This window comes from Lissotriton helveticus, chromosome 7 (assembly GCF_964261635.1).
Source record: "Lissotriton helveticus chromosome 7, aLisHel1.1, whole genome shotgun sequence".
In the NCBI taxonomy this organism is placed as follows: Eukaryota; Metazoa; Chordata; class Amphibia; order Caudata; family Salamandridae; genus Lissotriton; species Lissotriton helveticus.
The window spans coordinates 1,851,661,351-1,851,805,529 of NC_136068.1; the positions used below are offsets into that span (position 1 = coordinate 1,851,661,351).

The 144,179-nt window shown below is 44.6% G+C and overlaps 1 pseudogene; it reads left to right on the forward strand.

Annotated features, from left to right (window-relative positions):
• Nucleotides 1-9,691: 9,691 nt before the first annotated feature.
• LOC144769749 (uncharacterized) lies at nucleotides 9,692-109,534 on the forward strand (annotated as a pseudogene).
• Nucleotides 109,535-144,179: the final 34,645 nt, after the last annotated feature.

Genomic DNA, 144,179 nt, shown 5'->3' on the forward strand with positions numbered 1-144,179 from the left:
TCCACCTGAGCGCCATCCCGGTGAGCCCTGCTGCCGCCAGCCGTTGGAGGAGGACACGATGGTTGACTGTGTCGAAGGCTGCACTAAGATCCAGGAGGATCACTGCCACTGACCCTCCTGAATCCAAAATGCGCCTTGCCTCCTCGATAACGGCCAGAAGGGCGGTATCAGTGCCATGACCCGGGCGAAACCCAGTTTGGGATTGCCGTAAGATGTTATTTGCCTCGAGAAACTGAGACAATTGTCCGTTGACCAATTTCTCGGCTACCTTGCTGATGCCAGGGAGGAGTGAGATTGGCCGGTAGTTTGCCATGTCTGCTGGGTCTAGCTGGGGTTTTTTAAGGAGTGCTTTGCCGACTGCGCTCTTCCAGCTATCGGGGACAGATCCTTGGGCAAGCGAGCTGTTAATAAGCTCTGTGATCGTGGGAACTATGACAGGGGCTACGGTTTTGAGGAATCTAATTGTTGCGGGATCCAGAGGTGATCCGCTTTTCATTTTGGCCAAGGTTGCATCTACCTCGTTGCAGGTTACTGCCCTAAATGTAGCTAGTTGGGGGTGCATGCTGCTTCCTGCTTGGCTGGAGGGTGATTCATTGTCCGTGTGACTAGAGGGACAGGGGGGGGGAAGGGATGTTAAGATTCGGGCAATTTTGTCATTAAAATAGGTGGCTAATTCGTTGCTTCGGTCAACATGTGTCCTGCTATGATGTCCTGGAGAACTTACGACCTATCTCTCTGCTACCTTATACGGCGAAAATTGCAGAGAAAATTGCAAATGTACAACTGATGGCATTTGCAGAGAAGAACAATCTCCTACACCCCTCCCAATCGGGGTTCCGAAGAGGCTTCTCAACTGAGACAGCCTTATTACGAGCCACCGAAACTCTACGGCAAGGAGCTGACGCTGGCCTAACCATGGCATTGGTCATGCTAGACCTTAGTGCAGTGTTCGACACTGTAGCACATATCACCTTTCTACAGTGTCTGAACAGAGGAGGTGTGACAGACAGAGCACTCGGTTGGCTTAAATCGTTTCTGACGAGCAGAAGCTTGCAGGTTCAACGGGGCTCGTTTCAGTCTGAGGAGAGGGTATTGGAACAGGGGGTGCCATAGGGCTCTGCTTTAAGTCCTACCCTTTTTAACCTATATATGGCCCCCATGGCTGAGTTAGTTCAATCGTTCGGCGTAGAGATTGTCTCCTACGCCGACGATACACAGCTCTTACTTACCCTCACCCAAACTCCGGCTGCAGGAGCCAATAACTTCCGAGCCTGTATGCAAGCATTGGCCACCTGGATGGATAATCACTGTCTAAAATTGAACAGCTCTAAGACAGAAGTCCTGGTGGTTGGTGGTGATCAACGGTTCTGGACATGTGACTGGTGGCCGAGCTGCTTAGGCGCTATGCCCACACCATGTCCTGAAGCTAAGAACCTAGGGATATGGATGGATCCCACACTCTCTTATGAGGCACATATCAATCGTTTAGTAGGCAAGTGCTTTGGAGTCCTAAGGACTCTTAATAAGACCCTGGACCTCCTCCCTCTGGAGGCTCGGCGCACTATGACCCAGGCACTGATTACCTCACGCCTCGACTATGGGAATGTCCTCTTCCTGGGAGCTTCGAGTAAAAGCATAGGACGACTCCAGATACTACAAAATGCTGCAGCCCGCCTAGTGCTTAGACTCCCAAGAAGAGCCAACTCTAGAACCGCCCTGGAGGCCCTCCACTGGCTCCCAGTGGAAAAAAGAATAATGTATAAAGCCCTTCTAATATGTCACCGAATCCTTTGGCATAAAGCTCCCGGTTATCTGACAGATCTAGTTACTTGGTATCAACCACGCAGATCGCTTAGATCAGGCGGCATGGGCACGCTTGTCACCCACCGCTATATGAGAGAAAAAATGGGAGGTCGGTCCTTTAGAGTGGCGGTTGCCATAGGTTGGAACAAACTTTTCATCAGTCTCCGCCTGGAGCCTTCGGAGACTATTTTCCGACGACAACTTAAAACTCATCTGTTCTCTTCATAGTTTCACTTTAAATGTTTCTCTGCCTCGTACTGTCCTCTCCCCTGGCGAGCTCCTTTCCTCTATCTTTTAGCGCGGGGACACGCCGGGATGGCGTATCATGCGCTCTATAAATGTCTTTTATTTATTGCCAGGGGCCAAAGCACACACCACCACTAGGCAGCTACAACAGTGGGCCCATAATGTACAAGTGATGGATATTTGGCACACCCTGCACACACACCAACAAGGGTATTCCCATTACTCTGCCCTACAGACTCTTCACATGCGGATTAACCTGGTGTATAGCAGTGGGGCATTGGCGATTAAATGTAAATGTGCAAAGTACTTCAGTAGGACATTTCCCCTTGATAGTGACTTTTTATGGGGGGAAGCCCCACCCGGTGATCCCCACTTGTCATTTACAACCACAGGCATTGCAGCTATTCTGTTGTAGACACGGGTGGCGGACCATATAACAGATACGTTACCTAAAATTAGGGTTCTGCCAAAGATGTGGTGATTGAGTGGGATGCATTCAAAGTGGTGATACGTGGTTTGGCATGACTACACAGTGTGGCATGAAATGGAGACTTCAGACAGAGGTGTTAGATGTGTAGGGTAGATTGAGAACAGCAGAAAAGGAATCGGTGTCTAATCCTGCTATGTACCCCACACCAGAGGAAATTAAGTCAGTCTACAGGGAAGTGTCAAGACGCTTATGTGCCATTGATTGTAAAGAATATATCAAGTATCAACATGAGCTTTTGGCCTGATTGTTGAAAGCTGAATACCTATGCACCACAGTCGGGCCATCTGTTCGGCAGAGGGCCACATGGTGAACTCTCAACTACCTATAAATGGGGAATTTAAGGCCCACTATAGGGAGCTATATCGAGCTATATCGAGCCCCAATGGGTGTGGACAAAGAGGTGATCTCTGCCTATTTGAGAGCTCTTGAGAGCCCCCCCCCCCTTCATAAGCCATTGCTGAGGCAGAAGCTGAATGCCCCTTGACCCTTGAGGAGGTAAACTGGCCATTTAACAAATAGGAAGAGGCAAGATGCCACACACAGATGGGCTACAAGAAGATTTTTATGCCACGAATCAGCCCATCTGACCCTCTGGCTCTTGAGAATGTATGAACAGGCCATGGAGCATGGTATACTTTCAGACACCATGAGGGAGGCTTTAATTACAGTATTTTCAAAACCTGGGAGGGGTCAGCTTGAGGTGGTCAAGACTCCCAATGTTGGGTGGCCTCATTGGACATAGAGAAAGTGTTTGACACTTGAGGAGGGCTTACTTGAAAAACAAACTACTGAAATTAGGGCTGGAATTGGGGTTTCATACATGGATAGGGTGCAAATGGGGGATCTCTTCTCTGACAGTATTGGCCTAGAACGGGGCACTACGTAGGGTTTAATCCATCCCCCTTGCAATTTTCCTTGGCCATGGAACAGTTGGTCTAAATGCTGGGTGGCGTGCCATTAAATGGGGGTGTTGCGTTGCAAGTTGCCCCCCAGTACATCTCCATGTATGCAGATGACACATTGATCTATCTAAAGGCATATCCACCTTTCCTACTGGCAATTATGGTGGTTGTGGATGACTCTGGTTGCATCGCGGGGCACTGGATCAATTGGGGAAAGCCATGCTTATTCCCTCTATTGCAGACATCTGAACTGCTATGCCACACAGACAAGACTGAACCCCTAAAATGAAAATATGACACCATTAAGTACTTGGGGGTCTAGATTTACCACTCAGGAATATGACTTAAAAGAAGATAATCTAGGTAAAGCACTAATCACCATCCGACAGTCGTTGCCCTTTTGGACACAGTTACTCCTGTCGCCTATGGGTAGGATGTAGATCCCAAAAATGTTAATTCTCCCCCTGACTCCTCTACTATTTCGCAACACTTCCGGTGATACTGAAGAAATAATTCTTCATGGAGCTGCAGCCACTGCTCACTTCCTTGTTCTGGGGAAATAAGAGACACAGTGAATATGCTGCAATAGAGGCTTAGGGCGTGAGAGTCCCCAATTAGGAGCTCTACTATGCCGTTGCCAACTCCAGTGGCCATTGCAATGGCTATGGGACACTTCGAATCCCAAGCAGGATATGCTGGGCTTTGATTTCACTGGCGCCCTGCAGCTGGTGTGGTTCCTGGAATACCCCTCCTTCCATACCATACTGAACGTGCTGCTGAAGGTAGCAGTTTGGTGCTGGAGGTGATATATACAGGGGAGTGCCATATGCACCAGGTCTACCATTATGGGCACCACCACTCTGTAGGAATTTGACAGCCACTTACTAGACAGATGGCTGGACCACAGCAGGGTATACGAAATGGAGGGAGGTGGTGGTGCACACGTTCAGGGATTTGGTGGAGGCAGGTACTCTGGACCACGGGCAATTCTTACTGTACTTGGCTCTCCATGTGGTAGAGTGGAGGATGTGGGGCCATGATGGGGGTGTACCACCAGTGGCAGGTCCAGTAGAAATAATATTAACTTTGGCAGGCACGAGAAAGGTGATGCCCAGAATCTATGGAGCTTTGATTTGAGAATCCGCTGACGCATGCTTTCTGGCTCTCATGGGTTGGTGAGAAAAAAGACTGTCAATGCAACTCTTGGACCCTGTTGTTTGGGTTCTGTCAGGATGATCATGTAGAACGCCTGATTCCACTTTACGCAGTTCAGCTACGTACACCATACAAACCTTTCACTGGCCTGGATAGGGAGAATGTATCCAGGCACCAAGGCGATATGTCCCAGATGTCAGCATGTTGAGGCGGACTTTCTCCATCTAGTAGGATATGCTCAGTAATAGTGACATTTTGGCAAACTGTGATCTCATGCATAAACAAGGTTATGGGCTCTTGTCCTGCCATGAGTCCCCACCCACTGCAGTCTCAATAGTGAAGTAGTGACAAAGCGGACAAAACAGCTGGTTGGGTTTAAGGGCCTCACCCTGGTACTTACGAAGCACAGCATCGCCATGTCCTAGAAGGCGGCGGTGGCGGCCCTCAAATCCCCATATGGAAGATAGATGTAGTCCGTTGGGCCTCACCAGAACTCTCAGTACTGGTGGATACCAGAGCAAGGGATGGGAGATTCAACCTTATGGACCAGTGGGATGAATATTTGACCCGATTGATGGGTCATCACAGTTGCACAGACTATCAATGGCTAACATGGATACTCTACAGGGATATTTTATATGAGAACGGGGCTCCCTGAAGGGAGATACCATATACACTTTTTTTAATGCCAGGGGAAAGGGGATGTGGGGAGGGGGAGAGCTGGTTCTGTTGTGTTGATTAGACGTCTGACTATATACACACGTCTTTATCTTCTGCATGTGGGCGAGGGGACAGCTGTCCACGTGACAATGTTTTTCTTCCTTTGTACATCCACTTTTGCATTGTTGTGTTGGGGATTCAGGCCAACTCTGCCTACACACTGCTGGTACTGTACTTAGATGTTCAGGGCAACTGTTATCTTCAACTTAATAAAAATATTTACAAACAAACTGAGTAGGTGTCAGTTTCTCCCGGAAATTCAAGAGCAAATCAGGAGCAAGTGAGAACAAGTCATACACCAATCAGCCCCTCAATGCTCTAAAATCCTAAATCACAGTCTTTGTGACATATTGGAGGATACATTTCAAGTTTCTGTACTAATGGGTCCCTTTACTTCATGCCTTGAAAAATATCCCCGCTGAGCCTACCATGCTTCATTCCTTAAGGAACACCCTGGAGAAGGAGACACCATCCATATGGAACTTGCTGCACCTTGTTTAGCATCAACCTGTCTGGGTTTAGTTTGTGCAAAAGGGGGTCATTTGTGGGTGGATGGGGTAATGTTACCTTGTGAGTATTGATATTTGGTAATTTCCAATGCCTGTGTTCAAGCTGTGATGCTGTGGAACCTACAGAGCAGTTCAAAAGAGGGTGGTGATGGACAGAGCATCTGAACCAATCAAACACTCACAACCAGTCAAAACATCTGGGTTTAATCCATCACCGTTCTTTAGCCCACTCTGCCACCCCAATTCAGGAATGGCCATATGCAAATAAGTCTGACCCTGTGCCTCGTGGGAACAGTCCAGCCCGAACTGCAAAGCCATGCCTTCCCTGGACAGGAAACAAGCTTCCTATGACCGGTTTCTGGCATTTCAGCAGTCTTCAGCCAGGCTTGCTTGAATCCAGTGGCAAAGTGAGCAAGGGACTCACGTCTGAGCATACCCTGCCAACTTATGGTGAACAAAGCGGTACAAAAGGGGGTGGTGATGGACGGAGCATCTGAACCAATCAAACACTCACACCCAGTCAAAAGATCTGGGTTTAATCCATCACTGTTCTTTCGCCCACTCTGCCACCCCAGTTCAGACATGGCCATATGCATATCAGTCTGACCCTGTGCCTCATGAGAAGAGTCCAGCCCGAACTGCCAAGCTATGCCTTCCCTGGACCGGAAACAAGCTTCCTTGGACCGGTTTCTGGAATTTCAGCCGTCTTCAGCCATGCTTGCTTGGATCCAGTGGCAAAGTGAGCAAGGGACACATGTCTAAGCATACCCTGCCAACTTATGGCGAACAAAGCGGTACAAAAGGGGGTGGTGATTGACGGAGCATCTGAACCAATCAAACACTCACACCTAGTCAAAAGATCTGGGTTTAATCCATCACCGTTCTTTAGCCCACTCTGCCACCCCAGTTCAGACATGGCCATATGCAAATCAGTCTGACCCTGTGCGTCATGGGAACAGTCGAGCCCGAACTGCCAAGCCATGCCTTCCCTGGACCGGAAACAAGCTTCCTAGGACCGGTTTCTGGCATTTCAGCCGTCTTCAGCCAGGCTTACTTGAATCCAGTGGCAAAGTGAGCAAGGGACTCACGTCTGAGCATACCCTGCCAACTTATGGCGAACAAAGCGGTACAAAAGGGGGTGGTGATGGACGGAGCATCTGAACCAATCAAACACTCACATCCAGTCAAAAGATCTGAGTTTAATCCATCATCGTTCTTTAGCCCACTCTGCCACCCCAGTTCAGACATGGCCATATGCAAATCAGTGTGCCCCTGTGCCTCATGGGAACAGTCCAGCCGGAACTGCCAAGCCGTGCCTTCCCTGGACCGGAAACAAGCTTCCTAGGACCGGTTTCTGGCATTTCAGCCGTCTTCAGCCAGGCTTGCTTGAATCCAGTGGCAAAGTGAGCAAGGGACTCAGGTCTGAACATACCCTGTCAACTTATGGCGAACAAAGCGGTACAAAAGGGGGTGGTGATGGACGGAGCATCTGAACCAATCAAACACTCACACCCAGTAAAAAGATCAGAGTTTAATCCATCACCGTTCTTTCAGCCCACTCTGCCACCCCAGTTCAGACATGGCCATATGCAAATCAGTCTGACCCTGTGCCTCATGGGAACTGTCCAGCCCGAACTGCCAAGCCATGCCTTCCCTGGACCGGAAACAAGCTTCCGAGGACCGGTTTCTGGCTTTTCAGCCATAAAACCATAATAGACTTCAAACAGGACACCCCCACCTGAAGTGAGCGCCCGGTGCGGTCGCACCCGTTGCTCTACCCTACAGCCGGCCCTGGTTACATACATAACTTGCATCAACAGACTGCGGCGATCCACGATTCACAGGCTGTACCTCCCCTACATGGATTCCCGCGTGGGTATGCACTGTACTCCCTGCTCTTGAAGCTGTGATAAAGTTGATAAAAGTGCAGCGATGAATGTACCGCAAGACACTGATAGTTGTGCACCTAGAGGGGTGCAGGAGGGGGGCTTCAGATTTAAGTCTCATTTACCTCTCTACTGGGCAACGACAGTGGTCGCATCTTTACACTTTTAACAGGTAAGTACCAAGTGGCACAAGTTGCATCAGTGAAACGCTCGGATCTTGTTCCATGTCCTCCAACTGGCCCCCAATAGAGCCAACAAGTCGAAGGACAGGAGAACACCTCCCAACAGGGCAGTCCACAGAGCTGAGAAAGGCCGGCTCTTTTAGGAGTATGGGTCCCCACCAGAGAGTGAAAAGCCATTCCAATGCTATTGATGCATGGACCATGGGACACGCAGATAGAGGGGCCTGTTGGACAAAGTCAGAATCAGAAACACTATCTGGGCGGGAATGGACTTTACGTGCAGTGCGTGTTGAGCGCCTTGAGACCAGGCACCCAGTCTCAGGTGAGCTAAAAGGGCTGTATTATCCTGATGAACCTGCCTTCTTGTATCCTTCTGTGCCTGCCTCTCTACGATTGTTGGAACCCACAAAGAACATCTTCTAGCTCGTGTGTCACGCACAGAAAGGCACAATTCTCACTATGGAAATGGGGATGGTTCCAGGAAATATTCTCAAAAGAGGGCATGTTTGCACCGGCGCGGTGACAAAGGGTGACCAGAGCTCCTGGCAAGCCTGTGACATCCCACCCACCCTGCCTCAGATGCTGCGTCACACAGGTGGAAACTGTCCCACCCAGCTGGTTTTCAGCCTCGTGCAGGGATGCGACGCTCCTCCCTGGCAGCCCCACCCGCTCCCATGCGTGGAGCGTGGCCGGCTCGGATTCCCTGCATGATGTGAATAGATAGTTATTAGTTTCGGTGCGTCATGACCCCCATCTAGCCCACAATGGAATCATCGGCAGATAAATACAAGGGCGCAAACCGCTGAGTCTCCAGACGGAAAGTGGAGTTTTAGACTTCCATCCCCTCCTAGACGCACTCTGACCTCTGCAGTGACCTCGGACAGATTCGCCTCAATGAAGACCCTCATCTTGGCCGTGCTGGTGGCCACTGGCCTGGCAGCTGCTGCAGGTGAGTCTGAACCGGAAGAAGAGACAAGGAGGGAGAGGTCACGTGACTGTTAGGGTGGTGGGAAGGCAAAGTTAAGGCGCTGCCCTAGGGAAGAAGTACAATTGTTGAAGGTTCAAAGGTCAGAGGGCATCGGATATGATGAGATAAGCTCGAGGCAGGGAGGAAGACGTGAGGATAGGCGAGGAGGAAACGTGGTGGAAAAGAGAAAATTGAAAATTGAGAAGCAGGAGTGATAAACAGGAAAGATTACACTGGGGTAAATGGAAATGAATTGAAGAGTCGTTGTATGCATGGAGCCAGGAAGAAGGGTCGTGAAGGATTTGTGAAGGAAATGAATAAGAGAAGGAGAAGTGGGAGGTCAGAGGGGTGAAGTAGGAAGAGAAGAGAGCAAAAGAGAGGAGAGAGACGTTGAGGTTGTGTACAAAAAGAAGTAAGTCGTAGGAAATAAGAAAGAGAGCAAGTGTCAAAGTCGAGGTGAAAGAAAAGTGTAGTAGTGGGCAGGAAGAGATTTTCCAACTTTGATTGTCTTACCTTTCTCTATGTTTAATTTCCAGGCCCCTCTCTTCCACCTGCAAGCTCGCCATCCCCGCCAGCACAAAGGAGCAAACCATTCCAGCCACCTCCTGGGGGTGTGCCATCCCAGCCACCTCCTGGGGGTGCACCATTCCAGCCACCTCCTGGGGGTGCACCATTCCAGCCACCTCCTGGGAATGCACCATTCCAGCCACCTCTTGAGGGAGTGCCATTCCTGCCACCTCCTTGGGGTTCACTGTTGATGCCAAATCCTGGGAGTGCACCATTCCAGCCACCTCTTGGGGAGGGCCATTTCTGCCACCTCCTTGGGGTGCAATGTTGATGCCAAATCCTGGGAGTGCACCATTCCAGCCACCTCCTGGGAGTGCAGCATTCCAGCCACCTCCTGGGAGTGCACCATTCCAACCACCTCCTGGGAGTGCACCATTCCAACCACCTCCTGGGAGTGCACCATTCCAGCCACCTCCTGGGAGTGCACCATTCCAACCACCTCCTGGGAGTGCACCATTCCAGCCACCTCCTGGGAGTGCACCATTCCAGCCACCTCCTGGGGTGCCACCATTCATGTCCCTGCCTGGAATGCCGCCTGGAATGCTGCCACCTGCAAACTCACCATTTCCAATGCCTCCCGGCTTCCCTAACCTGCCTGGAATGCCGCCTGGAATGCTGCCACCTGCAAACTCACCATTTCCAATGCCTCCCGGCTTCCCTAACCTGCCTGGAATGCTGCCACCTGCAAACTCACCATTTCCAATGCCTCCCGGCTTCCCTAATCTCACATTGGCCAGGAACTGCACCCAGAATGCAGACTGCTCGGGGGAGCTGAAATGCTGCTCGCTACCCTGTGGGCGGAAGTGCATCCCCCATGTCCCAGGTGAGTACTGCATGTAGCCTCTCTCTTTAGAGGTCAGAGGTCATGGGGAAGCAGACACAGTACTGAAGGGCTGAAGGGCTGAAAGTAGGGTGGTTGCCTACCCTCAGACCTACTATTGTATATCTGCGGGTCACTGAGAGGGGTTTCATTGTTTACATTTTGTTTCCAGGGAATGTGAACTGAAGGCAGACGTGTGTAGCAAAGAGACAAAGAGACACTAGTAAATGCTATGCACAGGCTCTTGTATAGTTAGGAGCCTTACCTGAAGAATACACGTCAGAGAGGGGGCATTATGGAGATTGAAAAGTACAAGGACTACTATCACTCAGGCACAGAACAGAAACGTCTGGTTTAGAAGTTGGGTGATATCTCAGAAGTGGGATTCATGTGGCATCAGGCAGATAACTAGACTATCTCAACGATTGCACTGTGCTACCTGAAGAAGGAAAGGCCACCCCACCAAGAAAGACATACTAAAGAGTAAGTCATCCTTCTACAGGGTAGAAAGCTGTACAGACTGAAGTAAGCACTCTAGACTGAAGCCACTACAGCCTGTGGAAGACTGACTTCCTGTTTCCGACAGTGGTGCTGAATCTGCCAATGGGTCCCTGGCTGCAGCAGAATATATGGACAGCAGTCTGCAGGGGCCTGCTCACTCCCCCATCTGTAGGCAGTTGCCATGAATGAAATTCTATATGAAGTCAGTGTAGGGTCCACTTTATGGTAATACTCCCCATGCCATGACAATGTCCTGTCTAGCGGAGCAGCGACACCACGGGGGACCGCTATAAGAAGACCTTGTTGAGGAGACTTTGTGACTCGGCTGTGAGCTTATCTGGATGGCCCTTCTTTTGCCTTGAGTGTCCCCGTGTTTCTCTAAGTATGTCCTTCTAACTTTCCTTGTTGCCCAGACTTAATAAAGAGGAACCTTTGAGTGAAATTCACATATTTATTTATTTTATTTGGAGAGTTTTATAAAGTGCGAACAAGATCCTAATGGATGTCAGAGCGCTGTACAGACAATATATGTTACTTATACAGGAAATAGAAGTAGATAAAATTAGATGTACATAAAATATAGTAAAAAGCAGCATAGTTAGATTTAGCATCAATAAGTGTCTTGTAGTTGAGAGCGCGAAAGCATTTCATTAAAGGGATTCAGCAGACCCTAGTCATGTGTATTGGGCCAAGAGGTTGGATTTAACTTCCTTTGTAAAAGAAGTAGAGGACGGGTTATGTTATGTTATGTTATGTTATAGGTATTTATTTTGCGCACAGCTGCTCCAGCAAAGGAGCGTCCTGGCGCCACCAACAAGGTGAAGCACAACACAACAAGCAGCCGGAAACATAAAACAGCTAACAGAAAATGGTTAAGTCTGGTTTCTGGGGGTAAGGCGTTCCAAATTCTGGGTACAATCCCAGAGAAGGATCTGTTATAAGTTTTTTTCTTCTGGAATTATTGTGGCTTTCAGAAGTAATTTTTCCCCATTTCTTGAAGATCTGGCCTCACCAGAGATCGTAAGTTTCTGTGCCAAGTAACTGGGTGTCTTTTGATGTAGGGCTCTGTGTGTCATGCACGCAATTTTCAAATGAATTCTCGCCTCTAGGGGTAGCCAGTTCAAGGATTGAAGGTCCGGGGAGATGTTGGAGCTGCGTTTAGATCCAGTTATGAGTCTTGCTGCAGCGTTGATTGAGGCTCTGAGAGGTGCAGTTGATGCTTTGGGTAGGCCACATAGGGAGACACAACCGTATTCCACTCTTAGTATAACCAGAGCTTGAACTGCCTGCTTTAAGTCATTATGTGGTAGGAAGGGTTTCAGTTTCCTTAATGAGTTTATCTGGAAGTTAGCTCCCTTTGTAGCATTGTTGATGTGTTTTTGCATGTTAAGGTTACTGTCTAAAGTCATTCCAAGTGACTTTGGTGAGTCCACAATGGTAGGTTGTACGTTAAACGCCGTGATATGTTTGATCAAGTTTTGCATTTTCGGGATTTGAGCTGGCGGAGCTATTATTAGGAATTCAGTCTTGAGGGTGTTCAATTTAAGATGATTTTCTGCCAGCCATGTTTTTTGGTATTCTTAAGAGCTGTGTTAAGTAATTTGATGTCCTCTAGGGTGTGTATCTTGAGATATAGCTGTGTATCATCTGTGTACATGTGATATTGCACGTTAGAGGATTGTAGAATTTCGGTGAGAGGTTCCAAGAAGAGATTAAACAGTGTTGGGGATAGTGCGGATCCTTGCGGTACCCCCAGGGTTACTGGGATGGGCTTGGACAGGGTGTCATTGACTTTGAATTGCTGTGTCCGGTTTTGGAGAAAAGAAGTGAACCAGCTCAGCACTACACCAGATAGGCCCATTCTGTGTTTCACGAGGTCTAACAAATTTGCGTGCTTGACCATGTCAAAGGCCGAGGAGAGATCAAGTAGGATGAGTAGGCAAGATCTATTTTGGTCGAGTATTTGCAGTGCATCATCGATGATTTTAGTACGGTCTAAACCTATACCATTACCACGTACTAAACCCGCAGCAGCGGTCACAGCGGTCAACATGGGGTCCAAAAGTCAAAACGTGGCCGGCATAGTGCTAACACCTGAAGCAACTACAACCAAACAGGGAGCTACCTCTGGCCCTAAACCAAAACCAATATCATCACAGGGAACTGTAGCCGATAGTGACAGGATACATAAAAAGAAACTACCATCTGTAAATTTGCCCCCAGACTCTGTCCCTTTTATGGTAATCCTTACAGGAGTCCCCTCAGTTTTGCCTACTAAAATGGAATCAAATCAGGAGCTAAAAAATAAAGTAACATTTTGGCTTAATAAAAATAGGCCACTTCCTCCTGATTCTAAAACAAATATACTTAGTGTGCGCAGAGTCCCCTGGGTGGGCCCAAGTGAGAAGGACTTAGAGGGTGACTGTATCCTGATTAATTTCAGGGATACTTGGGTAAAAGATATGATCTGCAGTAAGCCAAGGTTTGCCAGAGTTGGAGATATCCAATGCTTAGGGTTGGAGTATTTTTATCCTAACTTGAATTTTGTTCCTCCAACTTTGTATCATAAGAACTCCGGTCAGAGCTTTTACAGCGATACATACCCTGGGTGGACCCGGAGAAATATGGCCGTATGGCCGACTCAAAACAATTGGGGATCATGGCACCAGGGGGATGGCTTTTCCAGGGGACCAACATGTAACAACAATAACTTTTTGCAACCACTGTATAATGACCCAAGATTAAGATCTCAGGGAGATGATTATCTAGAGTGGTTACCAAGCAACATCCCCCTAAGAAATCGTTTTGATCCACTTGTGGGTATGGAGGAGTTGGACTGACCATTACAAAATCTCTCTGGCAATGCCTTGTTATTGGGAGAGCCTAGTCAGCGGGAGAATGGGGCAAGTTGTAATGATAACTCGATGGAGGATGTTTCCGTATGTGAGGTCTGTATTACTAATCTTCAAGAATTAGAGGTTGGCTGTACTAAAGAAAGTGAACCACATTTAATTACCCTAAGGCAAGACTTGGCAGTAACACCAGATTTAGTTAGTGACAAACAATGTGAATCAAGGTTGTGTCTAATTTCTTGGAATATCGCTGGGCTTGCTACTAGATTAGAGGATGAGGCCTGGTTAGACTATGTGGGAGATCACGACATTCTGTGTCTTCAGGAGACATGGAGCCGAACCCCTCAGAATGTTGATGGTTTCCAATCATTTAATGTCCTAGCGGTGCCCTCACAAGCGGGTAGGGCAAAAGGTGGAATAATGACAGCAATCTCACTAAAATTATGTAAACCTGTAATATCTAAGATAGCGGACACTCCATGGTTTCAATTGCTAATGTTGAACAACTTGTTTCCTGAACCACTGTTATTGATCTATTGGTATTATAATATCTTTGATGTTAATGAGACAACTGTAATATTGAAACTGGAGGAGGCTATAGCCAGGGCGCGTCATGAACAACGCCTACTTTTTATTGTCTGGGTGGGAGATTTCAATTGCTCATTATGCAGCCATGGGGACTCAAATGTATGTGGCTTGCAAGACTCTTATGGACATCCTCTAATACACTTCAAACACACACCCCAGGGGGATGCCTTAAATAATATTATTATCCTAAATGATTTATGTATAGTGGAGCCTTGGGCTAGTCCAAATTCGGCCCCAATACCAACCTTTCAGGGAAGTAGAGGCACAATGAGTTTTATTGATTTTGCAATAGTGTCTAATGGGTTTTTTCATCATGTTGACAAGTTGGAGGTAATTGCAAATGCTGCCAGTGATCATAACCCTCTAATGTTATCCCTGCTCTGTCCTGTTAAACCCAAACATCCTGCCTGGGAGCAATCTATAAAGTATAACAGGAATCAAGGCATTACTCTCAATTGGGGTAAAATAGAAGCTCCTGGTCTTGAGGCGGAGATCCTAAATGGACATACAGCAGAATATGAGGCATGTCTCTCATCTACAGCTAACCCTGAAAAGGTTATAGGGAACTTTGAATCTTTATGTGGGCACATAGCTGAGCGTCTCAAAAAACCAATTGGGAAAAATAAACCGATGGGCCCCAGATGGTTTGATGCCGTGTGTTCGGCATCGCATAGATCCCTGAAAAAAGCATTAAATCAAAAGCCAAGGGATAAAGAGCTGGTTAGAACGACCAGATTGGCCTATAAAGAGGCCATTAGATCAAGGAAGCAGGATTTAAAAAACCTAGCCTGGGAGGATCTAGAGAAGGCCTCGGAATTAAAAGACACCAGGCTTTTCTGGGAAGTTATTAACCGTCCCCTTTCTTCCAGTAAAGGCAAGGATAACATCTTAATGCAGATTACAGGTGAAACGTGGGAATCCCATTTTTGGAATTTTTTTACCCCAAATGGAATCCAAATCCAGGAACCATCAGAAGATGCTAGGGAGCTGGTGGACTCACAAACATCGTTATTCCTGTCCTCCTCGCTTACCTTACAAGAGGTGGAGGATGCCTTGAGGAAAGGCATATTACTAAAAGCCCCCGGACCTGACTCAGTACCCCTGGATTTCTTCAGGCATAATGTCAAGGTTTGGGCCCCTTTACTGCTAAATGTGTTTAGGGCAGTTGTTATTGGCCGTATTCCGGCATCATGGAAGGAGGCAGTGGTGGTGCCGATTTTCAAGAAGGGCGATAGATCTGACCCCCGATGCTATCGACCAATTTCACTAATTGATGCATCATGTAAATTATTGGGTAGGGTCATTTTAGCTAGATTGGAAACATGGGCAGAGTCGGTGGGCCTCATTGTGAACTCCCAATATGGTTTCAGAAAAGGTAAAGGGACGGTCGAACAATGTCTGAACTTGGCTTTAATCATAGGAAAGTACATGAAGGCAAGGAATTCCTCCATTCACCTTGCCTTCATGGACCTTTCAAGTGCATTCGACACTGTGTGTCGGAGCAAGCTCTGGCAAATGATGGGGGATATGGGCTTTGAGGAACCCTTGGTCACCTTGCTTCGCAGACTGCATGTTAATGTTAATGTTAATGTTAAGTGGTACTTGTTGAGCGCACTGTCACCGTGAGTTTCCTGGCGCTATAGGATCCTGAAGTTGAAACAGAAGAATTTAATAGCAATGGGAGAAAAGCAAAGTTTTTAAGGATTTCCGAAAGACAAGAAGGGAACAGGAGGTCTTGAGGGGAAGAGGGAGAGAGTTCCACAGCTTAGGGGCCAGGTGAGAAAAACTACGACCACCAGATCTGGTGAGTTTAACGCGGGGAACGACCAAGAGATGAAGATGGGTGGATCTCAGGGCTCGAGAGGGGCAATAGGGAGTGATCAGGGACTTGAGGAAGACAGGGGAAGGACCAGTAAGGGCTTTGAAGACCAGGCAGTGGACCTTAAAAGCTATTCTCTCACTGACTGGAAGCCAGTGAAGTTGGTACAATAGGGGTCGGGCCGACTGCCATCTGGAAAGATTAAGTGCGAGTCTGGCAGCCTGGTTCTGGATGATTTGTAACCTAGATAGCAGGGATTTGGGGAGACCGTGATAGATGGAGTTTGAGAAGTCCAGGCGGGACATCACCAAGGCTATGATGACTTGTAGCAGCGCTTCAGGAGTCAGGAAGTGAGCGACCTTCCGTATCCTGTATAGCTGGAACATACAGGAAGATGTTACCGCGCTCACCTGAGCCTTGAGAGTGAGGCCGGAGTCAATAATGACCCCGAGACTCTTCACACTGCCAGCAGGAGAAGGGGGTGTACCAAGCTCAGTAGGCCAGAACTGAGGACCCCAATAAGAGGCACTACTCCCGGGGAGAAGGAGCTCCGTCTTGCCCGGATTGAGCTTTAGTTGGTTTTGGTACATCCAGTGCTGAATGTGTGTCATAGCCGACTGGAAGTTAGAAACAGCATCAGCGGAGGTAAGGGGGAAAATGATTTGCAGGTCGTCCACGTAATTAAACACGGTGGCGTCCCACCTGCTTAAAGAATGAAGGAGGGGTAAGAGATACAAATTAAAAAGAAGGGGGGACAAAGAAGAGCCCTGTGGGACCCCGCAGGATGACAAGGTGCTGGTGGCACTGAAAGGGCCCAGCCTGACTGCCTGAAATCTCCCCTCTAAGAAGGATTTAACCCAAGACAAAGCAGGCCCGCAGACTCCGGCGGACTCGACACGGTGGAGTAAGATGTTGTGGTCCACCGTGTCGAATGCCGCCGATAAGTCAAGAAGGACTAATGCCTGGGGTAATCCTCTATCGGCCTTACTCCTGAGGTTGTCCAACACGGCAAGGATCACAGCCTCTGTGGAATGGGCTGGTCTAAAGCCGGCCTGGTTGTAAGCCAGGAAGTTGGACTCCTCGATGAATTGCGAGAGGCAAGTGGTGACATGTGCCTCCAAGACCTTAGACAGAAAAGGCAGGAGGGAGATGGGCCGGTAGTTAGCAAGAACCGCTGGGTCCGCGCCAGTTTTTTTTAGCAGGGGCACCAGTACAGCCTCCTTGAATGACCTGGGGACTATGCCAGTGCTGAGGGAGGAGTTAAGTAAGGGAAGGATACAATGTGGAAGGGTATGACAAATGTCCCGAAGCACAGACGGAGGACAGCAGTCCTTCGGGGAACCGGATTTCACTCGTGAGGACAACTTGGCAAGAGAGACAGAGTCGAGTGTAGGGAATCGAGCCAGGGTGGTTGGATTGGTAGGGGGAGGTGATACTGTACTTGACGGGGGGATGAGGGGAATGGAGTTTTTGATAGTGATGATCTTGCTGATAAAAAAAGAGTTTAGCGCATTACATGACTCAGCGGAGGGAGGCAGGTTAGGGAGTGTCCTGGCGTCAGATGTTAGTTCGCCAAGGACTTTGAAAATCTCTTTAGATTTGTTAGGGGCTGTTAGGATTCTCTCCGAGATAAACGCAGACTTAGTGGATATGATGTTTTTTTTATAGTTTTTCCGTGCAGCTACGTACGCTTCCCTATCGGCACTGAGATAGTTGCGCCTCCATCTACGCTCCGATTGGCGTAGCTCGAGGTGTAGTTGTTTTAAAGCCGAATTGTACCACTTGTGAGAATTATTAAGGCGTGTTCAAGGGAAGCAGGACAGGGGTGCAAATAAGTCGCTGGCCGGCGTGAGCCAATGGGAGATGTTAGCCTCAAGGGTGTTAACATCTGAGATGTCAATGGTTGAAGGCTGCGTTTCGGCGAGAGAGGAAAGGAAGGCCGATGAATCGAGGAGCTTCCATTTCCGAGCAGTCCCTCCTGCTAAGTAATGAGACCTAACCGGTCCTTTTACAACGATGGAAGTCTCGATCAGCAGGTGGTCAGACCAGACGCAGGGGGAGATGGTCGGGCTGGAGAGCGATACCCCCTGTGTCCAGATATGATCGAGAATATGACCCCCGGTGTGAGTGGGGGAGGTAACATGCTGAGTCAGATTTAGGCTGAGGAGTGTCTCGAATAGTTCAGTGGCGTGGGGGCCCGCATTGACATCATTGTACCAATAATTAAAATCTCCGAACATGGCGAGACGACCTGAAGAGGTCGTCAAGGCAGAAAGTTGTTCGCAGAGGGCAGCGGGGAACAGGGGCATAAGGGTAGGGGGGCGGTACAAAACAATAAGAGACAAGGCGCCGACCTCAGTTGCCAGGCTGATGACGAGATTCTCGGCATCAGGAAGGCAAAGTGAGGAAGACGTGATAGAAGGCAGGTCTTTACGTATGACTGCCGCCACCCCACCGCCACGCCGGCCATTAGGCCGGTTGGCGTTCAGCATGTAATAATTGGGGGGTAGGGCAGCCAGGATGTCAGGGAGGGAGGAATCGGATAACCAGGTCTCCGTGAGCAGCAAGATGTCTGGGTTCTCAGCCGTCAGCAGGAGGAAGATGTCGGCATGATGTTGTGGGAGAGACCGAGTATTAAGATAGAGGATACGAAGACAGGTCTCATGCACAATAGGGGCCTGCATGGGTGCCTGAGCGAGTGTAGGGAAAGGCAGGTCGGCCGAGATGCCAAGGGACACCAAGTGGTCCCAGGTTGTAGATGGGAGGGCACGCGGGGGACGCTGGAGGCTTCTAAGTGAAGCAGGGGAATAGATGGTGAGAGGGGCAGCGTCTCTGGGCCCTGGTCCCGGCCCGTTGCGGACGGGCGCAGACGGGCTTGCCTTAAAGGCGCGCCTTCGGCGCGCAAACGGCGCGCCCGCTGCGCCCGTCCGCTGCGCGTACGGGGGAAGCACATGATTTATAGGGCCGTTCAGGGCGTGGCCAGGTGTGAGTGGGCGTGGCTCGGGGGCGGGTCGCCGATGACGGCGAGCGACAGAGCCTCAAGCCGCTGCAGCGACTACCTCGACTGCGCGGTGGGAACTGGGCAAAGCTGAGTCCTTACAAGATGGAGGAAGGTAGGACTTAATATTTAAAAAGAAAACAAAAATGTGGCACAACAAGTATTAAAAACTTAGCGCTTCAACAAAGGCTCCCGCGGATGGCAGGGGAGGATCCAGTGGCGAGCTAGTAGTCAGCTCCTACTCTTATACCCAGGAGTGGGCGTGGCCAGGTGTGAGTGGGCGTGGCTCGGGGGCGGGTCGCCGATGACGGCGAGCGACAGAGCCTCAAGCCGCTGCAGCGACTACCTCGACTGCGCGGTGGGAACTGGGCAAAGCAGAGTCCTTACAAGATGGAGGAAGGTAGGACTTAATAATTAAAAAGAAAACAAAAATGTGGCACAACAAGTATTAAAAACTTAGCGCTTCAACAAAGGCTCCCGCGGATGGCAGGGGAGGATCCAGAATGCATGAATCAACAACTGTAGCCATAAGGTTTGGGCCAGGGGGGGAAAAAACTAAATCTATCCTCTCAACTGAGGGTGTACGACAAGGATGCATATTAGCCCCTTTTTTGTTCCTTGTGTATAAAAATGGTCTGGAAAAGTATCTGCGGGACCATTGTCATGACTTCCCAAAGGTTAACGGCAGGAGCATACCAATGCTTTCGTATGCCGATGATACGGTACTTATGACACTCACAGGAAATAGCATGCAGATCTGTCTTGATGCTTTTAACACCTTCATGTTGGACCTAGACCTAAAGGTAAATTTTACTAAATCCTTTGCTATGGTCTGTGGCCCAAAGGGGACCAAAACCAGAAAGTTCGTGGTAAATAACTCTACCATTGAAAAGGTTGAAAATTTTAACTACCTGGGAAACCTTTTTAATAATAAATTGAGTTGGGCCCCGTTAATGAAGATTCGAGTTCAGAGCGCCAGCCGTTCCATAGAAGGTCTGTTTCGCTTCTGTGGCAAACTAGGCCAAAAACCTATTACACATTTAAAAACCTTGTATAAATCAAAATGTTTGTCGGTGGCTACCTATGGGGCTGGGGTTTGGGGGATAGAAAGCCCTGCCACGATACAAGTCATGGAGAACAAATTTATAAAGCGTGTATTGGCAATCCCATCAGGTTCATCAAACAAATTCGCTCATGATGAAATAGGTTTGAGCTATGTGAGTGATACCATTCGTCTTTCACCCTTACTATTATGGGCCAAAATATGGTTAACAGAGGATCTTCAGCTCTCTAGAGACATTCTCCAGGACTGTCTAAAACTGGAAAATGGGAAACAGATTCCTTGGTTATCATATGTTAACGAAATGCTCCATAAAATAGGTCTGGGTGACATTTTTGATAACCCTGAAAAAATACAGGGAGACATTAAAACCGTTATTAAATCAAGTTATTGGAAATCCTCACAAGTGCATTCCTTAGCCAGGCAATTTGGTCCTATGGTTAATTTACAGCATCAGTTCTATTTAACCTTCACAACCCATGTACAATGGCGATTTTATTTGACAAGGTTCAGGCTAAATATCTTGCATTTTCTTTTTGCGTTTCCTAAACAAGGGGGTTGGTGTGAGAGGCTGCCCCCTTGTCCCTGTAATAACAAAGTTAAACAAAGCACCATGCATGTTGTTCTTTTTTGCCCCTTATATAAGGACCCGAGAATCAGGTTTATTAAGCCTATCTTGAAGGGGAAACAACCATGTAACTACAATGAAGGTTATGACTACCTGTTATCTTTGTCATCCGATGGAGTATGTTGTGCAATGTTAAACTTCATACGAGTGTCTCTTTTGATCAGAAAAAGGTACGGTTAATTTAGCCTTATGATCCTTGGTCTTTCCTCTTTGCTCATGTAGAATGTTGTATTCTGATCCTTTTCCCTTGTTATCCCTGACGGACATCCTAGTGTGAACAATATATGTATTAATATGTATTCCTTGAAAGAATATATTAATTAATGTTCTTTTACCAGTTTAATGTTAATTTTAAGATTGTTTTTTCTTTAATAATACTTCTAAATCATGTTCTGTAAAATGTCTTACTTTTATGATTCCTTTTTGAATCGAATAAAGTTTTTTGAATCGATGTGTGTCATGGCTGATTCTGTGCTATGGCCAGCACGGAAACTTGACTGGTGTTTGTTGAGAAGGTCAAAGTGGTCGATATGTTTGGTTAGCTGTAGGTGCACACATTTTTCCAGCAACTTGGCTACGGTAGGGATATTGGAGATAGGGCGATAGTTGTTTAGCTCTGTGGGATCTGCCGTGGGCTTCTTAAGAATGGGAGAGACCTGGCCCACTTTGAGGGTGTCTGGGATACATCCTTGTTGAAGTGAACTGTTTATGATCTTGGACCAGAGAGGTAGAAATAGTGGAGTAAGGGCTTTGACTGCGTTTGCCGGAAGCGGGTCGGAAGAGTGGTTAGCTGGGTTCAATGCACTGAGAATTTTGCCTAAAGCATCTTCGGAGTAATAGGAGAATGATGACTAGTCTGCATTATTTTTTGGGTTGGACTTTGATGAGAGTTGGCCAGGTGTAGGTCTGGGGGCAAGAGAGGTGAGTGTATTCGGTCTTGCGTATAAGGTTTGATCCTTTAGGAGGTCGTTCTTGATGGCATCAGTCTTCAGTGTGAAGAAGGTGGAGTATTCTTCACAATTTGGCTGCGAGTATTCAGAGTCTTGTGGTCGTAGGGGTGTCACCTTAGATTGGGTTTTTATCAGATTAAAGAGTTTTTTGGGACGCTTTCTTGCCTGGTCAAGTTGGAGGCTGAAAAAATCGGCTTTGGTGCACTTGATCTTGCGGAAATATGTGTTCCTCTTTGTCCTAAGAGTCTTGAGGTGGTAGGTTGATGGTGTTGATCTCCGGATCCGTTCTGCAATTCTGAGTGAGCCCCTGTCCTCGTTGAGTATAGCGTTATACCAAGGTTTGGAATCTTTCAGTGAGACTCTTTTTAGTTGCAGAGGAGCGACCTCGTCTATTATTGAAGTCATGGTCGTAAGGTAGTGACTGGTGAAATCGTGAACTGTGGAAGATCCTGCGGGAGGCAACAGTAGGTTGGAACAAGAGGAAGGCAGGGTGTTGGGTTTAGGTTTTTTCAGGTCTCTTTTCCAGACTTTTGGTCTTGTGGATTGGGCTGAGTTCAATTTCACCGTTCCCTTAATGGTGAAAGTGATGATGTGGTGGTCTGACCAGTCGCAGGATAGGATTGAATCTAGCTGAATGGAGTCTGATTTAGAGATTAATAAGTCCAGGATCGATCCTTTGTCATGTGTTGAGGGGTTGCAGAATTGCATTAGTTGTAGGTCAGCCAGGAAATTCTTAAGACTATTCACTGCAGTATCGTTAGGGTCATCCCAATAGAGATTGAAATCTCCGAGGAATATTTGGGTAATTTGTCGCCCCGTGCATGAAGAAACCATGTCCATGAACTGTTCGATGAAGGCGAGGTTCTCACCTGGTGGGTGATAGATGGTATGCATAGAGCAAACAGGTTTACCCTTGCTAGTGATGTTAAGGCACATGTATTCGAATGACTGGAATAATGGGTAGATGGCTCTGCTTACCGATATATTACTACGGTGTATGCAGGCTATGCCTCCCCCCGACTTGTCGGCTCTAGCTCTATCTAGTTTGATGATGTTGTAATTGGGTGGAACTAAAATGTCAATGATTGGTGTGGAGGATTCTTTTAGCCAGGTTTCAGTTAGCAATAATAGGTCTGGCTCATGTCTGAGGATGAGGTCAGCTATGTCCGCTGCATGTCTAATGGCCGATCTGTAGTTTAGGAGAATACATTTGAGTTTGGGCGTGCTGATGGTTGAAGAGGGTTCCTGAGTGAAGGGGATACTTCTGAGGTTGGAGTTTGTGACGCATCTTGTGTTTGGTTTAGAGGTCCTATATTGATTAGGAGGGACACTAGGAATTAACGATGGTGTGGTTGTGGTAGGCTTCAAAGGAGCAGGATCATAAGAGCTCAACAGGGAGAGTAAATCGCTCTCTGAGAGCGGATTGGTGCTTCTGATTGGTCGAGATGAATTGTTGTAGGAGGGGACTGCAGACCAGTTGGGACAGTGGGGATTCAGGTTAATGGTACTTTGGTTTCTGGGCCCACAGATTTTGGGGTGTCTAATTGTTTTAATACCCCAAGGTTGTTTCGCTAAACGAACATTGAGAGCTTGTAGTTCTATTTGATTTGGTTCAAAGAAGTTATGATCTCATCAAGTATGGGGTTATGTGCCGGGGGGCATGCAGTATATGGTTGTGTTATGGTGTGTGTTTGGATGTGGATTTGGATGCATGCGATGGGGTCTGGTCTGGTGTATGGTTTGTTGTGTGTGTGAGCGCGGATGGGAAGAGTGCTTCGGGTGGGAGTGTGTGTGTTGTGTGGTCTGTTGGGGTGGCTAGGAGAGGGGAGTGTATCTGTGTTGAGGATATAGCAGTAGGTGCTGGGGACTGAATTGGTGTGTGGTATGGGGCTAAAGTGTGCGGGGAAGGGAGGGGAGTTATAGGTGTGAATATGTGTGTTTGGTGGTCTGTGGGGGAGGTCGGCTGGAATGATGGTACGGGAAGAGTTATGGGTGATGGTGAGTGGGCTGTGGGAGTGGCTGTCTGTGTTGTGGAGGAGGATAGCTGGGCTGGTGGAGCGGGTAGAGTTATGTATGGCAGTGGGTGGGTTGTGGGAGTGGGTGGCTGGGGTGAGTGTTTAGGAAGTGTGCTCGGGGGCGAGGTGATCGCAGGGGGCCATGAGTCCTCACAGTCCTCTGGGTGGGGTGTCTTAGTGTGATCTAACAGCTGACGTAAGGGTGGTGGTTTAGCGTAGGAGGAGTGGTTACTAGGTATGGGGATGTTTCAGAAGTTTGCAGAGGCGGGAGTGTTAGTGAGGGACGAGCGGGGGTTAGTCAAAGGGGCATCAGTTGTAGTAGTTTGGCGGTGATTGGTGTTTGCTGGGGGTGCATAGGACGCTTTGGCTATGTTGAGTTGGGGGTTCGGTGTGGTGGCTTGGCGTGTGTTGGCGGGTAGAGGTCTAAATGAAGTGGCGTTGTTGTCGGTAGGGATAGGACGTGGGGTATGTTGAGTATTAGCGGGAGGTGTGGCCTGAATGGCCGTATGGGATTTAGACACTTGATCCTTGATGATTGGGATAGATGTTGTCTAAAAGGGATAGATTGTGATCTGTAGATTGCATGACTATGGTTCCATTATTATAAATAGTGATGGTTGCTGTCGCTTGGAAAAGTTGGGAGGGGGCGATATAAATAACTAAACCATGTGGTATTTTCCTGGTGGCGGAGAATGTAAATAAGGTTAGAAATGCATTTCTCCATTGCGTTCTACGCTTCGTGTGAAAGACGATATCATTAGTTGTGTGTCCGTTTTGTATTGAGAAATAGGGATCCGCTATGGGTGTTTCAGGATGGTGTTTTATAAGGTTGTGTTTGAAGCGTTTGGCTGCGCTTTTAGAGAGTTTGGGGGGGTAGATGATGGTGTAAGTGTGTGAACCTGTGAGCTCCATTATAGGTATAGAATAGCTAGTTGGGTGTAGTGTGTGCGTTTCTGTAAGCGGTTTGTGTTGTAATGGAGAGAAGGTAGGGGAGATGGGCTCCTGTTTAGGGAGCAGCAGAGTGGCGAGTGTTGCAGGATTAAAAGCAACTGGAGACATTGGTTTTCTCTTCTTTAACTGACTGACTGACTGAAGTATTTATTAAGCACACTTATGCCGTGGCGTCTTGGCGCTGCAGGGAGGGTAAGGCTACTACTGGGTGACTAGGACATAGTGAAAAGCCAGGTCTTCAATGCCTTTCTGAAACAGCTCTTATTAGATTGTAGGCAAAGCTTAATGGGCATGGTGTTCCATAGCTTAGCTGCCTGATGAGGGAAAGACCTGCCTCCCCAGCGTGCTCTATTTATTCTCGCGATGGTAATCAGGCCCAGGCCGGCAGATCTTAGTGTTCGGCTTGGGACATAGCGCGGAAAAAGAGCTTTCAAGTCCTCGGCTCCTCCTCCAACTACTGTTTTGTGAACTAGACAGAGGGCTTTGAACTGTACTCTCTGACGAACTGGAAGCCAATGGAGTTGGCGTATGGCCTTAGATGTTGGGTGGCGCTTTGGGAGGTCCAGCAGTACTCTTGCCGCGGAATTTTGCAGTGATTGTAGTTTAGAAAGCTGCCTTTCACCTATTCCCAGGTACATAGCGTTACAGTAGTCGATGCAGGAGAGAACTAGAGCACCGACTACTGTTTTCCTTAATGTAGGTGGGATCAGGGGGAGTATTTTTCTAAGGGTTTTGATGGTAAAGAAGCATGTGGATGTCACTTGATTTACTTGTGAGGTGAGAGTGAGATCTTTATCTCTTCACAAACCTAGGTTTCTGACTTTTTGTGCAGACACGGGGCAGGTACCTGCCTCTGGCGGCCACCAAAGTTGGCTCCAGATAGAGGTCTTATGTCCAACCTCAATCACCTCCATTCTTTCGGTGTTTATTTTTAGGAAGTTCTTATTCATCCAGCTCTTTGTGCTTAGGAGGCAGTTTCTAAACTGTTCCGTAGTGATTTCAATCGTTTGCGTAAGTGATACCATCAGTTGCGTGTCGTCAGCGTACAACACCAATTTCATGCCATGTGCTTTTATTAGTGAGGCGAGCGGGGTCACATAAAGGTTAAAAAGGGTAGGGGAGAGTGCCGAGCCTTGTGGGACCCCACACGGAAGAGAGAATTCTTCCGATTACAGGCCTTCCCAATAAATTTGTTGGATTCTATTTCCTAGAAAAGATTTAAGTAGGGTCAGGGCAGTATCTCTGACTCCTACTGCTTCTAGCCTATCAATCAGGACCCCATGGTTGACAGTATCAAACGCTGCCGTAAGATCCAGCAGAATCAGCACCACTCTGCCTCCCTTGTTCATGGTTTTACAGGCTTTCTTTGTGGCTATTATTAGAGCTATCTCAGTTGAGTGACAAGACCTAAAGCCGTGTTGGGTATTGTCGAGGATGTTGTTGAGATTGACAAACTCCATTAGTTCCTTATTTAAGGCTTTTTCTCATATTTTAGTTGAAAGAGGGAGACAGGATATAGGACGATAACTTTTTGTCTTCCCTGGATCAAGGGAGTCCTTCTTCAGGATAGGTCTGATGCTAGCCTTTTTCCACTTTTGAGGAAAGACACCGGATTTAATTATCTCGTTGAGAAGTGGGGTTAGGGTCTTGCTGATTGTTTCTGGGGCCAAATAAAATATGTAGAGGGGGGCAGGGATCTAGAGGTGATCCCGACTTGGCTTGTATTATCATTTTAGAGATCTGGTCTTCCTCAAGATATGGAAATTGGGATAAGCAGTTTTGGGGGACTACTGTTGGTTCCCTGTTGATATTACTTCCTGAGTCGGATACCTCATGAAGTTTATTATAGACATCATGGACCTTTTGTTGAAAAAAACAAGGCCATCTTGTCTACAAAGTGTTGGTCTGGGGCAAATATTATGTCCCTCTGACATTTGAGTAAACTTGACACAGTTCTAAATAGCTCCTTAGAGGAGTTTGCGGGCTCATGAATTTTAAGAGTAAAGTAGGTCAATTTGGCTTGCTGTATTATTATTTTATACTCATTTAGGGCTTTCGTGTACTCCTTTCTATGGGGTAAGCTGTAATCAGATCTCCAGGTCCGTTCTTTGTGCCAGCAATTGATTTTCAATCGCTTGACTTCCGGCGTATACCAAGGTGAGGTGGCTGATTGTCTCCTAGGTTTCTTACTCTCTTCAGGGGCTAGTTCATGTACTGCCTTGTTTATCCAGAGGTTGAGTTTAATTGCCCCGTCATTGCTATCATTGAATGAGGGGGGATTGTTTGACAGAATTTTGGCTAGATCGTCCCTCTGAATGCATTTCCATGGCTTGGTTGAGGCTAGTATAGGGCGTTTCCTGCGGCCGCAGGTTTGAGTAGTGTGGTTTATTATAAAGTAAATAGCCGCGTGATCTGACCATGGAACTGGTAGGACCGACGTCACTTTTATATTGTCGTTATTCGTAAAAATGCCGTCCAAGGTATGGCCGGCTTGATGAGTAGGTTTGGTGATTAACTGTTTCAGCCCAAAGCTATGGAGATTGACACCAAGAGACGAGATGTCAGAATCCCTGCTGTCTTCCAAATGGAAGTTAAAGTCACCTAGGACTGTGTATGTGGGGGTGTCTAGGCACGATTCCAGGAAAGTTTGGATTACTTTGGTGAATGGACCTTTCGTTCCAGGTGGCCTGTATATTAATAGTCAAACAACAATAGGGCAACCCAATAGTCCCAAGGAACTGGGTATAATCAATAACAAACCAACAATTGTTCCTAAAAGAATCATTTTACACTATTTATAATTTGAAATTTGTCACACTAGTGAACATGAAATCACAGTACTCAAGAGATAATTCTATCAAAAATAGTTTATTTTTATGTATCAAGTTTTCAAAACATATACGTTTTCATTTGTATAGATATTGTTCCACATATCCATTCATGTATGGCAATATAAATTAGTACTGCTACTCAGTTTTTCTAAGCATGTGCAGTAAGTTTTGACACTTTTTATCGTTATATGGGCAGTATTTACAAATCAACCATACATACATTAATTTACAATTTTATACATATTTGAAATTCATTCAGTGATGGCAATATATACAAAAAAGCGTCAATATCGTCGACGTTTCGGTCTCACATATAGTCATTCCACGAGACCATCATCAGGGCATGCGTTGCACCATGAATCTAATACAAAACAACATAGGCATAATCAATAATGTATCTAAAATCCCTTGAGAACATGATATAGGCCGTCTGCTCACATTCAACTAGGTGTCATAGCCAGTGCTCAAATATATACATATGTCTAAACCAACACCACACCAATAGTGCCAAAAATCAATGCTCTCTCTTACACCAATGCGCCAAACCGAGGTATATGCATTCAGTGGTCATGCCCCTGTGTGTCATGCACCCACTGATTAGAGCAATCATAATATTGCAATACCCACACAAGTTTTCTTGCAATACTGACAAAAACTTATTATTGGCACAAATTCTATGGTCCTATAAAGCAAACCAAAGCCATAGGCTGTTAAATCCATATATGTGAAATCCAATAACAATCAAAGACCATGCTCAATCAAACGGTCTTACCTTCTGCCTCAAATGATGTTCTAAATAAAATAAACACATATATAAACCTACGGCTACAGCAAAGACATAACCAGGTAATGTCATAAAATGGGTATGTACTCACAGTCTTAGCAGTTACGAAAGCCACAAAGTTGCCCTCGTAGTATCTGAAACATAAATTGTGACAAAACTATAATAGTAAGCCACTAATTGCCTCTCCTACGTATATCTACCGGAAACACACTTCAGAAAATTGCAGAGCTAGAGAAACAGGTTTTAGAAGATACAAGCTCTACAGACAATCAAGAATTTCTCAAAAAATTAGAAACAACAATAGCAGATTTCCAGAGAACAAACATACTAAAAAAGACAGAAAAATTACAAAAAGATATTAAGAATTACGCAAGGGATCGTACTTATCCCTTTCTAAAGCAAGAATTCTTTACACAAAACCAAACCAATTGGGTTCCAAAACACACACATTTTTCAGATACAGCATCCTCTAGTTCTGACGAAGACGCAGGTAGAGGACACAATTCCAACTATAGAGTTGGTAGAGGGCAAAATCCGTCCCCTTTTTTAGGGAGAGGTCAGGCCACGCAGAGAGGACGAACTCGGAACACCATGAGGGGTTGGTACAGAAATCAATACACCCCGGGTTTTCGACAAACGAGGAACAATTATTACGAGTGGTAGATAATACCTGTGTCAATAACACATCAACAATGTTTAATCTATTAGAAAGTAATGATCAGACCAATGCAAATTTGGAGGTGGTACCGATTTTTAATATCTCCACTCAAATATTGAGCAAAAAAGAATTAGACGTCTTGAGTTATGGGCTGTCATTTGTGCCTACACAGAGAAATGATCAGTTCAACACTTACGTGGAAATGTACAAACAACGGTGACAGGTTTACGTTGTCCCTCCACTTTCTATCCTGCAACTAATTTGATGCCGAAAGAAGTGATTACATTTGAAAATGTGATATTAACTGAGATTGAACAGATGTTCAGTGAGAGGAAGTTTGTTAAATACAATTTCTCTAAAGATGAATTTGAAACTCTTAGAAACCTTGCTAGCAGAGATGAAATAATAATCAAACCGGCAGATAAGGGTGGGAGTATTGTCGTACAGGACAAAGTCGATTATGAACAGGAAGCCATTAGGCAATTGCAGAACAATCTTCATTACAAGAGCCTACAAAGAGATCCCACAGATAAAATTAGATCCAGTATTTTATGCTTGACCAAACAAGGTCTAGATGGTGGGTGGCTTAGCCAAAAAGAATTCGACTATTTGAACAAAAAAGACTATTCAATTCCGGTGTTTTATACGCTTCCAAAAGTTCACAAGGACAATAAAAAAACCCTGGGTAGACCTATTGTTGCGGGTTGCCAATCAATTCTGCAACCATTAGCAGAATATGTGGATTGTTTTATTAAACCAGCAGTGGCATTGACAAAATCCTATACCAGAAATAGCACTAGTGTGATTAACTGCTTGGAAGGCAAACAATTTAACAATCAAGTCAATGTCCTTGTAACCATGCACATTGAAAGCCTATACACTAGTATTCCCCAAGAAGAGGCATTGGATGTAATCAAAAGTGTATTAGAAAATAGACCATCTCCACATCAAGTCCCGACTAACTTCATTGTAGATTGCGCCAGAATTGCTTTAAATGAGAATTATTTTATCTTTAACAACGACTTTTATGGCCAAATAAAAGGTGTGCCAATGGGGGCAATTTTTGCGCCTGATATAGCGAATCTGTTTGTAGCGGCATTTGAGGATAGAGTCATTTATGCCAACAATCCCTTTGAAAATTACATAAAGGAATACCTACGTTACATCGATGATGTATGTCTAATTTGGGAGGGTCCTGTAGCACAACTTCAAGAATTTCATGGGTGGCTTAATGTTCAAGATCCTAATTTACAATTCACCATGGAGTATGATATGGAAAGTGTAAATTTCCTGGACTTGAGAATATGGAAGGATGAGGGTAAACTCTCAATCAGTTTGTTCACGAAACCAATGGCTCGGAACACGCTTTTAAAGTATACCAGTCACCACCCGCGTAACTTACGTGATAATCTCCTTTTTGGACAGTTTTTGCGTCTCAGACGTAACTGTACCAAAAGGGAGGATTATTTTAAAGAGGCGAAAATACTGCAAATGAAACTATCAATGAGAGGTTATCCCTACAGAATGGTGAAACGGTCTATGAAAAGGGCTTGGTATTATGATAGACAGGCTCTACTGGAACCAAAACAAAAACAGGATAGTGATGCTGATTCAGTTACTTGTGTTACTACATTTGGATCTGAATCAAATGCAATAAAAAAAATAATAACAAAGAACTGGCATCTCCTACAAAAAGTTAAATCACAACTCCCAATACCCCGGTTCGCTGTTAAAAGGTCACGTAACCTGAGGGACCATCTTGTAAATGCATATAAAGAACCCACAGTGAGCACAATCCAAAATTTATGGAGACTGACACTTTCCGTGTGGCTCATGCGTAGCATGCCACACAACTGCAGTGACAAAAATGTGTTGTATAAATGGAAAAAATTGGGTAATGCGACAGCACACAAACTTTTTGACACGAAATGTGATTTATTGTATAGAATGCCCGGGTGCCCTATATTATATAGGAAAAACGACACAAGAAGTAAAGAAAAGAATTATGCAACTCCAGTCCCGGATAAGATGTAAAGTGGAGACGGCCCCCATGGTAGAACATTATATCAAAAAACAGCATTCTCCTAGTGAAATGAAATGGTTTGTGTTGGAAACTGTAAAACAATCAAAAAGGAGACATGATATGGATCGTCTGCTTACTCAAAAAGAAAATAGATGGATGGTCGCCTAATACAGTGAAGAAAGGGTTAAACTCTTTTGTGGAATGGCAAGTGCTAGCGACTCTTCGTTGACACATGAGTGGAAAGATACATATTGTGGACCAGAATAATGTTTGTGCAATGTAACCATTGGTTTACCCCGCTGTTAGGTGATTGGATCTGTTGTTTATTTATTCAGTGTCATTGCTTGTATATTTACAGCCACTTTGGTCAGCACAGAGCTACCTTGTAAATCAAACCGCTGTATTGTCCATTTAAATATGGCCGACACCTTCACTCCCGATTTTCTATTTCGGCCTTGACATCGATGACTTAAGTAGTATTGATCGAGCACTTTTTAAATTACCTTATGTCAGTACTCTTTGAAATATCCAAAATACTATTGCGGTGATTTAACCATATCTGAGATTAACATACTTTGCCGATATGGTAATTAATATTAGAGCACTTTGCCAGATTGAGGGCTTTCTAACAGATATTACGCGCGTCATTATGATATAGCACTACTTCATTGACCACTCTAATATGGCCGCCATTCCGGAGATATGATCACATGTTTGTTTTTCCTTTGGGTCACGTGATCGGACCCCGGTGAATTTGAAATAGGAGGAGGATGCCGACAATGGTTCGACGTTCCTAAAACGAGAGAGGGCGGACGAGGTGAATTACTATTTCACACAAGTAAGTGTGTTTCCAGTAGATATACGTAGGAGAGGCAATTAGTGGCTTACTATTATAGTTTTGTCACAATTTATGTTTCAGATACTACGAGGGCAACTTTGTGGCTTTCGTAACTGCTAAGACTGTGAGTACATACCCGTTTTATGACATTACATGGTTATGTCTTTGCTGTAGCCCTAGGTTTATATATGTGTTTATTTTATTTAGAACATCATTTGAGGCAGAAGTTAAGACCGTTTGATTGAGCATGGTCTTTGATTGTTATTGGATTTCACATATATGGATTTAACAGCCTATGGCATTGGTTTGCTTTATAGGACCATAGAATTTGTGCCAATAATAAGTTTCTGTGAGTATTGCAAGAAACCTTGTGTGGGTATTGCAATATTATGATTGCTCTAATCAGTGGGTGCATGACACACAGGGGCATGACCACTGAATGCATATACCTCGGTTTGGCGCATTGGTGTAAGAGAGAGTATTGATTTTTGGCACTATTGGTGTGGTGTTGGTTTAGACATATGTATATATTTGAGCACTGGCTATGGCACCTAGTTGAATGTGAGCAGACGGCCTATATCATGTTCTCAAGGGATTTTAGATACATTATTGATTATGCCTATGTTGTTTTGTATTAGATTCATGGTGCAACGCATGTCCTGATGATAGTCTTGTGGAATGACTATATGTGAGACCGAAACGTCAACGATATTGACGCTTTTTTGTATATATTGCCATCACTGAATGAATTTCAAATATGTATAAAATTGTAAATTAATGTATATATGGTTGATTTGTAAATACTGCCCATATAACGATAAAAAGTGTCAAAACGTACTGCACATGCTTAGAAAAACTGAGTAGCAGTACTAATTTATGTTGCCGTACATGAATGGATATGTGGAACAATATCTATACAAATGAAAAAGTATATGTTTTGAAAACTTGATACATAAAAATAAACTATGTTTGATAGAATTGTCTCTTGAGTACTGTGATTTCATGTTCACTAGTGTGACAAATTTCAAATTATAAATAGTGTAAAATTATTCCTTTAGGAACAATTGTTGGTTTGTTACTGTATATTAATAGGCCTGTGATGAGAGCTTGGTTATTGCTTTTGATGTTAAAGGACATTGCCTCTGCCTCCAGTGCTGATTCTGATGAGGATTTCACTTTAAAATGTGAATGGTATATTAGTGCAATGCCCCCTCCCACTGCTCCTATTCTGTCTACTTGTGCCACTGAGTATCCTGAGGGAACAGCTGTGTTCCAATCAGGACCCGAGGTGGTAGATGCCTAGGTTTCTGTGAGGAATACTAGGTCTAAGTTGTTATCTGATATCAGGGATTCTAATTCGTATTTGTGCTTGGACATAAATCTAATGTTTAACAAGACACATTTCATTGCGTTCCCACCGTTGTGTTTGGGCTTATATGTTTGTTCTCCCCTGCCTAAGTGGTTCCCGTGCTCGGGGTGGTTTGTAGTTCTCAGGCCGTCGGTATGGAGGCCGTTTTGGTGGCAGTTTGCCAACTGTAGTGGTAGAAAGGAAATACTCAGACCACAAGATATACATACATTAGGGTTAGTGGCCAAGAGAGTCACTTTTAAGATCTTGACTGTGACCTTTAAGGCGCTCCACTTGATGGGCCCAAGTTATCTTGGGAAGCGGATTGCCTTCTACGTCCCCAGAAGGACTCTTAGGTCTACTTTTGAGGCCAAGGCCGTGGTTCCCTCTATCAGGCGCGCCCGTACCGGAGGTCGCTCCTTCCGGTACCTAGCACCTCGCTGCTGGAATGATCTTCCCTTCTCTCTGAGAACAGCTACTAACTTGCTGGTTTTTAGAAAGGGACTGAAGACTTGACTCTTCTCCCAGTAACTCTGTGCCGGCCTCTGAGGGTGTTTTGTTGTGTACTTTTCCTATTCCTCTCTTTGCCAAAGCGCCGGGACACTCCACGGAGTAGCCGTGCGCTATAGAAGAGCCTTGTATAACATAACATAACAGTGGTGTTATGGTCCAGAAGTGTGGTAGGAGTAAGGCATTCCCGAGAATTGAGGGCCAGGAGCTCATCACGGGCTAACCAGATTTTATGAGATTGGGCAGGGGTTCTGGCGCTGAGCGCGTCATGGGCGCGGACGGGCGCAGACAGGATTACCTTTGGCGCGCCAGCGGCGCGCCCACTGCGCGCGTCTGCTGCGCGACCGGAAGAGCATTAGAACTTAAAGGCTCTACCAGGAAGTGTGAACAGCTAGAGCGCGTCCCCCACCCCTCCCAAGATGGCGATTTGTTCTTTCGAGCCTGGTGTCTCCCTGCACTCCCTCTGCACAAACGGGACTTTCCGCGGCAGACCGAGGAGTCCGGCTGAGGTAGCTGAAGTTGTACAAGTTAAAAAACAGTATTTAGGTTCAAGTTTAAAAAATATTTTGTTTGCGTCAATCTGTGCAATATAGCTATACGAAGTGCTGGCAGCAGTTTTCTCATGCGCAATTAGGCATTCAATTCAGGCTGTGAGCAATGGTCTAAACGCTAGCAGTGGGCGCGTTACCTCTCGCTGCGAGTCCGGCCGAGCACTACCACTTATAGGCTCTCCCCGGAAGTGTCAACAGCTAGAGCACGTCCCCCACTACTCCCAAGATGGCGACTTGCTCTATCGAGCCTGGTGTCTCCCTGCACTCCCTCTGCACAAACGGGTCTTCCCGCGGCCGACCGAGGAGTCGGGCTGAGATAGGTGAAGTTGTACAAGTTAAAAAAACAGTATTTAGGTTCAAGTTTAATAAATATTTTGTTCGCGTCAATCTGTGCAATATAGCTATACGAAGAGACTGATGGGGTCAAATGCCACCACGGTGTCAACGGATGACATCAAATACAGTGAAAGAGCCACGTGAAATCAAGGGCACGAGGATGCCATGGGCTACCATTGGATGAAATACAAGTAATGGATGCTGATTGGTGGGGTCAAAGGGCACCAGGAGGCCAGGGGTTTCCACTGAAAGAAAGTCATGAAGGAGGAATAACGCTCCCAGAATGCAATAGGTTGCTAAAGATAGAAATAAGAATGTAAAGTGTTCTTCTAATGGTATGGAGTCATCTGATGACCTTATTTCTATACTATGCGCTTCTCTCCCCCCCTAAAGATGTGACTCAGCCGGAGGGGCCTAAGGTTTGCCCAGAAGACATCCTTAGGAAACTGAATAGTTCGGTCCCGTCTTCTGGATTTCCTGACCCTAGCACCCTGAAGAACTGCTCCCAGCCAACAGAATGTACCATGAACATGAAGTGTTGCCTGACCCCCTATGGAGGGAAGTGCATGCCAATCATCTCCTGTGATTACACACTTATATCCTTAGAGTAAGACATCTCCCCTCTGAGTTCACATTACTTCCTGTAAGTACACACTGGTCTGCAGTGAGTAGAGGCACATCTACTGTGAGTACGCACAATGCGGTCTCCCAAGAGTAAGCATCCATCTCCTGTGAGTGCATGCTCATGTCTTACATATCTCTTTCTCTTTCTTTATCTGTCAACTTCTCTCTCTCTCTCTCTCTCTCTCTCTCTCTCTCTCCCCTCTTCCTCTCTGTTTCTCTCTCCCCCAACTGTCTTGCTCTCTCTTCATCTACCTCTACCTCTCTCTCTCACTCTCCCTCTCTCTTTCTCTATGTATCTGTCTATCTATCTCTCTCTGTCCATCTCTCTCTCTGTCTCTCTATCTCTGTCTCTCTCTCAGTCTCCCTCTCTCTCTTTCTCTCTGAGACTCTATCTCTTTCCACCTCTTTCATTCTCTCTCTCCAACTCTCTCTCTCCCTCCCTCCCTCAGTCTCTCTCTCTGTCTCTCTTTGTCTTTCTCTCTCTCTCGCTCTCTCTCTCCCTCTATGTCCCTCTTTGGATGGTGATTTGTGAGGTCAACTTTTCACAGTATTTTTTTGTAGCAACTATGACCCATATTTATCACAGTGTTGAGTCGCGCAAGGTGGCACAAGGGCAATGCAACACGAAAGCCAGATTTATCAAGCCATGCAAGGCCACCTTGTGAGGCCCTGCATGGCTTGATAAACCTGGAGTAACACAAGGCAGTGCAAATCGCTGCCTTTTGTTACTCTGCGGCAAGGAGGCGCACCATGATTGATGTGTGGTTGTTCACACATATCCTCCCATGGATTTTGCAGCATGCCTAGATTTACCATTAGTGGTACGCCAGGGAATATTTTAAAATACTACGCCTTCTAAGGGGACAAGAAATTGAGGAGGAATATATTTATCCTCAATTTTTCCTCTTTCTATGTGTGCTACATTCTGCACTATACATAGAAAGAGGAAAATGTTTTTCAGGATTATTTTAGTGAGGTAAGGTGCCTTTTCCTGCACAAAAAACATTCTACCGACAACACAGGCACCCTTGCATCATGATGAAAAGGTGCATCCATTGGCACTAGGCAGCCAAAAGCACACCAGGAGAAGGAAAGGACAGGAATGCGATGTATGTTATTAAAAATGGCACATTCCTGCCCTTTCATGCAGCGCAGCAAGGTGGCTTGCTGTGTTGTGCTGTGCTGTGTGAAAGTATGATCAATATGCCCCTCCATTTTCATAATCTCTATTTTAATAACCTACCAACACTATATATTATGTGATGAAACAAGATGCAGAAGATTAATGATTAGAAAATAGCTCCACCCTATTAAAAGAGTCCTTGTAGAGGCAAGTCTTGTTCTGAACAGAGGAGATTCAATGACTGATGCCATCTGTGGACCAATGGTCAACCAGATCTCCAATGTCAACCAGTAGGACTTCAACAGATCCTCCGGGGCGCCGATGGCTACCAGCGGGGATGTGGACTTTGCCATCACGAGCACACGGCCCATCATCGGCTAAAAGTTCCATTCAATTATGTTTCACATATTATTCCTGAGTGCACCAAACTCATGTCCTAATGGGGAATGTACATGTTTTGTCCTTATATGCAGATAATTCCTCTATGGAAGGCTTGGTGAACATGTGCCCAATGGACTTCTTTATAAAGATGTTTCCTTCTTACAATCAGTCTGGAGGACCAATGATGCCGGGGCCAGGTGACCACCCTCCCTTTGGTAAGAGCACCTGATGGAAAAGTCAATCACTGATGGTAATGGCAGAAAGGAAGAGAAGGAGGAGTTTCATTAGTACTTGCTCCCGCTCTTTGCACATTTTCTCTCCCAACATTTTTCTCTTTGTTCTCCATACCTTCCCATTCTCTATACCATAAAATACCTCTCTCATTTTTCTCCATGCTACCGTTCTAGAATATTCCTTCTACTCATTCTCCCACATTCTTTCTTCTAGAAAAGGGCCTCCTTCTTTGCATACAATTCTATCTTCCAGGACAGGTCCTCCCCCTAATTTATTTGTTATTTATTTTCTCTATCTTCTCTCCTCCTATGTTCCCAAGTGTCTCCTCCCATTCCCCATTCTCTCGCCATTCTACAACTTTTCCTCCAGTCAGTTCTGTCCCTCACTCCCTCTTTGAGACCTACATTTCTCCTATCGCTCTCCAAGTGCCTTGTTATATGGTGTCTTCTCTCATTCTCTTTTCCATAGTTCTAACTCACCATGTGACATATGTATCAACCGAATTTTGATTTGCAAACACTGCGAATCGCAAAAAAGCAGCGTTTGCAACTCAAAATTCGGAAAACAGTATGTATGTGGCTAATCGCATCACAAATTTGAGGAATCGCAAAATTTGTGATTCCTTAACTTTGCGTAAGTATTTAAGGAATCGCAAATTGTGATTCCTTAAATGCTATGTATGAAGCACCCAAGTTGTGCGATTTCTCATTAAGAAATCGCAAATTACCACCAACTTCAAGTTGGTGGTAATTTGTGATTTCTTTCCCAAATGCACTTTTTGGCATTTGCAAAGGTGCCATGCCGCTCATGTGCGCCACATGCGCACACATGTTAATTTCAGGGGTGCATCAGGGTGTCCTTATGACACCCTTGCACCCTTGAAATTATTCTCAATTTGCGATTCTTAAATTGCGAATCACAAATTGAGAATGACTTCCCAATCATTCCTTTGGGCCTCCTGGACCATAGAAATGAATGGGAAGGTATTCCTTAATTGCGATTTCGCAATTTGCTAATCGCAATTAAGGAATATTAAGAATTCGCAAAAAAATTGTGAATTTTTAAATACATCCCATTTTGCAATAATCAAATAGCAATTTCTAATAAATCGCTATTTGAGAATCGCAAGCACAGAGGTTGATACATATGCCCCCATATGACTAAAGTCCGTCACTCTTTTAAGTCACACTTTTTAGTCACGTCCTTTTAACTGTCTCTGCTTTACCTCTTTTCGCGTTTCTTTCATATTATCTGTATCTTCATCTGTTTTACTTTCATCCCACCCTACAGACCTCATTAATGTCTCTGATACAACCTCCATAAATTAGTTATTTAAAAAGAGGAAAATATATTTAATTTGCCTTGTCCTATGGACAATGATAGGGTGAGCACCGATACACTTCCTTGAGGCAGACCTCTTTCGGTACGCAGAACTCCAGCCATGCCTCTGAAGCCGCTTTGCATCTCATCATTAGTGGTCTACAACCATAGGATGCTGCAATGACTACAATTCAGCTATCACACAGAAGGAATGTTACAGTGCATTCAATGTTAATGTTAGTACCACCAATGTAGAGTAAGTTAACACTTCACTCGACTCATGAAGAAGGAAACAAGCCCAATGACCATTCGGACCCTATCCACAATCATGCTGTTCACCATGAATCAGCAGTGATATAGGTAGAGGTGGAAACATATTAACACACTCTTTGCTTCCACATTTCAAGTCAAAGACTGAGAACAAAGTTTGTAGTATTGCAAAAATGTTTTTCTTGCAATTGTGCTCTTGCTCACCTGGAACTCTCTGGCTAAGGGTAGTATGAATGTGAACATCTCTTTGTGCTTTCTCCCTGCTCACTTTCCTATCTCTGCTACTACTTATGGTTCGCCACATCTATCTCCTCCAGGTGACTTCCATCCACCGTCCATGGACAACATCACCGCGCAGCAGCAGAGATCAAGGGACAGGTCCCAGAGAAGAGTAAGGAAGTGGAGAACATCAATAATTGGATCCAAGAGAAGGTGAGGGAAGCTATCCATAACCTCCAGGAGAAGGTGGAGGCTGGTCTGGAGGCCCTGAAGACTGTCCACCAGCTTCTCAAGGACAACTAAATTCCTAAGCCAAAGATCATTCAAATTTTGACAAATGCAGGCAAAGATTGCCCAGCAAATGTATTTATTTATTTATTTTTGACATTTTTAAAGAGCACTGTTACCCGAAGGTGTCATGGCGCTGACTGATCGCTAGTGGGCGTGGGCAGGGAAGTTAGTGTGTAAAGAGCCACGTTTTAAGGGCCTTCCTGAACTTGAGCAAGTCAGGGGTCAATCTGAGACTTGACGGCAGCTCGTTCCATGCCTTAGAGGTGCCTAGGGATAGACTTTTGCCTCCCCAGCGGACTTTTCTTATTCTGGGGACGACAGCCAGCCCCTGCTCGGCTGATCGTAGAGCTCGCACTGGCTTGTGCCACTGGAAGAAAGGGGTCAGGCATTGGGGGCCCAGGCCATGCAACGCCTTGAAAATCACGCAGAGTGACTTAAACAAGATTCTTTTCCGCACTGGTAGCCAGTGTAGCTTTACAAGGTCCTGGGAGACTGAGGCGAACTTGGGGGTGCCTGTGATCAGGCGAGCTGCTGATTTCTGCAGGATTTGAAGTTTATCTAGAAGTCCCTGCTGGGCATTCAGAAACAGAGCGTTGCAGTAGTCTAATCGGGACATCAACAGTCCGGTCACTACTGTCTTCTTATGTTCCGCCGGAAGGAATGGCAGGACTTTCCGGATAGTTTTAAGCACGTAATGGGTGGCCGAGGACAGTGCATTAATTTGTGGCCTGAAGGACAGAGCCTCATCCATCAGGACACCCAGAATTTACCTTTGCCACTGGAGAGGGGGGGGACCCCATTTCCTCTGGCCAGCAGCGAGGTGACCAAAAATTGTCTTTTGCCCCAAACAGTAGCACTTCTGTTTTTGCAGAGTTGAGCTTAAGGCAGTTTCCTGCCATCCAGTTGCCCACCTCTCGCATGCAGCATCTAAACCGATCTGCTGTGCTGTCCAGTTCTCCCTGACGCAGCAACACCACGATCTGTGTGTCGTCAGCGTAGGATGTAAGATTAAATCCGAAGGATCTGATTACTGGCGCTAGGGTGGAGACATAAACATTAAAAAGAGTCGGACTCAGGGAGGACCCCTGTGGGACTCCGCAGGGGAGTACAAACGGCTCAGATTCAAAGTCCCCCAAGGCAACGACTGCGTCCTCCCAGATAGGAAGGCTTTCAAGATGTCCAGTGCCTTTCCCTGAATCCCACTGGCCCTCAAACGGTCCACCAATAATTTATGGTGGACCGTATCGAAGGCCGCTGATAGGTCCGGCAGGATCAGGGCGGCTCTACCCCCAGCGTCCAGCACCATTCGTATGTCTTCGGCTGATTTTATCAGCGCCGATTCTGTGCTGTGTCCAGCCCTAAATCCATGTTGGGACAGGTCCAGCCTCTCTCCTGACCCTAGGAAAGTGCTAAGCTGTGTGTTCAAAATACCCTCCAGGATTTTGGCGGGGAGGGGGAGTCTGGCGATGGGACGAAAGTTGTTCAAATCGGTTACGTCTAGGTTGTTTTTTTTTAGAAGGGGCAGGATGGAGGCTTGTTTCCAGCGCAGGGGAAATTCCCCCTTGTCCAGCATGACATTGAACAGGGGGGTGAGTCCTGCAGCAATGGTTGCAGGAGCCAGTTTAGCAATCATGGCTGGGCAAGGGTCGTGAGGGGAGCCTGATTTTATTCTCATTAGCCGACTTGATACCTCCTCTTCACTGATGGGGGGGAATTTGTCTAGTGCTTCAAGTTTCCTGTTGGTCTCAAGATACATATCAGGAGTAAGGTATGCGGCGTTGGTCATGATTTCGTTGTCTAGGGGATGAAAGATTTTTTCTACCTTACTCAGAAAGAATTTGGCTAAGTCTTGGCACAGTTGACGACTTGATGGTATGTCTACTGGTTTAGGGGCTGCCAAGGAGGACATTGTGCTAAATAATTCCTTGGGAGAGTTAATTGCTTCTTTAATACGTTTAGAGAAGAACTCACATTTGGCCTGGCGGATCCTTTCCTTGTAAGCTCTCAGTTCTGCATTGAGCAGTTTTTTGTCCTCCTCCCTGTAGTTTTTCCTCCACAATGTTTCTAGTTTTTTACAGAGAGTTTTGTGGTCCCTAATTTGTTCTGAGAACCAAGGGGCAGAGGGGCTTGTGCGGGTGGAACAATGGGTAATTGGGGGTGCTAGCTACAAACAGGCGGCATCAAGCCAGCTCGTGTAATCTGTGGCTGCTTCCTCCACATTACTTGAGGGGGGCGTTGAAGAGGATGTCAGAAGGCCCGCCAGTGTTTTGCCTTCTATATTTTTCCATTTCCTGATCCTTTTAAGGGGGATTTTGGCCTGAGTAGGTCTGGAGGGGGGGGGGGGCTGAGATAATATTAAAATAGACTGCCGCATGGTCCGACCAGGGGACCGGCTGAACTGTCGTAACCTCTAGGTTGGGATGGTTAGAGAAAATACCATCCAGGGTGTGCCCTGCCGTGTGAGTCGGGCCACGGACCATTTGTATTAGTTCCACCCCCGTAACAGATCTAGAAGATCCTGAGTGTCTGGGTCTGAGTCCTTCTCTAGGTGAAAATTAAAGTCCCCTAGTAGCGTGAAGGAGTTGGCACAGATTGCTTCCTCTAATAGGCTACTCAAAGCTGAGAGAAAAGGTGCTTTAGCCCCAGGCGGCCTATAGAGTAGGCAGCCTCTAAGGGTTTGATGGTCAGATAGGGTGAAGTTGAAGGCCAGTGCTTCGTCTAGATCGATTACACCAGGCTTCACTATCCCTCTGAGTGACTTATGATAGATGATGGCGGAGTGAGCTAAAGAATGGTGATGGATTAAACCCAGATCAGTTGACTTGGGGTGAGAGTTTGATTTGCTCAAACGCTCCATCTATCATCCCCTTTTGTATCGCTTTGTTCGCCCTAAGTTGGCAGGGTATGCTCAGACGTGAGTCCCTTGCTCACTTTGCCACTGGATTCAAGATAGCCTGGCTTATGAGGGTTATGAACCCGAAACTGGTCCCAGGATGCTTGTGTCCTATCCAGGGAAGACATGGCTTGGCAGTTCGGGCTGGACTGTTCCCATGAGGCAAAGGGTCAGACTGATTTGCATATGGCCATGTCTGAACTGGGGTGGTGGAGTGAGCAAAAGAACGGTGATGGATTAAACCCAGATCAGTTGACTGGGGTGAGTGTTTGATTTGCTCAAACGCTCCGTCCATCATCCCCTTTTGTATCGCTTTATTCGCCCTAAGTTGGCAGGCTATGCTCAGACGTGAGTCTCTTGCTCACTTTGCCACTGGATTCAAGATAGCCTGGCTGATGAGGGTTATGAACCCGAAACCGGTCCCAGGATGCTTGTGTCCAGTCCAGGGAAGACATGTCTTGGCAGTTTGGGCTGGACTGTTCCCATGAGGCACAGGGTCAGACTGATTTGCATATGGCCATGTCCGAACTGGGGTGACGGAGTGAGCTAAAGAATGGTGATGGATTAAACCCAGATCAGTTGACTGGGGGTGAGTGTTTGATTTGCTCAAACGCTCCGTCCATCATCCCCTTCTGTATCGCTCTGAAAGCATTCCATCCACCGCCACCCACAAAGAGCTGCCGTCCATAATGAATCTCATCAATTCTAGTGAGAATAATTTATGTAGTGAAGTATTCTCTCATATCCAGAGGCACGCTTTGTTTATGACTGCTCAACACTGCGTGGCTTCGGTGGGTCATACACACATATTCAGGATGTTTCGGAGTGGCCTTCCATTTCAAGTAATCCTCATTTCAGAGCTCATGTTATCTGAATGTGATAAGAAGGTTCACCCCCTCTAACCTCCACCTCATGTTAGAGGCACTCTCAAGGTGACCCTTTGCAGAGGAGACCACCCTTACACACATTGGGGCATATTATCAAGGACTGGTGTTAAAATTATTGCCATTTTATCAGCAGGAAACTGCTGATAAAACGGCAATATTGCTCTTGATAATATGCCCTTCTTAATTCCCATAGAAGCCCATGTTCTGGTGTTAACATGGGCTTCTATGGGAATTAACAAGGGCGTACTATCCAGCCCATTATTGCTGTTTTATCGGCAGTTTCCTGCCGATAAAACGGCGATAAATTCAACACTGGTCCTTGATAATATGCCCCATTTTTTCCAAAAGGACCTTTAGTCTAGTCAAACCCATGCTCATGTGATCATTGGAGAGTGTCCCACAAGTTGCAGTGGTATCTCACCAATTGCTTCTCCTGCAGCAGGCACTTAACATCTCCATCCAGACATTCACAAGATGCCCTGGCCTATCCCACCTTGGGCCATCTGGTCTCTCTGGCTAACCCTCATCAGCATTGCTTCTGTGTCCCACCAACTAACACCTGAAACAACTTTTCTTATTGCTCATGTCAGCTATTTTGCATGATGTTTTGCTTCACTTATCTCCCTTCTCCCTCCCTCAGAAACATCACTTAGATTTACCAGCACTCCCACCTCAGTGCCCACTCTGTAACTATCATGGCTTCTTTTGATGCACATTTTTATTAGTTTAATATTACTTGCTTCAGTTTCACAACCTGAGTCCCCTTCGATACTGCACTAGATTTTCACTAAAAAAGATCCCACCAGCAGTTGTGTCTTTTGTGTAACATTTATGAATTGTTCCTGTTGGTTACTGCCTGTTTAGTGGCCACCTAGCGGAAATTATATGTCGGAAACCTAGCCTTAATAGGGCAGTCATTCTGACATTGTAGAGCTGGCAAATGATTTTTGGAGGTGGACCCATCTGATGTTCAGCAGCGTGAACCTGAGCAGGTCACAGTTCTAAAGCAAGCAGATGAACTGCGACAGGAGCAAACCAGAAACCCAGTTCATGGCAAAGTTCCCCTTACCACCCTACTCTAAATGGGTACCTTAGCCTTTCCATCTCTAAAGCAGGGAAAGTAGCTTCTCTCAAGTCATTCTAGACTTCTGTCCTCTAGATGGTGTGGGTGCAGTTAGGCTCTGATGCCGAAATTTGGAGAACAGTTCTCACCTAATTACCACCATCAAAAAACACTCTTGTCCACACTGCCAAACCAGTCAGTAGTGACACATGTTACTAGAGCTTCATATACACAAGCAAGTAATATATATAAATTGTTTCCATATTTTTTGTCATTGGATCATCCTTGTTCCCCCACATAGATGAGTTCCATTCCATCCCTAAACCTACCCATCACTAGAAATGTCGAAAAATCACATACACACGTAGAATAATCCAATTAAAAGCAAATGCTGCATTAAAAAGCAGTTCCTGTGCCTTCTTTTCTGACCCATAAAGCCTGGACACTCAACACAGTTTAATGTTCTGTGACTCAAATCAAATCAAATTCCTTTATTCGATTTTTAGGAATACAAAAACCATAAAAGTTCATTCTTAAAAAGAAAAAAATTTTGTTAAAATATAACAACAATTTCATTTTTGAATATATTAAATTAATTTAAAAACAAAATTAATATTTACGGATTATTAAGCATACCAGCCCAAAAGTGCAAAAGTGGAAACTCAAAATAAAGAGGCATAAAGAATTTATTAAAATACAAAAGAATGGAAAAGCAATGGAAAATACATTACCCAGTAATTACTTCAGCGGTCCTGTTCTAGGTTTGGTCTGTGTTTTATACAGAATTTTAAGAACCTGGCCATATTCTTTGCAAAACACTCAGATTCCAGATATTAAATCGCCAGGAGAGCGGGGCGACATTGTTGCGAACCCAAATCTTTTAATATTGGTGTCACCCACTGCTTCCTTGGTTTGTGATTAAATCTACAAAAACAAGACCACATGCAGCGTAGACTGTGTGGATGCTTCGTCACAAGGGCAGGATGATAACAAGTGTGACCAATCATTAGCTTTGCGAAAAGTAACCAGGCGATGGAATGTGTTCATTCTAAATCGAGTGAGCACAAACCTATCGTATCCACTCAGATTAAAAGTCAGGTAGGGCTGTATGGTCAGGGTGGTTTGTCAGGGATCACTCCCTGCCATCCGCGGGAGCACTTAGCTTTATTTTTATTTTAACCCTGTATCTTCACCTTGCAGCGCTTGATCGCGCTTTTTAACTCACTTTTTGCTCACCTGCCTCAGGGACCTTGCCCTCGTCCCTCCCTCCCGCGCAGCCGAGCTTGACGCTGTCGCGGCATCACTTTCACTCGCCTGCCGCCTTCAGCGGACGCTCCCCCGGCCACGCCCACTTCTTGGCCACGCCCCCCTGGGCCGTTACTTAGGAGCTGACTACGAGCTCATTCTTAACAGGATCACTCCCTGCCATCCGCGGGAGCACTTAGTTTTATTTTATTTTAACCCTGTATCTTCACCTTGCAGCGCTTGATCGCGCTTTTTAACTCACTTTTTGCTCACCTGCCTCAGGGACCTTGCCCTCGCCCCTCCCTCCCGCGCAGCCGAGCTTGACGCTGTCGCGGCATCACTTTCACCTGCCTGCCGCCTTCAGCGGACGCTCCCCCGCCACGCCCATTTCCTGGCCACGCCCCCCTGGGCCGTTACTTAGGAGCTGACTACGAGCTCATTCTTAACAGGATCACTCCCTGCCATCCGCGGGAGCACTTAGCTTTATTTTTATTTTAACCCTGTATCTTCACCTTGCAGCGCTTGATCGCGCTTTTTAACTCACTTTTTGCTCACCTGCCTCAGGGACCTTGCCCTCGTCCCTCCCTCCCGCGCAGCCGAGCTTGACGCTGTCGCGGCATCACTTTCACTCGCCTGCCGCCTTCAGCGGACGCTCCCCGGCCACGCCCACTTCTTGGCCACGCCCCCCTGGGCCGTTACTTAGGAGCTGACTACGAGCTCATTCTTAACAGGATCACTCCCTGCCATCCGCGGGAGCACTTAGTTTTATTTTATTTTAACCCTGTATCTTCACCTTGCAGCGCTTGATCGCGCTTTTTAACTCACTTTTTGCTCACCTGCCTCAGGGACCTTGCCCTCGCCCCTCCCTCCCGCGCAGCCGAGCTTGACGCTGTCGCGGCATCACTTTCACCTGCCTGCCGCCTTCAGCGGACGCTCCCCCGCCACGCCCATTTCCTGGCCACGCCCCCCTGGGCCGTTACTTAGGAGCTGACTACGAGCTCATTCTTAACAGGATCACTCCCTGCCATCCGCGGGAGCACTTAGCTTTATTTTTATTTTAACCCTGTATCTTCACCTTGCAGCGCTTGATCGCGCTTTTTAACTCACTTTTTGCTCACCTGCCTCAGGGACCTTGCCCTCGTCCCTCCCTCCCGCGCAGCCGAGCTTGACGCTGTCGCGGCATCACTTTCACTCGCCTGCCGCCTTCAGCGGACGCTCCCCCGGCCACGCCCACTTCTTGGCCACGCCTCCTTGCCTTACTACTAATCATGTGCCTCTACCGTTCGCGCAGCGGACGGGCGCAGCGGGCGCGCCGTTTGCCCGCCGAAGGCGCGCCTAAGGCAAGCCCGTCTGCGCCCGTCCGCGACGGGCCGGGACCAGGGGCCATAGACTCTGCCCTTCCTCTGATGTACTCTTCTGCCCAACTCTCTTCTCTCTCTACTTCTACCCTGCTCTCTCCTTCCACAGTCAAACACTTATCCTCGCACGGCATTTACGTCCCCCCCCTTACTGGCCCAGTTTTGCCCACCCCCCCCTTCCTTAACTTCCTCCACGCCTCCCCTCACTCGTGCTACCCCTGGTTTCCCCGCTGCCTCTGCTTTTCTTCTCAATACTCGCTCTGCTGTAAAAAAACAAACTGCTCTCTTTAACCTTTTGGACACTGACTCCCCGGATTTCCTTTTCCTCACTGAGACCTGGTTCTCTTCGGATTCACTCCCTGACCTTTTGGCCATTCTCCCTGGCACCCATTATGCTCTCCGTGCTGACCGCCCTGATGGAAAAACCGGAGGTGGAGTGGCTATGATAGTCCGCCGCTCTTTGCAATTCCAGCTCCTGCCGCATCCTAGCATTTCTGGTGTTGATTTTTTGGTGGCCCGCTCGCTTAACCTCCCGGTTCCCCTCACGGTGATCCTTCTGTACCGCCCCCCTCAAAACATGCCATCATTTGTGTCCACCCTGCAGGATCTCCTGGCCACTCTGGCTGTAAATAACTCCTCGTTACTCCTGCTCGGGGATTTCAATTTCTGGCCGGGTGATCCGAGGGAGGATTCCTCTTCTAAAGACTTCTCTGCCACCCTTCGTTGTCTTAATTTTCTGCCACACGTCTCGGTTCCCACCCACACCCATGGCCACATCCTGGACCAGATCTGGTCTTTACGTTGCAATTCCTCGGTCAATTCGATCTCTCCTTGTGTTTGGTCAGATCATTTTTTGATCTCTTTTTCTATCTACCTAGGTCAATCCGAGAAAGCCCCCCTGCCCAAAAACATCTGGGCTCGGAGTTGGAATAAGACCGATCTTAATGATCTTTCTTCCTCTCTGTCCTCATCGGCTCCCACCCTGACTGGCCTCTCTGTGGAGAACCAGGCCGATGCCATTAACATCTGGCTTTCTTCGGCTTGCGACCGGGCCGCTCCACTCAAAAAGATCAGATCAGCCCGCCCTCACGATGCTCACAAGTGGTTTTCCAACGACCTCAGATCCCTGAAATTAGAGCTCAGGCGCTCTGAGCGTCGTTGGCGCCGTAACTATTGTCCCACCCTCCGCCTCAATTACAAGGCTCTTCTAAATAACTATAAACTGGCCATCTTAGCGGCCAAATCTAAATATTTCACGGAGCGCGTAGCCCTCTCGGCCAATAAATCTCGTGAGATTTTTTCACTGGTGCGTAGTCTCGCCACCTCCGACCGTGCTAGCCTTTCCCCTGCCCCTTCTCAATCTTTCTGTCATTCTCTGAATGATTATTTTATCAATAAAATAATCACCATCAAGGCTAACATTCCGATTGTGCCCCAACCTAACTTGTCGGATCACTCCCTCTCTTCTTCCTCTGTTTTGGATCATTTTAAACCCATTTCACCTGAGCTCTTCCGCGACCTTCTTGTTAAGGTCAAGTCCGGCTCTCCGGCCGATTGTGCACCTGCACGGATCCTCAGAACCCTATACACTAGCTGTCCTACCTCTCCTTTAACTTTTCTCAATTCTTGCTTGGCTCTGGGTTCTGTCCCCTCTTCCTTTAAAACTGCCATTGTGCTTCCTATCCTGAAGAAAGCTGGCCTGGACCCCTCCCTTCCATCGAACTTCAGGCCGATCTCCCTTCTTCCCTATCTTGGGAAGATTCTTGAGAGCCACGTGACATCCTGCCTCTCCAATTACATCGAGGAGAACAACATCCTGGCCTCTCACCAGGCTGGCTTTCGACCTGGCCACTCTACCGAGAGTGTGATCCTTGCGGTCCTGGATGAACTGAAAGGGAAGGCCGACAGTAATCTCCCCCAGGCCTTAGTCCTCTTGGATCTGTCCGCTGCATTTGATGCGGTCGACCACGCCATTCTTCTCGACCGTGTCAGCGCAGCGGGCATCCAGGGCACTGCCCTCTCCTGGATCGCGTCCTTTCTTCAGGGCAGATCACAGGCAGTTCACCTCTCTGATTTCTCTGCACCCCCCCTCCCGGTCACCTGCGGAGTACCCCAAGGCTCTTCTCTTTCCCCCCTTCTTTTCAATCTTTATATCCGCCCCCTCATTTCTTCCCTTCTCGAGCTGGGGGTCTCGGTGTACAACTACGCAGACGACCTCCAGCTCGACTTTGATCTATCTTCTCCTACTCACTCTCTCCCCAAGCTTAGCTCTACTCTTGTCTTCATATCCCAATGGATGAGCTTCAATCATTTGAAGCTCAACCCTGACAAGACAGAGCTTGTTCTCACTGGTGGTCCCTCTAACCCCTGGTCCTCCGCTCACTGGCCCCTTTCCTTCGGTCCACCCCCCTCCCCAGTTTCTTCTGTCCGGACCTTGGGCATCAAGATCAGTAATGATCTTTCTATGCATGCGCACATCAGTTCCGTTGTCTCCTCCTGTTTTCTTTCCCTCCGTCTCATTCGCAAAATTTCCCGGTTTTTTTCTGTTGATGCCCTCAAAGCCATCATTTCTGCCCTTATCACATCCCGCCTGGATTATGGAAATGGCCTGTACGTAGGCATTCCGGCCTACGAAACTCGCCGGCTCCAGGCCATCCAGAACCAGGCGGCCCGTCTTGTTTTCCGTCTTCCTAAGTTTTCCCACATCACCCCTGCCCTCAAATCCCTTCACTGGCTCCCCGTCCACTTCAGGTCCCAGTTCAAACTTGCCTGTCTGGCTTTTCGGGCGCATGCCCGCTCTGCTCCTCTCTTTATCAATTCCTTAATCTCTTCTCATGCCCCTTGCCATTCTCTTCGCTTGTCTTCTCTCTCTCTTCTTCACGTTCTCGCTTCCGCAAATCCCGCACCGGAGGCACTCGCTTCTCGGTGCGGGCTCCCCAGATCTGGAACACTCTCCCTCTCTCCATTCGTTCCATTCCTATCTTCTCACACTTTCGTAAAGCTCTCAAAACTTTCTTCTTTCTTCAGGCTTTCCCTGGCTAATTCCCCCGGCCCCCTTGGCAGATATGGTTGTGTTCCTTAGCGCCAGGAAGCCGCTTGGCCGCAGTGCGCTCTAGAAGCTTCTTTTTCATTTCATTTCATTTCATTTCATTTCATTTACTAGTAGGATATGTTGGACTGAGCTTTTAGATGACTCCGTGGTCAGTCGCAGTTCTTCCAAGTGTAGCAAACATAATTTCTTGAGATTTTTCCTAGAGATCTCTATTATCGATAGAGGTTTATGGTAATATCTTATCAAACCTAGGTCGGACAGAAAGTTTTTAACATACAAGAGCCAGCCTATCTTATCTGAATCTGTGACTCATTGCTCTGCGTACAGTGCTCATGTATACATGATTCCCTATATATTCCAAATCATGCCTCTTATAAAAGCGGTACAACATGCAAGATCACAGACACTTGAGGGAGAACATACTTGTCCACATTACAGTGCACTATGTATAAGTCACTCAAATCTCATCACCGCCCTACAATATGGCCTCTGGAGCATGTCAGTGTGAGTAGAAACCCAAGCAGAATCTGGGGAGCATGCTAGAGTTAAAGGTCCTGCTGCCGCAAGTGTTGAAAACACGCTCCCTTCCATAGACGTGAGTCCGCCCATTTAGTCTCCACTCCTTACTTCTGGTCTCCGACAAAATGTGTTCACAGTCTCCTATAGAGAATACTTAAATGTGATACAGTCCATCAACACCCCATCCATGTTGCCGCTAAACAGGCGTTGTGTGGCAAATTATTCACATTTATTAATATCACACCTACAGGTGTAATTGACGATCTCCTGAGGCGGAAGCCGGGAGCCACGATCATTTAAAAAAAAAATTGTATTGTTTATTGTACTTGCTTTTAAACTCGTCGGAATTCTCATTTGAGCCCTGGTACTTCCACCCTGATCACCTCTCCCCGCGCAGCCGAGTTAAGCGCTGCAGCGGGTCGCAGAAGGATCCCTGTCATCCCCGAGGAAGCCCTGAGCCCAGGCCACGCCCACAGCCTCAGGCCACGCCCCCTCCCCTTTCCTACTTTACCATGTGCCTCCCCCGGACGCGCAGAGGGCGGGCGCAGCGGGCGCGCCGACGGTGCGCCGAAGGCGCGCCAAAGGCAAGCCCGTCTGTGCCCGTCCGCGACCGAGCGGGACCCAGGGCCATACCCCCTGCATCTCACTCCTCACACACAAGAGTCTACAGCTCGGACACCCTTCATAGTATGAGGATTACAGAGAAGCCAGGCTGCTTACACGCATCTATGGCAACCAAACTGCCACTGGTTTGCCCGATGTGCAGACACACATTTAATAACAGTCAGCCGCGGGTCACGAATCAGGAATACAATATGTTATTGTTAAACTGCAGGTCATTACCCAAACATAGGACGGAAATCGCCCTCATGCTAGAAGAGCGGATGCCAGACGCAGTTTTCCTGACAGAAACTTGGCTGACCCCAGATTCCGAGCCTGATATAGCAACAGCCCTGCCCCCAGGTTTCCAAATCACCCGACTTGATCGGGTTGAAGGGAGAGGAGGAGGCCTAGCAATTATATTTAAAGAACAGTATCGCTGCCGCACAACCCCCGAATCTATCCCAGACTGCGATAGCCTTGCATTCAATATTGATTTCTCCCCCAATAACTGTTTCTCTGGCATTAAAGTTTACCGCCCCCCGGGCCTGCCCAAACATTTTCACAAATCCCTCCCAGCCATTCTAGCCGAACAGATCACTACCGCCTCCAATTTCACACTGTTAGGTGACCTCAAACTACACTTTAACAACACCCGTGATCACGTAGCCATGGAACTGGCAGATGACCTAGCGGCCCTTCAGCTAGACCAACGGGTCGAAGTACCCACACATATTAAAGGTCACCTCCTGGACCCAGTTTTTAGTAAATGCACTGAGCTCGTGGTCGGTCAACCAATCTGCCTCCCCTGGACAGACCATTCCCTCATTCCCTTTATATGGACCACGTCTAAATCATCACCCCCCACTCCTTTGGTCAGGAACTCCAGAAACTGGGCCAGACTACCTGTTGACCTCTGGCTCCACAATCTGGTGCATACCCGCCCACCCCATAACAAGGACCCGAGTGTAGCTAACCAAGAATATGAAGAGTGGATCGCAAAATCCCTTGAAGCTACTCTCCCCCTCCGCAAAGTCACATCAAAACGATCACATAAAACCGCCCCCTGGTTTTCAAAGTCCCTCAGAGATAAGAAACGTCTCTGTAGGAAACTGGAAAGAAGGTGGCGCATGGATTACGCACCAGAGGAGAAAACCCAATACAGAGAGGCAATCAATTCTTACAAGGGCGATGTAAAGTCTGCCCAATCAGCCTATTTCGTGGGAAAGATCATGGAAGCGAAGTTCAAACCTAAGGAAATTTTCCATATAGTAAAATGCCTCACCAAAATGTCCACTTCTGCCATGCTTCCTGCTAAAACCTCAGCTCACTGCAACGACCTAGCAGAATTTTTTTCACTAGAAGGTCAACCAAATTTCCTCCTCCTTCCCTGCCGCAGTAACAGACCGTAGAGCACAGGGACAGGGGAACCCAGGGGTTGTCTCCCCTCAACCTCTGGCGACATTAGATCATTTCCCTCTGCTAGACCTTGAATCCTTGTACCTACTAGCTCGTCAAATAAAATCGGGATCGCCATGCGATCCAGCCCCGCCAGAGATAATGTTGCTGGCAAGCCAAGCCGTGCTTCCCACCATAATGAACCTCTTGAATGCCTCCATCACCTCCTGCACCGTCCCGCCTGCCTGGAAGATGGCCAGGGTTCGGGCTCTGCTTAAAAAACCAAATCTTGATCCCGAGGATCCTGGCAGCTATCGCCCGATCTTCTTGCTCCCCTGGGTGAGCAAAATTCCCGAGAAACATGTCAACACCCATGTAGTGGACTTTCTCGAGAATAACCAACTGTGAGATGCCTCTCAGACGGGCTTCCGACCGAAGCACGGAACAGAAACCGCTCTGGTAGCAGTCACTGAGGAAACCCAAAAGATTCTAGATCAAGGGGGATCAGTGGCAGTGGTCCTCCTTGACCTGAGTGCTGCTTTCGATACGGTCAGCCATGTCACCCTGCTGAGCCGTCTATCGGATGTCGGAATAGCAGGCAGGGCACTGCAGTGGCTCGAATCGTTTTTGAACACCAGGTCTTTCCAGATCTTTGACGGGGACACTGTCTCAACGAGCAGGCCACTGAGCTGCGGAGTTCCGCAGGGCTCCTCGTTAAGCCCTGCGCTTTTCAACGTCTATATGAAACCACTGGCTGAGGTTGTCCATCCGTTTGGTATTAAAATCATCTCATACGCAGATGACACTCAGCTAGTGGTCTCTTTGGCGCAGGAGGGCGGTCATGCATCATCATCAGGACTAATGAAATGCCTGGAGGAAGTCAAGGGATGGATGACATCATCCTCCCTCAAACTCAATGGGGATAAAACGGAGCTGATGCTTCTGGGACCCACATCTCCGGGACATTTCAATTCCCTTTGGCCCCCTTGCCTAGGCAACCCCCCAGTCCCCAAAGACAACATAAAGAGCTTGGGGGTTTGGCTGGACAAAGCTCCTTCCTTTAACACTCAGGCTACGAAATTGTCTGCAACCTGTTTTGGTCTTCTTAGGATGTCGAGGAAAGTCCTACCTCTCCTGCCTATGGAGGCCAAACAGGTAGCTGTACAGGGCCTGATTCAATCTCGGCTGGACTTTAATAATGCCCTGTATCTCAGCGCCCCAGAATATACATTACGAAAGCTGCAGATAGTGCAGAACTCTGCAGCCCGCACATTGCTCCTACTGCCCCGCAGACAATCAGCCTAACCTGGGTTGAACAAGTTGCACTGGCTACCCGTACGACAAAGAATCGCCTTTAAGGCGATGTGCATTTCCCACCAGGCATTTTGGCACACAGGACCAGCAATCGGCCGCCAATTATTAACTCAGTACCATCCTACCAGAAATCTTGGATCAAGTCAGGCTTTTATGGCCTCAGTACCCAGAATAAAAGGGGCAAGAGCTGGAGGAAGGATGTTCTCCTTCAATGCCGCCAAACTATGGAACTCCCTTCCCCTCCAACTCAGGTCCAACCCCAACCTTCTTTTGTTTCGGAAACAACTGAAAACCTTTCTGTTTAATGCTCATCATTAATCTCCTGGCTTAACCCTCTTTCGTTCAGCAACTACACCTCACACCAGCGCTTGGACGCCCTTGGGCAGCAACCGCACTTTATAAATACACATTTCATTTCATTTCATTTCATTCACATGAGTGACTAGGAAGACAACCTAAGAAGAATTATTTACATAGACATTTGTCTACATACAACTACCAGCAGCACCCCGGCTAGTCATCCATCATGGGCCCAGAAAGAAACTCTCATTACTAACTACTCACCAGAAATGACAGGTGAGTGGCCAGCTCTTGGCCTGACCATAAGTGTCTGTACCCATCCTCACAGAATCAAACCCTATATTTTACTCCAGCATTCTAAGTTTTAAATTACCCAGCACACCACAACAACACTCGACACAGCAGGTTCACCTCAACTTCAACAATTAGAATATGGTCCAGCTCAGTGTAGGATATAGGTAAATAAACTCTTGTGAAGTGTTTGCTGCTCTGCATGTCATGACCTGGCAAATCCCAGAGCAGCCACCAATGGAAAGTGTTCTGTACGCTATAAGCCACCTTTGCAGTCAGAACCAATCAACTGTGCGGTACACTTCAGTACATCTAATGGGATTGGTGGGTTCTGGACTTCACAGTGCTTGCTGTGACAGGCCAATAACTTTAGTAGTGACAAACTGGCCCCATTGTTGGGTTGTACTTAGATGCACTACATACAAATATTAGTAAAAATGTGACTATGTCACTCTTCGGTCTATAGAAGCAAATACACTAAGAAGTACCAAATTCTTAGTAAAACAAATAACAGCAGGACAACAGGGTAACCAAACAATCCCTCTTCTTTTTCAGCTGAACAGAGAGAACAAAGACAAGATTGGTGGGCCGAATATGCCGTGGAGGCCATGAAGAGCACCTTTCTTAGTCGATGGGCATCCTGTCTTCTGGGTATTTTATGCGTTGCCAAAAAATCATACAGATAAGAAAACAGATGGTAAAAAAAGTCTGTATGTAGGGTTGGCTTAGTGTTGAGTTGCCTATATTGCCAGCTGGTCTTGCAATATGCTGGTGTTGCAGACAATAACTTCCATTTTCCGTTATCCCACCTTCACTACCAAATATGCTCACATTTGTTTCAAGGAACATCTGCCAGTTGACTGAAAAATAGCATCTTTGGCTCAAAATGTTTAGCTTTCGGTTAAAGTTTCCAAAAGTATCAAATCGTTCTAATTGAAAAGCCTGATTTTTTAATTGACAACTTCGACTTGTAGTTATAATGTTTAATGAATAAAAATATATACATAGACATTTTGGATGTTGTTATGATATTTGTACACATTGGCCTTTCTGCCTCTTCCTGGGGATGACTGTGATGCATGAAAGTCAGAGAAGTGGTGACTCCATAACCACACTGTGTAGTTTGTAGTGTTCAGGCTGGGAAAAAAACAACTACCTGCTCCGTCCATAAATACTACTGGTTGGTTTCTGATCACTGATGCTGACGTCACAGGGCTTCACATTTGATTTGTATGTTTATCAGTCAATTTTATGAAATAAGTTATTATGTGAAAACAATAAATATTTGTTAAAATAATTGTATTTAACACGTTGTTTGGGTAAATTGTAATCCCTTTACAAGAGAATGAATTATTAGCAATACGGAAAAGTGCGCTTTTAGGAATTTCACTTTGGTTCTCTTGGTTCACTTGGCATGTGGGATGTGGAGACATGACTGAGACCAGAGCCCACAGAGATACTTTTAATGCACATCTCATGGCCTATAAAGTCCACCTCTTTGTGGGACTCTCGAATCTACTAGGTGAGACAATCCAGTTTAGCTGCATCAACCTTGAAAAGACTTAGGGGAAGATTTACAAGCCCCTTGCGGCAATTTTGCGTCATTTTTAACATGGAAAAATTACGCAAAAGTGGCGCAAGGAGTTGGTAAATCTGCCCCTTAATATGAGCACATCTCTTGCCTCATGCTTGATGGCTGCACTAGAAACGTCCCACGTGTGACAGCCCCACCCACATACATCGCTGGCCACTCCTCTGGTTCCGTTGAGCCTGTTCTATCTGCAATGGAGGCTGTTCCTTTGGGACGTTTGGCATCCTTTCCTCCCCTTGCATCTCAGGAACTTGAGGACCTTCTTTCTAAGACTAGATCAGGCTCCCCCTTGGATCCCTGTCCTCTCACGATTCTCAGGCAGTGTAAGGAGACCCTTTTACCTCCCCTTCTGGAGATCATGAATGGGGCAATGAGGTTTGGTACCTTCCCTCAGCAGTGGAAAAGGGCTGTGGTGAAACCATTACTTAAAAAGGCAACACTCGACCCTGGGGTATTTAAAAACGTTCGCCCCATCTCGCTGCTCCCTGCTGCCGCCAAGATGCTTGAAACACATCTTAATAGGCACCTTGTGGCCTTTTTGGAGAACTCTGGCATATTAGATCACTCGCAGCACGGATTTAGGAGGGAGCATAGCACTGAGTCGGCCCTTACCATCGTGTTGGATAATATCCGCACTCTAGCTGATAGCGGCCAGACCACCCTCCTTATCCTGTTAGACCTCACTGCTGCATTTGATACCCTCTCTCCCTCGGTGTTAACCTCTCGCCTGAGGGAGATTGGAATGGAGGGGTCCGCTCTTGACTTGCTGACCTCCTTCCTAAACCAGAGGGAACAGAGGGTGATGCTGGGGGAGTTTCTATCTCCATCCCTGTCTGTGCAATGTGGGGTCCCCCAAGGGTCGGCACTAAGTCCGACCCTTTTTAACATCTATGTGACCCCACTTGCCAGGTTGATAAGATCTTTTGGGATGGAGGTAGTGTCCTATGCCGATGACACCCAGATCCTGGTCTCCCTCTCTCAGCCCGTTAATGAGGCTGCCTCCAATTTTAGATCCTGTTTGGAGGCAGTCGCTAAATGGATGACTTACAATTCATTAAAATTGAACGGGGAGAAGACGGAGATTTTGGTGTTTGGGGGAAAGGAGGACATCTGGTCGGCAAATTGGTGGCCTGCCTCTTTGGGAGTGTGTCCGGTACCTACCGTTCTTGCAAAAAACCTAGGAGTCCTGATTGAGCCTACCCTCAATATGCGTCAGCAGGTGAACAGAAGAGTCTCTACCTGTTGGGGCATAATTCACATCCTGAGGAGAATCAAACACTACTTATCTCAGCAGGCCAGAAAGCAAGTCGTGGTTGCTCTTATTGGCTCCCGACTTGATTATTGTAATGCGCTGTATGCAGGTCTCAGTAGGGGGCTGATGCAGCGCCTCCAGCTGGTTCAAAATGCGGCAGCTAAGTTTGTGTTGGATCTGCCCAAACGTGCATCGGCCACCTCTGCCAGGAAGGCTTTGCATTGGCTACCTGTTGAGGACAGGATTTCTTTTAAAATCCTGTGCCTTACCTTTGGCGCCCTAGCGAGAAATAGGTCAGTGGGGATTGGGGCTCTTTTGGCCCCCTACTGCCCCTCGAGAAATTTACGCTCCGTTAATAAATCTTTGTTATCTGTTCCACGCATTCGCAGAGCCAAATGGGGTGGCAGAGCTTTTTCCACAGTGGCACCTAAAATGTGGAATGCTCTCCCCGTTGAAATCAAGGCTCTTCCCACTCTTCAGTCTTTTAGGAAAGCTTTGAAGTCACGACTATTTGCCAAAGCATACCTGTAGTCTTGCCTCTGCCTTTTAAGATTTATTTTGTAGGCGCCTTGATGCCTTCGGGTTTTAGTTGCGCGGTATAGATTTTCTTTCATTTCACTTATGAAGATCCTTGTACAATTACTACCACAAGAGTTGTTTGTTGACTCAGCAGGGTCACACTCAGTGACAGTCCTGCAATGGGCACACTCAACATCCATCTGCAGCGACACACACCACTCCACTCCTTCCACAAAGAACCACATTCCACCAGTGCACCTCTCCCACCTCTGATAGGACTAACCAATCCATACCGGTGTAAATACTTCTCTGCAACGTAAACAAGCTTAGATGTAGCAACAAGTCCACTGCGCTATGGCTGGACCATCTTCCTATCTCAGGCGATAGACCCAATGCACAAAGAAAACCCTACATCTACTCAAAGTCCCCAATCCATCCCCAGTGTTCCACATCTACCGGGCAAGACGACAAGAGCTTGGGGTCACGCCAGCATGTGCTGTATGAAGCAGAAGTTCAAGATAATATATAATACATGGACAGGCTTATTTGTGAGAGCGCTGTACCACTTTTGCACCACGTGAAGTGGTACATGCGTGACGCGGGGCTCTCTTAAAGATTTACAAACCATGCAAACCTCCCCTGTGTGGCTTTGAGTGGCCTCCCAAATCATGAGTAAGGCAACGCAGCCAAATCTCTGCGTAACCTTACTGTGCACCCAGGAGGCGTTCCATGGGCATTGTGTGGGTTTTTCCATGCAACACCCATGGAATTTGACTCTGGCCGAGATTTACAAAGTGACTAGCAGCCCGTCCCGACGTTGTCCGTGTATGAATTGCTGCCGGCCAGTAGTATATTGTTTTGTAGGATTTCGTTTTGATAGCATTTCTTATCTGTGACAGGCCTGTGAAACGCTCTGATTCACAGTGCACTGCTGATGCACTTAAGAGTGCGCGTTCAGTAGTGTGTGAACTCGAGTTTCCCTACTTTATTTTTCCTTGCAATATTATATAGCGCAAACTCGACAACATGGCATGAGCACAATTTACATTACAGAAGAACACATTCATTTGTGGTAGGTAAGGGGAGACAAAGCTATTTGCCTGGAAACGTAGCTCCCCAGCTCTAAAGTTCGCAATTCTAGAACTTGTGGCAGGAGGTGCGTCTAAAAGTGTATGTCGGTGCTGGCCATCAATGAGAGAGACCTGTGCATTTTTCAAATGGGTGGTGAAAAAATATGAGTATGTTGCTGGAGATGTGGGCCGCCGTGCCACCAATGTACTTACCGGGAAGGGTAAACACCCATTATTCCGCAACTTTCTTTCCACATACCATCACTCCGCATACTTTCATTACGAAAGTACCATGACTCCGCAATGCCATTATAACGCATGGCATTACATTTTATATGCTTTTACCACGCATACATTTACAACGAAATTTGTTGTAAATGCATGAATGGTAAAAGCATGTTTTCTTTTTTAATGTTTGGATAAGGTAAGTATGGGTATAGGGGTATATGTTTTAGGGTACTGAGGTATATGTTTTGGGGTGTTTGGGTATTTTAAGGGTTCAGATATAGTTTTGGGTTATGGGGTACAGGGGTAGTTTTAGGGTTTAGGGATAGGTATGGGTTTTGGGGTACAGGGGTATTTTTAGGGTTCAGGGCTAGGATTCGGTTTTGGGGTATAGGGGTATTTTTAGGGTTCAGGGGTAGGTTTGGGTTTTGGGATACAGGGGTATTTTAAGGGTTCTGGGCTAGATTCGGGTTTTGGGGTACAGGGGTATTTTTAGGGTTCAGGGCTAGGTTTGGGTTTTGGGGAACAGGGGTATTTTAGGGTTCAGGGATAGGTTTGGGTTTTGGGGTACAGGGTTATTTTTAGTGATCAGGGCTAGGTTTGGGTTTTGGGGTGCAGGGGTATTTTAGGGTTCAAGGGTAGGTTTGGGTTTTGGGGTACAGGGGTATTTCAAGGGTTCAGGGCTAGGTTTGGGTTTTGGGGTACAGGGGTGTTTTAGGGTTCAGGGGTAGGTTTGGGTTTTGGGGTACATGGGTATTTTTAGGATTCAGGGCTAGGTTTGGAGGTTTAGGGTTCAGGGGTAGGTTTGGGTTTTGAGGTACAGGGGTTTTATAGGGTTCAGGGCTAGGTTTGGGTTTTGGGGTACAGGGGTATTTTTAGGGCTCAGGGATAGGTTTGGGTTTTGGGGTACAGGGGTATTTTAGGGTTCAGGGCTAGGTTTGGGTTTTGGGGTACAGGGGTATTTTAGGGTTCCGGGGTAGGTTTGGGTTTTGGGGTACAGGGTTATTTTTAGGGTTCAGGGCTAGGTTTGGGTTTTGGGGTGCAGGGGTATTTTTAGGGTTCAGGGGTAGGTTTGGGTTTTGGGGTACAGGGGTATTTCAAGGGTTATGGGGTAGGTTTGGGTTTTGGGGTACAGGGGGTGTTTTAGGGTTCAGGGCTAGGTTTGGGTTTTGGGGTACAGGGGTATTTTTAGGATTCAGGGCTAGGTTTGGGGGTTTAGGGATCAGGGGTTGGTTTGGGTTTTGGGGTACATGGGTATTTTTAGGGTTCAGGGCTAGGTTTGGGGGTTTAGGGTTCAGGGGTAGGTTTGGGTTTTGAGGTACAGGGGTTTTCATAGGGTTCAGGGCTAGGTTTGAGTTTGGGGTACAGGGGTATTTTTAGGGTTTAGGGATAGGTTTGTGTTTTGGGGTAAAGGGTATATTTATAGGGTTAAGATGGGTTAGTATTTAAGGGTGTTGGGGTATTTTAAGGATTAAGGGTGGGATATGATTATGGGGTGCAGGGGTATTTAAAGGGAGCAGGGTGAAATTAGTTTTTAGGATGTAAAGGGTAATAAATTAAATAATAAATAAAAATAATATAAATAATGCAATTTAAAAGAATAAATGTTTTAATTAAATAAAAAAATGTATATATGTAAAGAAAACTGCTGACATATATATATATATATATATATATATATATATATATATATATATATATATATATATATATATATATATATATATATATATATATATATATATATATATATAAATGCACATATATACAAACATATATTTGATGTTTTAATAATGTACTTTTACAATGAAATGAAATGAAAGCAAATTTATAACGCGCAGACTTAGCCCAATGGGCATCAAGGCGCCTAACCCAAAATTATTTACATGTCCCGAGAGATGATTACTGGTAAGCTTTCTTGAAACACCATGTTTTAAGGGCCTTTTTAAAGAGGGGCAGTGAGGATAAGGACTTAAGTTCCACTGGAAGTGCATTCCAGAGGCGCGGGGCAACTGTAGAGAAGGCTCTTCCTCCCCATCTGGTCTTCTTAGACCGAGGGATCACCAAAAGATTCTGTTGTGATGAGCGTAAACATCTGCTGGGGACATAGCCAGAGAGAAGTGATCCCAGCCCAACAGATGTTCCAGCTTCCAGAGCGCTATGCACTAGACAAATGATTTTGAAGGAGATACGGTGCTCTATAGGAAGCCAGTGGAGGCTCTTTCTGGCTAGTGTTGCAGAGGAAGAGCGGGGAATATCTAGGACAAATCTTGCTGCCGCGTTCTGTACTATTTGGAGGCGCTGGATTAGACCCTTGTTAATCTCAGCATACAGTGAGTTGCAGTAGTCCAATCTTGAACCAACCAACGCAACTACTGTCTGTTTCCTAGCTTGTGGGGAAAGGTAATGCACTATTCGTCGGATAATTTTGATGATTCCCCAGCAAGTAGCCACAGTTCTATTGACCTGAAGGGTCATTGCCAGCGAGGTATCGAAGATGACCCCTAAATTCCTAGCTGAATGAGAGGGGACCGGGCAGGTTCCCAGGGATTGCGGCCACCATTCGTTAGACCACACATCCTGGTCCCTTCCGAAAATCAGCACCTCGGTCTTGTCGCCATTCAGCCTCAAGGAGTTGACTATCATCCAGTCAGAGACTGATTGCATACAACTCCTGAAGCTGGACGCAGAGGTGCTAACCGGTTGGGCCAGTGACACCATGATCTGAGTGTCATCTGCGTATGACACTACTTCCATTCCCTGCGCTTTTACTAATCTCGCTAGAGGGGCCACATAAATGTTAGAGGGCTTAGAGCCGACCCTTGTGGTACCCCACATTGCAGAGATGTAACAGGGGAGAGGTATTCTCCCAGTTTGATCCTCTGTTCTCTGAGGTCTAAAAAAGAGGACAGAAGGTTCAGGGCTGGCCCCTCCACTCCTATCTCCCTCAAACGAGATGTTAGAATCGAGGGAGATAGGGTGTTGAATGCTGCGGTCAGATCGAGTAAGACCAGCAGCGTTGTCTGTCCCTGATCCACTTTCATTCTGATGTTATTTGACACCATAGTGAGTGCAGACTCCGTGCTATGGAGTTTCCTGAACCCATGCTGGGTCTGATCTAGAAACCCAGAGGAGTCTAGAAAGGCAGACAAGTGCAGATTCAGGTGGATCTCAAGCATTTTGGCGGGGGCAGGAAGTAGAGATATGGGTCTGAAATGTTTTAATATTGTGGGGTCAAGAGAGGATTTTTTAAGTAGCGGCCTGACAATCGCTTTCCTCCAGACTGAAGGAAAAACCCCGTGCAACAGGGCATTATTCATTACTTCCAATAGAGGAGGAAGTAATGTGTCCCTACACTCCTTCATCACTTTGAGAGGACATGGGTCCAGAGGGGAGGAAGATTTGGTCCTATTCAGCAATGAATTGAGATTGTCGAGTGTAATCAGTGGGAAATTAGAGAGAGTCTTGGTGGGATCTTTAGGCCATGCTTCTAGGTTTGTGAGAGCCTGGATAGTGTGGTTCCCAAGGGATTTTTCCTGCGTTTCTAGATTGGCAGCAATCTCTTCGATTTTAATATAAAAAAAAGTTGAGATCTTGTCACAAAGCTCCTGAGATCCCTTCACTGGGTCTGGAACTTGTAGTGAGCAGAGGGAATCCACTATCTTGAACAACTCCTTCGATGAAGAGAGAGAAGTTGTGAGGTTGGAGAATGTATATGACTTTACCACACATGCATTTGCGTTATAATGGCATGCGTAAAGTCATATGCGTTGTAAAAGTTTTAGAAATGATGTCTTTGTGGAGTAATAGTCCCGCGTTATAAAAATTGCGGAGTGATGGTATGTGGGATTTTGGTTTGCGGAATATCATCACGTATTCCCGGGGGAGGGATAGTCCCTTTCTTGCTATTTCCGTGGAGGCTGGCCTTCTGTCCGGATGTGCGTGGCGCGAGGCCTGTGCGCAACAGAAGTGGAAAATCTCCAGTTTGCACGTCAGGCTTCACCGGAAGTTAAGGCGAGATTACATTTCCTGCACAATGGCCCCTGTTTGCGCTCCTTCCGGCCATGCCTTACCTCCATACAGTAAAGCAGGTGCACGTCACTGGGAGCGCGGGGCAAGCACACCCGAAGTTAGAATGTACAGAACCTGGGAAGAAAAAACAATGAAATATTGGGCACAAAGCTCGCTTTTATTTCCGTAATCCCGCACCCCGCACATGCCCACGCCCCCATCACACGCCCACAGCACACGATATGAGACATGGCATCAAGGGCGGAACGTACCACACTCCCCAAGCGTTTGTCACGCCCCCAGCACACGCCCACAGCACAACGCAGACACGCCCACAAGGGACTACTTTGCTGGCACGGTTCTTTTACCTTTTAAATGTATATGGTGGGCGTCTGCATAGCCTATGTCCTTCTGCTGCAACTGCCCTTTCCAACGCTGTATTGGGTGTTGTGATTGGTGCTGTGGTTCCTGAGATTACCCGCCTCAAAGGTTTGGACTCTCTCTTTATTATATTAGTATAGATAGATGTAAGCCTGGGGAAGCGTCAAATCCTTACACCTCCTGAGGTAAGGCGTAACGAGCAGAAATATGTTAATTTCTCTAAGTTTTTTCCTCTTTCTCTGTGTGTTGCAGAAATCTTTCTGTATGTGCTGCATTCTTTCCCATTGGCATAGAGCAGTACATCACAGCAAGGTGCTTGCTGCGCTGCCCTACACCAAAATGCCATAAATGAGGCCAGTAACACAAAAGGAAAGAAAACCACAGTAAGTGCACAGAACAGAGGGAACAAGAGTAACACTAAACGAGCCTCTGATAAAAAACAAATGCAAAGTTAGTGAGCTCAGGCCAGCTGCCTGTAGAAGGGCAATATCATCTGGTAAAATCAGACACTTGTGTTGGGCATGACCAAGAAACAGACAAAACAATCACAGTTCAACAGGTATGCACCCTGGGGGACAAGGTGTCCTTCTAGTGAGAGGAGGCTATTCTGCGTCTTCGGCTTGCCTTGTAGTTTGTTGGTCCTAAGCACAATACTGTCCTAAGACCCATGGTCACTGATAGTCCATACTTTTGTTTTTACTGTGATTGTATGTTGCAAGGACATTAAAATGAAGGGAACCTTAGCTTTGAAAATGATATATTGAGTTGTGGCACACAGACTTTTGAGTTGTGCAGAATTAAATTACATTTTCTAATTTGACCATATCCTGGAAAAGTAGTGCTGGGGTCATTAGCTGGGGTGCGATGATCGATACAGACCCAGACACCCACACCCAAGTGCCCCAAAGCTTGGCACAGTGGCTGGACGTGTCTGCCCCTTATTTATCCTTGCTGCTTTGAGTATTCCAGCAAATCAGATCTGCAGCCAATTTTGGGCAGTTCTGCACTTTTGCAATTTCCATGTCCACTGGTCCAGCCATGGATTTTCCTCCAATTGCGATCAGGAAGGCAGGGGAGTTTGCCCCACTTAACTACATATTAACATGAGATGGGTATCCTATACAGAGAAGAATGGCCCAGGAAAGGGCAGGGGAAACCCTAGCTTCAAAACGTCCCTCTGTCTCCTCCCTTTACAATGCTCAGATTGACCCATTCACACAAATCCCTGGAATATTTTTTTTAAATTATTTTTTAACACAAATTTTATTGCATTATTGTGGTACCCTGGTATTGCTAGTGACAACATTTGACATAGGGAAAATAGCGATAAAGCAAATTTCATTACATATATTCTGAGACGGTCGCAGTTAGTACAGGATATATCATGATAGGGCAAGAAAGCAGCGATAAACTCCCCTCCCCCAACCTATCAAGCATGTCACCTAAGCTCTGACATTCGACTATGCATCAAAGGTCTAGAGGGGAGAAATTAATGATATAAACATGCCGGGAGAGGCAGGAAATAATACCAAGTGAAATCAGACAGGGGATAAATGGAGGACCCGCCTAAGTAATTATCATCATCCGAAAGAGTGCCCACAGCATTAATGACAAACCCAGTGGGTAAAGGAGGGTGGTCAACAAAGTAACTTTGCATCAGGAGTATTGTTAAATATGTGCAAAGGTCGATTTATCAGGCGCCATGTCTTGTGCTTTAAACCCCTGTAAGAGAGTGTCCTTTGCCATGGAGATGGGTGCTCAATGATGCATGCTCTATGATGCACGCTCACAAGAGCATGCAGAGAAAGAAGGTAATGGTTCCCAACCTATTACCTAGCTCAAGCATCCTCAGTTTTCTTCACAGGTCTGGACCAGTTATGTTGGTTGTACCCTCCTGGTTTCATGGACAGATGATGATAGGTGGGAGGAGCCCTGAAGACAAGACCTCAACCCAACTGCACGTGAGAAGCGATGGTTTAAATGGTAATTTAGACTGTTCTTCTTTTGAAACAACAGTCACCAAGAGGTCTCTTTGTAGTGAGAAGCCTGCTCCAGTCTTGCTCTCTGACATATCTGGTAAAGGTGCATGGGAAGATGGTGCCACCAACATGAGCTTCTGATGGTTGGCTAAAGAATGAGAAGGAGGAGTATAGGGCTCTGAGTGACACACCTCAACAACATGTGGCATGAAGAGGCAGGGGTATCAATGGGTTTAGTGCACATGGTGCCTGTCACCTGTGGTCAAATAGTATTGGGTGGGCCAATGTAGATTGGATCTTAAAGAATGTATCAGGGGGTGTCTGTAATTTCTTGGAAACAGGGTTGAGGTAGTAGAGGCATTAGGACTTGTGCCTCTTGCTACACATAGATGCAACTTGAATCATGATTAGAATGTGGGGCTACAGCAGCATGCTTCCCTGTGTGTGTATATTCATCCACCAAACCCAAAGTAGGCACATACACATGGCATGACCCATTAGAATCAAATCGTATTAGAAAAATTGGAAGAAAAAACAATTTCTGTGGAGGGTGCAGGTAACCAATAGTTGGTCCCACAACACTCTGGCTAATAGGAAGACTGGGTGAGACTGCATCTTTGCTAGACTGAGGTCCTCTATGGTGGGTTCCTCACTTACTTCAATGGCCGGGGGCATGACATTAAAATGCTAAATGGTAACAAGTGAATCAATGTACAAACACACATACACAAAGACACAGGTCAGAGAGCGTAATGGATAAGTTCACAGAAAGAAAGGGAAACAGCACCAGCCACTCAGGATCAACCCCTCATCTCCATGTGTATATACACATAGAGGGTACATTAAGGGCAACATGCCCTAAAAAATAACTATGCCATTGAAGGTTTCTGCTGACAATATAATTAACCTCATTGCCTAAAGTTGAGTGATTTATGAATGTAACAAGAATCCCAAGATGGCATTACTGGTCCTAAATAATGATCTCGAACTTAAAGAGGTGGGTTTGAGGATGTATTCGATGGCAGGGTTGACCAAGAGGTCACTGATAAAGGGTCCCCAGATGGCTGCAGTTATAGGATCAAATCCAACTTTCTATAACGTTGCCGGTTGGCTCAGGATTTGCTCCTATAACTTAGAGTGATTGATTAACCCACAGCATAGACCTAGGAAGCGTTTTCTTCATTCTTGTTGAATCAGAGCTCTTTGAGCCCACGTCCTTTGATTGCACAGCGGAGTATACCTGCTGTTCCCCTGAGTGCTCTTCTCAGCTTTGTCCTGATGAAGGCCCTTCCTTGAGGACTTAACTACCACTACTTCCTAGGGGTCAAATCATTGACGACACATACCTACATCACAAGCTCTGACAACTGATTTCCAATTACTTGATGTATATCAGGGTTATTATTATTATTATTATTATTATGATTACACTTGTTAAGCGCGCAGCTACCCGGTGGTTTCCCGGCGCTAAGGCAGACAGAAAGGCATACAAGATGAGAGGAGCATCAGACGAGCAGACTACATATTAAAGAGCCAAGTCTTGATTCCTTTACGGAAAGTCAAGAAGGTTATGTGTACACCCGGGAACAGTTGACCTGTTTTAGGCCGTAAAGGTTATATCATGTATAATTGATATATATATGTCACATCACCTCTTCCCCGTCCTTCACCCACACGCACTCACTTGATCCCCAACTTCCCCCTTTCCCACACCAAGAGCACTGTAAATACGTATCGCACTGTTATATGCTTGAGCAACTGCGTCGCCAAAAATTAACAATGCTTTGAATTGAAATCGCATTGAATACCAATGATCCATACAATAAATTGCGTTTATGCATCCCATGAAAACAAAGCTTTGGTGAATGCTAATATATTTATTGTTCATTATAAGTGTTGCTACCGCGACCACTTACTTATTGTACTGCAATACTGACCCAGGTCGTGTAATTTTTTGTGTGTTACCCCATTAATACTTAATACACAAAGGGCTAGATATGGCCTATCTTAGGGGAGACTGATATGTAGTAAAAGGGGAGTTACAGACATGGCACCCACTCAATGTGCCAGGTCACAGCGGCAGTAAACTGCTTGTGCAGGCCTTGCAATGGCAGAGGCCTGAGCCTGGTTTGAAAGGCTATTTTGGTGGGTGGCGCAAGCAGCGCTGCAAGCCCACCAGTAGCATTTAATTTACTGTCCCCGGGTATATGAGATACTAGTTTACAGGGGACTGATAGGTAAATTAAATACTCCAAACAGGTGTAGACCAATCTCACTAGTTTACCATAGAGAGCACATGCACTTTACCCTGGCTAGCAGTGATAAATTGCCCAGAGTCCTAAAACCACCAACACCAGGTCAGAAAAAATACCAGCAGGAAGGCAAAAAGTTTGTCGATGTCCAGGCAAAAAGGGCCAAGTCCAACAGAGTGTATATTTGGGGAGAGAAATATCTAATATTCTCACTCTAGCAACAAGCATTGAGGAAAATATATGCATGAAAGGAGGATACATTTACTATTCTAACTCCAGTCCCACAAGCCTTGAGGAAAGTACACCCACGATATATACTATTTTAAATTGAGAAAAAACAAAACTTTTTGCTAGTGTAAACATCAGAGGGGGAGTTAGATTTACTATTTTAATCCAAGACGAATACACATTGGGGAAAGAGCATATATATTGTGGAGGGAGGGAGTCAGATTTACTATTCAAACTCCACTCTAAAACATTGACAACAAAAAACATTTACAACATTGCATATATTTGGAGGTGGGTCCTATTTGCTGGTCCAATTCAACACATCTTTGGGAAAGCACATGTAGTTGGGGGCAAGGTGAGATTCAACAGACTAACTCTGGGGTGTTCATTCATATTTACTATGCCATTTCTAGTTTCAGGGCAAGAACAATGGTTTGAGTCCTGTGTCTGAACTGGCTTGGACCACTCTAATATGCTCAACAAACAAAGAAGCCAGACAGATTTATTTATTGAAAAATTTCTGATCCGCCCAGTCAATTATTTCTGGAGGGTCCTCTATTTTATTTTAGTTTTTTTGTGTTTTTAGGAAAACTTTGAACCATTTGATTATATATGTCATCAAACGAACAGTCAGCGAACAGTGAAAAAATACATACAGACAAGTGAAGTGTGCAGTAATGTGCAAGTGCTATACAAGTAATAAAAAATATATATACATAGTCAATTCATACAGGCAACACAAACAGTAATGAATCAAATACCTAACAATAACTTGTCAATAGGAACCAGTTCATTGTATTAGGCAGAAAAAAAGACAGGCGGACACACAGTTCAAAGGCACTGCCTGCCTGTCTTACTAAACCAAGGATACGGAAATTAATTGGGGGGTTACAAAACTAGGGATAACACTGTATAAATTTGAAATGGCCCTAGTAGCACCCTTGTTCTTTTTCCGAGGCTTAGGGTCAACGCGCTTCGAACCACTACGTTAGTATGGGTTCTCCTCAGGACACGGACTGGATGGAGCCGTAACTGAAAGTAATGAAGGTGAAGGAAAGTGGTGTAAGTATTGTGTACCAATATTGAAATAAGTTAAAAAACTAAGTTAAAAAACTCTCAGACTCAAGGATTCAATAGTGTACAACAGTACCTGGACACGGCAGATGAGTGTAACTCGTAAGTAGTTGCAGTAAATGGACAGCCTTGCGCGGTTCAAGGTTCTATAACCAGATAGGAATGATAATCAGAACTCTATAAGACTGGTGCCAAAGCATATCAGTCGATAGATTTGGTGTGGACAACCGCCTACCTGTGTAGCAGTACGTTGTTGTGAAAAGTATTGAAGATCTATTGGGGGATCCGGACTGTTGGACACTTTCCGACAGGAGCCTCCCTGGTGGAGTAGAAAGTGTTTTAGAGTAAAGCCGTTTCTTGTTTGTTACATAATAGGCATGATGTTGAAATAAAATAAAGTAAAACCACCTTTCACTCACTTAGTTAAAGGCGACCAGCGCCATGGCTCAGGGATCCGAAATGCACAATCGAGTGCTTCTATACAGGTCCACAGTTATCAGTTCGAAATGGCCTGCAATGATGAAAGAATCTCAGTGCCGTTCATAAGCGCATGTATTAACATCGCATCGCGTATTGACACTAGGATCGTATATTATACTCACTATTGAGACTGTTCAGGGAGGTCTGCTCTCATCGCTCGGCGGCGGCATATGGCATTAGCATGCCACGAGCAAACAAAGTGTAATTAAAGGGGCCGCTGTGTACCGCGTGTACACCCGGGGTTGATGGAACATGTAGTCCGCGTTGTCTAACTGAATTCAAGCCCCACACAGAGCCTTTCTAAACGCTACAGCACTTCCTCGAATAGTTTATTCTGTGGAAGGCTGCCTGTGAATATTAACCTGTGAATTTATGATTGCAGTGGCGGATTTTTAATAAAACGCCGAAACGGAAACCTAAAGAGGCCGTTCTGGGTACTGCAGCATTATGGCCAGGACATTTAGAGTAGTAAAGGTTTACAGGAGTGTAACCCATATACCCAATTAGGACTGGGCGAGGAAGGTATACATAGAAAACAATGTCCCAATAGGTACAATTAATACAGTCAATTTTTCAAGCATGCACAACGCATTGCAAGCAAAGGAAGAAAAGGAGAACACTCATTTTGTTTTTAAATCAAGATATTAAATCATGTTCTTTTATACTTGTTTTTGGTCGGTAATATACAGTTAGTAGCAGCACTGCATAAAATGAATTAGATGACAACCAAAACAGACTTGGTGCTCTAAAAAAATGTGACTGTGGTGGTAGTGGCGACGCAAGTGCAGGGTGAACAGCATGAGAACGGCGCACTGTGACTCTGGTGAATAATATATACAGTGAGTGGTTCCAATCATGTGACTAGGTGATATCACAGATTAAGGCGATTTATTTTCATTATATGAACCACAATTTGCCGAGTGCGCCTATTAATAAGCTGTGTAGTCGACGGCGTTTCGATCCATGTGAATCAGGATCGTCATCAGGACATGGTGGTTCAATTGGGGCGTGCTGCAAGGGAACAAGAGTGTATCAGGTCATTGAACATGGTAGGGGGGGGCAGGGGAGGGGGTGGGATGTGTGGGGATGGGGGTGGTTGGGAAGGTGGGTGAAGGCGAGGACCAAAATTACCTGGGGATTACCGGTGTGGTAAGAGACCGGGGAAGGTCCTCAGAAATTATTTCCAGTCCAGGGGTACTGTGGTGGAAATGGAAAAAATCATGGGCTAAGTACTCATGGAGGTTAAATTAATTAGTCATTGTGTGAATAGATGTACACTTATATCACTGACCATCATTAAGCCCCTGGCGGTAGATTCTGTTCGCCGTTATCCGGCGCGGGTCCTAAAAAGGGAGAGAGGGGATCGGGCACTCAATTAGTGTACGTCCGATCAGGGACCAAAATTAGAGTTGGTGTAGGAAGCCCAGAGGGCACTGACCTTAGTAACCACGCGCCGTGTAGAAACGAAGCCTGTGATCTGGTGGGCGGGAGTTCTGTAAAGGAGACGGGAGATCAGTTTTGTAAGTTAAAATTAAAATTAGCCCGATCTGCAAGGGGGTCAAGGGGCAACCAGGGCGAGGAGCCCAAGGGGTACTGACCTTGAGTAACTAGCGCCGAGCAGGAACGAAGCCTGTAGTTTGGTGTGGCAAACCGGGAATGGGGCGGTGATTGCTTCCGCGTTCAGGCGGAGCCGGGCAGGGAACAGGGTGGATGACGGCTAGGAAAGGGGGCTTGATTTGGACGGGGGTGGGTCGGTGGAAATATTCATGGACAGCAAAAGGGGACTGGAAGTGAGTCAAGTGGTAGTGCGAGATACTGAATACATAGGCATAAATCAATAACAGCATCTGAGTAATTACAATGCAAAAATCAAAACAGGAATTAACCATGCCCCACAAACGATAGTTGTATAATAGAGCAATTAAGAAACCATAATGGTTACTGATCATACAGTGATACTGGGGGACCTCGAATGTCATATTACTTCAGTAATTGCAACCGGACTACCGATGTACATAAGGAAGCTGGATAAATGTACAATCTGTGGTGAGAAGGGATATATCTATATACACAAGGGCAATTTACATACGCTGTGGAGGGTTATATCATCTCTTGTTGTGATGTTGATAAAGCAAGGGTCCCCCTTATTTAAAGGACCTGCGCATTAATGTCAGTTAACATGTTCTAGGGAGGAACTAATGTACATTCAGTGGGAAGAAAGGTTGAGGAACCCTACGTAGATCCTAAAAGGGGAACAAAGTACCAGTCAGTCTCAAGGTAGCAGTGGATAAGGACAGTTTTATAATTAGGTAGTGACAGTGCAGTTCCACTCATCGATTGTGTTTAAGCCACTGTTAACTGAGTCACATAGGGTCATCCATTTGCATTCCGCTTTGTTGAGTAAGGATTTGATATTGCCCCCTCGAATCGGTATGGTAGGTTTTTCGATCACTTGCCACATGATGTCTTTGTCTGAATGGCCTAGTTCTAGGTAGTGTCCAACCAGCGGCGCCGTCAGCGTTTTACAATTGATCCTGCTTCTGTGTTGAACGATGCGATCCTTTATCAATTGTGTAGTTTGGCCGATGTATATGAGTTCACATGGGCATCTGATTGCATAGATGACGTTCTGCGATCTGCAATTTGTGTGATTTTTCAAAGTGTATGAGCGTCCTTTGTATTTGAATTCTTTGGTGTTTACTGTGAGGCTGCATATGCTGCAATTTTGACATTTGTAGTGTCCCACAATGGGGTCAAGGCCCCAGGCGGCTGTTATGGTGTTTTTTTTTTTCAGTGGGTTTAGGCCAGGTAATGGCATGTACCAGGTGGCTAGCCAAATTGTCATCCCGCTGGTAGGAGAATAACGGGGGTTCCTGGAAATGTTCGAATGGACGAAGAAGGGACCAGTTTTTTTTGATGATCCTACTGATCTTGTTGCTGTGGGGACTGAATTTGGAAACGAAAGGAATCCTGGTCATGGATCTCTTGGGTTGGGGAGTGAGAAGGTGGTCTCGATGGCAATACCAAGCTCTTTTTTTGATCTCATAACCAACCGTCTGGGGTAACCTCGATGTATCAACTTTTGGCATAGAACGTCAGCTTCTTGAAAGTAATCTTTGCGCCACTTACAATTGTGGCGTATCCGCAAGAATTGGCAGTAAGGCAAACCATCTCGTAGGCCGCGGGGATGATAGTTGGAGTATATGGCTCAATAATCGCAGCCCGGACATTAAGTTCAGTCTCACTTTTGATTCCAAATCATTACCGTTTCTAGATGTGGAAGTCAAGGCAACAACTGACGGACTGGCATGTTCCTTGTATCAAAAGAAGACGGACAAAAACTACGCCCTACACTTCAAAAGCTACCACCCTCGAAGTCTCAAGAACAAACTTCCCTACGGACAGTTTCTCAGGGTACGAAGAAACTGTTCAAGAGTCCAAGACTTTTACATTCACAGTCACATGACCACAAAAGAAGCGCGATACCCAGGGCACAATATTCGGTATGAATCCTGTGAAGGGCCACCGCAAATGTGGGACTTGCTCCGTTTGCGATCTTACGGTGGAGGGGTCTCTTTTCACAGATGGGAAGAAATTCTGGCGGCATGAGGAACACACCAATTGTAAAACGAAGTACATGGTGTATGCTATCCAATGTACATGCCAAAAGGTGTATATTGGCAAAACAACACAGGAAGTCAGACAAAGGATAATCCAGCACCGGTCCAGGATTAATAACAAAATACTTACCGCCCCACTTGTGGCACACTTCATACAAAAAAATCACAAAGTGGAGGAATTGAAGTGGACTGTCCTTTCAGTAATCAAAGTAGGAGATGGCGGTGACCCTGAAACACGCCTTTCTCAGAGAGAAGCTTACCTTATACTATAATTCGATACAGCCAATGCAGGACTGAATGACCTATCTGAAAAAACAACTTGTGAATCATCCTTGCTGCTGAACATTTGTACCTTGCTGTTTAACAGAACAATTAAACTCGCAGGTTAATATTCACAGGCAGCCTTCCACAGAATAAACTATTCGAGGAAGTGCTGTAGCGTTTAGGAAGGCTCTGTGTGGGGCTTGAATTCAGTTAGACAACGCGGACTACATGTTCCATCAACCCCGGGTGTACACGCGGTACACAGCGGCCCCTTTAATTACACTTTGTTTGCTCGCGGCGTGCTAATGCCATATGCCGCCGCCGAGCGATGAGAGCAGACCTCCCTGAACAGTCTCAATAGTGAGTATAATATACAATCCTAGTGTCAATACGCGATGCGATGTTAATACATGCGCTTATGAACGGCACTGAGATTCTTTCATCATTGCAGGCCATTTCGAACTGATAACTGTGGACCTGTATAGAAGCACTCGATTGTGCATTTCGGATCCCTGAGCCATGGCGCTGGTCGGCTTTAACTAAGTGAGTGAAAGGTGGTTTTACTTTATTTTATTTCAACATCATGCCTATTATGTAACAAACAAGAAACGGCTTTACTCTAAAACACTTTCTACTCCACCAGGGAGGCTCCTGTCGGAAAGTGTCCAACAGTCCGGTTCCCCCAATAGATCTTCAATACTTTTCACAACAACGTACTGCTACACAGGTAGGCGGTTGTCCACACCAAATCTATCGACTGATATGTTTTGGCACCAGTCTTATAGAGTTCTGATTATCATTCCTATCTGGTTATAGAACCTTGAACCGCGCGAGGCCGTCCATTTACTGCAACTACTTACGAGTTACACTCATCTGCCGTGTCCAGGTACTGTTCTACACTATTGAATCCTTGAGTCTGAGAGTTTTCTAACTTAGTTTTTTAACTTATTTCAATATTGGCACACAATACTTACACCACTTTCCTTCACCTTCATTACTTTCAGTTACGGCTCCATCCAGTCCGTGTCCTGAGGAGAACCCATACTAACGTTGTGGTTCGAAACGCGTTGACCCTAAGTGTCGGAAAAAGAACAAGGGTGCTACTAGGGCCATTTCAAATTCATACAGTGTTATCCCTAGTTTTGTAACCCCCCCAATTAATTTCCGTATCCTTGGTTTAGTAAGACAGGCAGGCAGTGCCTTTGAACTGTGTGTCCGCCTGTCTTTTTTTCTGCCTAATACAAAGGACTGGTTCCTATTGACAAGTTATTGTTAGGTATTTGATTCATTACTGTTGGTGTTGCCTGTATGAATTGACTATGTATATATATTTTTTATTACTTGTATAGCACTTGCACATTACTGCACACTTCACTTGTCTGTATGTATTTTTTCACTGTTCGCTGACTGTTCGTTTGATGACATATATAATCAAATGGTTCAATGTTTTCCTAAAAACACAAAAAAACTAAAATAAAATAGAGGACCCTCCAGAAATAATTGATTGGGCGGATCAGAAATGTTTCAATAAATGAATCTGTCTGGCTTCTTTGTTTGTTGAGCATTTCTAGTTTCAGACACATTGGGTAAAGTGCATACATTGAAAGGGGTATATTAACTATTCTAACAAACATTAAGTATATTACATATGTTTGGTGAGGGGAGGAGGGTTGTGGTCATAATTACATCCAGTCCAACAAACAAGGAGGAAAGTGCATACATTGATGGTAGATTTACTCGTTTAATTCCAGCCAGGCAGACATGTGGCTGGAATTACATAACAATTGTTACTTTGTTAGGGCTTTATTGTTGTTTATTAACCTTCGATCACTAATCATTTATTGACTATGTAGTTCCATCACTGTTGCTGACCTTGTTAGACAAAATGTACATAATTGACATAAATATATGTCATAAATAACATACATTTCCTGGAAAAGATCTGAGTTAATCATAATTACTAATTAGTCAGATTTACTGTTTTTGATTCAGTCCAACTAACCTTGGTGAAAGAGAATATATTTGTGGTGGTCATGTTTACTATCATAACTCCAGTCCAACAAACATTGGAGAATGTATATATATTTGGTGGGAAACGCTCACTTCAGGTCAACAAACAGTGAGGTCATAGTTACTATTCCAATTTGATGCCAGTAGAAAATAGGGACATATATTTTGAGGGGGACAGGATTTCTTATATTTGCTATTGTAACTCCAGTCCAACAAACATTTGGGAAAGTACATACATTAGGAGGAGGATAGATTTACTAGCCAACATCTATTTCCACAAACATTTGGGAAAGTGCTCACATTTGGGGTGGAGTAGTGGCCGTCCTATTTACTATTCTAACTCCAGACAAACAGACATTAGGTAAAGTGCATATTTTTAGGTGGGGATAATAACTTTCAATTTCAAACTCTAGTCCAGCAAACATTAGGGAGAATTCTTATATTTGAGCGGGGATAGATTTACTAGTCTAAATCCAGCCCACAAACACTTGGGAAAGTGCACTCATTGGGGCCATCATATTGTATATTGTAACTCAAGAACAATAAATATTGGGGAAAGTGAATACTTTAGAGTGGGATTAGATTTGATATTCTAGCTCAATACCAAAAAGCATTGGCTATATTGCATAAATAGTGATTGGCTGAAAGGGTCACATATACTATTTCTACTCCAGTTCAACAAACAGTGGGGAAGTAAATATATTTGTGTTAGGCGGTCATATTTTATATTTTAACTCCAGTCTGAAAACAGAGGGAAAGTGCATAACGTGGGTGATGATATTCACTATTCTAACTCAAAACCAACAAACAGTGGGAAATGTGCATATGTTTGGGGGGTGGGGTCATTTTTACTATTCTAGCTAAAGTCCAACTTATATTGGGCAACATGCACATATTTCAAGGGGCTATACTATTTCCAGTCCCACAAAGATTGGAAAAAATGAATATATAGAGGGGGAGGTTAGAATTACTATTTTATTCAAATCCAACAAACCACAAATTACATACAGTGGGAGTCATATTCAAAATGTTAACTCCTTCGACAAATATATAAGTATATGTACATAAAATGCCCTAATAACTTTACATTAAAATCTGTTATTTAAGAACCTCATTTTTAGATGTCCTTCTGGCGGCTGGCACTCAGAGCAAGAGAGGGTCTGGACCACCCATGCACTAGGTTGTTTTTGTTTAAAAAAAAAGGGATGAGGGAGGGACGAGGAAGGTAGTGGAGGTTGCAATGAAGGGAAAATGGCACCTTTGATGCAGTAGAGTACACAATCTAATGTCAGCAGGATATAGTACAGAAATAGGTATTGACACCCCATGAGCAGACACGATTCAACCCTATACATATACCAGCCTGCCCTCACTGGAATAAAAAATTCAAAAAATGTGTGAAAAATTAGGTGAGGGCATTTCTTATAATGAATTTCCTTTATTTAGTATAAAATGTAGAAATACTTGTCCATCATGTGTTTCATGATTTTTATCACTTCAGCAGGTCCATACATTTTCACATGACAATGATTGCAAAAAAAAACATAAGACAAGACATCTAATGATGCTGCAATATATTAGCAATGAAAAACACAAACATATTTCCAGAACAAAACATACACATACATAAAAAGCATTAAAACTGGTATCTAGTTTCATGTATTTCAAGTTTGCATTTACGCATAAATAAGTTCCAGATAATAAATCATTAAATTCATAGGTATCTCATTCATTTATTATATTGCCTGCATCTTTGTGATTATTCCATATATCTATAATAATCCCTTGCAATCGACATGCGTAGTATATAAATATCCAGTAATTTTCATAACTTAAACTTATTGTTTTAATATTGCATTCAAATGTCACTCACTCCATAGTAACACACATCCTCAAACTCTCAAAGCATAATTTTGTCATATACTGTTTAGTTTATCAGTCATAATAAACACCCAAACGACAAATTCACAATTACATTCCAATAATAACATGCAGTCAAAACTATCATATCTTAAGACATTCATTCCTAATCAATTTAGTCATCTGACACATTTTTTCAAATTTGAACTTGCTCGAACCTTTCTCTATATTTCATAACATTTGTTACTTTGTTAGGGCTTTATTGTTGTTTAATAACCTTCGATCACTAATCATTTATTGACTATGTAGTTCCATCACTATTGCTGACCTTGTTAGAAAAAATGTACATAATTGACATAAATATATGTCATAAATAACATCCATTTCCTGGAAAAGATCTTTTCTATTAAATCCATTGTAAAGACAACTACATATTTTTCCGATACTTTCCTGCAAAGCACATAATGAACTTAGGCTTGAGGTCCAAAGTTAGACTTCAGATCTAAATTAACCTTTGTAAATCAGGCCCTTAGAGTTTTGTTTAGAATTAAGTTCGAGCTAGTTTAACTTTGTTGACATTTATTCTAATAGAGTTGCTGTTATCTCCGTGCACACCTGGGTTTTGAGCTTCGTTAGACAGGTTCTTTTTGGCGCGATCCTTGTCGCACTGCGTCTCTCAGTGCCTTATCAAATTGTGGAAATATGTGATTGGTAGATCACTAAGGACGCGCTCCTTTAACATGAAACTAGCAGAGTTTCTTCACTCATTTTCATTTGTAAATTTCCATTATTTCTTTCCACAAATTCAGGAGTCTTCAATATTATGAATCATCAATATCTTTATTGATTCTCAATTTTTTGTTCAAATGTATTTGATCATTCATTGAAATCATGAATACTTCATTGCATTACATCATGCCCAATGCATTTCGGGTTTGCAAGGATAACCCTTCATCAGGGGGCCTGTGAATGAAAGCATACAGGACCTTAGCATTCAGAACAAACCAAATGGATTCATGTGCTAAAAATGCAAGAAAACAATATACACACTCTGAGGTAAATTACCAGTTCATTCAAAATTAATAGTTCATTCAAAATTGATATTTTGCATGACGAACGTATAACAAATCATATGCTTATTCTTGAATTGGTTAATGCAAACTCTATGCCCAGCTAGGTGTCGGGGTGTGGTAGAGGGAAATCCTGCTGACTAAACGTGCTGAGTGGTGGATAAAGTGCTTAGGAGTGCGCCTATGTCAAAACACTTAGTGAGCAGACAAACCGAATAAATAAGCTGAGCCGTGTGTACGGCTGCGATGTATTTCGGGGAGAACAAAAGTCAACATAAAAAGATGAAAGCGCAGCATGGTGAACCAACTAGATGCGAACGCGAAGCTCTCACGGCGATCCGAATGCGGGAACGGTGGGATTAACGCTAAGCCTATCACAAGGCTTCTTATAGTTCAGTGACCGAATCACATGGTAAAGGAAAACGAAAAGCGTTAGCGGTAAAGGTCGATATGGTACTTTCAGATTAGCGACATGGGGGTTCAATCTAATGGCAATGTGTGCAGAATTAATCAAATGGATACAAATATAAAAGCAACGTGAATGTAAATCAACATGCTGGCTATGTAGCCATTCAGAACAGGGGGTGGTGATGGACAGAGCATCTGAATTAAACAGAACACTCATACCCAGTCAAAAGATCAGGGCTTGATCCATCACCGTTTTTTAGCTCACTACACCATCCCAGTTCAGAACCTGGCTACATGCAAATTAGTCTGTCCCTGGCCCAGTGCATCATGGGAACAGGGCAGACCAAACTACCAAGCCAATTCTTTACTGGAAAGGAAACAAGCTTCCGGGGACCGGTTTCTGGCATTGCAGCCATCTTCGGCCCAGCTTGCTTGAATCCTGATGGTGCAGTGAGCAAGGGACTCACATCTGAGCATACTCTGCCACTCCTATAGTGGCCAAAACGATTCAGAAAAGGGGGTGGTGATGGACAGAGCATCTGAATTAAACAGAACACTCATACCCAGTCAAAAGATCAGGGCTTGATCCATCACCATTTTTTAGCTCACTACACCATCCCAGTTCAGAACCTGGTTACATGCAAATTAGTCTGTCCCTGGCCCAGTGTATCATGGGAACAGGGCAGACCAAACTACCAAGCCAATTCTTTACTGGAAAGGAAACAAGCTTACGGGGACCAGTTTCTGGCATTGCAGCCGTCTTCAGCCCGGCTTGCTTGAATCCTGATGGTGCAGTGAGCAAGGCACTAACATCTGAGCATACCCTGCCACTCCTATAGTGGCCAAAACGATTCAGAAAAGGGGGTGGTGATGGACAGAGCATCTGAATTAAACATAACACTCATACCCAGTCAAAAGATCAGGGCTTGATCCATCACCGTTTTTTTGCTCACTACACCACCCCAGTTCAGAACCTGGCTACATGCAAATTAGTCTGTCCCTGGCCCAGTGCATCATGGGAACAGGGCAGACCAAACTACCAAGCCAATTCTTTACTGGAAAGGAAACAAGCTTCCTGGGACCGGTTTCTGGCATTGCAGCCGTCTTCGGCCCGGCTTGCTTGAATCCTGATGGTGCAGTGAGCAAGGGACTCACATCTGAGCATACCCTGCCACTCCTATAGTGGCCAAAACGATTCAGAAAAGGGGGTGGTGATGGACAGAGCATCTGAATTAAACAGAACACTCATACCCAGTCAAAAGATCAGGGCTTGATCCATCACCGTTTTTTAGCTCACTACACCATCCCAGTTCAGAACCTGGCTACATGCAAATTAGTCTGTCCCTGGCCCAGTGCATCATGGGAACAGGGCAGACCAAACTACCAAGCCAATTCTTTACTGGAAAGGAAACAAGCTTCCGGGGACCGGTTTCTGGCATTGCAGCCGTCTTTGGCCCGGCTTGCTTGAATCCTGATGGTGCATTGAGCAAGGGACTCACATCTGAGCATACCCTGCCACTCCTATAGTGGCCAAAACGATTCAGAAAAGGGGGTGGTGATGGACAGAGAATCTGAATTAAACAGAACACTCATACCCAGTCAAAAGATCAGGGCTTGATACATCACCGTTTTTTAGCTCACTACACCATCCCAGTTATACAGTTATACAGAATTTTGGTTATGTACAGTAGACGTCGTGTCACTGTACACTTCGATCCCACATAATGAAGGGCTGGAAGCTCTAGAATGGAATCTACTAAGAGACGAAGATTGTGAAGCCAACAAGATTTTTCTCATTGAACTAATGCACTTCTCTCTGTACCACAGCTATTTTGAATGGAAAAACAACTACTACAACCAGTGTAACGGTACTTCAATGGGTTTCGGGGGGGCTCCCTCGTATGCTAACCTGTTTATATCCAAATTTGAACATGACAACATTTTAAACAACACTAACTGAACCACCAACCTGGTGATATTTAAAAGATACATTGACGATCTGTTCATGATCTGGAGAGGAGAAAAACATCAACTCTTGACCCACATTGCAGTGTTAAACCAACTGAATCCGAGGATCAAATTTACTCATAACATTCAGAAGGAAACTATATCATTCTTAGATGTACAAATCACCATTCTCAATCATCAAATACAAACTAAAGTACACAAAAAAAGTTACAGACCATAACTCCAGCTTACTGTTTCAGAGCTTTCACCCTGAAACTCTGAAGAAACATTTACCCACATCGCAATTCATTCGTCTAAAAAGAATCACTTCTGATGCCCATATCCTAGAAAACTCATTGATCGAGCAACATCAACAATACCTTGCAAGAGGATATCCTAACGAGATCCTAGAGGAATCCCTAAAAAAAGTAGCCAAACTACCAAGAGAGAGCTTATTGAAGTCATCACACCAGACTACAGAACAAAAAACTGTGTGCGCTTTGAAATTCTCTACCGAAGCTAAAAAAAATCAAGAAAATTATCAACCGGCATTGGTCGCTAATAAAAGATGAACCTGATCTTCAAAATCTGTATAGTGACCACGTGACCTTCGCTTTCAAAAGATCAAAAAACATGAAAGAGATTCTCACTGCTAAAAAAAACATCAAATTACAACATAAAGGAATGGCAAAATGCTTGAATTGCATACATTGCAATAATGTAATAATTGGGAAAACTCTTATGCATCCTACAAAAGGCCACAAGATAGACTTGCAATACACAGGAACTTGTGACTCTAAAAATGTAATCTACGCCATCAAATGCCCATGCGGCAAAATATACCTTGGTCAAACCAAACGGAAAATAAAAATAAGAATATCAGAACATAAAAGCAACATCCGCACTAAGAATACGAAATCTGCTGTGGCCACACATTGGCTTGAAGCCAATCATCAAATTGCGCAATTGAAATTTACCATACTGGAGATACTCCCACAACGCTGCGACATGGATCCAGTTAAGCAGCGCCTACAGGCTGAATTCTTTTGGATAAAAAAACTGAATTCTCTTCAACCAACGGGAATTAATGATAGAATTGAATTTGCATGTTTCTTATGAGGCACTTTCTATAGTAGCACAGCATTAGGCTTTTATTGCCCTACTTACCCTCACTGTATTATATATTTCAATGTCATTTAGAACGAAACTCGCCAGCTAGCTCATGTATCCTTTAGCTTTTATCCTAGAGACTGCACATGTTTATCTGGATATATAGTTCACCATACTTTTAGTCCGCATATTATTCTGAACTTTTTCAACCCACTACGTTCATACGCTCGCGACATTTAGAATAATCCTGTCCACGCTTGTACTTGTTTTAGAATACACACAATCAACTCACTGTTAGCTTTTCACCTATATTTCTTGTGACTTTATTAATTCCTTTATTCTTCCGTTTACATTACGCTTTTCCAGAAATCTTTGTTTACTTCCTGATTCCTGACATCGCCGATCACGTGATCGGAACCTCCACCCAATCAAACTGCAGCTCTTAAGTTGCTATGGCTACATAGCCAGCGTGTTGATTTACATTCACGTTGCTTTTAGATTTTTATCCATTTGATTAATTCTGCACACATTGCCATTAGATTGAACCCCCATGTCGCTAATCTGAAACTACCGTATCGACCTTTACCGCTAACGTTTTTCGTTTTCCTTTACCACGTGATTCGGTCACTGAACAATAAGAAGCCTTGTGATATGCTTAGCGTTAATCCCACCGTTCCCGCATTCGGATCGCCGTGAGAGCTAGGCGTTCGCATCTAGTAAGTTCACCATGTTGCGCTTTCATCTTTTTATGTTGACTTTTGTTCTCCCCGAAATACATCGCAGCCGTACACACGGCTCAGCTTATTTATTCGGTTTGTCTGCTCACTAAGTGTTTTGACATAGGCGCACTCCTAAGCACTTTATCCACCACTCAGCACGTTTAGTCAGCAGGATTTCCCTCTACCACACCACCACACCTAGCTGGGCATAGAGTTTGCATTAACCAATTCAAGAATAAGCATATGATTTGTTATACGTTCGTCATGCAAAATATCAATTTTGAATGAACTATTAATTTTGAATGAACTGGTAATTTACCTCAGAGTGTGTATATTGTTTTCTTGCATTTTTAGCACATGAATCCATTTGGTTTGTTCTGAATGCTAAGGTCCTGTATGCTTTCATTCTCAGGCCCCTGATGAAGGGTTATCCTTGCAAACCCGAAATGCATTGGGCATGATGTAATGCAATGAAGTATTCATGATTTCAATGAATGATCAAATACATTTGAACAAAAAATTTAGAATCAATAAAGATATTGATCATTCATAATATTGAAGACTCCTGAATTTGTGGAAAGAAATAATGGAAATTTACAAATGAAAATGAGTGAAGAAACTATGCTAGTTTCATGTTAAAGGAGCGCGTCCTTAGTGATCTACCAATCACATATTTCCACAATTTATTCTAATAGCCCACTTACGTTTCTTTCCTAATCAGTAGCCGGCATAGTGTTGTTTCTGAACCTGTGTCTGATGAACCATTCTTTCAAGATGGCTGAATTTGATAAGCGGTCAATTCAATAATGCCCATCACCTTGTGAAAACCTCTTTTCAAAGCTCTATAGTATCTATTCTGCTCTACTCTATGGTTCTGACATCATGAACGACTGACCAATATTTAATAATGGCTATAATTTATGCATCAAAACTGTGTTTGCTGTCATGGGCAGGATAGTAATTAAATATTAACAACATGGCTGACCCAAAACCCACTCAATGTATTATATTTTTCGCTGGTGCGTCACTTTTTGTGACGCACCAGTGGCGTACAAAATGTGCCTTGTTGCGCCATATTTACAAAGTGACGCATCTAGGTAGATGCGTCACTTTGTAAACCCCTGCGCCACATTATACCTGCGCCAGGTATAATGTATGCAAGGGGGCGTTTCGACGCAAGAAAGGGTCATGGAAGTGACGCAGTGAAATCTATAAGATTTCACTGCGCCATTTCTTGTCTGCAATTGCGTCAAAATCTTACGCCCGCTTCGTGGCAGGCGTAAGACTGACGCAGGCCCTAACAACATGGGACTTGCCCATGTGAAAGTACACATTGCTGGAGTTGCGTCACTTTTGTAACACACTCCAGCAATGCGTCACTTTTGCGCCTACAGATACGTCAGAAATACTGGCGTATCTGTAACTCCTTGCGCCATGATGCGTCATACTGTAAATATGACGCATCATTGGTATCGCAAGGAGGGTGCAATGAAAAGTGACGCATCGCTCTTTTCACGCAGCGATGCGTCACTTTTCATAAATGAGGCCCTAAGTACATAGAGACTGCTCAGTAGAAAGTCAAGGAGCATTCTGGCGTACATCCCAGAAAGGGCACAATTTATAGATTTCAGGCAGTGAAAAATCACACACTAGACATGGTGTGATTCAGCATCATAGGGCTGTACTGTCAAGGGTACGTACCATGAAACACCAATGAAAGAAGAAAATCTGATACATCAAAAATGCAATAACCCTGAGAACACCTACTTTGCATAGGAAATGAGGGAAAGTTAACGTGACATATATGCAACGAGTGAGTGAGCTAATGCAGACTCGGGCAAGCGAGCACATTTTTTAAGACTCTCCATCAGAGAGGTCAAGTGAATATTATTATCTTTGAAAAGGAGTTGGGCCAGATAATTTCTGAAAAGTATGATTCTGATTTCATGTCCACTGTGCTCTTTTAGTAGACAACCAAAAATGGAACAATGCCATCTTGATGACATGGCTTTATCATACTGCCGAAAAATAAGCCAGGGGACTCGTCTGACACATCTTTGTACTGTTCAAGTTCCTCATAAGAAGGCACTTCTAAGATGCTAGGGGAGTCAGTCCTTTATGAAACTAAAATATAGGCAGAGGGAGAAAGTTTATATTATGCCTTTCAAACAGGTTTAATTTTCCTAGGCTTGGGAGGTGAACACTTGTGTGCTGTCCTAGAGATGGTCCACTGTCTGAGGCACTGTTTTGTAGACTTCAGGGCCACACTTGTCGAGTTCAGATATTTATATTGTGGTAGAAATTGCAGGTGTGAATGAGGGGGGATGCTTTGTTTTTCTCCATTTCATACTTTTGCATGCAGCAGGTCAATATTCAGAACAGATTCCATTTGTGAATATTTACAATCATAGTGCTTGCTGACCCAATCCTCTTTAGTATCTCCAGGCACAGTGGGGCGTAACATCATTATATTCCTCGCTATTCCAGTGAATGTTTTACTTGACTCACAATTTGGTTGTTGTGGGCCTAACTCCAGGCATCTGGAAGGACTGTAGGGACACTCCAAGGTTATCAAACTGTTTCTAAATGCATTCAGAATAAACTATTGGTCCATTGAAGAATAGAAGTGAAGAAACGTTCTTATTGGGTAGGTAGTATATTGATTTGGCTAAATAATATATGCATTTTCAAATGTTATTTTGCCAAATATTGAATTTGAAACGTGCACGTGAAAAGTGTGAGGGAATGTCATTGGCCTTGCATACCTTAATGCATAATTTGGTGGAATGTCATTTGCTCGAATTAGGAAGGTATATCTGGTTAAAGATACTCAACACTGCTTACATGCAACTGCTACCTGTGTGGCCATTATTGATAAACTGCAACTTAAAGCCAAATATCAGAGCAAGTAGGGAGCCTCTAAAACAAACTTGCTAACATCATGCACTTCTCATGTCTTCACATGTTGCATCACTCATGACATGTAAACTTACAGAAAATGTGCTCTCCTTTTACCTTGTGGTGCACCATTCAGAACCTGTGAGGAAATCACGGGAGAAAACAGTTTTCTTTCAAATATGGTTCATCAAATCCCAGCAGAGAGTCAGCTATTCTTCACATGTTAAAATCACCTCATAACACAACAGAATGAATCAAACCACAAACAAATGATTTATATTGTGACTAAACTCTGTTATCACCCTTTATATGGACTCCTTTTTGGTGAACCTTAAAACATGGCATTTCACTACAATGCTTTTCAATGAGGACCATGACCATGAGTTTTGTAATTGCTGCCACTACAGATTGTCCATTGAAGGGGATACCTTAGAAACCCCTTCCACCACATGCCCCAAGGCAACTGAGTATGCTCACCCAAACCCCTAAAATGTTCTTTTCAGTTATTTTCTGGATGCAGGAACTATATCTCGGAGTCCTCCTATGGCTGCCACAACATATTGGTCATGTGCTGGCCAGCCAATCAGGATTGCTTAGTCCAATTTAAAGGGGCCAATCACAAAAAATGATGACACCAAAAGTCCATTGATACCTATTTTCAAATCCCCTTCATGATTACCCCAAGCACCTGTTTAAGCGCACCTTTATCGAAAATGTCTGGATGGATTTATACCAGATACCAAAAAGCCCCCTTTCTGAGTAAAGTTCTAAAGTTTTGCCTGGTAAAGCCTGAGGGTGAGAAAATGAAACAAACAAATAATACCCCCACTACTTGGGAGGTCTTGTTGCAAGACTGATCAAATGTAAAGGCTCTATCACTGAAGTAATGTCCCAGGTCTCTAAGAGCCTTTCTTTACTTTTTCCAACTGGTGTGCAAGAAGCACAAAAGTAACCTTGGACTTTGATCTAATCCCCATGTAAACCCTGGAGGAGAGGAAACAAAGGGGGCCCTACAGTGCCCCCTGTGCCTCCTATTCTTGTGGAGGCACACGGATGATTCACTAACACAACATCGATATAAAAATATTGATGGTAAATATATTGAGTAAAAAATATAGGCAACCAAAATATCGACTCCTATACTTAAATAGGTAAGTACATATATATGGACTAAAAAATATAGATGTAAAAAAGATAGATGTATAAAATATTGAGTTATATATTAAATATATTGAATATAATTTTAACAAAACAAAGTAAATGTAATATACATTTTAATACAATATAACAAATAAATGTAATAAAAGATTAAATACACAAATATAATGATTAATACATATATATAATATATATATATATATATATATATATATATTTACTTTCAAACAACAAATAAACTATTATTTTTAATTTATGTTAAATGTTTATATTAATATTAAAAATAAAAATATATAATAATGATTTAAAATATAACAAAAACAAAAATATATAATAAAATAAAACATTAAACTATTAAAAAATATTTAAAATTAAATTTCAAAATACAATCAGTGCAACAGTAGGGAACATGTTGAATAGCAAAATGGTAAAAATAACGATTCCCACTCCACTGAGTGCAACAGTAGGGTAAGTGTTGAATAGCGGAGGAATTACATTCACTATTCCAACTCCAGTGAGAACAACAATAGTCAAAGTGTTAAATAGCAGAGGGGCAAAACTGACTATTCCCACTCCAAAGAGTGCAACAGTAGGGAACGTGTTGGATAGCTGAGGGGTAAAAATTACTATTCCCACTACAAAGAGTGCAACAGTAGGGAAAGTGTTGGATAGCAGAGGGGTAAAATTTACTATTCCCATTCCACTGAGTGAAACAATCAATCATCAATCAATCAGCAATTTGTATAGCGCGCTACTCACCCAGTAGGCAGGGGCGGTGGGTGACATTTAAAAGTGGTGGGGCGCAAAAAGATTTGCATACAGCACCGTAGCGAGCTCGCACAGCGAGCGAGCCCGAACCCCAAAAGGGGGGTTTGGGGGTATAACCCCCCCCCCAAGAAAATTTTGGGAAAAAAAGAAGAAAAATCGTGCATTTTCAAGCAAATTTGAGAAAGCAGGAAGGTTAATAAAGCAATTGTGAAAGTGCAGTTATTACATTATTAGATGGCATAACATAGGTAGCTGCTTATTCAGTATAACCACAGAGCTTCATACATTTCGTCCTATTACGCTCAGGTGCTGAATTCAGACTATAAGACTTTCATGAAAATCTCAGCTCTAAGAGTAGAAGAAGTTGCACAGCAGTTGGGAAACAGCCTTCACAAAGCATTGGGAACCACAGCCCACACAGCTCTCACAGCCCGCACAGCTCTCACAGCCCACACAGCTCTCACAGCCCACACAGCTCTCACAGCCCTCACAGCTCTCACAGCCCTCACAGCCCACACAGCTCACAGCCCAAACAGCTCTCACAGCCCACACAGCTCTCACAGCCCACTTAGCTCTCTCAGCCCACACAGCTCTCTCAGCCCACACAGCTCTCTCAGCCCACACAGCTCTCTCAGCCCACACAGCTCTCTCAGCCCACACAGCTCTCTCAGCCCACACAGCTCTCTCAGCCCACACTGCTCTCACAGCCCACACTGCTCTCACAGCCCACACTGCTCTCACAGCCCACACAGCTCTCACAGCCCACACAGCTCTCACAGCCCACACAGCTCTCACAGCCCTCACAGCTCTCACAGCCCTCACAGCTCTCACAGCCCACACAGCTCTCACAGCCCTCACAGCTCTCACAGCCCTCACAGCCCACACAGCTCACAGCCCAAACAGCTCTCACAGCCCACACAGCTCTCACAGCCCACTTAGCTCTCTCAGCCCACACAGCTCTCTCAGCCCACACAGCTCTCTCAGCCCACACAGCTCTCCTAGCCCACACAGCTCTCTCAGCCCACACAGATCTCTCAGCCCACACTGCTCTCTCAGCCCACACAGCTCTCTCAGCTCACACAGCTCTCTCAGCCCACACAGCTCTCTCAGCCCACACTGCTCTCACAGCCCACACTGCTCTCACAGCCCACACAGCTCTCACAGCCCACACTGCTCTCACAGCCCACACTGCTCTCACAGCCCACACTGCTCTCACAGCCCACACTGCTCTCACAGCCCACACTGCTCTCACAGCCCACACTGCTCTCTCAGCCCACACTGCTCTCTCAGCCCACACAGCTCTCTCAGCCCACACAGCTCTCTCAGCCCACACAGCTCTCTCAGCCCACACAGCTCTCTCAGCCCACACAGCTCTCTCAGCCCACACAGTTTTCTCAGCCCACACAGCTCTCTCAGCCCACACAGCCCACACAGCTCTCTCAGCTAAACACAGCTCTCTCAGCCCACACAGCCCACACAGCCCTCACAGCCCACACAGCCCTCACAGCCCACACAGCCCTCACAGCTGTCTCGATTTTGAATAGAAGTCATTACAGATTACACAGAAAATCACGATGGGGTGCGTTTAAGAGGCGTCTTTTCTCTCATGCCTTTTATGACACCTAACTAAATTAAGGTATTTTAACATCATACATCTGGCATTGCTAACGTCAATTGAACCATGGTGCTGTGACCCCACTTCTGCCTTGTGCTTCCCGAGTTTCTGTGTTAATGCTATTAAACCTTTAAGTAAGGGTAGAGCCAGTGGGGATCTGAATATCTATCTAACAAAGGCCATGCAATATCACAGGCCTATTTGGGCATATCACAGGGAAAGCAGTCTATTCTCTCCAGACTCCTACCGATAAGTATTTATCTCCAGTCTGACAGTACTATTAAAGCACATACTACAGCGCGCCTTGAAACAACACTTCGCTCACTACTCAACAGGGAGAGAGATGACTGACCAGTCCTAGCAGGGGATTTTAACCTTAACTTGAAATACAATTTGATGGATCATCCATGTCTTACGGTGGAGAAGCGTGGCTCAGTGGTTAGAGGCGGCAGACCCGGAAGCTGAGATCGGCCGTGGACCAGGGTTCGATTCCCCGCCTCGGCGGGTCTCGGGCTCAAAAATTCCACGGACTCAACAATTCTCACTCCGGTGCCTACTCGACTCACGGGGTCACACTCTGCGACTCTGGGCAATAGCTTGCTTAATCTCCACTACGGCCCCTTGCGGCGGGATGCCTGGCTTTCACCTTGTGGATACCCTGCCGGGGTATCTCACAGGGGAATACCAGGACGGGTTCCCTAAGCAAGCGCCTTGATACCTTCGGGTGATACGTGCGCTATATAAGTCGCAATACATACATACATACATACATACATGCACTGACAATTTCTGGGGTATTCCCAGGACAATAGTTGCACCTCAAAGGCATGAACCCAGGGGTCTTAGACTTCTCAAGACATTACCTTCATTAAATTTTCCTTCTCTGAATGGAAGGTTCCCTGGCAACAGGCCGCTGAAACAGACACATTTCTTGGCACATTATCGAAATGCGGTGTTTGACTATACTTTTCTCCCAGCAGGGTTCTTTGACATTGTTTATTCATTTGAAATTACACATCTTCTAGAAGAGTTGCTTCCGCAAACAACTTGTGACACTGTTTGTCCTGATCTTACAAAGTTCATGTTAACACTAGGCCCCAACATAGCCTGAAATGTACCTATGCGTATCCCTCTTACCAGTAAAATATGGTACATGCAAAAATTGTAACAGCAGAAAATAGAGCTAAACAGGTTCTTGGGCCACACAAAGAAGTCACTATTGAATGCAAGTACATCAAATTCAAATGTGCCGCCAGGGGTGCTCAAAGGCATTCTGGCAATTTATAAATAACCTTAATTGCCAGCATTAAAAGGAACCAGGTAACTCAATCTCTGGTATAAACTGGATTGCCCGCATCACCAGGAGATTGGGCTTCCCCACAGATGCTGAATTATCTTGTAGCCATGGTTCACATTATATTCTAAAAACTTCAAGACCAGACAGTTCACCAGGCCCCAATGGCCTCCCCACCGCCCTCTTCAAGTCTAATGTTGATTAATGGGTTCCTACCCTCTCACACTCTATAGCAGTGCATTTGAAACTCAAACAGTCCCTGTATTATGGCGATGATCAATTTTACATCTGATTTATTAAAAGAAAAGAAAAAGGTGATGTTGGACTGGTCCCAAACTATAAACTGTTTAACAAGAGCTTAAAAAAGAGAAAAACATATGAAAGTTTCCACGTCACAGATAAACAAAGCTGCAAGGTATTTCTCCACAACTGTCATTACGTTTTATTAAAGCTTTGCTAGTTGTCTGACGTTGAAGAAGACTGTAAAGATATGTTTTACAGAAAGTAGGTTCATGGGAAACAACTCCCACAAAGTCTCACATTTAGTGGAAAAAGTTGCTTGCAAAAAAGCTTTTGTGGGAAAATTGTTCTGCAAAGAATGCTTGATGCAATGCTTTGTAACGCTGACAAGCTTCAAAGTGTGCACTTTCTGTCGACCTCATAAAAGTGTGGGGAAACATTCAGTTTTACACTGCCATGATTTTAAAGGGGATATGTCCAACATAGTCCCAGGAACGCCAGATCCGTGCCAGATTTTCAGGATAACCGCAGACGATGTAAATGAGTTTGGTTTAGATTCACTGAATGTAAGCTATTTTAAAGCAATATCTGGGAATCTGACATGGACCCAACCCTCCTTGAACTTCGTTTTACATGTGTGACTTTTCCTGTTTTGCATTGAAAATAAGTCTACTCTTTAAAGGTAGTTTTTTTTATTGAGGTATTTCTTTTTGGGAAATCATGCGTCTAGCCTTCTAACCTTTGCACCAAACCGAAGTGACTTGCGACACTTGTCAAAATAACACCAACGTACTAATTAGCGGCTTTTAAAACATGCGGACGTATTATTATATGCAATGGCCAGCCTAAGGGTATATGCATTAGGTATGCGCTGTAGTGTCCCAGAGATCAGCACTTTCACAGATCCCCAATGGACGCACCGCTACTGGATCCAGCTATATGCAAATCAGTCTTGACCCTGAGCCTCATGAGAACAGTCCAGCCAGAACTGCAAAACCAGGTCTTCCCTGAACCGGTAATAAGCATCCTGATACCGGTTTTGGGCTAACAGACTCCGCACTTGCAAAGATACTACACGTAAATCCCTTTGTGAATAGCAAGCAGTCGTAAACCTAACAAAAAAGTTTTCCTTTGTGAACCAGGCCTAGAGTATTCTGCTTATCAGAACATAGAAATGAAAGCTGTATTATAATGATAACTTCAATTCCCATGCAGAACTTGGAACGGGCAATCATAGATGCACTTGGTAAGTACCACAACATGCAGTATTGGTATTCATTGGCAGTGGTACTATCACATAAAACAGCAGCCTGGGCCCTGGAATAGAGTCATATGTATCCACTAGGAATACAGAAGTGATGCCTAGACTTCTGTGCCCTTTGCACCACATTACAGTACGCTTTGAATGCCAGCCTCTGCGCATGGATTTACAGGATTCATGCACCACCTCCCTGCCAAGGATCCAAGGTCTGCTTGGAGTATTTAGATGTCCATTAATGCCTCTGCATGCATGCTCGATGTTATATTGAAAATAGATTTATGTCAAGAAATGCCGCCCGAGCAGAGATTAAACTGTAGCCGCCGCTCCCACAAACGCCCATCCCTCACTAAATAACGTGACCGAGGCGGCCCAGCTTTCCATACAATAAATTGCAACGCAGAACAAGCAGCAGAGAAAGAAAAAAACACACACAAAGAAGCTGAAAGTTAATTAAACTGTACCACAGCTGAGCAAAGAACTGCTTAAAATGTATTCTGTCCTTTAAAGTACCAATAATGCCACCTGTTTTTTTGTTTTTTGTAAACCTTGGGGAAACCGTACTGTAGCAAAGAGGGAATTATGCAAAATCATGACTGAAGAGCAAGTATTTAATAATTCAAAATCAATTATGTGGTGCAATTCATGCTAAAAAGGCTCGATTGGTGTGTGGCCTAGTCAATTGTCGCACACTTGTGTTAGGTTCTTGAGGAAAATGTATGGAGCTACGGGGCGACTATGTATAGGGATGTGCAACGTTTTTAGTACATAAGGGTTAATTTTTCGTTGTTGGCAATTATTCTCCTTTCAGTAGTTGCAGGTTCCTGCTTCCCCTTCACACATACGTACCCCAAGAAGAGCATAACCTTTTCTTCCACACTTTCGTGTCCTAGGGCGGTATCATGACCGTGTGTGCTGGCAGCGAGCAGGGCTGTGGGCAATATTTTGATTTCGAGTAATGCATATCAGGCCGAGGGCACTCACCGTCTTTCTTCCGCAATCAGGAATCGGCATCTTAGAAACTTTTCCCACGACGTCTGCCAGCGGCTCCTGCTGCTCCTCTCGCAGCCCCTCCAGGCCAGGGACGACTGCTCGCACAGAGAGGCTGGTGATGCTCACACGACCACTGACTCCACACACCACCACGAGGAGAGCCCAGAACCGGATCCTACGTCAGCAGCGCGGCATCCAATAATGGATTGCCCTGCCCTGCTGCACGGTGACCGGCCAATCCATTGGCTCGGGGGGGCACACTAGCTGCTCGCCCTGTCGCCAGCGTAAACGCCGGGGCTCCTGCCTGGTTTAACCAGCACCCCCCTGTCACTAATATCATGGGGGAAGTTTCAGCCCCACCGCAGCATATGCGCATTAGGTATGCCTGCAAGCCCTGACTCTGACGTAGACCTAGTCTGGACTGTCACTCACAGACCAGCCCCGCCGCCCGGCCCAGCCCCTTGCGCATCCCGGTTCAGTCGGGTGCTGCCCGGGCCGGATAATCGCTGTAAAATAATTTTAAAAATACACGACTGAGTTCAGTTCTGTTTTGACAATTATTAATATACTTGCAGCCGCGGCGGGTCCATGGGCTGGTGGGGCTACGCCCCTATGCCCCAATGGACGCACCGCTGCTGCCAGTAGGGTCTCAAGGCGCTGGGGGGAGGGGTCCGTTACAGCTTGAAAAGCCAGGTCTTGAGTTGTTTCCTGAAGGAGAGGTGGTTCTGGGTCAGCCGTAGGTGGATGGGGAGGGAGTTCCATGTCTTGGCCGCCAGGTAGGAGAAGGATCTTCCTCCAGCGGGGGCTCTGCGAATGCGTGGTACGGCGGCGAGGGCGAGGCTGGCCGATCGTAGCTGGTGGGTGGGTGTGTAGAAAGTGAGGCGGCTGTTGAGGTACTCCGGGCCCATGTCATGGAGAGCCTTGTGTGCGTGGGTGAGGAGTCTGAACGTGATCCTCTTGTTGACGGGGAGCCAGTGCAGGTCTCTCAGGTGGATCGAGATGTGGCTGTGGCGAGGGATGTCCAGGATGAGTCGTGCGGGAAAGTGAAAATGCTGGATAGCGAGGGGGTAAAAATTACTATTCTCACTCCAGTGAGTGCAGCAGTAGGGAAATTGTTGGATTGCAAAGGGGTAAAAATTACTATTCCAACTCCAGTGAGTGCAGCAGTAGGGAAAAGTTTGGATTGCAGAGGGGTAACATGAACTATTCCCACTCCAGTGAGTGCAACAGTAGGGAAAGTGTTGGATAGCAGAGGGGTAAAATGCATTATTTCCATTCCACTGAGCGAAACAGTAAGGAAAATGCTGGATAGCAAAGGGGTAAAAATCACTTTTCCCACTCCAGTGAGTGCAACAGTAGGAAAACTGTTAAATTGCAGAGGGGTAAAAATTACTATTCCAACTCCAGTGAGTGCAGAAGTAGTGAAAATGTTGGATAGCGGAGGGGTACAATTAAATATTTCCACTCCAGTGACTGCAACAGTAGGGAATGTGCTTGATAGTGGAGGGGTAAAAATGACTATTCCCACTCCAGTGAGTGCAACAGTAGGGAAAGTATTGGATAGCGGAGGGGTAAAAATTACAATTCCCATTCCAGTGAGTGCAGCAGTAGGGAAAGTGCTTGATAGTGGAGGGGTAAAAATGACTATTCCCACTCCAGTGAGTGCAAGTGTAGGGAAAGTGTTGGATAGCGGAGGGGTAAAAATTATTATTACCGCTCCAGTAAGTGCAGAAGTAGTGAAAGTGCTGGATAGCAGATAGGTAAAAATTACTATTCCCAGTCCACTATTCTTTTCAACTAGAAAATATTTACAAACAAAAAAATCAATTGATACAGAAATGTATTTATTTTATTTCCTACCCCATAACTCCTCACCAAAACGAAAACACTTCAACATTTTCAATTAAATTTGCTTCCATAATTAACATAATTTATAATCAAGTATAATATTTAACATTAATTAACAACTATATATTAATTAATTAAACACAATTTACTTCCCACCCTTTACTCCTATAAACACCACAACACATACCTAAAATTAGGTACACAATTACCATAATAGAATTTTAATTAATTTAATTAATATCCAATAACAAAACATTTATAATAAAAAATAAATAAACTACTTACACCCTTTACCCCTATAAACCCCAAAACACCCAACCTAACATTAATTACACAATTACTACAATTAATTACCAATTAAGTAATTAAAATTAATTAACCAATTATTAATTCATAAATTAAAATTAAATTACTTCCCACCCTTTACACCTATTAACATCACAACACACACCTAAAATTAATTACACAATTATCACAATTAATTACCAATTAGTTAATTAAAATTCATTAACTAATTATATATTCATCATTTAAAAATAAATTACTTCCCACCCTTTACACCTATAAACACCACAACACACACCTAAAATGAATTACATAATTAATTACCAATTCATTAATTAACAACCAATCACTAAATATTACTAAATTACTTTACACATTCAAAACTATAAAGTATCAATTAAACAAATATTATTAAATAAAAAGTAATCAATTAATTTAATATAATTCCCATCAGCTTTATTAGACTGGTGTATATGGTTGTCCCCCTGCAAAAAGAAAGGGGTAACGCAAGCTCTACAAGTCGTGGGTAGACGTGAGCTGGGGAAGCTATTTGATGGTGGTGTTGCTAAGAGATGGACTTTAACATTGATAAGCCTGAACTTACTATATCAACGAGATTCCAATTTCCCAGAATACGACATGCATTGAAAGAGATATTGGGAGGTGACTACTTGGAACCACCCGAACTAGCGGCATTGACCCTCAATATACGAGCAAAATCTCCGAATCGTATAGTTGCGAACATTTACAACTCTTCCATGTCATATAGACTAACCATTACACCAAAGCGCATTTAAAATGGCAAAGGGACTTGAACATGGAAATAGCAGATAGTATGTGGTCCAATTGTTGCTCCAGCACAAAGCGTATCTCACTTAATGCCTGACATCGTCTGGTGCACTTTAAATTCCTAAATAGGGTATGCTCCACACCAGAGAGACTACACAGGTATCGCTTGCGAGAGACTGCGAACTGTGATCGATGTAATGCAGGGTTTGCTGACTTCCTCCACCTGGCATGGACGTGCCTGGGAGTTGCAGCCTTCTAGGTCTTGGTATTCAAGGAAGTGGGTCTGATCACGAAGATGTCCCTTGACCCAGACCCGGCATTGGCACTGTTGGGTTATTCTAAGCTTATCCCAAAGGGGTTTCGTTGGCTGATAGACATGGGGATGCTGATGGCCAAGTGCAGGGTTGCTAATAACTGGTTTCGTGGTACTCTCCCAACGCTTGCACAGTGGAAGAACGACATAACATACTGCGGCACACAGACAGAGATTTTTAGCGAGCTTCTACCTCCACATATTTGGCCAAAAAAAATTCTGGGAATTGTATAATATTTACCTGTATCAATAGCAATAATGGTTCATCCTCACAAATACACAGTTAGATTGTGGGTGATATGGGGCACTCTCATTTACTTTTATGTACAAGCTGCTCTCGGCCTTCTAGGAGTGCTCATCATAAAGTGCTGGGTCTTCCTCCACCCATTGTAACTGATTAGCCAGCTGGGGTGATCTATATGTTTGAAGCTGCTTATTGGTTTCTGTCTTCGTAAATCTGGTGAATAATGCTGTTGGTACTACACTGAATATGTAAGTAATAGATTCCGTCTTGCAAGGAAGGGTGGCAGAGCATTTGCAGTAGTTGTATCAAAAATATGGAACTCCCTACCCATCAGTCTCCGTCTCGTTGACACTGAATCCCAATTCAGGGGCAAATTAAAGACCTTTCTATTTTCTGGCTGCTAATTCCTCCCTCCTGTCATTCGCAATCCTTAGCGCTGGGACACCCCCGTTGGGGGTAGCCGTGCGCTCAACAAATGTCAATAATAATAATAATAATAATATATAATGTCGTGCTGCAATACACAGTCTCACTGAAATTTAATAAGATACATTTAAAAAAAATAAAAAAATGTAATTTAATATAATTACTTTCCACCCCATTCCCCTATAAACCCACAACTGGCTACGGAACTAAAAACGCAAAATTCTAATTAAAAAAATGTAATAAATACTAAAAATCGCACACATATATTAAAAATACAAACAATTCTTATACAAAAAAACATACATCACATATATATAAAATATATACTAAAATACATAACATTAATTAAAAAAATGATAATTTTACCACCTATGGGGTCATTACGATGGCAGATCGACTTTAGTGTGTCGACCATCATCCCGGGGATGAGGACCGCACACCTATAAGACGGCGGTCCCGCAAATGACATTAGGATGCGACTGCCTCCACGGCGGCCGCAAATGGCATGTTTAACACTGCGGCGGGTGCTGCTGGGTGCAGCACCCACCTCAATGTTAAAAAAACACTATTTACATTTCCCTGCACTACGTGGCAGGCACCATGCGGGCCTGCCATATGGTGCAGGGAAATGTAGGGGGCAGCATAGGTGCCCCCCAAGTGCACATACCAACTGCCGCTGCACAAGGAGCGCCCGCAACGGGCACCCAAGGTACATCCCCGCCAGCCTTTCCATGGTGTTTGAACCACCATGGGAAGGCTGGCAGGGATCCAGCATCCTGATCTGGCACCCAGGGTACATCCACGCCAGCCTTTCCATGGTGGGTGAACCACCATGGAAAGGCTGGCAGGGATCCAGCATCCTGATCTGGCGGACAGTGCCTGCTAAGCACCGCCACCATTCTGTGGATGTGGCGTGGTCCGACGGGCAATCGTAACAATTGCCTCTGTCGGATCCGTGGCAGACAGGTTTTCCTCCCGCCAAGCAGACCGCACGCCATCCTAATATGGCGGGCGGTAATTGGCCTTACGATGGCTGTGAACCCACCACCGGTAGCCTGCCAGTGGCGGGTTCCCCGCCATCATAATCAGCCCCTATATTTTTGCAAACGATATTAAACACTCCGCTATTTTTAAAATTGATAATACTTACCTTAAGTTGATATTCTTGACCACGATATTCTTGCTATCGATATTTCCGAACCACTATATTTATTACTCGATATTTGTGCAACTTGATATTTTTTATTTGATATCCTGTCTGCACACCCACATGGAGGGCATAACTGTCCCCGTGTGAGCATGCACAGCATGGACTTCAAGGTCCATGCGGTGCAGGAACCTTGTGAGGCATTCCCATTGCGGTGCCACCTTTGAATGAGGCACCACCTTGGGACTGCCATGCTGCCCGCCCGCCAGACTACTTAAAAGTAGTATTTCTGGTGGGCGGGCGGCAGCGTCCTTCGGAGTAGGGGTGGCGCGACTGTGCAAACCGCTCCCCCAATGCTCTGCCAACGTCATAATCAGGGCCTTGGAGTACATCTCCAAACCTCAAACCCAACAAGATTAACAGAGGCCACACTTTAACCCCTTTGATGCTCGTGACGGAACCATGAGTCACGGTTGGGTTTTGCTCATGACGGCATGGTTCTGTTGCGACCACGCCAGCGATTGGAATGTCCAGCACCGAGCTGGAATTCCTGCCGCAGGCAAGGTGTTAAAAAAACATCTCTCAACCAGCACAACAAACAGAGGAAAGGCTTTGGAGTTCTCGCTTAGGGGTATGAAGCACAACACAAATTGTACAATACAATAATGTCTCATTCCCATCATCGTGTATATGAGAACGTTCATCATGGATTCATTGTGTATAACGCTTCCTGCTAGCATCATATGCTATTCAAATACAACATGCACTGACATAGACAACATTTAACTATTGCCCGTGTGCTTCCAGATTGCATTGTTTTTAAAATATTGTTTCACATGATTACAGCAGCACCAGCTCTTTTTTTCTAATAGTCAAGTCCCTAAATTCCATAGGATGTGCCACAGATAGGGGCGTGGGATGTGGGGGTCTTGATGTACCGTGTGTAGGGGCCTTTTTTCTATGATGGAGATTTGGGAATATCTATTGACCCCTTTGCAGGACACGCCATTTCCTTGCTGGTACACAATGCAGCAGCACAAACAGGAGGATTTCGCTTTGCGTCATTAAACTTTTAATAAGTCCCTTTGCAGCCTGATGTTTCATGCACGAGGCCACCCGGGAGACCTCGGCTAATTCCATGCGTGGAACCCGCATTCCTAGTTACTTTTAGATCATCTGCAACCCTTGAATAAGAAACTTGGCATTAACTGATTGGCCTTCTCCAGGGAGGCGAGTGCTTGGTGATTCACTGCTGATAATTAAACTAACAATTCAGCGAAGCTGTCGCGCTCGGGGAACTTATCTAATTCTCAGTAGTGTCGGGACATTTTGTCTTACACTTGTCATGTGCTGTGCAGGTCCCTGGAGCTAATTTTTTTTGTTGCAAATGTTGAGTGATGTAAAGCTACAGACAAAACACGGAAAACGCAACTTTAACTTTAGAATGAATACCTGACAATTTAAGAAGAATGTTTCAAATAATTTCCTAAGGAAAAGCAAACAAAAACACACACAATACCATCTTCGTGTTGCCCATGTGACTGCTTAGCATCCTTGCTGCGATGTATCAATAATGATCAGATTCTCGATGTCGGTGGGCTTACACTTACATGTTTATTAGGAGGGGGGGAAATTAGTGTAATTTGATTTTGTCAATTTATGTACAATTTCAACAAAATTCAATCAAATTGCACATAATTACCCCAAAATGCGAAATCTGTCATATAGCTCTATATTATAGCACGAAATGCATCCTTGCGTCAATTTTTGATACAACAAAACATGTTGCGCGAAAAGAGTGTTAAAAAAACCCGAAGTACAGTGACCAATACCCAGTCATGTTCCATTGTGCCCTTGCGTTCATGGTAAACTTTTACCACGATTAGTCTGTTCGCTGTACATTTTTACTGTGAATGGTACGTAATTACTATAAGTGCTGTCATTTTGCCTTATAAGTGTAACGTGATACTCCCAAAATTATAAGAGCTATGCTGGCATAATTTACACGTTACCGAGGTCTAAAGCTTAAAATGAAAACCATATCTCAATTACAATGCAAATATATTCGGTTCAAGTATGTAGAAGTGTCTGATGAACTATGCAAATACAAAATTCAGGGATACAATTCACTTTATCAAGAAAAACAGCTAAAACCTGTGTACTCTTTCACCAAACAAATACCCAGAGGTCATCATTTGAAGTGGACATTGATAGAAAGTCTGCCAAAAATGTCAGCAGATGACCCGTCCGCGCCATACTTGGTCGGCCCATTTCTAAACTGTTATTTCGCATGAAGGAGCCACAGGTGGCATTACTGCTGTAAGCCCTTTATTTGTGGCCCATTGCCCACAGCATCTCCGGCTTTACAATGTCAGATGGCCTGCCCTGCTTCAGACAGGCCACCTATACTGCTGCTCAGGTCTTGCTTAAAGACAGCTGTCTAGTCTACCTTATGTTATACAAAAATTTTAAACAAAACATATATAATAGGGGCTCTCAACACTCTTTCATCAATGGCCAATTCAAATGCCACTTACATATATTGCACAAAATATAGATCAATAGACCAACACACTAAAGCCTTTGGATGCTTTGACTGGGAGCGACTGCATTTTTCCCTTGAACATGTATAGATATACCTAAAAATAGTTTCCCCAAGATTGGAATGTTTAGGCATTTGTACTTTCCAGTGAGGTCTAGTACCAATGCATAGGAGGATGTCATAAACTATTTCCATAAAGCTCAAACATTTATTGTAAGTTATAATGTGAACTCATTACTGTAATGGTAAAGACATCAAGCCGCTGCTTCTGACTCAAGAAGGACTTCTTGTTATGACTTGAAGTACTGTGTCTACATGAAAGGCCTGACCTATTGGCTTTGCAAATGCTTGTCTCATGCTTGCAACTGCTATGACAAGTAAAGGCATTGACTGGAGATAAAAACAAGGTCACAAAGGTGATATGAATTATTCAAGATCCCACGTTGTGAAATAATACTTGCAGCAGATTAGTGTAATTACAATTTTGTTTCAACAAAACAAACCCACATGTTGAGGGCCTGCATCAGTGAATCCAAAAAAAGAAGGAATAGCTGATATTACATTGTCGCAAGTAAGTCTGCAGTGTCAGCGGAAGCACTTTTGGAAAATTTCTGGCTGGTATGGCTGGAAACTATGAATACAGCTGGACAGCCTCCATTATGGCGGAGACTCAGCACCACACTGGTTTGGTATAACAGACCCCATAGACTAGAAGTGAGATAGGTTTCAATGTACTAATTCATGTCAAAACACTGGAGGAGGTCATTGATACTGATAACATGAGCCTATTGACCAATGAGTCACCCCATCTGAAAGAATGCTTTTTGTATCCTGTGTTTTTCAGGCATATGTTGATGAATAACATGGGATCTCATACTGTAGAGTGGTCCAGTCACTTTTGCACCAATGGAATTGCCGCAGTGTATCTGTAGTTAGAAATCGCCAGGTAGCTATTCACCATACTTTTCTCACACAGGGAGAGCGAGAGAAAATATACCTAGCTCCATGCTCCCAAATAATCACTTATACACAAATAGGGCAACTAGGCAGAAGGAAACAAGAAATGGAGAAAATAAACCACTTGATGATCCTACCAAAGCAACCAAGGATTTTGCAATGGACGCATACCTCAGTGAATCGTGACATGCTTCATCATGGGCGCCTATCCACACCCTGGTAGGATATTACCACAGGGCGGACTCAACCAAAAAGATGGGAGTTCCTATATAAAGTGTTTCTCTGGATAATGCAGGGATCCAGACAGGAAAGAAAATTTAAAAATGCCTCACGGTATACCCAAAAGGAATCCTCTTTATTTGTAGGGTACCGTGGGCATGAATAAAATCAGATGCATGGCTATAATTGAGCTTCAGTTTCTCAATTGCCACAGAGTTTTCTTTTTACTTTGCCAACATGCTTCAGCCCACAGTAAGAGCCCATCCAGGTCTGGGGCATTTGACAGGGCTGTGTGAGTATATCTGCATACCTATTCTTGCACTCCATGCACATACGTGAGCCGTAAAGCTCTCACCTGAGACTGAACTCTGTGGGTTAGGTAGTACCTAAAATTAAAGAGGAAAAAACAAACAGATAAAATGTTTTCCCCCAAACCAATGGGTCAAATGTGGTTTATCAGGGGATCCACAAATTTGTAAATTTACTAGGGACCGACTGGTGCCCTGCTATCAGCTGTTAATGACCTAGTTTATTAGCAAGGTCGAGGAGGCAACATATGTTTATTTCAAACCCCCACCCCCATTCTTTTGTTGTGCAAGTAGAAGGTTTTTGCTGTGAAAAATAGTGTTTTTTTGTTTCCTTAGAGGTACCAGCCCACTCCAACTGGAAACTGGTGAGCAGAATCCAATGACTGGAAAATATTTTAAAGTGTTCACATATTATATAACCATAGCAATGTTGTGTGTATGCATGCACTGAATCATAGGTGAATAACATTTAGCCCACATTCACACATCATACCCTATCATCGGGTGGTTCATGAGTCATGAGTGTCTGGCACAAGGTGCCATCCTGAAGTCAATTACTTGTGGTAAGACAGAAATGAATGCCCGTTTGCCAGTATTACACTTGAAATAAAAGGTTTGTTATTTTTCATTCTCATCAAAGTACTTTATGTCCCCAAAACAGTACCACAGATGGTAGAGGCGGAATGATATTGCAGTGACACGCATTGTAGCGGGTCGGCGTCTCTTGTTATCAAAGCTCCTGCCAGGAGCTGTGCTGCTGTGTGTGTATTTGTGTGGAATATGCAGGAGCTCATAGGTTTCTTCTCATTGACCCCTGTCAGTTTATTGTGAGCCTGAAAAATTTCACAACTCATGGAGGTCAAAACTTTTTACTTGTTTTAGCATCAAATAGTATAGTAGTGGTACCCGACATAACAGGTCTACATTCTTATGCCCATTTCGTTTTTAAAGCTCCTGCCCTGTGTAATGTTGTTAAATGCGTTCAGCAGGGAGGAAATGGGCCATCTTTTAGATCCTGATACATACATTTGTATATTCAAAACTCCCGCCAAGGGCTATCTCTTTGAATGCATATGGAATCCTACTGTAACATTACTCAATTCAATTATATCCTTATTTGGAAACATAAGTGTCCATAAAAGTACATTTTAAAATCACAAGAAATATTAAAAACTGACATTTCATATAAGATAATAATTATGCTTAAAAGTTATTTACGGGAGCTTTAGACCATCTATGGGCCACTGTTAACTTGTTTAATTGACATCTGAACCCAAACTGCAGTTTTCAAAATATTCCCATGAAAAAAATGCTCTCATCATCATTAAGTTGAAACAACTTGCTATATGCATCTCTATAATCACTAATGGTAAACCTCTTAATTAGAGGAAGTCAAATTCTTTTAGTATAAATAGAATAAAAACCACAAAAGAATAAAAAGTGTAACAGCGATTGGCCTGAACTTCAATTACATGGGCAAGGGGTGGTATTCAACGTTTCCTGACATCCTAGGGGGATACATAACATGTATTTAACAGTACCCACCCTAAAACAAAACAGCAAATATCTCTCCCTTCGCCCCGTAGGTTTTATTAAATTCATCGCAATTGATCTGCCCACTCCTAAATTGATATACGCCGATACGCTTGGCTTTAGAACCTCAGTTACAAGTCTATCTGGGGATTTGTACAGAGCTACTTGGAGCTCTTTTTTACTTATAGTTTTTAAATTTTCCAGATTTTCGAATAAATGTTGCCAACTTACTTTACGTAAACGAGATTCCATGGTCGCCAGCCATGGAATACTCTTGACTTTTTTCCAGACGAGAAAATCTAAAATTATATATCTAGTAAGAATGACCTCTATGTTCCTCCAAAGTGCTAGCCATAATAGTGGTGGGCACACAAATATATAGTCTTCGATAAAGGGGATATTCAATTGACTATGGCAGATAAAATTGGAGGAAGAAATAGAGACCCCTAGGACCCTTCTGCAGAACCTTTTTTCTTCTACTTAGATTGAATTATACTTATTAATGCCCCGTTCCTCTGCCCCGTATCTAGGTACTGATCGACACTGAATTTTAGAAATCTGCAGGAGTGGGAGATGGGATCCTCCCCTCCTTGTTTTAGGTAAAATAAACAGCGAATTAACCACTCTTGCTAGTTTATTGCTGCTCTGTGTAACATGTTCTGTCCATAAACTATGTTATGTTATGTTATGTTAAATTAATTTATTGAGCGCGCTAACACCATTAGGTTCCTTGGCGCTTTACGGAGAGAGCAGAAAGAAGGTACAAGCAATAACATAACAGGGGAGAACCAACTAATAATACGCTTCAGTGAAGAGGTGCGTTTTAAGGGAAGATCTGAAACTGGAGTAGAGGGAGGACAACCTAAGAGGAAGAGGTAGAGAGTTCCAAAAGGACGGGGCTAAAAAAGAAAATCTAAGGCCACCGTGTTTCTTCCGCTTGAATCTAGGGACAGACAGTAGAGCCATGTGAGAAGACCGGAGGGTGCGGGAGGGGACGTACTGATGAAGCAAGGTAGAGATGAAGGAGGGACTATGGCCGGTGAGAGATTTGAAAATGATGCAACCAAGCTTAAATTTACAGCGGGCAGAGACCGGTAGCCAGTGGAGACTTTTTAAAAGGGGATGAACGTGTTGATCTCTGGGCTGATGGAATATCAGGCGGGCAGCCTGATTTTGTATCAACTGGAGTCTCCTGAGTTGGTATGCAGGAATGCCAACGTACAATGCGTTAGCATAGTCAAGCCTAGACATAACTAACGCAAGCAAGGCCAAGATAAGGGCATCAGTGGTAAGTAGGCGAGAAATTTTACGTATTTTCCTGAGCTGGAAGTGGCTAGAGGAAACTACAGCGCTGATCTGGGGTGTCATAGATAGATCGTTACTGATGACAACTCCCAGACTTTTAGCTGAGTTGACAGGACAAGGGGGACTGCCAAGACTGGCAGGCCAAAAAGAAGAATGCCAGGGATTGGAGGGTCCCCCGACAAGCACCAACTCGGTCTTGTCGGGGTTCAGTTTCAGGTGGTTTGTGCCCATCCAATCGCTGATAAAACAGAGGGTGTTTTGGAAAGTGGAAATGGATTCATCCCCGGAGTCGATAGTGAAGACTAGTTGAATGTCGTCCGCGTAATTGAACGCGGAGACATTAAATCGACGGAGGGAACGAATTAACGGAGCCAGGTACAAATTAAAAAGGAGAGGGGATAAAGAAGAGCCTTGTGGGACACCACAGGTCAACTCGACCTGAAAAGCAGAAAACTGGGACAGCCTGACAGCTTGATGGCGGTGGGTCAGAAAGGAGCGGACCCAATCCAGGGCGATGCCCTGGATGCCAGCCTCTCTGGCACGGTCGACCAAAATGTCATGGTCGACCGTGTCAAAGGCGGCCGACAAGTCCAAAAGGACCAGAGCCTGACAGGTGTTAGAGTCGGCGCCCCTGCGTAATTCATCCATCACAGAGAGGATGACTGCTTCTGTGGAATGCGCAGGTCTGAACCCAGCCTGTTGGGGGTCCAAGACACAAGAGTCCTCTACAAACAAGGAGAGGGTTTGCGTAACATGGGACTCCAAGACTTTGCTGAGGAAGGGAAGGAGAGAGATTGGGCGATAGTTGCTCATGGTGGAGGGATCAGCAGTAGGTTTTTTCAGGATAGCAACCACCTCTGCCCGTTTGAAGGATCCCGGGACCACCCCCGTGGTCAAAGAGTTGTTTAAAAGGGCTAAAGGGGGATCCGGGCAAGAAGTGAAAGCTTCACGCAAGGCCGATGGGGGGCAACAGTCGCTGGGGGAACCAGAAGAGATTTTAGACAGAAGGGAAAGGAAATTATCTTTAGAAATGGGGGGGGAAATGGGTTAGGGTATGAGTGTGGGGAAGATAGAGGGGATTGGGAGGGGAGGAAGCAGATGAAACATGGCCAGAAATGCTAGTTTTGATTTTAACAATTTTGTCCACAAAAAATTGATTCAAAGAATCACACAGAGGCTGGGAAGGGAGGGGGGCAATGGTGATCGGATTAGATAATTCCTCAACAACAGAGAAAATATCTTTGGTCTTGTTGGTGGAATTCAAGATCTTGTTGGAAAAATAGCTGGATTTAGCCCGGGCTATAGCAGACTTGTATTCCCTCAATTGAGAGGAGAAGACAACTTTTGTCTGGGGGGTATATTCTCGACGCCAGCGTCTTTCGGCCTATCTGCAAAAATTAATCCGAAAGTGTAAGTGCATTTTAAAGAGAACTCCCCCACTTTAAGTAATTCAAAGTTCAGTTTCTCTGGGCTACAAATCATCACATCCTATTTATTAAAATGAGTGCGTAAATCCAAGGATTTCATGAAGTTTACAAAACCATACACTAACTGTTGTAGGGCTCTTAGCGTATGTGCACGTCGGAAGTAGCAGTGAGCAAAAATGGTTGAAGATCATTTATATATAAAATAAATAAAAATGGAACTAAAACACATCCTGGTCTTACTCCCCTAAAAATTCCAATTGCCCAGGACACCACGCTATCAGTGTTTATTCTTATTCTGGATTTCATGTCTCTGTGCAAATAAGCTACAAAGTGCACCAGAGCTTCATCCATACCAAGAAATAAAAGAGTGTACCACAACTTCGAATGGTTCATACTGTCGTACACTGTGGGCAGGTCCATGAATGTCAGATATATTGGGGAGTTTTGTACTATAGTATATTTAGGCTTTCCTGTTTTCAGTTTTTATTTTTGGTAAATTCAGGTAAGGTTTTTCAGTGTTTTCAAGTGATTTCAATACCTTAAAAAACAGTGTTTATCAGTGGTTACACATCTTCCCGCCATTAAAAAAACCCAGAAACAGTGGGTTTCCAGTGTTTATGGAACTTTTTGCTTCTATTATGGCTTGCTTTCTGCACTGATAGTGCATGGTATATAGACAGTGTACATACAATGTATATGAGGTACAAATACATTTATACAAATTAAAAGTATCATAGTACACCATACAATATTTCTTCAGTGAGTCTTTGGTCATGCACACTTGCTCTTTCTTTTATCTGCGAAAAGGCACTCTCAACGTTGGCACTTGAGACAGGCAATGCCAAAATAGCCAGTATACAATTTGCTAACTCTGTCCAATGACATAGCTTTCCATGCCAATACTGGTGCACCTGAAGATTGTGATTCTCTGCAACAAGTTCTGCAACACATGTTGTACTGAGCGTATATGCCCTCAGAGTTATTGAAGAAAATTTCCCTTTCCAGAGGGGATCTATAACTAGTGCAGAGTACCACAGTGAGGCTTCATTGACTTTAAATGCCATGGTTGGTAAAAGGCTATTTCTCATACATTGTAAAAAAAAAAATCCTGCATTGCTCCTCAACATTTCTTTGCTTACCAAGTGGCAAGCATTCTAACATGGAATATGTTGCAATGTCAAAGTCACTAAAAGTCTCACCCAGCCTACTCTCAAGGAGATGTTACACATCTACACGAATTATGCTGAACACTAAGTAGACAACGGTGTTTTCAGACTCTAGTTTTTATTATGTCAACTACAGCAGTCATGCTTTCCTGTAAAAATCTAAGAATGCAGTAGAGTGTACTTTTTTTCAAATCACTATCAATATGTGACCAAAGATCCTCACATTTCTTGCCTTTAGCATCACCACTCAGCAAAAGTTCCATAAACGGTTGCCACATGGATAATGTAGCATTCATGGCCTCTAGGACTGAGAACCAGCAGCTAAGTGACACAGTTGTGATGGCTCTTTCGTTGATGGCACACAAACCACAAAATGAGAAATATTTGCGTTTTAGTGTTCGTGCTTACCAAAAGAGTGCACCAGAATGGACTAAAAAGTCAATAGCCTGCTTCATTTAACTCTGAAGATTGTAAAGATGTTTTCAGCATACAATCTAACAAGTGGCAAGGATCTCTTACAGGGAAGCACTTAAGCTTAGGTATCGATTTTGACTGGTCATCACACAACTTATTCACATACGTAGCTTTATCACTGCAAATACAAACAAAATCACTCCAATCTTTGTTGAACTCGGTAAGAACTTTTTGCAGCAGCATTCCAAGTGACACTGCATTCCATGTTTTCCAAAATCTGGTGTCACGTTTTCACCAATATCCCAGATGCTTTGTGACTGTACTCTTTTAACATATACCTGTCACTATGCCTTGCATTGAATGTTTAAAGCCTGGGGTGTTTGGCAATTCACCTACTATCAATACTGACTTACTAGAAAAGGGGGCTGATGTATCAAGGGTTTTTACCTAATCTCCGTGGGTAAATGTGATGGTACATATTGGTAGAACCAAGAGAGGGACTAGGGGCTAGTTTAACGAGGTCCAGCGTACATGCCCCAGGAGGCTATGTTGCAAGATCAGTACGGAGTTCCTCTGTGTGATGGGTTCAAGAGGTATTGGGCATGAGCCAGTCAAGGGGTCACTAGAGGACCACTGTTATGTGATAGCAGGAGAGGGATTTCTCCTTTTTGAATTAGGGCTCTCACACACTCACCAGCTAGGTGTCATGCCTCATAATTTGAGCCTGCCCCTCATCAGGTCGGCGCTGCAATGCCAGGCGGGCATCCCAAACCGGGGCTCTTTAACGGGGATCTTTTGTTCCTGCCGGTGGGTGCAGTGGGGGTGAGGGGCCTAGTGTGTGTAGATGTCGGAGGAATGTGTGTTAAAATAGGTCAGTTAGTCCTATCCAAACTTCATTCTGAAGGTAAACTGCCTAATTAAAAGGTGGAGAGGGGCCAAACCTAGTCTTAAGGTGTTTAGTGGTGAGTGCCCTACTCTCAAATGATCAACATGTTTCGTGTCTTAGTTGTCATACTGATCAGGACACTTCTTCAGGATCAACGTCATACTATCTACACTACAGGGTAAGTTAAAGCTACATACCCCGTATTTTTATAGTAGACCTGGATATGAGAAAAACTGTAAGGTAATATTATAGAATCACACATAAAATAAAAACATTTTCTACAAGATGGTCTAAACTTGTCCAGTGAAAAAGTGCTCATGACAAGGGTCAATGTATTAGATGACCTGGCAAATGTGGAGAAAAACGAGTGATAAGTGTAAAATACCATTTACAACATGTTATAATCAAAACACTCATTCATCAAGTTGCTGTACAGATAAAAATAATGGACATGAATCATTGACATGATAGGACTCACCTAAACTCTACTCAATCAATGTTAGCTACAGTGATCGACGGTTGTGTAAAAGGGAACACCAAGAGGGGAGAAAGTAAGAAGGAGTAGCGAGCAGACTCATGTTACCCTGGCTGATAAGACTGCTGGTTGTAAATACACTGTAGTAGATGGTAAATGTGCCAAGATGAGGACATCCAATCGATGGCCTCACACCACCAAGGATTACACCAAACGCCCCAGGTTACGGATGGCGTCTACACCAAGCTCCCAATGTGCCCCCACGAAAACTCCAAATACCTCTTGAACCCATCACACAGAGGAATTCCGTACCGATCTTGCAACATGGTACATATTGGGAAATATTCTTATGAAAACTACATTTTTCCTATCAGTGAAATAGTCAAACGTAACCAAATAATCAAATATGATTTTGATATTTCCTGATTCTCTACAGGCTATAAACATAACATAAACAACACCTAAAACATGCTTCTAATCCCTGTATCTCTAGACCAAAGACTACAAAACTGAAAAATGGAAGAAGAAAAAATATTTTAGTGACATCCCTAAACAACAAAACTCAAGCAGAATAATGTTAGCCCAGTCTTTCTTACTGCTACCTTATATAACAAAGTTATGTTGTATTGGCCCCTTCAGGAAGAAGTAGAAATGACTCATTCACTCTCCTTTTCCTTTCCTTGAATGGCATTTATGTTGTGGTTGTGCAAGTGTTTTTTCAGTGTCTATATGTTTACACTGGTGTGGGCTAGTTCCCTTCCGGTGGGGTTTTATCAGTTATTATTGGCTTAAAACTAAAAATGGACAGCCTAGGTATATTTCCCAATCAGTAAGTTAAGATTAAGAAACTGTTCTGCAATGCCAATTTTAGATATAAAGCCATACTGACATGGGTAAAAAATTTACTTCTCAGTTGCCCATTCTTTTATCCAATTATAGAGGGCCCTTCCCAGAATTTTTTGTGGTTTGTCAAATAATAAGATTGGCCTGCAACAACTTGGTTCTGAGCGATTTCCCTTCTTAAAGATTGGTACTATTATTGATGTTGACCATGTACTTGGCATGGAAGAATGTCCTAGGCTGTAAAAAAGCATTCAACAACAAATGGAGCCCAAAATCCTGGGCTGTGCTTGAAAAGATCAGTCAATACTGCATCAGGACCAGGGGCCTTACCCCCAATACTCTGATTTAAATCCTCCTCGACTTCCCCCAAGGTTAGCACTACTGGGATGATAGTTGTGGCTGTTGTGTATGAGGAGTCTGTAGAGACTGGCGCATACATGTTTAAAAAATACTACTCCCAGGCCTCACTGGTTATATTCCAATTAATCTTTGCCTGCTTGATTGTTTTATTACTTTTACTGCTGCCCAAAAGAGTTTGCTATTCTTATTCTTGGCAGTCAAGGCAAAGGAGTCCCATTGCTGGTTTGAGACTTCCTTTTTAGGTAGAGCATTCAAGACCTCTTGTATATACTTTAGTATATACTTATATTTGTATGTACTTTGTGGGCTCTGGAGATCAGCCCTAGGACTTGTCTGCTTCCGCTTAGGAATTTTTTTTTCTGTTCAACTGCCTCAGTTTAACTGTCTTGATAGAAAACGACCATTAGAGGTCAGTAAAATACCAGAATAACTTTAGCATTCTCTAGAGTCCAGTCCATAGAAATTGTCTTCCACGAGCACCCATAGACAATAATATTTTTTTTAAATCTTATAGTTTCACTGATATGACCACCGAAGGCCCTGATTTTATATTAAAAACAGAGCTTTGGACTATACCATTTCCTGCTGAAAGGCAATATTTCTCTTCATGTGTTCTCATACCTAGTGTGTAACGCAGTTTGGTGCTTAGTTTCTCTCCATGTTAAAGAACAGTAGATGTTTCAGCATCCAGGCTAATGTGCTGCATAGCTAAATACATATAAGTCCCCCCAAAAGCGAGCCCAATTGCATTGCAAATGCTTGTTACTAGCTACAATTGCATGCTTATAAATGTTCCGTAGACCTCTCGCCTGTTGGATGTTCCTGGGGAGGGCCTTAAGGGCCTGGCGTAGTTGGCGACTAAACCATTTTGGTTTGCTACTGCGAGGTTTTATAGGTTTCATAAGCTCTTTCTAAATGAGGGAGCAGAATGGTTTAAAGACCGTTGCCGCTGACTGGGCCTTATGATCTTCACTGAGATATGCCATAACCACAGGAAAATTCTCTCCAATAACTTTCTGGATTAGAGTTGTAGGTGCAATTTATTGCTGTCAGTCTCCTGTGAAGCGGGAACCTCAGTGAATGTAAATATAGTGCCTCTGGGCGCTGGCAGCAACATAGGGGCATGGGCAGCTTCCTCTGCACTGCAATCTGGGACATGGAGTCCTGCCCCTCTCAAACTTTTGGTCTCCAGGAGGAGTCAATTGATCTTATAGATCCTGATACATGCATTTGCATTTTCAAAGCTTCCCCCAAGGGCTATGTTATTGAACGTATATGGAATCCTCCTGTAATGTCACTTAAAACCCGTTGTGCAGTTATCATGGACGCTTACTGTGTCAAGGGAATGGTCCCACATCATTTATGTATTCAAAGCTCCCATCATAGAGAAAGGTATCCCCCTACTCGATCAACTATAGGTCTGTAAAGGGCGGGAGAAAAACTACTAAATTAGAAAAAGTTAGGACAAATCCCCACATATAATTCTTCCAAATATCTTGCAAATGCTAATGGTTTTGGATCACCAAACAAATGTATTCTACATATGCAAAATCATTTTACAGACCATATTTATTGATTTCCCAAGTATTTATAATATTCATTAGTCTTGATAAACACATTTCATAGAAAAGTCTGCATGTACATCTTAACAATGCCTTCCATGTACTGTGCCAACTTCATATTTTTCACAATAAAGAAAAAAACGGTTATATTTTGCATGAAATCGAGAAAGACCCCCACAAATCATTCTATTCATTCATACACTTATTCAAGATGACTCGCTATCGTACAGTGCATCCATGCCATGAACAAGCATACTGCACATACAATAAACAAACAATAACGAAAAAGCTGTTTTCATTTTTATCCGTTGCAGCATTGTGGGCTGCGATCACTTCTCCAAAAATGGTCATCACACGTTTCGGTGTGGGCAATGATTTACATACAACAACCTTCTTCAGGGCCATGTAGCAATACAACAAGTGCTCCAACCAAGGACTATGCTATCAAATGTATTTTGCTTAAGGTAATCAAGTCCTCACAAGAGCCTCAGTTGTCCTTTTCAGATTGCTTTCAGATTGCACCTAGAGAGTGTCATGGTTTACAACAAAAAAACTACATGTACAAACGTACTGTGTGAAGGAACTTGCATGGCCGATGTGTGCTACATACTGCTGCTCAGACCAGCACCGAACAATTTAGCATTTGAATCAGACAGTTTTAAGGATGAAAGTGGTGCATTGCTGTATGGGAGAAGGCGCTCGGCATGACCCATCTCCCCGAGTGATCATCAGGCTTCTGGGTAATGAAATACGGAAATTAGAGCAAGTGCTGCAAGGGTGGAGCAAAAACAACTATTGATGGACAGAATGCAGAACAATGTCATACATTCACCCCAGTACAGAGATCTGACCCTAAATCCATTGTTGCCGATCTGGCAGGTCGGGCTGGACTGTTCCCATTGGGTGCAGGGTCAAGACTGATTTGCATATGGCTGGGTCCAAACTGGAATGGCATGGTGAGCAAAAAAAAACGATGTATGAAGCCAAGATCTCTGTACTGGGCTGAATGTATGACATTGTTCTGCATTCTGTCCATCAATTGTTCTGTTTGCAAGGGTGGAGCGGCATGAACTCTGGTACTAACCAATCCTGGGATTAATATGTTGTTAATCTGGGTCGAATCATATGAGTCAGGTTTGAAGGTAAGTTTCTTTGAAGAAGACATGCTTCATTTTTACATGTATGCTGTAACACATGAAAAAACTAAAAAAGCACGTGAATAAAGCAATGGTGAAATTAGAAGCCGTAACCACAATAAGGTATCCCTGTATGATATTTCTGGATCAGTGTCCAACATAGAGGTACCTAAAAATGAAGCTCGTATTTTAAGAGAACTTCATAGATTCTGCCTGTGTTGTAAAGGACCCCCATATCCTTGTGTTTAGAAAGATGTGTACAGCATCTTAAGGTGTTTGTTAGGTTGTGCTCTGTCCAGGTCCTTATGTAGCCATCAACTGTGTGCATGGGATTTCCTCGTTGAGTCTGATGAATGTGCTGGAAAGCCTGTAAATCCATCTTTGCTCATATCTCAGTACCTGTTGTTCTGTTGAAGGTGGGGTCAATTTCTCAATACCAAATGAGGTGAAATCTGCTTCAGAGTGGCAATGGACTCATATTGGTGCACCTGTTTAGTAATCGTTTTTTTGCACAAAAGGATCATTAAGTTGTTTCTTTTCCGTATTTCGGGGTAGATTTACAAGCCCCTTGCGCCACTTTTGCGTCACTTTTCCACATGGGAAAAGTGACGCAAAAGCCCCTTTTGCGTCACTTTTCCCCATGGGAAAAGTGACGCAAAAGTGGCTCAAGGGTCTAGGAAATCTGCCCCTTCTTGTTTCCTTCCACCTAGTTGCCCTTTTGTGTATAAACTACGCACCATAATCTCGGAACACGCATTATCAGTTACCTACATACACCAATAACTAGTCTGCATTGGAAGTGAATCAAAGATTCAAAGTATTAGGGCAAAGGATATTTATTACACTCACTTAGGTATGAACAAATACACATTAATATGTTTCATGAATGGCATCAAAACATTTCTGGTTATAAATTAATTTAAGGTTTTCGGAACAGTTGAAGTTTTACTGTCTTTCCCTTTGGATTGGCCTATCACAAAGATTGCGTAAAAGCCATCCTGGTACACTGTGAGGGAATTATTTTCTTCATCATCTCGAACATAAAAACTTTTTTTGAAGGTACATCCACCTCTATCCTTTATCCCAGACCACTTTTCAAACCTTCATCACAAGTTATACTTGGCTGTTTTCAAGTTTGGTGAACGCCTTGTTCAACTGAGAGTCGTTGACCTGTAGACCCTGATTTTGTTGTTCAACTTCCACAGGGAAGTACATGATGGGGACAGTTTCCACCTATTAAAATGTAATTGTTCTGCTTCAAACACCATTGCAGAAAAAAAAGAAGAGTATGGTTGAGGTGGTTGTACTCAATTCTGTGTGTCTTAATATTTAAAGAATCAGGAGCGTCAAGGGGTCTATGGACCCAAATTAGAGTTTGGTGGATGGGGTAAAGGCAATCAGGATGGTGGAGGACTTTACGTTTGCCACCCTGCCTTTTCTCTGCGTGCCACCAGGTGAACTCTATGGGTTTATATGAACCACCGCCACAGCAGTTCACACAAAGCAATTTACATTTTGATGTTCATCTGTCATTGGTGCCGCACTCTTACATCAAACTTTTTTTTTGTTATAATTCTTTTTATTGGCATGAAGGCATGTGCAGTACAGATAGGATAACATGTGAACCGTAATCCGACAATCAAGTATTTGCTCTAACATAATGCGACACATCCTTATTACATTCGGTTCCTAAAATGAATATTAGTTAGACAATAAGCTGCATGGGTTCAAGTATGCATCCATACATCAATACCAGCAGCAACATGAATACGTCTTCCATTTCCTATGTAACAGTATTCTAATTTTCATAACATTAACACTTAACAGTAACATGAGTCATCACAATTTGACAATTTGCACTTTTGTTCATCAAGCTGACAATTGCACCGCCAATTCCTCCTCTTCCCCCCCTGTAGATCCGGTACAGCATGGTAACTCGTTCGTTTTGTGGAAGTCTAGCGATCCAACACCCATTGGTCTAGTCATCCTCCCCCTCTGAGTCCAGGTCTTCGCCTTCTGGCAGGGGTTCACAGAGCTCTCCCCTATACACATTCCATGCTGCCCACACCTTGTTCCACTTGCGGGGGCATGCTCTGAGTACATAAACCGCCCTCTCAGTCACCATCAGCACGTCCATATTTTTAGCCCACCTGTTTGCCGTTGGAAGTTCTGGTGCCCCCCACTTTTGTGCAATATCCCGTTTCGCTACAGTCATGGCCAGTGTGGCCCACAGCAGCCCGTATCTATCCAGATCATTGGGGTCCCAGATGTTTAACAAGCAGTTGCGAGGTTCGGGAAGTACTGAGAGTTTAAGTGATTGTGAGACTGTGCGCATAACCTGCCTCCAGAATTCCTGTATCTTGGGGCACTCCCACAACGTATGAAACAGTGTCCCCTCCTCCCCACAGCCTCTAAGACAAAAGGGATGGGGTGCTCTATGTATTTTGTGAAGTAGCGTCCTAGTGTAATAAATGCGGTGTGAGATTTTCAATTGCACCAACCTAAATTTAGCTGAGATGCCAACTTCTCTCGGGGAGGCCAGGGCCTCATTACACTCTGACTCATCAACTCCGCCCAATTCTTCCACCCATATCTCTTGCAATTTCAATGTGGGATCCTCTAAGTTATTTACCAGTTTTTTATATGTGAGGGAAGTTGCGCTTTGTTGCATACAGTCAGTCAGTAGTCTATCCTCTAGCGGCGAGGATTCCGGTACGTCAGTGCCTGCTGGGATAGCCTGCAGCAGTGCGTGCCGAATTTGCACATATCGAAATGTTTCGCTGGAGCTCAGGCCATACTGTTGTTGGAGCTGTGGAAAGGAAATCACCGTCCCTTTGTCCCATAGGTCCCCAACCGTAGAGATTCCTATGTAGTCCCACTGTGTAAATCCTTTACACGATTTGAGGTTCCCTAGAGACTTTGTGTCCTACAGCGGTGTCATTTTGGTGATCTTCCCCTTCCAGCCCAACCGCGCTAGTGCGACATGCCACAGGGCCGCTGTGTGTTGCGTCGGTCCCACCAGTCTCCTGACACGCGGCTTGTCATATAGTACCGTAAGCATGCCATCTGTCCCCAGCTGTGACCAGTCCGCCTTGTACGCCGGGTCGGCTCTCGGGGCGTGAATCCACTGGTTAATGATTTTGAGCTGGGCTGCCCAGTAGTACAGTTGAACGTTGGGTAGAGCAACGCCTCCCTCATACCAACTTTTCACCAACTTATCATAAGCTATACGCGCCGGGCCATTATTCCACAGCAGGTTCGAGACCAGAGCCGCTACTTGTTTGAAGTATCGTGGCGCGACAAGATACGGGGTGTTTTCTAGCACGTAGAGAAACCGGGGGAGCGCCATCATTTTATACAATGCCGCTCTCCCGAGGAGGGTCAGCGGCAGGGTTGCCCAGTGTTTAACGTCTGCACGTAGTCGCTCTAGAGGCGGTTTTAAGTTTGCGTCGAAGAAGTCTGTGGCGTTTTTTGTGATGGTGATGCCCAAATATTTGAAGGAGTGTGATGTCAGCGCCAGGGGGCAGTCCGTCTGCAACCTCGGTTCCGGCCCTTTCAGTACATAGATCACCGATTTGGACCAGTTCAGGGTATAACCTGATGACCTCCCATGTGTGTTACAGAGATCCAGCAGGCTGGGATTCCGTTGTCGGGGTCAACCATGTATATGAGCATATCATCCGCGTATAAGGAGAGTCTGTCTTCCCATCCATCCTCCCACGCGATGCCTTTAAGCAACGGTGTTGTTCTAATCAAAATTGCCAGGGGCTCCAGCACTAGCGCAAAAAGCAATGGCGACAGCGGGCACCCCTGCCTAGTCCCCCGTCCCAGCGGGAATGTGTGTGAGATGCGGCCGTTCACTACCACTTGCGCCACTGGTTTTGTGTAAAGTAGTCGTATCCATGCGACATACTTCGGTCCAAACCCCATACGTGTTAGGACTGCAAAAAGGTACTCCCATTCTACTAGATCAAAAGCCATTTTGGCATCAAGGGAGAGAATCGCTGCCCTTTCGGAGAGAAGGTGTGCACGTGCCAGGACCCCATGAACCCTCCTGAGATTCAGTGCCGTACTCCTGTGAGGCATAAAGCCCGACTGGTCAGGGTGGATCAGTGTCTGCAGGTGTTGCATCAGGCGGCTAGCTAGTAACTTTGCCAGAACCTTGGCCTCTACGTTCAGGAGGGAAATTGGACGGTACGAGGCGCATTCAGTCGGGGGCTTACCCGTCTTTGGTATAGCTACAATTGAGGCTGTGCGCTAGTCTAGTGGTAACTCCGCCATGTTCCGGCTCTCCAGATACATGTCTAGTAGTGGTTTACTGAGGACGGACGCCATCGATTTATACCATTCCACGGGTAATCCGTTAGGGCCCAGCGCTTTACCCGACCGCAACGCCTGTATCGCTAACTGAATTTCATCTTCAGTCGGGTCAACCTCCAGCTCTCGCGTTGCTTCCTGCGGGAGCTTGGGGATATCAATGTGTTCGAGTGAGATGGACGCCGCCGAGGCGGTAATGTTGTGTTCTGGGGTATATATCGCTTGAAAATAACGCGCCAAGGTGCGCGCTATTTCCTCCGGATGTGTCTGCAGCTGTCCGTCCTGCGTGTGAAGCCTTTGTATTCCTCTATTGCTCCCTCCTCTCTTATCTAACCACGCTAACATTTTCCCGGCTTTATCGCCTACGTCATAAATTCTATGTGTCGTTTGCGCGATGTGGCCTTGAACCGTCGTTTTAAGGTGGGCCTGGTATTGCTGCTGTCGCAGCTGTAGCAAGTGCGCTGTGGCTTGTGTGGGGTCCGCCATGTGAGTGGTGTGCGCGTTGTGAAGTAGCAGCTCGAACTCTGTGAGTTCCCGTCGGGACTCTCGTTTGTGACCTGCGACCGCCGCAATTGCGACACCTCTTAGGACCGTCTTGTACGCCTCCCACAAGACTTCGGGAGAGGCAACTGTACCAGTGTTTTCTGTGAAGTAGTGTGTGGTTGCTGACTTGAGTTTCTTCCTAATCTGAGGGATTTTTAAGTAGTTTGGGTATAGTGGGTAGAGCCTGGCACATTTTTTCTCTTTGGTGGTGAGTGAGAGAGATATGGGTGAGTGGTCAGATATGCCCCTTGGCAGGATCTCTATTTTGTCTATTGTCCCCAGTCCAACCCCTAGAAACAGAAAATAGTCTATACGTGACATGCTATTGTGTGCACTAGAGTAAAACGTGTATTGTGTCGTCGCGGGATGTAGTTGCCGCCATATGTCCGCTATGCCCATTGCTTCTAGGAAGTCAGGGAGGGTGGCCGTTCCCCGGGGACGGTCTCGGACGGGGTAGGTATCCAACGTGGGGTAGATAATTGCATTGAGGTCCCCACCTATGATTGTGTCCCCGTCTGGAAGGTCCACGAGGAATTTACCTAGGGCGGGTATTGTAATAGAATAGAGCGCTGGGGGGACGTATACGGACACCATATTTAGGGGCCTCCCTTCCCATTGGCCGATTAATGCTGCGAATCGACCATGGTCATCCGTCTTGCGGTGTTCTACCATAAAGGGTGACGACTTTTTCATAAGTATCCCCACCCCTCTGGAGCCCGTCGTAAATTCTGCATGCACTGCCATTACGTATCCACGTCTATCAAGCGCTTTACAGGTTGTTCCAGAGAGGTGCGTTTCTTGGAGCATTACTAGGTCAGGGCTCTGGCGCTTAATGGCTTGTAGGACTAAACCCCTCTTTATTTTGTCCCCCAGTCCCCCGACATTCCAAGTGAGCAGGCGCAGTGGGGGCACATCTATCGCCGTAGGGGCGCCCTCAGTGGGTGTAGTGTGTAACCGCTGGGCCATTGGATCGCCCGGTTAGTATTCTGGAAAGGATGTCACCGGAGTCAACATGGGTGTGACGGTTCAGGACAGTGCAAAGATATAGCTTTGTATCAGATGTAGTCGTGTACCTTGTGTCAGGAACACACTCCACAGGATCCGTACGCAGCAACAATGCTCCACCTCCGGACCCTCCGAACACCCTGAAGTATGAACACAGGGTGTTCAGACGATACGGCGAGGGAAAAAACCCCAAAAGGGGAAAAACCCAAAAGAATAAAGAGGAGAAGGAAGGGGCAGCAGGGACAAAGAAACTGGAAGACAAAAACACAAAGGTTAATACATTCCTTAGATACTACACTCATTAATGTCTCACTAAAACGCAACCGTAGATTCACCTGAAAAGAATTGCGCCCATACACCTAACTGCTGGTCACCTCCTTTCTTTCACCCTAGAGAACACAAAGAAACACATAAGGTATGAACATGAAATGTGGCCCACATCTGTCTACAATATGTAAACCCTATCTAATAACATACCCTATGGCTATACCGCAACCTCTAAAGAAAACAGGTTCAAGGCTGATGAATGAAAGCACCAACAGAAGAAAAAACAGCGTTGTTTGAAAGGTAGAGAGGCTCCCCTTTAAGTAGATACTCTTATGCATCCACAAAGGTTCTTTTATAACAAACGATAGTTCTTGAAATACAAACCAAATACGGCATGATGTAGTTCCTTCACTACCATCATCCGCTTTGGTATTTGCACATATCCAAATAGAAAACCAATGGAACTCCAAAGTCACTTTTCGTGACGGTAGTGTGGAGGTCCTTAGATTCCCCCCCTACACTCCGCCACCGCCAAACCGTTAGGGAAAAGGATTGTCAAAAACGTCCGCTGATAGCGGTATCAGCGCGGGACCAAAACCTCTGTCCCCCAACGCAGAAAGTAAACCTCGCAGCCGCGAGGCAAACACAACCACAGAGAACTCCGGAAAATAAGTCAAAGAACGCGCTAGCCAGCGCGTTTAACACTATACCAGGACGAAGAGCCGTATTTCCTCCCAACTTGACTCTCAGCTGGGAATCACTGGAAACAGGGACGGAACGAACAGAGGAGCAGCTGTGCCTCCGCTCAAAGAAACACGAGCACTGGGTTCCTGGCTCTACCCCGTGATATCCTGATGCCGGTGATTCTGGGTACTGTAGTTCCAGGCCCGGTAAAGCTGGGTGATGTAGTCTATAGCAGGCGCGGTGACCTGCTACCTGACACCTTGTGGCATATGTGATGACTATTAACATGAACATCAACTGTAAAACTCCCCTCCCTACCCCCCTCCCTGCTCCCCTGCTCCACGGACATATCCCCGCCCGCATCCCCAACTTCGCAGAGTGCTTTAACCCTTTCCCAACTGTCTTACTTGCTCGTGGCGTCGGTGAGGCCCCTACAGGCTCCGGCTCTGCCCACCCTACTCCGCTTCACCAGGCCCAGGGTACAATGCAGCGCCTACAGTACAACCCGTCCTTATTCTGGCTTCAGACTGGGGCCGGTTGTCCAGAGTCAATCGGATTCCGGTCCACCTCGGATTCTATTTCCGTTGTGTCGCCTCTTTGTTCCAGGTGGTCGGTCCGTCTCCCTGTGTGGTTGCCGCTGTTACGGTTCGATCGATCCCGAGGTGGACGGTGAGGTTGTCCCACTTGCCTCCAGCCATCCAGCCAATCCTGAGCCACCTCCGGCTTGTCAAAAAACCATGTCTTACCCTCGGCCACAATCCGTAATTTGGCCGGGAACAACATTGAGTACGGCAATTCCCTGTCCCGCAGCGCCTTCTTCACCTCGTTGAATGATTTCCTGCGTCTGGCCACTTCCGCCGTATAATCCGGAAAGAAAGCCAAGGTTGAGTTTTGGATTTTAATGGGTGGGGAGACTCTTGCCGCTTGAAGAATTGCATCCCTGTCTCTAAAATTGAACAGTCTTGCCAACACAGGTCGCGGCGCCGCTCCAGGTTTAGGTGTGCCGCCAGGCACCCTGTGCGCCCTTTCAATCGAAAAGAAGTGCGAAAGTCCTTTAGGGCGTAATCCATCTTTGATGAGGTTTTCGACGTAGAGGTCCATCGCCCGTTTACCTTCTGTCTCCGGAAGGCCAAGGATGCATATATTATTCCTCCGTGAACGCCCTTCTTGGTCATCCAGCTTATCCTGCAGCTGCCTGGTGACCTTCTCCATACGCTCCATAGCCACTTGCAGGTCCGAGGTGTCCTCCACGAGAGACTTCGTAACAACCTCCACCTGCGACACCCTTTCAGTCATTTTTTGGAAGTCTGCTCGCAGCAGAGTCACCTCCGAGGAAATGGAGCCCACTGTTGTTCGCACTTCAGAGAGGGTTTTCATAATGTCCTCCAGTGTCACCCTTTTGGTCCCTTCTGTTTCTTGGTTAGCGCCTGTTGAGGTGCGCCCAGTGACCTGTGGCTGCCCATGTTGGCTATAGGCAAATTTATCCAGCCTGGCCTGTGTTGACCCACTCCTGGTTCCTTTGCCCGCCATGGCTCGAGGGGCTTGGATATCGTTCCCGGTGTCAGGTAGGAAGGTGGGCACTGTGTGACTAGTTGCTTGCCGCGCTTAGTGGAGGCCAGGGAGGGGCAGTGTCTCGTGGTCTCAGTCTCTGTGTGAGTTCAGCCGTTTGCCGCACTACGGAATCTGTATTACCCTGCCGCTGGTGGGGTCATCAGAACGTGGAGGTCTGTTCACGACAGTGCCGCTTGTGCGATGCAGCCCCGGGGACTGCGCGTTACCTCAGGGCCTGCACCTGTTTGCAATTCGAGTGTTCGTGCGAGGTGCCCGTGGTCCACAATGCCGTGTCACGCACACAGTTATCGCACAGCGTCGCAGCAGGGCCAAGAACGTGGTTCAGTGGTGAGATCCACGGTGTGCACCGACCTGCTGAGTGTGCTTCAGCCCCCCACAGGCCTAGCAGATCCTGAAGGTGCGCCGCGTTCGCCTGTGCCGGCCCGACAGCGCGGTCACTCACGTTGCTCGGCGGGCTCGCCCAGGCAGGGACCCACAGGGGCTTAAACCGTCATGGGTATGTCTTGCTTGCCGCTCTTCAGGCTGGGAGCGCTGTTGCTCCTGTGACTTTCCCGGCTCCCACTGGCCCCGCCGAGAGAACTCCTGTGCCTTCTAATGTGCCTGCGGGACCCCGGGGGCACCAATGCGCGCCAACGGTCGCCGGCGTTCGGCACAGTTCTTTGTCTTCTGTGTTCAGCGGGGGCGGGTCCGGTGGTCCCGTGTGCCCAAGCGCTGCCTCTGTCCCGTCGCCGGCCCCTCCGGGTCAGTTCACTCACACGTGGGGCGCCGCCGGCAGCCCGGTCTCTTGCGCGATAGCGCCCTTGCTGCAGCTCCCAGTCCCCAACTGTCAGTTTCAGTAGGCTGTCCGTCGATACACGCTCCAGTAGTGCCCAGGAACTCACTGTGCGGCACGTGGTTTTCCTGTCGCGGCTGTCCGGTCAGGGGGGCGGAAGGTGCCCCCGTGGGCAGGCCGACTAGCCCTCACTTCCGCCGGGATCCAGCGGCCACTCGAGGTCGGTGCTGCACTTCTGTTGTAGGCCCAGTGGTAGCAGGGTGCGCTGGTGCTGTTCCCGGCACCCGATTTTCACCTGGACAGGGTCGGACGGCACCACATCGGTCCCGGACCCGGTAGCCGCTCCTTCGGGTGAGCAATATTACGGATCAGTGTGCCGGATTTCATAAAAGGCCGTGTCGCCTCAGGGAGCTCTCACATCACACTGCCGCCATGCTCGGCTGCTAGCCACGCCCCCCTTACATCAAACTTTTAAAAGTCAAACTTTTTGGAAAAGTAAAAATTAACTGCCCCAACAGCTCCAATATTTCCGCACAACATGTGGGGGTAATGTTTTTTTTGGTACTTTCGGAAAAGCCATCTGACTGCGCAGCCTAAATAGGGAGGGCAGTCGAATGGCTTACCTCCGACAGCCCATTCTCCTTTAGCCCGTTGAAGAAATGTTTACATGGATGGAGTACATTTTGTTCCACTAGTGTACATTTGACAGTCGGCCTGTCTCAAAATTGGGTGGGAGGACTGAGAGTTTAGCAAAGTACTATGTTTGACACTCTATATTTGCTCACAATATGTCACAAATGTGGGTCACCTTAACAATGTATTTACATTTTATTAAAATCATGTGTGTGCATCCCACAACTCCTCACGAACCCATAAAGGCAAGTTTAACTATTCGTTTGGGACCTATATTGGTGCCATAATTAAACTCCCTCTAGTGATGCCCTTCCAGAAGAGTACTGAAAAAGAACAATTGATAGACAGAATGTTGAACAATATCAAACATTCACCCCAGTACTGAGATCTGGGCCTAAACCCATAGTTTCTTGCTCTTCATGCCATTCCAGTTTAACCCAAGCCATATGCAAAGCAGACTTGACCCTGCTCCCCATGGGAACAGTCCTGGCCAACCTGTGAGGTCCTCACTGGACTGGAAACAATCAGCCTGGGACCGCTTCCGGGGTTTCACCCCTCATCATAATAATGCGGTGTGAATTGAGACACGGCAGACCAGGATGGTGCTGCCGAATTAAGTAGTTTGGCCTATGTGAACAAGATTCTTGAACAGACGTGCAGAACCTTTTGTCAAAATTGAATTATCACTACTCCTGGATATGATATAATTGTTTAGAAACATAATAATGGATCGAGAAGAGCTATAGGGCGACATATAGAAGTGTGAAACACAAGTTGAAGAATGTGATTAGCGTTTTCACATATGAGGAATTTGATAGAGGAAACATGAGTTAGAGTGCCCTGAAGAAGACCATGCTTGTAGGGTGAAACACGTTGGCTGTATCGTCTAATCTATTGTGGTAAGAAGGAAAAAAAGGAATAATAAAACAACAAACTTGTTTCCTGACAACGAGAGTATTGAATTGAATTGTATATCACTTTGATATTGAATTTACACCCTAAGCATATTGTTTATAAGTGTGTTGCCTCTCATCTTGTTGAATTATTTGTATTCAATCCATTGCCGTGTGGCAGCTGACAATTTCAGGTGGGCAGCACTGAGATAAAGGGAACTTTATGAGTGACTAATTTGGTTGGTGCAGTGAGTTCTAGCTGCCACTATTTTCTCAACATGCGTTCTGCAAATGGAAATAGACTGAGATGTTCTTGCACCCAATCATGAGTGACTGGGTGTGGAGGGCCCTTTCAGTGGTTCAAGGCTGCAGGTGTCCCATTAGAATAGCAAGAAACACAACATTTTATTAAGTCTAGGTGGTCTCGCCATCATGATCAGCTAGGTGGCATAGGTTACTGGGTGTATAAATTGTGTCTATATAGTGGCATCCATTTACTAATAGTTTTCGTGATGATGTAAAAGTCAGAAGGTACAGCAATGCAGGTGATGGATTAAACCCAGATCTGTTGACTGGGTGTGAGTGTTTGATTGGTTCAGATGCTTCGTCCATCACCACCCCCTTTTGTACCACTTTGTTCGCCATAAGTTGGCAGGGTATACTCAGACGTGAGTCCCTTGCTCACTTTGCCACTGGATTCAAGCAAGCCTGGCTGAAGATGGCTATAATGCCAGAAACCGGTCCTAGGAAGCTTGAATCCGGTCCAGGGAAGGCATGGCTTGGCAGTTCGGGCTGGACTGATCTCATGAGGCACAGGGTCAGACTGATTTGCACATGGCCATGTCTGAACTGGGGTGGCAGAGTGGGCTAAAGAACGGTGATGGGTTAAATCCAGATCTGTTGACTGGGTGTGAGTGTTTGATTGGTTCGGATGCTCCGTCCATCACCACCCCCTTTTGTACCGCTGTTTTCTCAGTCTAGGAAAAACAATGGTCCAAGACCTCTATGGTTTCAAGGACTGAGTTGGTCAGCATCAAAACATCAATTCCAAATTTTTGGAGCATATACCTTAGTCTGCTCTATACATTTTATTGTATTAAAGGTGACCCCAGTGGGTGCAAGAATGGTAATGATTCCCACGTCTGGACCGGACTCTCTCAGTCCTGGTAATAGTCAGGGAAGATTTGGGCATCAATGTCCATATTAATTCCAACCGTATCCGATCGTGAGTGTAAACACAGTCCACCTCTCTGACCAGTAGAACCGGCCCAACAGAAGAAATTTTCTTTTTTTCAAGTTTCGCCAATTTCAAACGTGTTATTACGTTCGCAGCAAGTCCTGCATGGGGTCACAGACTGGGAATTGTTATGTAGTTTGACCATAAGATAATGGATTAAAAACAATTATCTAGATAGAACTGTTGCTTATTTTATGCCCTTATGTTTATATTGAATGTTTACAAAAATGTATAGAGCAGACTAAGGTATATGCTCAAAAAATTTGGAATTGATGATTTTTTGCTGATCAACTCAGTCCTTGAAACCATAGAGGTCTTGGACCATTGTTTTTCCTATAACGTCCAGGTCCAGAACCTTTTGGGTTACCCCATTGCTTTAATGGGTATTCTCAGTCTAGCTCTTGATGTAAGTGAATAGCTCATGTGTCTCTTTAGTTATCTCTTTGTGTAACTAAACTGGCGATTTTGTGCAAAGTATGGCAGCGGGTGGTCCACCAGGTCCAATAATACTTGACAGGAGTTGTTTTTATACTACACATACATTTAGAGTTAATAGTGCTTTACCTGCTTAAAACGTCTTTGATGGATATGGGAAGATGTATATGAAAAGGGATATAATAGCGCAGAAAAAGGAATAAAAATTTCAATACAATGTTTGCAACTAAAGGAAAGTTGAATGTAGTCCAATTTTCTAAAGATTTCAGGTGTTTAGAATATAGAAATCCCACCTCTGAACTTACTTGTGTATTGGGGTGTGCAATTTTTCTTGTCTATTCTGACATGGACCATGTGCAAGTAGGAGTAATCCCTGTCGTTGGGTGGTGTGCCCTCCATGAATCAGCCAGACCCCATTGCATTAACCAGGTGTTTAGTGTCCTTGCAGTGGTATGGGTGAAGGATGTGGGATGTGGCGAGTGTGACCATACAATTTCTAATATCTGTGATGCAGTTGGAATCCCACCTACAGTCAATGGATAGTGTATTATAGTAGGCAAGGGCTGGTATATGTATTTATATACAGGGTGTTGGTCTGAATTTGGAGCATATAAATTCAATAAAGCAATTTCCTTGCCATCTAGCCTGCCTGTTATTATTAAATCCCCGCCCTTTTTTTCTTAATCTTCCTCAGATTTTGAAACCTGATTCCATGCCTGAACCCTTCAAAGTATCCCCTGTCACGTGCAGAGACTTGTGTGACATATCTGTCCTCTTCAATGCTTTGCAGGGCCGCACCCTCTATCTGTGTCACTCTCTTGCAGGAGTGAGATGTGAACATCTCTTAACACTTTGATGTCCCCTATGATTAAGTAAAAATAGATATTAGTTCCTCTGCGCCAATCCTTGTGTACTATATGCTGATCCATACATCCAGCAACCTAAATTCCACTATTCTTGCTATAAACGTTTGTCTGCTGTTCTCGGGATTACCTTAGGCATTTTCATGCCTTATGTACTGTTTCGTCCAAGTCTGATTCCATATCTTCCACTCCTGTTTCCAAGAGAGCATGCTCTCCCTGATGCCCACAGCTATCATCGCCACCGGGTTTCTCTCTAAATAAGTTTGTTGTTGTGTGGGTCATTTAACTTCAAATCTTTTTTTCCTGAGGTCGCTTTTACCGTCACTCTTTAGGGTTGTAGCTGGTGGTTGATGTGCCTCCCACAGTGGTTCACTTCTTGGCCTAGTTCCATACTTCCTGGACCTTGGGTTTGGCAGGAACGTGCAGGGTGTATTTGATGCCCATTTCTCTGAACGTTATATTTGCTTTGTAGAATGAGGCTTCTGCTATTATACTGCAATGAAATCTAAAAATGCCACGACAGTGCAGTTTCCCACTCTAAAGAGACTATTTGTGTATGCCTGCTGCAAGATAAGGTAGCGAATCCTGAAAAGGGATAGTCTTGCTACCACTCTCCTCAGCCCAATAACAACAATAAATGGCCTCACCTAGATTACACCTGTCTTGAACAACACAATCACAGGATTTATAATAATTCTTCTCTTAATCCCCCAAATTTTTTAATTAACACTACTCCGAATGGTCATGGTGCATTACTTTCTACTTAAAAACGTCAAAACAGGTCTAATCTCACTAGCAAAAAATATAGTGAACAAAGAGAGAGTACCTCACGGTAGCTACACCCGAGGGGGTTACTGGCTGGTGATTACCAGTTTACCCACTTCTCATCATTGGCCACTCTCTCTTTATTGTGTGTGGGAAAGAAAAAGAGAAAAAATGTGTTCCCCTTTCAAACAATAAATGTGTAGTGAAAAGATAGTGAACACAACCAATGTGCTTACTATTCAGATATGTGTGCTCAAAGAACCCCAGTGAGAACCAGTGAAAATAGTTCTCACTTTTAAAACCTGGTAAAGTTTGCTGGCCATCCAATTTTATTCCAAGCTGCAAGCCCTCCCGATTAAAAATGGTTACTAATATACCATAATTATTTCTATATTGCCAACATGTTTCGTTGCTAAGTTTTCTCGCAACTTCATCAGGGCTAGTGGGGGTTCAATAGTCTCAATCTTCACTCTCAAATGCTCCCAAGACATGTAGTGACATTAAAAACAACAAGAGCCAGCAGTGAATATCCGACAGCCCTCTTCATAAGGCATACTTCGAACCACAATTTGTCAACACACACAATGTATTATAATTCTTAAACATATTTGATCCTTTTCGTCATTACCTGATGGTTGCCAAGTTACCGCATACCTGCAACCATCATTGTACTGGACCCCGTGTCAAATGATCATGTGTCCGCGGAGTGACTATTCAATGTCTAGCCCCCACGAAAAATAAAATACAGAGAATCAATCCGCACAGCATAAGCTGGTAACTTATACCACTGTTGTCAAAAACCACTTCGACATGACGCCCTTAGTCAGAAGTGTGCACCTATTTAAATCATGTGATCTACGATCATCACAATTCCAAAAAACCAATGCCCCACACTTCAGGCATTTTAAGTATTCTAGATACATTCTTCAGAGTGCCAGACGGTCAAGCCAGACTACCGCTTTTATACCACATACCTGTATCACGCGCGGGTGCCCAAGTTCTTAGTTCTTACCTGTGCCGAGTCCCACCGGTATGTATGAAGCTCCAGCTTCGTGCTTATACCGCCATGGGAATATACACACATCATGGCCACGCCTCTGCTCCAAGTCAACCACTGGTGTCTACGTGCTGCCGTCACCACCAGTGGCGGCCATCTTAGAGCGGGATGAACTACAATAGGCCACTAAATAAAGTTCATTCAAAAATCCATTATTCACTTCATCCTCCTGCATATTGAAGGACTTTATACTCAGCCATACTACATACTACATATATTTATCCTGATTTAAAATGTAAGTCCTTCAATACATTTCAAAAGTTCGAGAATAAACATAAAGTTCCATTCGAAAAAGGCATGAAGTTCCCTTTGAAAAAAAGGGGGGAATTGCCCAGGGAGTAAAGAAGCACTCATTTCCAAGCTTCAAATTAACACCCCATTTCAATGTGTTCCTCCACCAACATTCCAGCTCTTATTGTTCCATCGGAGCAGCATATTTTATTATACACATTCCCTGATTGTTTTATACATGCAAACACTTGCTACATCATTGTCACATTATTATGGCAAGTGTCTCTGGACTCTTGTGTCGCCTCTCCTCTCAATTTGTTGTATTTCTATCTAGGACCCTAATTTGATATTCCTAATTTATGCCCTTATATGGCTATATCAAATAATATCCTTATAAAGGCATAAGAATCATATCCATATTTAGTCATAGCCCATGCAGTCCAAATTAAGCAAGGCTACTTCCTCAGACTCCTAGAGAGTACAACGCGTTCTTTAAACAAAGCAAACCTCCAGCAACCTGGGAAATCCCCATTGCTTCTGTTTTGATTTGTCCTAGAACTCCTGCGAACACGGAAAGAACGGGCAGTTCTTAGTGACATCTTTATTGACGTCTTATGTCCAACCTTACGTCAAATTTATACCTTTCAGGTATAAATATACCAACGTTGCCTTAAGCAAACACACGGTGGTTTTGGAGCAGAGCGGCTATCTACTTGCCCGAGAGCCCAGCTGATGCGAGAGCCCACGGACACCGCCCCTCCCTTTGGACGCACTGAGAGAGACGCTGTCTTTTCTCCTGCCGAGAAATCCAGCTCCGGTGTTTCCAGATACCCTCGCGGGTTACTGGGATATCGAGTCCTGAGAAAGAGATACCAGACCTCCTGCTTTCTATTACTCAGGTACGGAGCTGACTAAACCCTTAAAGAGAATTCTTGATTCAGATTCTTGGCAAAACCAACTTAACTTAAACTGCTACTTACTTACTCCTTCCCACGTATTAGGCTTAGGTCAGGTACACCGGGGTAGGTGTATTTAGAAGCACCAGTTGAGTACGTTAGTCAATGTATATATGTATGTATATATTTTATCTATTTTAAAGTACCATATGGCTAAAAAACCATATCAATGCTTTTACAGTATTATTTCAGAATACTCCTTTTACTGTACGCACTTTACTTTACTATGAGCATTGCAATTGTGGCGATTCATTTCTCTTGCATGAGAAAGAAGACTGCTCAATAAATAACACCTTTTATTGAAAACGCCCGTCTCTCTATTTCTCTGCACTCTGGTGAAACTATGTACGCACGAGTGAAATAGCTGTATATTGTTTTCACATGACTCTAGAGATACACTCTTATTCTGAGGGAGCAAAGTTGTCATGTTTTATGGTTGTCAGAAGCTAATCCCTTCTTGTCTATCCAGGGAAGTTAAACTCCTCCTTGTTTATTCGCGAAAGTTTCTAGTGACTTCTGAGCTAGCTGGCAAAACTAATTAAGTCTAATATAGTCAGTAGAGACCTAGATGACCTCAGTCCTATGTCTAAACTGCTGTTTATATTATTCCAATGCGCAGAGCCTATTGGGAATATAGGAAATACACTACATGGCGCCCAACGTTTGGTAAGGCGATAAATCTAACGCAAGACGTTAGAGTAACTCAGGCGTGCTTTTTCACACAGACCCTTTTCCCGTAAAAACTCCAATAGACGTATGGAGTGGGTAAAAGGTTAAAATCCGCCGGAACTTAGTAGGAAGAGATTCCTATGTATAATTTTTGGTTTAGTCAACGTTGAAGGATACAGTGTTCCAAAATATTGTGCACCTAATCTTATTTCCTTGAAACTTGATCTGCAACAAAAACCTTTCTGTTAGTAAAAATTACGGAAAGTGACGACGAAAGGGAGGCAGCTAGAATAGCAGCTCAACTCCTAGCGGATGACACAAGTCTCCAAGAAAATGACCCGAATGATATACTCATTCCGGTAAATGTAAGAAAAACTATAACTCTTAAACTTATAGAAAATGGACTGACATCACGAGGTGGTACAGTCATATTCGTGGTAGAGGCCCATGAATATCGGCAGACAGAGGTATTCTATTCATGGATAAACTTTCCAGTAGCAAACGCTGTAACACACGAATTCAACTATTACAAAATAGAGGAACCTCCGGATGTATACAATCCTTTCGAGGATGTTGAAATGCCATTAAATTACCAAGAGCAACTGCTCTGGTTTAAAGGCGCCCTAAAACATCAAAATCACATCACCAGGCTCGGCCCACTAGGTAGACCAGGAGCAATGTTGCCGGTTCTAGCCAGCTACACACCACACCCCGACATTGAAACAATGCCAGACCGGGAACTTTTAACTCAGCTAAAGATACTAATTAAAATACATAGACAATTGGTCCAATATGTAATGCGGACTTCAACAGTCCAACCAGCTATTAAGATTCCACAGCTGACCCCTCATCAGGGGAACACAAACAAAATTACACCACAGAACATACAATCATGTCTTGGTAAAGTGACCACAAAACGGGAACAAATTCCATTCTGGTTAGCACAAAAAATAACTCAAATAGAGGCAGTATTTTCTGATACTACACCTACTGAGAAACACAGAATTCTGACTATCTGTCTTCCAATGGGGATCGCACCACATGTGGAGGACTGTGACACTTGGGGCACAGTCTTTGCTTCCATCTATACAAAAACACATGGTGTTCCATCCATGGCGGTAATACCAGATGTACTAAGACAGATTCAAAATGAATACGGTCTAGAACCTGCTTTAACTCTGGGTATGAAATTACTGAAAGACTTCAAGCAGGTCTCGGCTATGTTATTAGCCAACATAAAAGGAGAAGCAGCATCTGTGGTGATCCACCAGAAATTGAAAGAAACAGATATAGCAGAACAACCATTTGAACTTGCCAGAATCATAGCAAAATCCTATGAAGAACTAGGAAGAGATAGTTTGGGTGGGAAACCAGTAAAACCCCAACTAACTGAAAATCCTGAAAAAACCTATATTAAAAATAATCTAAACACTCCAAAAAAGAGTTGGGATGGTAATAAACAATCCACTCCCAAAGAAAAAAGATTCCAGTCCAGAGGAAGGTCTCCTCAACGAAGAGAAAGATCTCCTGACCAAGGAAACAAGTCTCCCCAGAGGGAGCCCTCTGAGAAAAGATATAACCTTAGAAATAGGGATAATCTGAAAAAACCTGATAGATGTCAAGATATTGATACACGTCCCTCTCGATCTTTTCAGACTTCCTCGCAGAAATCGGAAAGAAGAGGACGGTCAGAACACAGGGAAGAGCACGTCAAGTCCAAAGACAAGGAACCTGCTCATCAAAGTAAAAAATTACAATTTCCAAGAAAGAAGGTAGCCAGCATTAAAATAATTAAACATGCAGAGGATACTGAGGACACAACTGAAAAACGGAGAGTGGGCCCAGACAATGCCAGACAGCGCAGCAGAAGTGACCATAGCTCGCAAGATCCTGATGAATCTTCTGGAGACAGTGGACACGAATGAATACATTCAAGTGGAAACTGCAGATACCAGAGTTAGCAAACCTCATAAAATATACGAAATAACATTGCGTATAGAGGGAGATAAGACCAGGAAAGTAAGGGGTCTCTTTTGGGATAACCTTTCGAAAGGCTATGACATCCTTCTAGCTGAGAAAGACTGGCCACCAGAGTTTGTCAGGGAGTGCCCTCATGGCGAAGAAAGGATTATACCTGCCTTCTCAAATCATATTTCAATTCATAGAAAATATACACTTGCAAGAAAATGGGCAGTAGCCCAAGCTCCTGCATTATATAAAAAGCATGTAGGATGGGATGAGGACTCTCCTCCTCACAAAATCCAGTTAAAATGTCAACCCACTACACAAAGGCAGTACCCAGTTAAGCAAGAAGCTAAAAAACAAGTCAGGGAGATCTTAGATCAACTTCAATACCAAGGGGTGATTGAAACATGCACCTCACAAATGAACAATCCTTTGTTTCCTGTCTCCAAACCAGACGATTCATATCGTCTAGTATTGGACTACAGACACCTTAACTCATGTTGCAAAACATTTGCAGTACAAAATTCACACAGTGCAGCACTAATGAATAACATTGTGCGCAAAAAATACAAAACGGCATTAGATATCTCTAATGGATTCTTTTGTCAAAACATTGCACCTGAAAGCAGGTATTTGACCGCTTTCTCAAAATTGGGGTCACAAAAAAATTCTGTCGACTCCCACAGGGATTCAAGAATAGCCCATGATTATTCTCAGCAAGGGTAACAGAGTTACTACAAATATATCATGGTGAGGCATTATCTTATGTCGATGACATCTATCTCACAGATGATGACCTGGAGACACACTTGAAAAGAGTGAACACCATAATACTTGGGTTTGCAGCTGAGGGTTACAAAGTCACGAATTGCCCATCTAACAGTCCTATTTTTAGGATATGAATTATCAAGTGAAGGCAAGAGCCTAGCAGACAACTTCTTAGAGAAGTGAGCTGTACTCCAAGCACCAAAAACGCTGAAGAACTTACAATCAATACTAGGTTTCCTGAATTTCGGAAGAACATACATTCTAAAATTATGCGGAAAGGGTTAAACCTCTCTATGAATTAATAAAACCTGATTTCAAACCAATCAATTGGACTCAGAAACACACAGAAATTTTAAGATCATTGCAAACAGACATGTTAGCTAAAACAAAATTACAAAACATACGCAACCTTGTAATCCGAGTCATCCCAGGAAGATGCGGATTCACGTACCTGACCTCTAATGAGGGAGAAACGGTACCAATAGCTTACAAATCACATCTGTACACAAAAGCTGAAATGAAATTCAGTTCAACTGAATAACAAAAGCAAGCATTCCAAATGCTAAAGCGCTACATCCGAGATGGATACAATGGGTTGTTATGTTATGTTATGTTATTTGGTGGCTTTTATAGCGCACGGCTACTCAGAGAGTGTCCCGGCGCTTTATTAACATCCTGAAAGCAAACATGGCTTCATTCTCTTGCTGCAACAGATGTAGTATACTAATTTGATCCTAATTTAAAAACACAAGAATTTCTCCAATATGAATACGAATGTCCTCTGCCGACCGAAATCCTGCCTCTAGAACATTACGGATGTATAATATATACAGACGGATCAGCACAGCCCGCAGTTGGGGGTAAACAAGCTTATAGTGCTGCGTGCGCGATTGTTAAAGGTCGTTGGCACAAAGGAAAATTTAGACCACTGCTCACTAAAACGCAATCTCTAGGAGATTATACAGCTCAGCGAGCTGAACTACTAGCATTTAAGATGGCGCTTGAAAATACCGATCGCTAATAGTGTGCGATTCATATTACTGCGTTCAGTCTTATAATGAATACTTGCAGAACTGGGTTCAAAACGGTTTCTAAGATGCAAAAGGTGGCACAATCAAGCATAAAATGCTTTGGGAACAAGTAGTTCTTTTACAGAAAGAACTACAAAAGACTCACGTGATACATACACTGAGTCATCAACGTGATGGCGTTCACGTTGCGGGGGAATTAATTGGCTGATGAAGCCGCGAAGGCAGCTGTGCAAACGGCTTCCGTAGCTGCTATCACCCGGTCAAAAACAAAAATAGACGGCGACATAATGCAAGCTGTCAGTGCTTCAGTAAAAGATGATATGAAAACACTCCCGAAAGGCTTTCCAGTAAAGTACTCATACATAACTGATGCGAATAATGTTCCTTTTGCTCGAATCCCTGGAGTGGGGGATAGGGAAATTCCAAACATGGAACACAGATTAGGACTAATTACAGCGGCACACAAAGGGCTGGCTTCTGCACATGCTGGTGTTTCCGCCACCATATCATTATTAAAACAGAGATATTGGTGGCCGCGCATGAGATTACAAACTAAGAACTATGTTCTAGAATGCGAAATATGCCAAAGAATGAAAGTATCAACAGTAAAACGACCAGCACGGATGCCCCTTCTAATCTCAGATAAACCATTACCTTGTGTTTACCTGGACCACTGTGGTCCCTTACAAAGGGATGGCAACTATAAATATATCATGGTCGCAGTGGATTCCTGCATGAGATTCATTTGGATGTGGCCCCAACGCTCGGCTGACGCCAGAACTGTTATAAAAGATTTGCGAGTCTTCATCAGCACATACGCGTTTAGCTCTAGGGCTTACAAGGAGGCCATGACCAGCATGGGCATTGCATTGCGGTACTCTTGTCCCTTCCATCCTGAGGGAAATTCGGTAGTGGAAAGAAAAAAACTGAACATAAAGCAATCTATAACGGTGAGGGTATTAGGTTCGGGTGATGGCTGGGTCCAACATTTACCAAGTGTCCAACGTAGTCTTAATAATCTGCCAAGAAATTCTCTAAAAGGTTTAAGTCCGTACGATCTATTGTTCGGTACTAGAATGCATATTCAGGACCTTGATAGTCAGACTTCAGTGGTTGAAGGAAAATGCTTTGATATCAAAGACTGTTTGGCTGTTTTACAGGACTTAAATGAAACAAGAAAATGCCTGAGCAATGTAAAGTTAAAACAGCAGCCAACAGCCACTGAAGATAAACCACCTGTCCCAGCAAGACCTGTCTGGATTCTAAAGATTGGGGATCTGGTCAGAGAGAAGATTGCGGTGAAGAAGGAATTTGGGCCTTCTTACAGAAAAGCAGTACCTGTCTTAGTTGTCAGCGGAACAAGATCAGTAGTACTACCGCCCCTTGCTGGTAAAAAGGAGAACCGAGTTGTATCCATCGACCTGGTAAAATCCCAATCATGTGGCCAATAATAAGTAGTATGCTCAGTGGACTCCCAAGAAATAGCAGAGTACCAAAATTTGCTACAACACAAGAGGTTCAAACTGAGAGACTAATCACATTTGATAAACCTGCAGTGAATAAAAAAGGACTATGCAACAAAGCCATGGAACTTATGCTTCTTGAAACCCAAATTGCACCAGTTCGTCAAGAAACACCTGTCTACAACTATGTAGCCTCAGACTATGCTAATAAAACAAAAAATGCAAAAGCAAATGAAAATTCGGAAGCAATTCCAACAATTGACACAACTGCATCTGGCTACTTCATCAATTTCGATGACTTTTCTGATGCTCCAAGTGAACACGAAGAAACGCAAGCAACAAAAACTTTCAAAGACAAAGTAACTGAACTTTTTCATCAACTCAAAGAAACCTATCTGATTTCTCCATGGATTGAATTTTGGATTGTGTTAGGTGTACTTTTCCTCCTGGTTTGCCTCATCATGGTTCTTTGTTTGGGAAAATTCATTGAAGGAAAATATAGTACATTGGACACAGCAAGTCAGAACATCAACTTGGTCCTAAAGCCACACAAGTCATCTCACATAGAGAAAAGAGAACTATCATCAGTGAACGTCACAGCCAATCCAATACCCGGTGGGGTAGCATGGGACAGAACGGATTAAGAAATCTATGGCCCAATTGAGCTCTTGAAATATCCACATCAGTTCAAGGTTTCATTAAGTGACTTTGTCAAACCAAGTACTTTCTCTGATGATTGGGACTTTGAAAGTTTTAATGATATGATGTCAGATTTAGTTATGTCAGCAAAATTTACAGAACATGATTATTTACAGGGTTCATCAAATTATGAAGAAATGTATTGTTATAATCATTTTGGTCATCACTATTTGCATAAATCTGCTCAATCTAGAAATGTTTTTAGTTATAATCAATGGGAACATTGTGCAACTCCACCTAAAAGCAGCTCAAAAACATTTTATGAGAAATTCCCATACTTCTCAGGGTTTAACACAAGTGATGCAGAAACGTTTCAAAATGTTAAATAAGACAGGCATGAAAACAATGCTGACAAATACTAAATTGATCTATTCTGAAACATTTTATGAAAAAATGATTACATTTGGTTTTCAATTATGGAAAAACAACATTGAAACAAAAACCATCTGGGGTACAAAAGAATGGCAGGTCCAAGGTTTAGAAGCATTATTTAGAGCCTGCATGATCCCAGAACAAATATTATTCTTGAATGACACCGTTCAACAGACTACTTGTCTTGGCCTAGCTAAGATTAAAGACTTAAACAAACCGTCTATTTCAAAGCCCATACTTGATAGCAATAGCACTACAGATATGGAGATAGATGTATCCCATATTTTATACCAAAACAGAACACATGCTGATTGGAAAAAATGGTTGATCTGGCCCACAGACACAAATAACGGTCAAGATAGATTCCTGAACAAAATACAGGGGTTCGAAATGACCAGGCCAGACCCTAGATACTCCCAGAGACAACATCCAGGGATAGTTACAAAATACAGTGTAGGGAAACTATGCCTTGAGTGGCTACAAAAATCCACACTGACTGAAATTAAGCAACACTTGACTTTACTTAAAGACGGTGCTGACTTGCGTGATTTCATAATGGGACCACGCAAACAGCGTCAAAAACGTTTCATAGAAGCCGGTATATACGCTGCATACAACGAAGCTTGGAAAGTAATGCAAATAGAAACAGCAGAAAAAATACGAGAAATTGATCTTATTAATTTGGAAAAATCACTTTCTGTTGTGGGCAATGGGTTAATGACTCTGTCCTCCAGAATATATTCACTGGACAGTATTGTATCATCTGCTATTGATATAATAGAGCAGGACTTACTAATGACACAACACGGTCAGTCCCAATTACGTTCTATTGTACAGCTTGGCTGAACGTTGCAAAATCTGCGTTCAGGCTACGTACCATGGCGTTTAATCAACACAACGTCATTATTCTCTATCTTTAACTTTACTGATAAACAAATCAGTTTGGCACAAAAAGGAGCAGACTATACGATTGTGAACATTGAAAAACTTGAGAGATTACCATTGACAATGTCAGAAAGACCTGCCATTGAATGGATAATACACGGAATAATTACAATTCCGGTAACAACTTTCCAATTTAAATACTGCCAAGAGTATATACCAGCGGGCCAGTATGAAAGGTTGGGTAAAGGGTGCATCAAGTCAACATGGAAATTACCTTATACACACACATGTTACAGTGAAAAGAAAAGGAATGTATTTCTTAGTGGAAACAATTGTAAAAGATCACTGGGCGGTACACTTCTTTGTCAAGTTATCAACTTGCTTGGAGCCTGCGAAGGGTCTTCAAATAACCTTTCATGTCACCTGCACGGCACTCCTTCAACACAGATAGAGCCATTCTTTACACAACTTTCTAACGGGAGTTATATTCTAATAAACGACCACAGCTGTTGTGGCATGGTGCCAGGGAAAGCCTATCTCGTGAGCGTAAGTTCCATGGTCACTTGCTGTATGCAAGTATTGTATCCAAATAGCACTCCAGATACCGAGGCAACAATTTGGCCTTCTTTGAATATCTCTTCTATTCGAATTGATACTTTAAGCAGAATGAAGTCTGTTCTTTTACAGACAACTGTGCCTTTAACGTCATCAAAAGAAACGTATGATCTGCAAGTTGCAAGGACGACGGCAGAGATACATTCCCTTTTATCAACAAATTGCCCCGTGCATTTCGTAGAAATGCTAAGCCAAATCCTAAATATGTCAGATACCAGTGGCATCGCATATGTATTTAAGACAATTTTTTCAGGACTGTTAACACCCTTCGAAACAGTTCTGGGCATTTTTTCCAATTTTGTCCATTCTGTCTTTGGCGGCCTACCACTACTTTTGGGACTCTTAGTAGGAATTTTATTTTTGATCCTTCTGCTCCGATATGGCAAGCCAAGTCGCAGACAAGACTCCAGCAACGATGGAAGAAACGATCCTAGCTATACGCTATCGGGACCGCATAACTAAAGTCCTCGGATTAGCCCGGCAAAGAGATCTGAATATGACCTGGTTTCTTTCATTCAGACCTATCTGGCAAAATTGCATCTTACCTGTGCTTCGATGTATGCTATGCGGAGAAGAATGCGTTTTGGACGTCTGTCTTACACTACCATCAGCAGTACCAATGGATACAGATACTTTGCTAGGTCCTGTAACGGCTCATGCATCGTGTTGTCTCCAGCGGCTACCCATTCGGATGACGGCATTCGTTGAGACTTCACCACTACGAGTATGTGGCAGTGGAGTACGAGATGAGAGCAGCATCACCCAGGTACAACCTTCTGTGAGCATTGCTGATCCTGACGTCGATGATAGCAATCATTCTCACGACTGCACTGTTGCGGCATTTTCAAACTTGGTCGAACTTTCACCTAATGTCGTAGACCAATTTTTTACGAGTCTGTCTGAAATGATGTTCTCCCCTGAACAGAAAGAATAACTTTTTAAGCAACGAGCACACAGCGTTCCCTGAACTCTAAATTCGGCCTTCAGCTTTGATAAACAAAAGCTACTGAAAATATTCGGAACTATTTTTTCCCCTGAAAGCAAAATTATTTTTTTCCACTTCCAAAATATTTACCCTTTTTCTGGCACATGTACTCTGCTTAAAGTAGAACTATTCTTAGAGAACAGAGCTTCTATTTTTGGAACTCTAGAGACAATATATTACCTCAGCCTCTAGCACAGTACAGAATCTGTATAAATATGTGATGGAATGGTCTCGACCTTCTTTTCTGTATTCAGAGCCATTTAATGTGTAATTTTCGCAATTCATTCAGCTGATATATATATGCATTTTTAACTGAATGAAACCACTGCTTGATAAGCGTACAGTACCAATACTCATTTTCGTGTATTTACCATATACCATTTCAAATGCAAATTATGCATTTTGGGGTGGGTTGGAAAACACATGTACCATTATATGTTTACTATTGCTTAGTTTTAGTAATGAGGGACAGTAGATCACGGAGTGGGTGTTGTATTTCTATCTAGGACCCTAATTTGATATTCCTAATGTATGCCCTTATATGGCTATATCAAATAATATCCTTATAAAGGCATAAGAATCATATCCATATTTAGTCATAGCCCATGCAGTCCAAATTAAGCAAGACTACTTTCCCAGACTCCTAGAGAGTACAACGCGTTCTTTAAACAAAGCAAACCACCAGCAACCGGGGAAATCCCCATTGCTTCTGTTTTGATTTGTCCTAGAACTCCTGCGAACACTGAAAGAACGGGCAGTTCTTAGTGACATCTTTATTGACGTCTTATGTCCAACCTTACGTCAAACCCGGCACCTTTCAGGTATAAATATATCAACGTTGCCTTAAGCAAACACACGGTGGTTTTGGAGCAGAGCGGCTATCTACTTGCCCGAGAGCCCAGCTGATGCGAGAGCCCACGGACACCGCCCCTCCCTTTTGACGCACTGAGAGAGACGCTGTCTTTTCTCCTGCCGAGAAATCCAGCACCGGTGTTTCCAGATACCCTTGCGGGTTACTGGGATATCGAGTCCTGAGAAAGAGATACCAGACCTCCTGCTTTCTATTACCCAGGTACGGAGCTGACTAAACCTTTAAAGAGAATTCTTGATTCAGATTCTTGGCAAAACCAACTTAACTTAAACTGCTACTTACTTACTCCTTCCCACATATTAGGCTTAGGTCAGGTACACCGGGGTAGGCGTATTTAGAAGCACCACTTGAGTACGTTAGTCACTTGAGTACGTTACCCCCCAATTACTATCTGCTGAATGCCAACCGTCCTGGGGGTCGGTCCGGTGGCGGGGTGGCAGCTGTCGTACGTAAAAACATTAAAATTATTGCCACCGCCTCGCTGATCCTCCCTGAAGTGGATAATTTGGTTCTCAGCCTAGGCACTGAGGTAGGTGCAGTCATGGTTATAATTCTCTATCGCCCTCCCTCTCCTATGCCTTCCTTTCCGTCTTCCCTTACTGAGCAGCTCGCCAACCTCATCACATCTACCTCTCGCGTCGCCATTTTTGGCGACTTTAACTATTGGTTCCAACACAAAGATGCTGGGCCGCACGCTACTGAGCTCTTCGAGACCCTTTCTAGTCTTAATTTTACCCAACTTATCAATTTCCCCACGCACAGTGCCGGTCATATTCTTGACCATATATGGACCATGGGGGTGAAATCCTCCTGCCCGCAGATCTCTCCTTGTGTGTGGTCCGACCACTTCCTGATCGATATTATACTCTCGATCAGTGATAATATCAGAGCCCCCCCTTTAGAGGGTGGTGTGGCTCGCAAGTGGAGGTCTGTCGATTCTTCTGCATTTCTTTCTCACCTGGCCCGTTCCCACCCTCCCCTCCCTAGCGACATCTGTATTGACGAGCGAGATGGTAATATCTCTGCCTGGCTCACGTCTGCCAGTAACATCTTTGCTCCGCTTACGAAGTTCCCCCGATCACGGCATAGCAACTCCCACAAATGGTTTGACCATCAACTTAAAACCCAACATTTGGAGTTACGCCAGCTGGAGCGTAAATGGAGAAGAACCTACTGTTCTTTGAGCAGAGACATTTACGTTACTGCCCGCAATAAATACAAAAAAGCCATTGCTGTGGCCAAAGCTACCTATGTCTCTAACAGGATCCTCTCCGCCCCCTGTAAATCAAAGGAGATCTTCAAGGTGCTTGAAGAATTCTCTTCCGATCCCAGGACGCTCCCTACCCAGGCTCCGACTCAGGAATCCTGTAATGCCCTCAGCACTTTTTTTCTGGAAAAAATTGTCCTGATCAAGGACACTATTCCGGTTACCGTTCCTGGTGCAAATCTCACCTGCCCCCCTCCTAACGCTCTCACTTTCACTCACTTTCCCCCTCTAGATTCTAAATCTTTGGCCACCCTGGCCACTCGGATTAAATCTGGTTCTCCGGATGACTGTTGTCCACCTTCCATACTACGGGACATCTGTCTCCATCTCCCTGATAATGTTCTCTCTCTGCTAAACTCTTCTCTTTCTTCTGGCTCCGTACCTAACTCCTTCAAGGCAGCTGTTCTAGTGCCTTTACTGAAGAAACCGGGAGCGGACCCCACGGTCCTGGCGAATTATCGGCCTATTTCTCTTCTGCCCTTCTTCGCCAAAATCCTGGAAGCCCACGTCACCACTTGTCTCTCGCAGTTCATTGAGAGCTCCAGCTTCCTCGAGGGCAACCAGGCCGGTTTTAGACCCGGCCACTCCACGGAGGTAGTCATCTTGGCCGTACTGGACGCTCTCCGAGCTGGCGTGGACAGGGGCACCTCCCAGGCCCTGGTTCTTTTAGATCTGTCGGCCGCCTTCGACACGGTGGATCATAACATCTTACTCCACCGTGTCGAACAGGCCGGCATCCAGGGCCTGGCGTTGACGTGGGTCAAATCCTTCCTGTCCGGGAGGTCTCAGACTCTTAGCCTGGGTACTTTCAGGTCTTCCAGGGAGTGTTCACTCTGCGGGGTCCCCCAGGGCTCTTCCTTATCCCCTCTTCTCTTTAATCTATATCTTCAACCTCTTCTCTTTTCTCTGAGGCAGTGGGACGTCACCGTATTCAATTACGCTGACGACCTGCAACTCATCTTTCCTCTTGACTCTTCTTCTGCTGTCTCTAATTTCCAGGCGGCCATGACTCATATCCTCCAGTGGATGAGCCAGAACCAGCTCAAACTCAATCCCGGGAAGACGGAACTCCTTCTTCCCGGCAAGAGCTCTATTCACTGGGGCCCGCATTTCTGGCCGGGAGACCTCGGTGCTCCTCCTTCCCCCGTGGCTTCAGTAAAGAGTCTCGGGGTCATCATTGACTCCGAATTATCTCTCAAACCCCAAATAGGGTCGGTGGTCTCCACCTGCATGTACCAGCTGCGCAGGATCAGAAAGGTGGCGTACCTTCTGACGCCCGAAGCCCTGGTTTTAGTCATCATGGCCCTTGTCCTCTCCCGTTTGGATTTCTCCAACTCCCTTTATCATGGGCTGCCTACAGGCCTTCTCGCTAGACTCCAGATCGTCCAGAACCAAGCGGCGAGACTAGCCTGCGGGATTCCGAAATGGCAATCAGCCAAACCCTTTCTTGCTAAACTCCACTGGCTTCCTATTTCCTCCAGGGCAGCCTTTAAAATTGGCTGCCTTACTTTCAAATCCCTCACTGGCACTTGCCCTGCCTTTCTGAAATCCCTCATCAGTCCCTATTGCCCCTCTCGGAATCTCAGATCTTCTACCCTTCGCCTCTTGGTTGTTCCCTCTTTTAAACTTTGCAGAATGGGTGGCCGGAGATTTGCTCTCCTTGCCCCCACACTCTGGAACTCTCTTCCCCCCTCACTCAAATTCTCAAATTCATTAACCCAATTTCGTAAATCCCTAAAAACCTGGCTTTTCCCACACTCTGGTTAATCCTTTTTCCCTCTCAGTGTCAGACTAGCGCCAGGAAACCCACGGTGACAGAGCGCTTTAAAAATGCCCCTTAACATAACATAACATAACATAACAATGTATATATGTATGTATATATTTTATCTATTTTAAAGTACCATATGGCTAAGAAACCATATCAATGCTTTTACAGTATTATTTCATAATACTCCTCTTACTGTACACACTTTACTTTACTATGAGTATTGCAATTGTGGCAATTCATTTCTCTTGCATGAGAAAGAAGACTACCCAATAAATAACACCTTTTATTAAAGACGCCCGTCTCTCTATTTCTCTGCACTCTGGTGAAACTAAGTACGCACGATTGACTGAGTGAAATAGCTGTCTATTGTTTTCACACGACTCTAGAGATACACTCTTATTCTGAGGGAGCAAAGTTGTCCTGTTTTATGGTTGTCAGAAGCTAATCCCTTCTTGTCTATCCAGGGAAGTTAAACTCCTCCTTGTTTATTCGAGAAAGTTTCTAGTGACCTCTGAGCTAGCTGGCAAAACTAATTAAGTCTAATATAGTCAGTAGAGACCTAGATGACCTCAGTCCTACGTCTAAACTGCTGTTTATTATTCCAATGCGCAGAACCTATTGGGAATATAGGAACTACACTACAAATAATTTGATTATAAGAACTTTTTAGTATACATAATCAAACTCTTAGAGCGTGGTGATGTAAGCGAACACCTCAAGGTTCATCACCGTCTCATGTGCCAGAAAGTCTCAATGTTCATCATTTAGCAAAGACACAGGAGGAAAGGGGTACCTACTGTGTTGATATGTGCAATCATGTTCAGATTTTTGTCAAAGGTAATTCCCAAAAATTTAGTAGAGTTGACAATCTTCGGGGTAAATTTTAAAGCAGTGATAATGTTGGACCAATTCGCTATCTTGAGTTTACTTTTCCGAGGCGTAATCAGTAGGAATTCAGTTTTCTGCGGATGTAGCTTCAGGTGATTCAGGGTTAGCCATTGGAGGGTTCTCATGAGGGCTTGATTCATAGTTTTTATATCTTCTGCCCATGTCACCTTGATATACAGCTGTGTGTCACCTGCGTACACATGAAATGAGATGTTTGCTTTTTGTAGTATACCTGTAAGTGGTTCTACATGAAGATTGAAAAGCGCTGGGGATAACGTTGAACCTTGTGGAACTCCAATTGTATTTCTGGTAGAGCCTGACAGGGTTTGGTTGACAATTAATTTTTGTGATCTATTCTCTAGGAAGGAGCTGAACCACTTTACTACTATACCATCCAACCCCATTCTGTTTTTCAATCTATCTAGAATTTTGTCATGGTTTACCGTGTCGAACGCAGCCGACAAGTCCAACAACATTAGGAGACGTGTCGTTGTGGTCAAGAGCCAGTAGAGCGTCATCTACTCTTTGCAGTATTGCAGTTTCTGTACAATGGTTCGGTCTGAACCCCGATTGGAAGTCATTTAGTATATTTAAATCCGAAATGTGATGACTCAGTTGTTGTTGGTCACATTTTTCCAGAACTTTAGCGAGCATGGGAATGTTTGTAACAGGTCTGAAGTTGTTTGGATCAGAAGGGTTTTGATTTGGTATTTTTAGGAGAGGAATGACTTGCCCTATTTTTAGGCAGTCTGGAATTTGGCCTTGTGATAACAAAGCATTAATGATCTTAGTCCACGACGGGATTAGCAGGTGGTTAAGAAAAGACCAGCACTTTGCTGGTAGGGGGTTGTTATAGTGGTTGTTAGGTTTGGTGGATGACATGATCTGAGACAATTCTAATTCACTGATTAGATTAAAATCTGTCCATTGAGCATTGTTTTTGGTTTGTCAACCTATAGATCACGTATGGGGTATTACAATTGCTGAATCGGTTTAGAAACCAGGTTCTCCCATCATGCAATACTACACTTTTAGTTACTTGTGTCAATCAACAAACAGAGCACCCTCCACATGGGTGGTGCCCAGCTGGAAGCAAATTTGATTGTGTCTTCGCCGGAGTCCGAGTATGAACCAGTTTATCCTTTAGATTAGGTACTCTTTTAAACGCGAAGCATGGCACTGGCATCTTGCTTGTGGCTGTGTCCAAAATGGACCAATGTTTCCTCAGCACCTCTCTTGACTGGGACGATCTTGTTTGCACCCTGCGGGTTCATTCTAGAGTAAAACACTGGGTCAGTTCCTCCAATGCCACTGCCTGCTGCAGAGAAGATTCTAGGTATTTTACCATTTT